The sequence below is a fragment of the Peromyscus eremicus genome, chromosome 8a, assembly GCF_949786415.1.
Source record: "Peromyscus eremicus chromosome 8a, PerEre_H2_v1, whole genome shotgun sequence".
In the NCBI taxonomy this organism is placed as follows: Eukaryota; Metazoa; Chordata; class Mammalia; order Rodentia; family Cricetidae; genus Peromyscus; species Peromyscus eremicus.
In genome coordinates this window covers 99,785,074-99,922,820 of record NC_081423.1, presented here as the reverse complement: position 1 = coordinate 99,922,820, position 137,747 = coordinate 99,785,074, and the positions used below count along the sequence as shown (strand labels likewise).

At 52.3% G+C, this 137,747-nt stretch overlaps 8 protein-coding genes across 11 annotated transcripts; 2 read left to right on the top strand and 6 right to left on the bottom strand.

Moving 5' to 3' along the window:
* The first annotated feature begins 43,117 nt into the window (after nt 1–43,117).
* LOC131917124 (uncharacterized) lies at nt 43,118–48,875 on the top strand. Its single transcript, XM_059270757.1, has 7 exons — nt 43,118–43,499; nt 44,935–45,018; nt 45,468–45,556; nt 45,962–46,147; nt 46,937–47,074; nt 47,236–47,428; nt 47,907–48,875. The coding sequence occupies exons 1-7, from the start codon at nt 43,118–43,120 to the stop codon at nt 48,188–48,190; spliced, it is 1,356 nt and encodes a 451-aa protein (XP_059126740.1). The 3' UTR covers nt 48,191–48,875.
* A 2,047-nt stretch (nt 48,876–50,922) lies between these two features.
* On the bottom strand, nt 50,923–55,737 carry Tmem235 (transmembrane protein 235). 2 transcript variants are annotated; one of them, XM_059269846.1, is made up of 4 exons: nt 55,103–55,737; nt 54,475–54,555; nt 53,790–53,927; nt 50,923–52,299 (listed from the first exon to the last, which is right to left on the bottom strand). In XM_059269846.1, exons 1-4 carry the CDS (start codon nt 55,278–55,280, stop codon nt 52,058–52,060), a joined length of 639 nt encoding a protein of 212 aa, XP_059125829.1. In that variant the 5' UTR covers nt 55,281–55,737; the 3' UTR covers nt 50,923–52,057. The 2 variants fall into 2 exon arrangements, with proteins under 2 accessions (XP_059125829.1, XP_059125830.1); XM_059269847.1 differs by lacking the exon at nt 54,475–54,555.
* A 4,605-nt stretch (nt 55,738–60,342) lies between these two features.
* Nucleotides 60,343–65,877, bottom strand: Birc5 (baculoviral IAP repeat containing 5). The gene is made up of 4 exons (XM_059269845.1): nt 65,605–65,877; nt 64,992–65,101; nt 62,977–63,094; nt 60,343–60,853 (listed from the first exon to the last, which is right to left on the bottom strand). Exons 1-4 carry the CDS (start codon nt 65,713–65,715, stop codon nt 60,755–60,757), a joined length of 438 nt encoding a protein of 145 aa, XP_059125828.1. The 5' UTR covers nt 65,716–65,877; the 3' UTR covers nt 60,343–60,754.
* Nucleotides 65,878–77,963: 12,086 nt separating this feature from the next.
* Nucleotides 77,964–95,005, bottom strand: Afmid (arylformamidase). The gene is made up of 11 exons (XM_059272214.1): nt 94,886–95,005; nt 93,131–93,221; nt 84,326–84,430; nt 84,197–84,245; nt 81,752–81,837; nt 81,595–81,667; nt 81,374–81,471; nt 81,071–81,149; nt 80,843–80,984; nt 80,319–80,423; nt 77,964–78,373 (listed from the first exon to the last, which is right to left on the bottom strand). Exons 1-11 carry the CDS (start codon nt 94,940–94,942, stop codon nt 78,341–78,343), a joined length of 918 nt encoding a protein of 305 aa, XP_059128197.1. The 5' UTR covers nt 94,943–95,005; the 3' UTR covers nt 77,964–78,340.
* A 56-nt stretch (nt 95,006–95,061) lies between these two features.
* On the top strand, nt 95,062–106,006 carry Tk1 (thymidine kinase 1). Its single transcript, XM_059272215.1, has 7 exons — nt 95,062–95,202; nt 95,291–95,322; nt 96,213–96,323; nt 100,084–100,177; nt 104,669–104,758; nt 105,343–105,462; nt 105,552–106,006. Exons 1-7 carry the CDS (start codon nt 95,137–95,139, stop codon nt 105,741–105,743), a joined length of 705 nt encoding a protein of 234 aa, XP_059128198.1. The 5' UTR covers nt 95,062–95,136; the 3' UTR covers nt 105,744–106,006.
* Nucleotides 106,007–107,505: 1,499 nt separating this feature from the next.
* Nucleotides 107,506–112,160, bottom strand: Syngr2 (synaptogyrin 2). 2 transcript variants are annotated; one of them, XM_059269843.1, is made up of 4 exons: nt 112,006–112,157; nt 109,171–109,408; nt 108,667–108,806; nt 107,506–108,578 (listed from the first exon to the last, which is right to left on the bottom strand). In XM_059269843.1, the coding sequence occupies exons 1-4, from the start codon at nt 112,102–112,104 to the stop codon at nt 108,381–108,383; spliced, it is 675 nt and encodes a 224-aa protein (XP_059125826.1). In that variant the 5' UTR covers nt 112,105–112,157; the 3' UTR covers nt 107,506–108,380. The 2 variants fall into 2 exon arrangements, with proteins under 2 accessions (XP_059125826.1, XP_059125827.1); XM_059269844.1 differs by lacking the exon at nt 108,667–108,806 and having other exon boundaries at nt 108,380–108,578; nt 112,006–112,160.
* Nucleotides 112,161–112,226: 66 nt separating this feature from the next.
* C8AH17orf99 (chromosome 8a C17orf99 homolog) lies at nt 112,227–123,740 on the bottom strand. Its single transcript, XM_059270756.1, has 6 exons — nt 123,704–123,740; nt 122,647–122,679; nt 118,106–118,393; nt 115,439–115,747; nt 115,215–115,302; nt 112,227–112,305 (listed from the first exon to the last, which is right to left on the bottom strand). The coding sequence occupies exons 1-6, from the start codon at nt 123,738–123,740 to the stop codon at nt 112,227–112,229; spliced, it is 834 nt and encodes a 277-aa protein (XP_059126739.1).
* A 4,130-nt stretch (nt 123,741–127,870) lies between these two features.
* Nucleotides 127,871–137,475, bottom strand: Tmc8 (transmembrane channel like 8). Of its 2 annotated transcripts, none has more exons than XM_059269842.1 (15): nt 137,282–137,475; nt 137,011–137,159; nt 136,566–136,715; nt 136,290–136,375; nt 135,614–135,750; nt 135,228–135,375; nt 134,049–134,219; nt 133,295–133,434; nt 130,715–130,838; nt 130,272–130,369; nt 129,935–130,118; nt 129,687–129,817; nt 129,446–129,604; nt 128,818–128,896; nt 127,871–128,421 (listed from the first exon to the last, which is right to left on the bottom strand). In XM_059269842.1, exons 1-15 carry the CDS (start codon nt 137,440–137,442, stop codon nt 128,176–128,178), a joined length of 2,163 nt encoding a protein of 720 aa, XP_059125825.1. In that variant the 5' UTR covers nt 137,443–137,475; the 3' UTR covers nt 127,871–128,175. The 2 variants fall into 2 exon arrangements, with proteins under 2 accessions (XP_059125825.1, XP_059125824.1); XM_059269841.1 differs by having other exon boundaries at nt 136,290–136,372; nt 137,282–137,442.
* Between the last annotated feature and the right edge of the window lie 272 nt (nt 137,476–137,747).

Here is a 137,747-nt window from a genome sequence, read left to right as displayed (position 1 = left end):
AACAACAAAGACAAAAAACCCTCTAAACAGCTCAGTCAGTTAAGTTCTTACCAGAGACATGAGGACCTGAGTTCAGATCCACGTAAAAGGCATGGTGTCATATATAATTCCTGATGCTGTGGGAGCAGAGACAAACCGATCCCTGGAGCTAGGCTTACTGCAGCCCAGCGCAGCCCACGAGCTCTAGGTTCAGGGAGAGCCCCGTCCCAAGAAGAATGAAGCAGGACAGGTATGCTGGTGTGGCCCTTTGGTGCCAGCACTCCCTCTGGAGGCAGGCTTGTCTGAGAGTTAAAGGCAAGCCTGGGCTGCATGATTTCCAGGCCATCCCAGGCTACACAGTGCGACCCTGTCTCAAATAAATGAGGGAGGATCAGTGGGATGACTCAGTGGGTGAGGGCCTTTACCGCCAAGACTGACAACCAGAGTTTGATTACTGGAACCCACATGGCAGAGAGAAATGATTCCTACAGGGTGTGCTCTGACCTTCATCACACACACACACACACACACACACACACACACACACACACACAAAGTGGAGCTTTAACAACTGAGGAGGGTACTCACATGTACACACACGTACACCACACATAAAAGGTTATTTAGCTGGGCCCAGAGGCTGGGAAGCCTGGGCCTGATGCCAGCATCTACTGAGGTCTCTACAGTGTGGTGGGGACGGACACCACAGGGACAGCAGGAGCAGGCATGCCCCGTCAGGTTTCCTTCCTCTCAGTCACCAGTCCTGCTCTGCCCACCCGCATGACCTCACCTGACTCCAGTTGTCTTTGGAAAGCCACCTTCAGATTCTATGAAGGTGTGAATCTGGGGGTTATGTTTCCAACAACGTAGCCTGAGTCCCAGGAGCCTGGGCTTGCTAAAGGGGCCAGGTAGCAGACATGTTATTCCTGCCGTGTGCCCAGGCTTTGCATCGTCCCAGGGTCCAGGGATCATTCCTGTTTCTGCAGCTGAAGCTACCAACACAGGACAGAGCCAGGGACAGCAATGTGTCCCTCAGCTTGCAGGGAGGCCACCCTTTCCGTGGTCAAGTTCCTCCTCTAACCACCATCAATCATCTGCTACTGACCACACACACACACACACACACACACACACACACACACACTCACAGACACCACACACTCACAGACACCATACACATACACACACACCACACTCACATTCACACACCACACACACACACATATACACACACTCTCACCACACACACACACACCACACACACACACACACATACACACACTCACACACATATACACACACACTCACCACACACACACACACACACACACACATACACACACTCACACACATATACACACACACTCACACACCACACACACACACACACACCACACACACACTCACACACATACACACACTCACACACACATACACACACTCACACCACACACATACACACTCACACACCACACACACACACACACAAGTCCACCAGTCTCCAACCCAGGGAACATTCTGGGGACTACTGGAGCCCTCCCTTAAAACATCATTATGTGTGCATGTCACCTCCCTCAATTGCCTGAGGACCAGGACAAGGCCAAGCAAGACCTGTGTTTGGGTCTTGACTCAAGACCGCTGAGAAGAGGGATTCCTGAGAGAAATTAGAGGGAGTGGTAGGAGACAGTTCACAGGCATGCATCGCCATGCTCGGTTTAATGACTGGTTATGAATAAAGGAAAGGAAGAAGAAAGACAGCGAGCAGACATTCACAGCTGTCTTCGACAGCCTGTGGAGGACACCAAGCCCAAACACCTGGGCCGATCAGGAGCCTCTCAGTCAGAGTGGAGGGCCAGGCCTGGAGACACACTCAGTGGGAGAGTGCTTGTCTAGCATACATGGAGCCCTAGGTTCAGTTCCCAGCACCACATAAACCAGGGATGGGGACACAGGGGTAATCCCAGCACTTGGGAGGGAGAGGCAGGAAGGTCAGCAGGTCAAAGCTCCAGAGTGAGTCAGAGGCTAGCCTGGGCTACATGAGACCCAAGTCCAGTTACCAGCACCCATGCGGGCTGTAACTCCAACTCCAGAATCAAACACCCTCTTTTGGCCTCCAAGGACATCCACACACGTGGCACACACTCAGATGCACATCCACACACGTGGTACACACTCAGATGCATATCCACACATGTGCCACACACTCAGATGCACATCCACACACATGGCATATCCACACATGTGACACACACTCAGATGCACATTCACACACATGGCACACACTCAGATGCACATCCACACATGTGGCACACACTCAGATGCACATCCACACACATGACACATCCACACACATGGCATATCCACACACGTGGCACACACTCAGATGCACATCCACACGCATAAATAAAAAATAACTCCTAGAGAAGGGGGAGAGGGAGAGGAGAAGGAAGGGAAAGCGGGGAGAGGGGAAGGCAAGAAAGAGGGGGAAGGAAGTGGGAGTGTGCAGGGGCTGGGAAGATGGCTCAGTGGTTAAGAGCATGCCCTACTCTTGCACGGGACCTGGGTTCAGTGTCCAGCACCCACATCAGGCAGCTCACAACTGCATATAATTCCAGCCCCAGGAGACCGGATGCACACATAAATAAAAATAAATCTTTTTTGTTTTGTTTTGTATTTTTCAAGATAGGGTTTCTGTGTAGCCATGGCTGTGCTGGAACTCACCCTGTAAATCAGGCTGGCCTGGAACTCAGAGATCTGCCTGCCTCTTGGGTGCTGGGATTAAAGGCGTTCGCCACCACACCCAGCTTCTGTTGCTGAACACACCTCTTTTTGAAAAGAGCAGAGGTGCATAGTCACAGGAAAGGGGCTCCTTCCGAGGGATCAGGCCAAACTCATGTGGGGAGGAAGACGTCTCAACAGGATGTGAGTGAGGCCCAGGTGAGGTATCACGTAACCACCACCGTGGAGGAGCAGGTGAGGGCTGGGAAGGCCGTGAGAGCGTCGAGCTGAGCTGGCAGCCGCTGCCATCATGATGCTTTGAAGTTCATCTGGGCAAACTGCAGTCCTGGGCATGATTCTCCAGAGTGAGTTAGATAAGGGGCCACAGCCCGGCCAAGTGCCAGCCTTCCATCGTTTTATCCAGTAACCTCCAGCCACCTGTAGATGGTGGGTCACTGGCATTGGTGTCCCTGCCTGAGGGAAGCTTCAGTGGACCCAAGTGGACTCAAGTGGACCCCGAGGAGGTACAGCTACGTCCTGGCTTCAGCTTCTCTGCTGGCTGGGACCCTGCCTGTTCCCAGAACAGTGCCTGCCCCAGAGGCCATTCACCCTGGCTAGGCATACCAGGCCAACCCGGGAGCCAGGGGCCCAGGATGAAAGATGCCAGCTCTGCTTAGCTGACTGGAGGATAGATGTTGTGGGCCACCTGAGCTCTCCCTTTGATGGTGGCATCAACTGCTGCCAGGCAGAGCAGGTGATGGGACAGGGGTCAGAGGTCACGTCTGCTCGGAAACCTGAGGCTTTCTGTCTATGCTCAAGCCAAGGCCCTTGACAGGAGGCCACAAACCCCCATTGCAGAGAGTCCTAGTTAGAGGCTCTGCTTGCTCAGCAGATACTGGGCTGACTGGCCGGAGGAGCGCCCCCAGGGGACTTTGACACCACTCCTGAGACTGCAGTAGGGGGAGCAGCCAGTCCAGAGGGCAAATGACCATCTATGAAAGAAGGCCTATGTGTGCCACCTTCCAAGGGGCAGCTCAGGGGCTTACCTGGGTCCTGGGGGCATGCCAGCCCTTGGCCTCCAAGTCTGCTCCATCTTCCCTGCAGGCAACCGGTTGCCACAGTGATGATACGGGACTTGAAGCAAAGACAGAAGCACACAGGACTGCTGTTATCTGCAGGGCTGAGTGGACCATGAAAACACTGAGTCCCTCATTCAAAAAAAGAACTTCAAGATGTCGACAGAACACAGCCGGGCGGTGGTGGCGCACGCCTTTAATCCCAGCACTTGGGAGGCAGAGGCAGGCAGATCTCTGTGAGTTCGAGGCCAACCTGGGCTACAGAGTGAGTTCCGGGAAAGGCACAAAGCTACACAGAGAAACCATGTCTCAAAAAACAAAAAAAACAAACAAACAAACAAACAAACAAAAAAAAAAAAAGATGTTGACAGAACACTAAATGAGACTTGTGCGTTCTGGGGTCACCAGTACCAGAAACTCATCCTGAGGAGAAGGCACACAGAAAGAGTACTTTATAGCCATGTGTCAACACAGGACATATGCAAAAGCCTTGTGGCTGTCTGGCACTCACCTGGCAGGTGACCTAAAGCCTGCCCTTCAGCCCCGAAGGGCTGGCTCAGGCTCATTATCCATGACTGTGTCTGAAGAGCTCCCCCACCCTAAGAGGCAGGGCTCCTTGACACTGGCCCCCAAGACCTGACTCCCCCTTCCCAGGTATGAAGTCCGGTTCTGGCGAGTCAGTCTCTGGACCCCCATTTCTCTATCTGTGAAATGGGTGTGTTATTATCCCCTATTGACTACTGAACTATTTCTCATGACACACATGCAATACCTAGAACAGCCCCAGCCACGTCAAAGGTCATGTCCCCCCCACCCCATGTCTCACTGTGCGCCTCATTTGCTCCTCTGGGGTCACCTCTGTATTAGCTAACCTCCAAGTATAGAAAGTCCAGCCACCCAGCATTTGGGTGTGAGACTGGGGCCACTGCCCTCACCCACCTCTTCCCGGGTTCCCAGGTGGCAACGTAGACCCCTCAACCTTGGCTTTCTCTGAGGACCACTGAGCTGCAAAGGGCTCCCTCTAGTGGTCTGGTGTGAAGATCTCCTCTAGGCCGGATCTCACCCTGGGGAGGAAGTGGGAAGCAGCTGGAAGCTGGCCCCTTCTCCCGCTCCCCAGGGTGGTGGAGGGTCCTCAGGGTCTCAGCGCCCGCCCAGTTTGTGGAAACGCCCGCACACCTGCCTTTTTCCCTTCAATCCTTCGAGCTGTGGCCCTGGGCCACCTGCGGGCCCCAAAAGCAGAGACTCAAAGGAGATCAAGTTCCAAGCTGTGCCGGGAGGGGTCCCAGGCCCAGTAACACAGAGCACCCAGGGTTCCTGGCTCTCACACAGATGGCAGGAGACAGGCGGGTGATGAAAACCTACAGCCTTGAAGTTGAGGCAGAGAGAGAAGAGGGTAGCGTAGGAGGGATGGGGTGCAGGGGCAGGAGCTTTGGTGGGGATGTCGGTTGCAGAGATGAGTTACCACTCTACAGAATGCTCTAGCACTTGGAGTCTTTGGGGTTTACTGTGTAGCCCTGCCTGGCCTGGAACTCACACTACATAGCTCAGACTAGCCTTGAACTCGATGCAGCCCTCAAGTGCTGATAAGTATGCGCTCACGTTCTGCTCTCCCCAGGCACTTGTTGAGACAAGGACGCACTCAATAGAACAGGTAGCCTGGGACATTCTATGTAGACCAGGCTATCCTCAAACTCATTGCAGTGCTGGCACCTCAACCTCCCTGGTGCTGGGATTATGGGCACGTACCACCACACCTGGCCCCAGGCACATTTCCCTTTTTCTGTGCTGGTGCACTCCCCATATAAGCTGAGGATGACCTAGAACTTCTGATCCTCTGGCTTCCACCTCCTGAATGTCAGGATCTCAAGCCATCAATGCCAGGTTTATGTGGTGCTGTGGGTGGAACCCAGGACTTCATGTATTCTAGGCAAGCACTCTACCAACTAAAATCCCCAGCCCCAAACCATCACCACCCCTTTGTTTGTTTGTTTGTTTGTTTGTTTGTTTTTCAAGACAGGGTTTCTCTGTGTAGCCCTGGTTGTCCTGGAACTCACTCTATAGACCAGGCTGGCCTCGAACTCAGAGATCCACCTGTCTTTGCCTCCCGAGTACTGGGATTAAATTCATGTGCCCATGCCCCCTGGCTCCCGAATCCCTTCTTAAGGATAGACTCCTAAGGGCCCCTTGTAGCTTGCTCCCCTTGCTGGAGGGGAGCCTGAGCATCTGCATTTTACAGACAGCAGACGAGGCTGATGAACAAATCTGAAAGCTCCTGGCCTCCCTGTGGCAGGCACAGCCACCTGGGAACTTACAAGCCTGGCCCCAGGGGTGGAGCCCTGAGTTAGGAGGACCAAGGTTACCCTCCCATTTATGTAACACACACACCCAGATTCGGAGGCGCAGGGATACAGCATGGGGAAGGCGGGACCACAGAACCAACGGTGCAAGCAGGAATGGACACAGGCCCTGGTGACTTCAACCAGCGCCAGCTACTCAGGAGAGGAGACACCTGTCCCCTCCAGCTCTGGGCAGTCTGGGTGGCACTGGCTGTTCACCCCACCCCACACCCAGACGCTGTGCCTCCATGCAGCCCACTCGCTTCCTGACCCAGAGTCCGTATCGCCTGGTGAACCTGCTAGTCCGCAGGATCCTCATTAGCTGAGTTCTTGTCCTTATCACCTGGTGAACCCGCCAAATCCACGGGATCCTCGTTAGCTGAGTTCTTGTCCTGGTTTGAGCTTTTGCCACTGTGAGGAACCAAAAGCAACTTGGGGAGGAAAGAGTTCATTTGGCTGACATTTCACGTTACAATCCATGTTCAGAGAAGCCGGGGCAGGAGCAAAGGCAGGAAGTCAAGAGACCACGGAGGAACACTGCTCACTGGCTTGCTCCCCAGGGCTTGCTCAGTTTGCCTTCTTATACAACCCAGGACCACCTACCCAGGGTTGGCACTGCCCACATCGATCATTCATCAACAAAACGCCCCTCAGACCCACCCACAGGCCAGTCTGATGGAGGCAGTTCCTCAGTTGAGGCTCCCTCTTCCCAGGTGACTGCAGTCAAGTTTATGTTGTGCTGACAGAAACTAACCAGCACAGCTTTTTCAAAAGCCAACACACACACACACACACACACACACACACACACACACACACACACACACAGTCAGTCAGTCAGTCTTCTGTGCCAGCGCTTGGCACCATTCATCTCCTCAGCAGAAACCCTGCCCCCGTTAAACACTCCCAGCTCTCCCGCCCCAGCCTGGAAGCCCCATGCTGTTCCTCTCTCTGAACTCAGCCACCGGGAACTGTACTTAGACACACAGGCATGCATCCTTGCATCCAGCTCCCATCCCTGAGCAGCATGCTCGAACGTTATCCATGTTGTAGCGCGATTTGAATTTCCTCTTTTGCCTGAGTAGTGTTTCATTGCATGACGGGAACAACTATGTAGCAGACAGACACTCGAGCTGCACGCATCCTGGCTTGAACACTTGTCTGTGAACGTGGGGGGAGTGTGTAAAAAACGTGTAAAACCCCTGCTTGTAATCGTTTCCTTTCTGCAGTTCTAGGGATGGAAGCCAGTGTCTTGCACATGCTAGGCAGGCACTCTGTTGCTATTGGTGAGTTACATTCCAGCTCTTTTTATTTTTTATTTATTTATTTATTTATTTTGAAATAGGCTCGCACTGTGTAGCCCAGGCTGGCCTCAAACTCAAATCAACTGCCTCTACTTTTTGAATGCTTCAGCTTTTTTGTTGCTGTTGTTTTGAGGCGGGCTGATCCTCTTGCCTGGACCTCTCAAGTGGATTACAGGCATACACTACCGTATCTGGTTTATGCTGTGTGGGGTCTAGCCTAGGACCCTTCCCCAGCACATGCTGTCTTGTGAGAGCTCTGATCACCCTTCAGGACCTTGTCTAAACCCAGTTTCCTCCCTCGGGCTTGTCTTTTAACGCCATCCTGCTGGAGATTAGAGCTTCAACATGTGAGTTTTGGGGACACAGTTCCGTCCATAGGCAGTGCTGCTAAAATTATATCTTGGCAGGGTGGGAGAGACATAAATAACACTTACCCCTCCTCCTAAGGCCCCAACAAACCCAGGCACAATTCCGCCAGGTTCACTCTAGGGAACCAATGGCTTTATTGGGCCTTTTCTTTGGGGTGGGGTGGGGGTGTTAAGACAAGGTCTCTGTGTAGCCTTGGCTGTCCTGGAACTAGCTCTGTAAACCAGGCTGGCTTTGAACTCAGATACCTGCCTCTGCCTCCCGAGTGCTGGGATTAAAGGTGTGTGCCACCACTGCTGACCATCAAACTTTCTTATATGATCTTTTCAAGCCAGCACAGCTGAACACCCCAAGATGGCGGTTGTTGGACTCAGGATAGACAGGTACAACAGGCAATGGCAGGGCTGTGGGCGGAGGCAGGGCCAGGCCGGTCCTGGGTCCTTTCACATCCTAGCCTTACCACCTCCTGTTCTCCAGAGCCTCTGTAGCCCTGCTGCATCCCCGGCAGCATCCATCCCGAGACTGCCTAACGCATCCCCAGGAGTCCCTTGGTCTAGGTTGTGTCACTTTTCATTTCAGGATGGGAGGCAGCACAAATGACCCCCAAGGAAGAGGCAGCATGGCATTGTGTCAGATGTCCTGGTAGTGTGTAGACACTACCAGGAAGCATCAGCTGCGCCCCCCCCCCCCCATACACACACAGGGGACAGGCCACAGGGCCTGCTTATTTCCTTTTCCATTGTTAGTGGTTTTGTTGCAGTTCACAGTCCCTGCGCACGATCTGAGGGCTTTTCATACGTCTACAGAGTTGGGCAACCCTCACTGCAGTCCAGAGCAGAACATCCTTGACATCCCAGCAGGAAAACACCTCTAGCTACCACTCCCCAGCCCACGTCCCAGCCCTGGCAGCCTCCAGTCTGCAATCTGTCTATGGAAATTTCCAGGAGTGCTCTGTTCAGCCCGGAATCTGTCACGTGTTGTACGAGCCTGTTTCCTACAAGCTGGGCTGCCTTGGGTCCCCGCCCTGCCCACCTCTCTCCATCCTCTTGTTTTCAGGAGGCCCCTCTGAGGTTGCCTCTAGGACCAGCTCTTCCAGTCCAGCAACTTGTAGGCTGGGGCCAGGGTGGGGAGTGTCTTCATTTCCATGGATCTCAGACTGCCGGGGTCCCATCACCATGTGCCACAGCAAACAAAGGGAGCACACACATAGTCTGTGTGTGTCTCTTAGAGCTGACCATGCCCTTGCTGCTCAGATTCTCCATCTTACCCACCTGGTGGTGATGACGGTGGTGATGGTGATGGTGGTGGTGGTGGTGGTGGTGGTTGTAGTAATGATGGTGGTATATGGTGGTGGTGGTGGTGGTGGTGGTGGTGGTGGTGGTGGTGGTTGTAGTAATGATGGTGGTATATGGTGGTGGTGGTGGTGGTGGTTGTAGTAATGATGGTGGTGGTGGTGGTGGTGGTGGTGGTAGTGATGATGGTGGTGGTGGTGGTGGTGGTGGTGGTGGTGGTGGTTGTAGTAATGATGGTGGTGGTGGTGGTGGTGGTGGTGATGGCAATAATGGTGGTGGTGATGATGGTGGTGATTGATGGTGGTGGTGGTGATGATGGCAATAATGGTGGTGGTGGTGGTGGTGGTGGTGATGGTGGTGGTGGTGGTTGTAGTAATGATGGTGGTATATGGTGGTGGTGGTGGTGGTGGTGGTGGTGGTGGTGGTGGTAGGGATAATGATGGCATTAATAGTGATGGTGATGATGATGGTGCCGCTGCAGTGGGTTGAATTGACCCTCCAAAAGATTTGCTACCCTGAACAACAAAGGTGATCTTATTTGACCAAAGCCTCTTTGAAGATGTAGTCAGGTTAAGAATCTGTTTTTGGTTTTGGTTTTGCTCTTTTGAAGATAGGGTTTCTCTGTGTAGCCCTGGTTGTCCTAGAACTCACTCTGTAGACCAGGCTGGCCTTGAACTCAAAGATTCTTTGCTAGAATTAAAGGTGTGTGCCACCACACCCTGCCCAGATTAAGGATTTTAAAGTCAGGGCCTGAAAGATTAGAGATGAGCCCTAAACACAAGGGTAAATTCCCTGTTAAAAAGTGCTTGCTAACCCGACATAGTGGCGCACGCCTTTAACCCCAGCACCCGGGAGGCAGAGGCAAGCGGATCTCTGTGAGTTCAAGGCCAGCCTGGTCTACAGAGTGAGTTCCAGGACAGCCAAGGCTACACAGAGAAACCCTGTCTTGAAAACAAAATAAATAAATAAATAAAAATGCTTGATGCTTTCCCAGAGGACCAGACTTCAGTTATCAATACCATGTCAGGCTGCTCACAGGGAACGTGTCTCCAGCTCCAGGGAATGTGACTCCCTCCTGTAGCATTTACCGGCATTCATACTCACGTGCACATACCCGCACACTGACACACACAGACGCATGCATTTACATAAACAATTTTTTTTTCTAAAGAGAGGCAGGAGAGATGACAGGCCCAGAGATGCACAGAAGTAAAAAGTACAGTGATGTGACCACAGCCAAAGGACACCAGGGCTCATCAGCTGCTGGAGGAGCAGGAGGGGCCTTTCCTGGAGCCTTTGCAGAGGGTGGTATTCACAGGACCTGGGCTCCGGGCGGGCCTCTGGTCTCTAGGACTGTCACATCCCATTTCTGTTGGTTATGGCCCCCAGTGCTTTGTACCAGTGGCCTCAGAAACTGGACACAGGGTTCACCCGAGAGCCCCCCACCTAACCTCCGTCTTCCCAGTGCTTGGGAGCAGCTCTCTAAGTGGGGTCCTCCTGTCCAGAGCTGCTGGGCTCTGGAGAGTTAAGTAACTCACTCCTGCTGTGGCCTGTGAAGTTGCCTCACCCCTTTGAAGTCACCCGGCATCCAGTTGACTAGCTCCCCTGCCACTGTCCCGGCAGGACGGAAAGAGAGAGGCCACTTTTTCCGAGAAAGACGCTAATGTGCTTACAGGCACTCCGTTATTACGCTTATTATTTACAGTCCGTTTTCGGGACATGAAATTGCAACTGTATTGTTGGAAGTAAATTTTATTTCCCTGGCTTTAAAACAGACACACACACAAACAAAAATAATAATCCCATTAGCAGCTGAATGTTGTCATAATTCTGTAGAATGTAAATTGCCCCCTAATAACAACTGTGAAATACCAAGAACCTGTTGCAGCAAGATTGTTGGAAAGTGACTTCTGGGCCCCAAACACGAATGATCATTTCCTTCACGGCTGCACAGGGGCCCGGCTTGTGAGCATGAATGGGCCGTGTGCGTGAAACACGGTGACGAGAGCCTGGCTACTCTCTGAGGAAGACCTTTTTACGTTATTTGGTTATTGATGCTTTTTCTTTGCTTTAGGATGTGTTTGCATGTGTGTGTGTACATGCACCTATGTGTCAAGGGCAAACCACAACCTTGAGTGTCCTTGCTCAGGCAAAAACCACATTTTTTTTTTTCTTTAGATGGGGTCTTTACTCTGGCCTGGAATTTGCCAGGTAAGACAGTCTAGCTGACCGGTGAGCCCCAGCAATCCTCCTGTCTCCACCTCCCCAGTGCAGAGATTACCAGCATGCACCACCATGCCTGCCTCTTTTTATGTGGGTCCTGAGACTTGAACTCAGGTCCTCATGCTTGCAAGACGAAGCAATGATCATCTCCCCAGTCCTGTTTTGTTTTTTTCCAGACAGGACATTATGTAGCTCAGGCTAGCTTCAAATTGACTACAAAACTAAGGCTGGCCCTCATCTCATGACTCGTCTCGACCTCCCAAGCTCTGGGACGAAAGCATGAGCTATTGTGCCACGCATCTTGTTGCTGTTGTTGAGATAAGGTCTTACCCTGTGGGCTATCCTACAGTCAGGCTATCCCTGACTCATTAGGTAGACCAGGCTGGCCTATAACTCCTCCTGACTCAACTTCCTAGTGCTGGGATTACAGGAATGAGACACATACCTTGCCTGACTCTTCTGTCCTTAGCCATACTGGGGATAAAATGCAGGGCCTCTTGAATGTGAGCAAGCATCCTGCCTGAGACAGACCCCCAGCCCCTGTCGGCCCAAGACAGAGTGATAAAGAGGACATCATGCTTGAGAATCAGGTTGGAAATCAGGGTCGGGAAAGGGGGTGCTATTGAGGGTCCATGCTCAGTTACATGAAAACTTCAGACAATAAATCAGGTTTGGTGATGGCAACAGCATGTCTGAAATTCAAATGTAACCAGGAGTTTTGGTTTTGGTCTGTTTGTCTTATTAGCCTTGGTGACTTTAGGCAGGACTGAGGAAGAAGGTTGGACCTCCAGTCCCCACAAGGGAATGCTTACAGTGGGGCCCTTCTGGGGACATTTGCAGGCTTAGGAGATATGGCAGGGCTTGGCTTAACTGTTTCCCTAAGTGTGTGCATCAGTTTGCCTTCCTGTAACAAATATCTGAAACAGTCAACTTATTGAGCAGGAAGGTACCTTTGTTGGGGTTTCTGTTGTTGGATAATTTTTTGGTTTTTCGAAACAGGGTTTCTCTGTGTAGCTTTGCGCCTTTCCTGGAACTTGCTTTATAGACCAGGCTGGCCTTAAACTCACAGAGATCCGCCTGGCTCTGCCTCCCAAGTGCTAGGATTAAAGGCGTGTGCCACCACTGCCCAGCTGAATAATCTTTTTGAACACTGTGAAGATGTGTCTCTGCCAAGGCACCTTCTGATTGGTTTAATAAAGAGCTGAATGGCCAATAGCTAGGCAGGAGAGAATAGGTGGGACTTCCGGGCAGAGAAAGGAACTCTGGGAAGAAAAGAGGCAGGATTGCCAACAAGATGCAGAGGAGTTCAGTATGGAGGACAGGGAAGAGCCACATGCCAGAATGTAGATTAATATTAGTGTGTTAATTTAAGTTATAAGAGCTAGTTAGGAAAAGCCTAAGCTAAGGCCAAGCATTCATAATTAATAAGAAGTCTCTGTGCCATTATTTGGGAGCAGGCAGTCCAAGGAAATTCTGCTTTCCTTGTTTCTATTGTTGTGATAAAACATCATGACCTGAAAGGTTTATCTTACACTTCCAGGTGGCAATCCATCACTGAGGGAACTCAGGACAGGAACTCAAGCAGGGCAGGAACCTGGAGGCAGGAGCTGAAGCAGAGGCCATGGAGGGTGCTGCTTACTAGCTTGCTTCCCATGACTTGCTCAGTCTGCTTTCATACCTAACCCAGGACCACCAGCCCAGGGGTGACACCACACACAGTGAGCTGTGCCCTCCCCCAACAGTTCTCAATCAAGGAGATGCCCCACAGCCTTGCCTGCAAGCCAGTCTAGTGGAGGCATTTTCTCAGTGGAGCTTCCCTCTTCCCAGATGACTCTAGCTTAAGTCAGATTGGCATAAACTCACTGTAGAGATGGTTTGTTTTGGTCCCTGAACTCAGATCCGTTGTCCTGTTGCTTTGAGGTTTGTGGAGAGGCTGAACATCATAGCGGGAAGTGTGTAGCAGAGTAAAACTGCTTATATTACCCGATGTGGTGGCTCACCGGTTACCCCAAACTTGGAGATGATAGGAAGGTTGTAAGTTCCAGGCTAGACAGAGCTACATGGTGAGTTCTCTCAACAACAAAATCCAAAACTGAACAAATGAAAACCCCAAGTGGGACACTAGGGGAGTGCTCAGTAATGAACTGTACTTGTTGCACCATCGTGAGGACTGGAGTTCAGCTTGTACATACCCAGCAGAGCATCCTGCTCAGAGCATCCTGCACAGATCTGAGGCCCAGCTCCAAGGAAGACAGCAATGGGGGAGGGAGGGGCGGGTTGGCAGGGCTTATAGGCTTCCAGTAATAGCCTTGGGCTCAGGGAAAACCCCTGCCTCAAAGGAACAGGTGGGGAGTGGTGGAAGACACCCAATTCCTTTTCTGGTCTCTGTATGTGCGCGCACCATGCTCTTTTGAGTGTATGAACACAAGCATACGGACACAAACAAATCAGTCTTTATTGCTGTTATTGTTTTGAGACAGGGCCTCACCATGTAGCTATGACTGGCCTGGAACTCTTATAGAGCCACTTGCTTCTGCCTCCCAAATCTGAGATTAAAGAACTGTACCACCACATCCAGCTAAATACATCTTAAAACAAGACACGGGTTAGGGGTATATCTCCGTCAGTTGAGTACTTGTCTGTGCTGAAGAGGAGGAGGTAGGAGCATCCCACACTTGAGGCCAGTCTGGGCCACACTCTTCCTGGAACTGAGAATGAAGCTTATGTAGAATCCCTGAGGCCCTGTATTCAACCCCAGGCACCATGAGGTTGGGTAGGGGTGAGGGAGCTGGCACTAAGCTCTTAGCTCAAGCCCAAGCACTACATTGAAAAACAGGTAGCTGTAGCCCCAGGACTTGGCAGGGATTCAGGAGGATCAGTAGTTCAGGGTCACTCTCAGCTACGTAGCAAGTTATAGGCAAGCCTGGGCTATGTAAAAGTCTGTCTCAAAAACAACCAATTAACCAACAGCCAGCAACCGCTCACAGTATGGCCAGAATGTTAATGAGAGAAAAGGAAGAGGAAGAGGCCAGGGCTCCATGGTCCTGTTTGAGGACACACCCCAATGACCAGAAGACCTCCTACTAGTCCTACCTCCTAAAGGTTCTTCTCCCTTCCAAGAGCATCAAGCATGGAGTGGAGGGTAAGCCTTTGGGGAAGAGTCCAGACTCAAACTATAGCTTGAAGACTTTGTGGGAGAAGGCAGGGGCACTAGGGTGCTTCAAGGCCTCTGGTTGAAACTCAGCCCCCTTTTATTTTGCTTTTTATTTTGAGATAGGATCTGGCTAAGTTGCCTAGGTCAGTGTTTTAGTCAGCGTTTCTATTGCTGTGAAGAGACATCATGCCTCACAGCAACTCTTTTTTTTTTTTTTTTTTTTTTGAGACAGAGTTTCTCTGTGTAACAGTCCTATCCTGGAACTCACTTTGTAGACCAGGCTGGCCTCGAACTCACAGAGATGCACCTGCCTCTGCCTCCCAAGTGCTGGGATTAAAGGCGTGCACCACCGCGGCCTGGCCTATCCACCACAACTCTTTTTTTTTAAAATTTATTTATTATGTACACAGTGTTCTGACTGCATGTATGCCTGCATGCCAGAAGAGGGCGCCAGATCCCATTACAGATGGTTGTGAGCCACCATGTGGGTCCTGGAAATTGAACTAAGGACCTCTGGAAGAACAGCCAGTGCTCTTAACCTCTAAGCCATCTTTCCAGCCCCACCACAACTCTTAAAAAGGAAAACATTTAATTGAGGTGGCTTACAGTTTCAGAGATTCAGTCCATTATCATCAAGGAGAGAAGCATGGCAGCATGCAGGCAGACATGGTACTGGAGAAGGAGCTGAGAGTCCTACATCTTGATCCACAGGCAATAGGAAATGAACTGAAACACTGGTGTAGCTTGAGCATAGGAGATCTCAAATCCCACCCCTACAGTGACACACTTCCTCCAACAAGGCCACACCTACTCCAACAAAGCCACACCTCCTAACAGTGCCACTCCCTCTGGGGGCCATTTCTTTCAAACCACCACAGCCTCACCCTCGTAGGTAGCTAGAGCGACAGGCCAGCACCACCAGGCTGGGCTCCTTCTCACTCTCCATGTCATTCCTGTTGGCGCCTTTTCCTGTAGACATTCAAACACCACAGGCAGACATTCTCCTTTGCTTTGTTACATTGACCACTAAGATTGCACGCACGTTTATATCTTATTTGGCGTGTGTGTTGGAGGTGGGGTTCTTTCTGCCCCTCTACATACTCCAGGCCAGCCAGTCCTGAGGTTCTGGGTGGTTCTCCGGTCTCTGCCTCACAGTTTGCTGTTGTGTCTTTTTGTGAGCTCTGGGGGTCAATTTTAGGTTGTCAGCCTGTCACAGGAACACTTTTACCAGCTGAGCTGTCGCTGGCCCCCAAATATCTGCCAAATAAATGTGTGGGTGACCAGTAAGGGGGAAGGAGGAGGAGTGAACCTGTGAATGGTAAGACCCGACTTGCTGACGCTGTTGTAGCTTCCGGTTGTGCTTGAGTGTCTCCTTCTCTACTCTGAAGTAGGAACTTCCTAGCACTACTTCTCTGACTCATTCTCCCATGAGAGTGGTGTGATCCCTTTGCCGGATGCACCTCCCCATAGGGATTTCTCCCCTGAGGGCTGACTTCCCTCTTGCCCACCTTGGCTCAGAGATCCAGGCTAACTCTTGCCTGCAGCAGCGGCGGCAGCAGATGCTCTGAATCCCTGCATTGCTCCTTTCACAGATGATGTTGACAGTGATGAAGACGGTATTGAGGTGGTGGTATGATGATGATGGTGATGAGCATGGTGATGAAGGGAAGGATGATGATGGTGGTGATCATGATGAAGGTGGTGAAGGGGTGGTGGTATGATGATGATGGTGATGAGCATGGTGATGAAGGGAACGATGATGGTGGTGGTGGTCATGATGAAGGTGGTGATGATGGTACTGTGGTGCCTTCAGTGAGTGAGTGGTCTTCTCCAGAAGTGTGACTGGCTGGGGTAGGACCCCATCTGCACGTACTTTGCACACGATTTTGCATCACTTCCTCTGGCTAAGTCTTAGTGGGAGACTGCGGACTCTGGACTTTCGTTCCCAGATCTCACTATAGCCTCTCGGTCCCTTTTATTGCTGCAGGAACTTGGGGCCGCAGCAGAGGCATAGCTTTTTTTGCAATGTGAGGCAAGGACAGAGTGGATTAGGGTCTCGGCCTGCCAGAACACTGAGGGGCAAGGCCAACACCCCTAGCAAGAGGCAGAGAGCCACGAGGGAGCCTCTGGAGAGAAGCCAAACTGGCCAGTGAAGGTGGAGTGCAGAGGATTGGCCTGGCACCCCTGCGGGGCTGATCCTCCAAAGAGACATTTTCCTGGGGGACATCTTAGGGACTGAGTGAGGCAGGGCCCAGAATTGACTCCAGGCATTTGCTAGTGTATTTCTCTGTTCCTCTTTCTGGAAGAGGAGGGCTTCCTGCAGGCCCTGGAAACGTGCCTAGAAGTCACCTGTGGGCCACAAGGGTTTCTGTACCAAAGTGGCTGGGATGTAAGAGAAGTCCCGACAACCTCCTGGGTGAGCTCTCCACCTCCTGGAGGAGGATGAGAAAGAAGCTGGGGTGGAAAAAAAGGAACATCTTAGAGGACATCCCTGTCTGCCAACCCCGCCCCCCCCCCTCCCCAGCAGAGGGAAAAGTCTATCCAAACAGAGCAGCGACTCAGGACCCTGTATAAGTCACCAGCCTGCTTGCCAGGGAAATGTGTTCTTACCTTCACACCTGCAGACCACTGGAGGGGAGCTCCAGAGACACCCCACCCCAGGCAGGTGAAGAGCAGCAGACCCAGGACTGGTTGGGCTGGTGAAGCAGGTGTTCCTGAAAGGTTCTGAGGGCCTTGAGTGCCCCCAGCCCCTCAGCGGACGGACGGCACCAGGCCTGGCCTGAGCCACTATTGGCCCGAGTGTCTTCGCAGCTGTTGCTCACAGACTCTGTACCTCAGGTTAGCCCAGGTCTGTATTCCTTCTTGACAGTCAGTAGTGGGGGAGGGTGGAGAAGGGGAGCAGGTGGGAGGCAGCACAGGGCCCCGGCCTGTGCAGGCAGAAGTTGGCACCTTGGGCAATGCCTCCCCCACCCTGTTCTGCCATTACTGGAAGTGAGGAAACCTCCTGGGGTCTCATAGAGCTGTCTGCTGGTAAGTCCCTTCCCTAGCGGCACTGGAGCAGCTCCCACAGGCCTGCTATGCTGGCAGCCCCAGCCTGGGCCCCCATGCCCAGCCCTCACTGCGAGTGGTCTCTTGAAGGCAATGAGAGTGGGGGATGGACAAAGGGGTACCCAGGCCATCTGCCTCTGCCTTTCTGCCATGGACCTTGCTGATGCCAGGGCTTCCTGGGAAAGAGGAACTATTCCTACATGAGGTCCACACACCACAAACAGGTGGGTGTGTGGGCTGGAGAGGCGGGTGGCTTCACTCTTGTTCTCTTCCCAGAAGGGAGGAAGCTCAGTTGCAGGTGCCGCAGCAGCCCTTCGGGCAAGAAGCCATCACTCCCAGGTGACCTATTGTTTCCTGCCTCTCTGGATCCTGAGGTCCTCCCTTCAAAGTGAACCTTGCCAGTCTTAGGCAGGAGGAAGGGTCAAGCGGTATCTGGAAATATCCATCTGACCATAGCAGGCACCTGTAGACCACTCAGCCCTCTGCATCCTGGCCCTGCAGTAGGCCTCAGGAGGAGAATGGGACAGTGGACTCACAGCAGGCTTCCAGCATCCCCAGAGGGAACTCAGGAGGACCCAGTGTCCAGATCTGGAGGGTTCTATGTCAATCAGAGCCCAGGGAGCTGTCTGGGTCAGCTTGCTCTGAGTATGGAGCCCAGGAGTGAAAACCAGGACTCCTGAACATCACCCGAGGGAATAGATAGGAGGCAGGTCCTTCCAGAGACCAGGGGCAAGGGTCTGTGCTGCCCACTCGGTCTTTAGTGTTAGTGTCTTTTTTTTGTTTTTTTTTGTTTTTTTTTTTTTTTAGTTTTTTGAGACAGGGTTTCTTTGTATAGCCTTGGCTGTCCTGGAACTCACTCTGTAGACCAGGCTGGCCCCAAACTCATAGAGATTTTCCTGCCTCTGCCTCCTGAATGTTGGGATTGAAGGCATGTACCACCATACCCAGCTTCCACAGCAACTCTTATAAAGGACAACATTTAAATGGGGCTGGCTTACAGTTTCAGAAGTTTAGCCCATTATCGTCATGGTGAGAAGCGTGGCAGTGTGCAGGCAGACACGGTGCTGGAGAAGGAGCTGAGAGTTCTACATCTTGATCGGCAACAGAAGGAGACTGTGTACCACACTGAGTATAGCTTGATTAAGCATCTGCCTTATATATTACATGTCCACCTTATATTTAAGGCATGTTTGTGCCATTCAAGAAAGGGTTCATGGGGGCTGGAGAGATGGCTAAGTGGTTAAGAGCATTGACTGCTCTTCCAGAGAACTTGGGTTCAATTCCCAGCACCCACACAGCAGCCCACAACTGTCTGTAACTCCACTTCCAGGGATACATGCAGGCAAAACACCAATGTACATAAAATAAAAATAAATAAAATATTATTTAAAAAAGAAAGGGTTCATTCACACTGAGAGACTGAGCATAGCTTGAGCATAAGAGTCTCAAAGCCCCCACAGTGACACACCTCCTCCAACAAGGCTGTACCTCCTAATAGTGTCCTTCTCTATGGGACAAGGATTCAAACACACAAGTCAATGGGGGCCATACCTGCTCCAACCACTACAGGTGTGTGCACACATGTGTGCATGCGGAGGCCGGGGGACAAAGATGTGTGCTTCAAATACTCTTCTCTCACTGAAACTCAGTTTCCTCTAGACTGGCTCCCTCTGCCCCGCAACACTGGGATTACAGGTGCTCAGCAAGTGTTCTTTCCCACTGAGCCGGTCCCCAGCCCCATTTCCAACCTGATCTGAGACACCTGCCAACAGGCAGCAGTGGCCCTCAGGTCCATGCCACTGCATTCATTCATCATCCACACATCCAGTGCTGGGAGCATCCGTGACACTTCGTGGCCTGTGGGACAAAGGAGACCCAGAGGTGTTGAGGGCACACCTTTGCCTCTGCATGTCTCCAGCATCCAGGCTTCTCAGGACAGAGTGAGTACTGGCAGAGGTGAGCTGAGGACAAGGACGGCTCCCTCTTGATGCTGGAAACTGAGGTGCAAGACTGTACAAGTCATTAGAGGACGTATGTCACCCAGGGAGCCAGCCCCTCCTCACTGACCACGGCCTCCAGGCTCCCTAAGCCCCATGGTGAGGCGCCAGGGCACTGGGGCCAGTAACCAGGAGAGAGTTGTGTGCGCTGAGCCCATGGCTGTGCCTGAGCGCCTAGTGGTAGATGGGACAGTGAGAGGGTCAAGTGGGGATTGGTGACAAGCTTAGTTAGGACAGGTCAGATCTCTATAAATAACAACTGAAGAAAACAAAAAGAGAGAAAAGGAGGGGGAGAAGGGATGGGGGGAGGAGGGAGGAAGGAAAGGAGGGGAGAAGGGATGGGGGGAGGAGGGAGGAAGGAAAGGAGGGGAGAAGGGATGGGGGAGGAGGGAGGAAGGAAAGGAGGGGAGGAGGGATGAGGGAGGAGGGAGGAAGGAAAGGAGGCAGAAGCAACAGAGGTAAGGGGAGATGGGGACAGGGAGGGCGGGAGGAAGTCCCTGTGCACCTTCGCAGATTAGTCCTCACTGTGCCCGTCTCTCAGTGTTGTTTGGGGGACAGAGAAGCAAAAGAGGGAACGAAAAGATGGTGGAGCCCCACATTCCCTTCAAGGCACCAATGACCTACGTCCTCCCCTGTGGCCCCAGCTCACTCCCAGGAGTACCATACAGAGTCCCAGCCTTTAACACAGGAGACGCTGAAGAGTCAAACAAGGTCTTCAGGGGGCCACTGTTCTACCCAGTAACTCTGACAGCTGCTGTGGGTGGGAGTTCCATGGCAGACTCACTCACTCCACTAGAGAATTCAAAGGCCTTGTGGGCAGGCTGAGCACTCAGAGTGGCCAGCAGGTTCCCGAGTTCCCAAGGGATCCTTGGTCCCCTGGAACTTCCTGAGCCTGTGGGGCGAGAAAGAATGAAGGGTAACAATGACCTCGTCAGGATCTGTTACATTGCTCAAAGACCGCTGGCCACCACCAAAACCCATTCCGTCCCTCGCGTAGGAAATGAAGAGGGTATGGATATCCTACCAGGGACCAGGTTTCCCAGCCCCCCTGCAACAGGGGTGGCCCTAAACTAAATTCTCCCCTTGGAAATGGAGGTCAAAGCCCTTCCCTACCACCATCACGCCACACCCCCATAGTCTCCCTTCCTTCCAAGGGAGGAGGCAGTGACTGGAACACCAGACTCCAGACTGAGGTGGCAGAGTGGCCTGCACCTGGTCCCTGAGGAGCAAGACCGAGAAGTCCCCACCTGGGCTGTCCCAGGAAAGAAGGCAGCTTCTCACAGACCACAGCTACTATGGTCAGGCCACTAAAGCCGCCCTAGTCAGTACTAGGTTCAAGAAAGAGAAACCCACCTCAGAGCATCTTCAGCCAAAAGGAGGCTCACATACACAGCCACATCCCAGGATGTCCTTCCTAGGACAGCAAACCATGAAACACAAACAAGGCGGTCTGGACAACACAGCAGGTAAAGGCACCGTGGGTAAGCCTGACCACGCGAATTACATCCCCGGGATCCACGTGGTGGACAGAGAGAGCAGACTTCTACAAGCTGTCTTCTGTCTTACACACACAGTGTGCCCCCATACGTATGCACAAATACATAATAAATAAATATATAAATGTAACTAAAATCAAACAAAACCACAAGGGCTGGGGTGCAGCTCACCCGGTAGATGCTTGCCCAGCATGCATGAAGCCCTAGGTTTGATCTTTAGCACTGCATAAACTGGGCATGGTGGCACACACCTATAATCCCAGCACGTGGGAGGTGGAGGCAGCAGGATCAGGAATTTAAGGTCATTCTTGGCTGCCTAGTTGGAGGCCAGCCTAAGACCAAAGCAAAACCAAACAAAACCTCCAAAGCCACAGAAAACAAATGTTGGCAAAAATGTGGCCAGCTTGGGGACCTTGTGTGCCTGCTACTGTTGGGGCTGTGGAAGGTGTGCCCGCTGTGGAAAAAGTCTGGCCGTTCTTCAAAAGTTTAATGCAGGCTCAGAAGACGGCCCAGCAATTCCACATCAGCCGTGTCTGGAGATGGACGGTGTTCCCCAACCTGTGAATGCAAATAGAAAATATGATAGCCCTACAATGGGATGTGTCCTTCAAGGGACAGGTGATTCCAACACATGCCAGTAAGTCCATTAAACCTGAAGAGACACTGTGTTGTTCAAAATAAGCCAGTTGGGAACCTAGAGGGGTGGCTCAGTGCTTAAGCACACTTTATGCTGTTGCAGAGGACCCAGGGTTCAGTTCCCAGCACCCATGTGGCGGCTCACAACCATCTGTAACTCTCACTTCCTCTTCTGGCCTAATTAGACACCTAGCACACACATGGTGCATGTGCATACATGCAGGGAGAACACTCATACATATAAAATAAATTTTTAAAAAATTTTAAGCAAGTTGAACAGGACAAATGCTCTGTCGGTGCTTTTTTCTTCTAGAGACAGGGTCTCTGATAGCCCAGGTTGGCTTCCAATTGATATGTTTGGCCTTGAACTTCTGAACCTCTTACCCAGCATTCCTGAGTGCTGGGATTACTGGTGTGTACCATCCCAGCTGGCTGCAGTGGTGGCTGGAGACGGAACCCAGTGCTCTGTGCATGCTAGACAAGCGCTCTACCCGCTGAAGCGCATCCCCAGCCCATGGGGTTCCTCTCATAAGATGTCTTGCACGTAGATAAACTGACAGTGGCGGACAGTGAGGGTGGCTGCTGGGTGCCGAGGGAGCACGACATGGGGAGTTATACTTCATGGGGACAGAGCTTTGACTGGAAAAGATGAAAGGTTCAGGAGATGGATGGTGGTTACACAATTCAAATTACTTAATGCCACTGAATTGGACACTTAAAAATGGTTAAAATGGCATGTTTTACCACAATTGGGAAAAACTTAAAAATTACTTTACCAGGAAATAAAAGGCTGATTAGACAAATATGGGGAAACATTAATAACCATGGAACCCAAATGGGGATTCCTCGAGCCCGCCGACAATCTGAAACATTTGTGGTGTTTTAAGTGAGATGTCCCCTGTAGTCTCGGCCATTTGAATCTCGGGCCCTCCCCCCCCACGTTGTTGGTGCTGTTTGGACAGTTTGGTAGGTGTGGCCTTGCTGAACAAAGGATGTCACTGGGGGCGGGCTTGGAGAGTTTAAAGACTCCCACCATTCCCAGTCCACTCTCGGCTTCCTAGTTTGTGTTTCAAGATGTGATCTCTCAGCTGCTCCAGCCGCCATGCCTGCCTGTTGTCACGCTTCTCTGACACGATGGTGATGGATTCCTACCTCTCTGGAGCCATAAACCAAAATAAACCCTCCCTTCTATAAGCTGCCTTGGTCGTGGAGTTTTATCACGCAATAGAAAAGAGACTACCAAAAAATTTTTATAATAAAAATTAAAAATAAGGCTGGAGTTGGATGTGGTGGCACACTCCTTTAATCCCAACACTCTGGAGGCAGAGGCAGGTGGATCTCTGTGAGTTCAAGGCCAGCCTGGTCTACAGAGTGAGTTCCAGGACAGCCAGGGCTGCATATATAGACACTGTCTCAAAAAAACAAAAACAAACAACAACATCAACAACAAAATACAATATACGCCTGGCAAAATGGCTAAACGGGCAAGGTTTTGTTGTACGAGCCTGATACCCTGAGTTTAATCCCTGGAACCCACAGGTGGAAGCAGAGAGCCAACTCTACAAAGTTGTCCCTGACCTCCACATGTACACTGCTGCATGTGTGTGCACACCCATCAAACACACACATTAGTAATAAAAGTTACAATAAAAAGAGAATTGGCCTCTTTTACTGCCTAGTAAAGTTATGCATCCTTACTTTGAAATGTTCTTTAACAGTGTGTATGATATACATGTGTACATGCTTGTAGGTGCATGTGTGTGTGCACACACATGTGTGCATGTGTGGAAGCCAGAGGCTGACCTTGAGATTGGGAGCTCACTGCTTAGTAGACTGCCTATCCAGTGAGCTCCACTCTCCTAGCACTAGGTCACAGATGCTTGCCTCTGCACCTGGGGATCCGAACTCAAGTCCTCACGCCTATGGCAGTCACCATCCCCCAGACTCACCTTCTTTTAGAGATAGAGTCTTATGTAGCCCAGGCCTTCCTAAAATTTGCTATATAGCCAAGCATGACCCTGAACTTTTTTTTTTTTTAATCTTCTTGTTTTTGGTTTTTCAAGACAGGGTTTTTCTGTGTAGCTTGGCTGTCCTGGAACTCACTCTGTAGACCAGGCCAGCCTTGAACTCACAGAGACCCTCCTGCCTCTGCCTCCCAAGTGCTGGGATTAAAGGTGTGCGCCACCACTGCCCGGCTACCCTGAACTTCTGATCCCTGTCTCCCTACTCTCTGAATGCTGAGATTACAGGCATGCATGACCCCATGGTGGAGCTGGAGCCCAGAGCTTCGAGTGTGTTAGGTAAGAGCTCTACCAATTGCTCCACACCTACAATCCATAGTCTTGACTTTGGACATGTCTGTAGTCCCAGAACTTGAAGATCAAGGAAGAAAGATCAGAAATTCAAATCCACCCTCAGGTACATTGAGTGTCTGAAAATAGATTAAGGATGTATTGATTAGCACAAATGATACCATATTCTGCCTAGACATCATAGATGGATCCTTACTGTCTGACCCACAGCCCCCAGGAACAATCCTACACTTTCATTTTATTCTCCTTTGGGTGCCGGGACCTGAACCCAGGTCTCGGAGCGCGTGAAGCATGGATTTTACCACTGAGCTGCCCTCACCTCCTAGACCCCTCAAAGAGGATGGATTCACGTGGAAGGCTTTGATTGGTCACTCTCGTCACACGCCTGCCTGTAAGTTAGCAGGAAATAGGGGGCTGAGCCCAGTCTCCCTTCCTTCCTGGATGGCCTGTGAGTAGAAAGGACATACGGACACCCAGACCTGGAAGAACAGGAGTACACCTCTGTCAGGAATGAAGGGTGGGCTGCGCACAGACCTGAGCTACTTCCTGGCTGCCTCTGTTTCCCCCTCGACTCATCCCATGCGTTCTGTGTGACTGTCAACTGTCCTCAGGTCCCAGGTCCTTGGCTTCAGCCACCTTGGGGAAGATGGGCTTCTTTTTCCTGGAGGCATTTGTGGCTTCTGGAGCTGGAGACAATCCCAGTCACCACACTAGGGGGCTGTGGGGAGCCATCCTGGAGGTGAGAAGGGAAGAGACTCACAGCTGGCACCTGTCTACTCCAGCGTGGAGCTGTCCGGCAGGCACGTGTTCAGGTCTTTCTGATGGCATGTTTACTAATTTGGTGGCTCAGCTAAGTCAGATGTGAAGTGTAAATCACTTCATGCAATAACTCATCACACAGGACCTGGGGACAGTTGGAGGAGGTGTGTGTGGGTATCTATGGCTGGGAAAGAGGAATAGAGAGGACTGCCCCCTTAGGAGCTGCCGGCTGGGAGGGAGGAAGGGGCAGATACAAACCCATGTAGCCAGAGGATGCTACCACGGCTCCACCCCACCCCCACTCTTCTACCAGTGCTCCTAACCGACTGAACCCGAGAGAATGCAGAGGGCAGTTCACAAGGCCCAGTAGGGGCCAATCCAGCACAGGGTGAGGAGGGAGGGCATATGGAAACACAGCAGGCACCAGAGCATCCTGTTACCCAAGTTGTTAGGGTCAGAGCCTGGCTGGGCCCGGCAGCACTAAGGAGTGAGGAGGCTCCTCAGCCTCCAGTCCCCAGTAGGCCAATCAAAGAGACAAGCAATGGTGAAAAGCAGAGAAAAGAGATTTATTCAGTGTGGGCACATTAGCAAGAGACACAAAGAGGTCCAGTGATCTCCAAGTCCATCTGAGGGTCCTGGCGTGAGCTTTAGGTTTAAACAGAGGGCAAGAGACATGGAGAGCTGAGCAGTCCTGGTCAAGGTGGGGACTGGCTCATCATTGTCCCAGCTTCTCTCTCCTGTAGGTGGTCTAACAAGTTGCCAGAATGGTGTGAAATCTCTTCCTGGGAGACAAGCTCCCCTCTGGCTGGTCCCTTCTCCCAGCACAAGACTCCTGGCGAGATTCCAATTTCTTGGGGTTCATCTTCTTAATAGTCTAGCAGCCAAAGCGAGATGCACAAGTGTCTTGTTAGGGCATCTCCCTCCTGGGCCGGGGTTTGGTGGTGCACACAGATGGTGGTGGAGGCAGAGGCAGGCCAGTCTCTGTGAGTTCAAGGCCAGCCTGGTCTACAGAGCAAGTTCCAGGACAGCCAGGGATACACAGAGAAACCCAGTCTAAAAACAAACAAACAAAAGAATATCGTCCCTCCTGCCAGGATCCTTACAACCGTAGCTCCCTGAAGGCAACAGCCAAGTCCCTGTGCTTCTGAGGGGACACCTGATGCCGCCGTCTCCTCCTGGTCCCCAACTTCAGATCTAGTCACCTGGTTCCATAGCCTCTTCGCTTCCAGCTGTCTCAGGGCTGTAAGGCCTGTCCATCTGGAGCAAGGTCACACTCGACCTCCTGCACCAGCTCCGGCGCCCACACTTGAGGCCTGAACTGATCTGCAAGGTCTCGCAGGATCCAGTGATGCTATAGCGGCTCTAGAATCAAGGGCTAACTCCTGGGCCTGGCACTCAGGTATGGGGAGCGGGGGGGGGGGGGGGGGGGGGGTAGTGGGAGGGTGAGAGGGGGGAGGAGGGAGGGGGGGAGTGGAGAGGGCAGGGTGTTGTCCCCTAGTGGCTGAGTCTGTACCTCACCTCAAGATATCAACATTGCCATTCCCCAGTCCTGGCAGATCCCTCCCGGTATGGGTCCTCTGGCTCCATGAAAAGGGGGCTTAACACATCCACTCACTCACTCATTCAACTAGTCTTCAACCAAGCCAGAGGCTGCTGCATCTCTGCAAACTACAATATTCCCACAGTACTGGCTCTGCGAAAAAGATCTGCACAGAGTTACTGGAAAACAAAATCAGCAAGTCAGTCAGCCTGGACCTGGCTTAGAACCGGCCAGCTGGGAGCAGAGGCCATACAAACCGGGTGCTACCATGGCTACTTCTCAGTCCAGGCTATCACTTCCACCTTCCGGGCAAGCCAGCCAGGCACCACCCCAGCACTGTCCTGCCCTCCTCACTAACTGTCCAACGGCAAGGCTGTTTCCACTCTGACCCTAGCTAGGAGGGCGGGAATGCCTGCTCCGTTTCCAGTCTCCCCCTCTTCCCAGAAAAGGGTTGGGACAGGGGGGTGGGCTGGACAGATCGGGCCCAGGGCCAGCACAGCAGGTCCCCAGCGCAGGTACCTCTCTCGGAGAGCTGAGGGTGAGAACCTGCCCCTAGCCTGCCTCTGGACTTCAACCCAACATTCTAGGGAAGGGCTCCCAACATGGGACAGGATAGACCCCCATTCCTCCTGCGGGGAACCCCAGCTCACCTTTGGGAAGACTTAAGGGATAGTTAGTGCTGCCTCCAAATACCAGAAGCGGGGTGTAGAGGTGGAAAGACTAAGCCGGGCTCAGCCTGCCTGGTCCCTTCTTGAAGGAGGGGGCAGGACAGACAAGAGGGTCAGGTCCCTGCCAAGCTGAGCAGCTGACCCCCAGAGGGAGCCGAATGTGAAGGAAATGTCTGATTGTGCCCCAGCCGGGCCCACACAGGCGGCCAGCCTCCCCTTTATCATCCACAGCAAGCATTTACAGTCAATAAGCGGCCTAATTAATTCCCTTCAAAGACCTCTCAATTACTCATCCGGCTACAGAGAACAATTAGAGCTTGCAGCAGCTCACAGTGGGAGTGAGGCCCGCCAGAGCCACAGATGGAGCCCCCTGGGCCTGCAGCCTCAGTGTCCCCAAGGACCCCTTCCCTAATAGAGGCCTGACCATGGGTCCCTGGGGCCCAGCAGGGTGGTGCCTTTCAGAAGCACCATCTTCTTCCTCAGACCGTAAACGTGTAAGCAGGGGGTCATTCTCCCGACTTCTCAAGGCAGGACACAGCTGGGACCTCTGGGGTTCCACAGCCCACAGGAAGCTGACTTGCAAAGCCAAACTCCAGGCTGTAGGGACCTTTCTGCCTCCAGGAAGAGAATTTGTGCCTGCGGAACAGGGGAGGAAGCCAGAGGGGGGCTGCGGCTCATGCCAAGCTAGACAGAACCCACTGTCCCACTTAGAGCTGAGTGCCCACCCCCCACCCCCATCCGCACACGCACGGAGACTGGAGTATGGCTGCCAGTGGGCCCCAGCAAGGGCTCCCTGAGGCCCAGGGGGCTTGGCTAAGCCAAGGCCAGCTTGGTTTCCCTGCTCCAAGTTCCAGACTTGCTCAAGTCGCTGGCCAGGATCATTCCCCTGTCCACCTTCGCTCCTACCCATGGCCCCACTACTGGCTCCCGCTCCCCTTTTCCCCCAAACAACAGTCCCCGGCATATGCAGGGTTAACTCCCAGCTGCTCCCGGCTGCCACGAGGGGGGTGGGGGCCGCAGGCGTGCCTGTCGGGAAGTATGGATCTCGGCAGTGGTTTTACTGGAAAAGCTGTAGCTGAAGGTGGGAGGGGGTCACCATGGCAACTTCTGGCTGTGGGAACAGGTTGGCTGGTGGGAACCAATTCTTCCAGGGGCCCAAGGGGGCCCGGGCGGCCCTGGCCACCCCAGGGATCCTACCCATATGCCTTCTCTGTGGCTCAGCGAGGCAAGGAGGCCCTCCCTAACCTGGCATCACCGGTTTCCCCGCCTCCCTCCGGCAATGTCTCCCCAGGGCTTGCCCGAGACTCCCGCCCCCATCCGAGAGCCTTACACCCCAGCTGCGAATCGATGCACCAATTACCAGGCTGGCAGGCCCCCAGCCGGGAGCCGCAGGGGATCTCCCTCCTGGAAGAGTTCTCCTCTAGAGAGCGCTGCTCACAGGCTGCAGGAGGTAGGGTGGGGAGTGCTCAACTTCAGGGGGAGACTCCCGCCCCGACCCCATACACCAGACCCAGAGGCCAGAGGGAAGGTGGCAGGAGCCCCACTCGGATCCCAGTGGTGAAAACTCCGGGCTAAATCATCAATTACCAGTTCTTTCCACCCAGCACAAGCACCTAGAGGCCTCCGAAAGCCCCATGGTGGGTGTGAGCAGGGATAGGTGCTTCCAGGGGCAACTCCTAGTGGCACCTTACTCTACCCGCCCTCACACTCGTGGGTTTGTGAGTAGCTGTTGGGACAGATGCTGTCCAGCTTCCTTTCCCGGGGGCACGTTGGACCTCCCACCCAGACCCTCCCCATGCCCTGCTTCACAGATGATCAGGGATCATCTGACCCGGAGATCTGGGTAAGGGTGCACGCACACGGAGCACATCAAGGCTGACCCAGTGTGGGAAGGTTGGCCTCTGAGACCACAACAACCCTCCAGACACAGGGGCTGGTGCAGGGCAAAGTCACCTCAGGAATCTCTGGTGGGACTGCCAGAGGGGTGGACCACACTCACTGTGCTCATTAGTCCCAGTCCCTGGGGTGGCTGCTCAGAACGGGATGACCCGGGCTCTAGCCCTAGTCTCCCCCACAAAACAAACCCGGTAAGGCCACTCGGGTTTCCAAGCACTGGAGAGCGTGATGTAGGAACAGGTCACATTGGTGTTGGATGCCAAGGTCTCGGTTTTCCCATCCCACCCCTGCCTTGGTTGGTTTGTTCAGACAAAATCTTGTTTGAGACAACTGCGTAGCCCTGGCTAGTCTGGAATTCCCTGTATTGACCAGGTTTGCCTCGAACTCACACTCACAACCATCTGCCTCTCAAACACTGGGATTATAGGTGTGTACCACCATGTCCAGCTCGTGTTGGCTTTTTATTTATTTATTTATTTTGGTTTTTTGAGACAAGGTTTCTCTGTGTAGCTTTGGCACCTTTCCTGGAACTCATTCTGTAGCCCAGGCTAGCCTCGAACTCACAGAGATCCACTTGCCTCTACCTCCCACGTGCTGGGATTAAAGGCATGCACCACTGCCACCTGGCTGGCCTTTTGTTTTTAAGATTTGTTTATTCTATGTGTATGAGTATTAGCCTGAATGTATATTTGTGGACTACTTGTATGCCTGATACTCAAAAGGGGGTTCAGATCCACAGGAACTGGAGTTCTAGGCAGGAGATTGTTGTGACACCATGTGCATGCTGGGAACAGAACCTAGGTCCTCAGCAAGAGCAGCAAGCACTTAAAAATATATTTTTTTTTAATTTTTAGTTTATGTGTATTGGTGTTTTGGCTGCATGTATGTACATTCACCACACGTATTCCTGGTGCCCAAAGAGAGCATTGGATTCCCCAGAACTGGAGTTACAGATGCTTGTGAGCTGCCATGTGGATGCTGGGAATTGAACCTTGGTCCTCTGCAAGCGCAGCCACTGTTCTTAACTGTTGAGGCATTTCTTCAGTTTGGTTTTTGGAGACAGGGTTTCATGTTACCCAAGCTATCCTAGAACTCGCTATGTAGTCCAGACTGGCCTTAAACTCTCAAGCCTCTTGCCTGCAGCTCTCAAGTACTGGGATTCTAGGCACACACTGTCACAGCCAGTTTAGGGCCCCTTTTAAGGCCTCGTGGGTGGGCTGGATTCCTGTGCTGCTCTGCTCTAAGCAAGGAGAACTGGTCCTTGGTGATAGTACCTCCCTACAACCAAAGCAAAAAGGTGGATAAGCCTGCCAGCCAGAGACTCCCAGGGGCACAGCACCCATGTGCAGCTTCCTGACTCCAGTGCATGGGAGGGTCAGCACCACCACTGATGGGGTCCCTCCACCTTGCACCCCTGGGCCAGGCTGATTTGGGTGCTGCCTGTGTCTGTCTGCTTCCACCCCGTCGCCTGCCACACACGCTTGACTATCTACAGAATCCCGATCAAACATTTGGGGGAGATAAGTGCTATGTATAAATAATTAAGGACACATGCATATTCGCCAACAAAAAAAATTTTAACCCCCATTCCGGGAACAGCTGCCCATGTGGGGCCCTAGGCAGGCTGTTCGGACCCATCCCTATGGACTCCGCAGGGAGGAAGCCTCTATATCTCTACCCAAAGCCCAGGGGCCAGCCCAGAGTAAGCAGAAAGAGGGCAGCAGTGGGGACTGGTGCCCAGGGGTGGGTCAGGGCACTAGCGTACCATGAGGTAGCTTGGGCATCCTGAAGCCCAGCCCCTCGTCAGGGTTTCCCAAGTCCGGTGCCTGGAAGGCTCTAGAAATTTTTGGTTCCCAGTAAACACTTACACAGGACATGAGTAAATTGCACATATGACCTCCAGATTCCAGGGGACTGTCTGACCTGAACTGTGTGGCCTGGGCAGGAAGCCTGAGTAAACTTTCAGAGGGATTCAGCTGCCCTCTGTGCCTCTTCCTCTGCAGGAGGGTCCACAGTGGACTGTAAAAGGAAGGCTTGCTTCTGTGATATTGCTGGTTAGGAACTTGCCATGTCCCAATACAGGCAAGCAGATCTCAGTGAGTTCAAGGTCAGCCAGTGCTGGATGGTGAGACCCTGTCTCAAACCAAAAACAACAACAACAAAACCCTAGAGGGGCCCCTACTGACTGTAGGAAATGTCTCACTGGTCTGTCCCAGGGCAAGCAGAGCTCCTTCCTTGATGGAAGTACCCCCTAGTGCCCTATCACCCTGCTCACTCACGTCTGTCCTCTTACTTCTCCAGGGCTATTGCCCATCTTCTGAAGGAAGCCCCCCTCAACCTTCCTCTGTCCTCAAGTAGTTCCTGAGTCCCCACTGATGATGCCCAACCTCATGACAAGGATACTGAAAACCAATGACAGACCCTACAGCCTAGTGAGGGACATGGGACAGATAGTGACAAAGACAGAAGCTGCCTGGAGATAAGCAGGGTACAGGAGAGACAGGGTGAATGGGGCTTGGCGGAGGTGGGGCTCCCATGGAGGACTCCCTGGAGAGAGAGACACAGGCTTTAAAATGGTGTGACTCATCCAGGTACAGAGGGGAATGAGCGCTGAATGGCGCCTGCCACCCTCAGAGAACTCTCCCCTGCTGGCTCCACACACAGCTGCCCACCCACCGTGGTACACAGAAGCCCACACATTGGATGCACAGACTCCAGTCCCGCAGCACTCACAGGCTGGTGACTTTACCTTCTGAGCTGTTGCTCCACAGAGGAAGCACTGTCCTGTAATGCAGAGCTCCTAATCCTCCAATGACTTCTTGACAGGAGACGGAGCATCCTAACCCAGCACCCAGTGAAAGCTAGTAAACCGGGAGATGGGTTGAGAACCTTGGAGTTTTATCCCAGAATCTTCCTCTCCCAAATGGCAGCTCTCCTCTTCACAGCATGGCAGGGAACGCACCCAGGTCTCAGGGTGGCTGGTACCTTGTAAGCCTTCACCACCCGTGAGAGGAGGAACTCTTGGCAGTGTGGTGTGCAGTTGCCCCCGCCTGGTCCAGATTGCCTGTGGAATTCTGCTGTTCCCAGAAGCAGCTCTGCCAGAGGTCCCAAGGTCCCGACTATGGCAGGTGTCACTTCTGCATGCTGTTCTGTACTGAGTAGCTAGGTCTTAGGGTATGGTCATAGGGTGCCACACTCAGGGTCAGGGCCACTCAGGGGCCATTCCCCACTCGAGAGGCCTGAACCTATTTGTACCCACATTACCCCCTGGTCACCTGCTCCCCCTTCTATGTTCATCAGGACTACTTGGGACTCTGCATTACAGACAGCTCTCCAGATAACCCCAGAGAGGGACCTTGCTCTAGCCTGGGCTCAGCAAGCAGGTGCCAGGACGAGAGAAGGATCAGACCTGGGAAACATGGCCTTCACCTCACACTGCTACGACTGTGCGCCTACCTGCCAATAAAAACCAACAGATCCACGGCAGTTCAGATTATGAGTCTCTGCAGGGCATGTGTACATTACTGCATATAAAATATTCACCAAAAAGCCGGGTGTCGAGGCTCATGCCTGTAATCCTAGCACTTGGGAGTCTGAGGAAGACTGTTGGAAGTTCTAGGTCAACCTGGTCTCCATTGTACATGCCAGGCCAACAGTGTCACAAAGACCCTGCCTCAAAGAAACAAGCAAAACCAAAGCCAAGTGCCCTGGCCTTGCACAGCCCAAGGGACTGAACTAAGTGGGGTGGCCAGGGGATGAAGACATGATAAACACACAGACACAGAACACAGAGGACTGGGCTCTGGAGGAGAAGCCACAGCACCCCAGGAGCTCGGCTTTTCTGCTGTAGAAAACTGAACAGGGAGTCAGAGTTACTGTCTATATGTAAACAGGGTGGCAGGGTTAATGTCTACAATCGAACAGGGAAGCAGGGTTATTACATACAGCTGAACAAGGAGGTGGGGTCAGCTGATTTCTGTAGGGAGCAGTCTTCAGGCCCTAAACATGGGGGCAACAGAGAAAGCTATAGTGGACATTTTCTGCACACACTGTCAACATTCACACTCGGACCTGAGGTAGGCTTGGCTGTCCCTCTGCGCCTCACACTGGGGAAGGTTTTGCCATTCCCATTGGTCCTTGATATGGCTGTACCCATATCCAACAATACACATTTACTCAGGACTTCACCCACTTCTACAGCCAAGTATGGTGGTATGCCTCTAGCATGTGGAGGTGAAGACAAGATAAGGACTTTAAGATTGTTAGTTACAGGGCTGGAGAGATGGCTCAGTGGTTAAGAGCACTGATTGCTCTTCCAAAGGACCCAGGTTCAATTCCCAGCACCCACATGGCAGCTCACAACTGTCTGTAACTCTGGTTCCAGGGGACCTGACACCCATACATGCAGGCAAAACACCAATGCACATAAAATAAAAATAAATATAAAAAAAAATTGTTAGTTACATAGCAAGTCCGAGGCTGGTCTGGGTTACATAAAACCCTGTCTCCATCCTCCCAAAATAATAATAAATAAAAATTCATTAGCATCAAGGAGAATATGATTGGGCTGTAACGATGGCTCATCAGTTGAGAATATGGTTTAAATGCTAAGTGCAGAATCCCGTCCAGCCCGCCGGTCACCCTGCACATCCCACCTGGAGAATAAAGCCAAGGAAATCCCTGGGACTCCAACTGTGAAGGAGTCTTGGTGCCTTCTGCTTGAGCCCATCTGCCAGCTCAAATTCCAATCTTCCTTCTTCCCAAAGATCCCTAGACCCTTCCACTGTGACAAATGTCATTACTGATGTATTTAGGGACCAAGAGGAAGCCTAAGGTGGCCACTATCCGTGCTCTACCAGACTGTCGGGGAAGAGGTGCCGCTTGTCTGTGGAAGGGGATGAACAGTATTGAAATAAGATCTGTGGAGACAGATAACAAAGGATTGGCTTCTTCTAACACCAAACGTCTTCCCCAAAGGATAAAACGCCAACATATGGCAGTTCAGGCTCTGGAGTTCGAATCCTGGCTCTGGGGTAAATGATTGCTGGAGAGCCTACAGATAAGATCACATAGTGAGTAGTCAGTATACAGTATTGAGTGCCAGGTAGGTCTCTGACACACAATAGGTGTGGGGCACAGTAGGTGTTCGGTACACAGTAGGTATTGGGCACACAGTAGTTGTTCAGCACTTGGGAGACATTATACATGCCCTTCACTCACAGTAGCTACGATGAGTCAGCATAAATATAAAGTGGCGGATGTGAACACCACCCCTAAGCTCTGGAACATCCCAGCAGGAGCCACAGCCACAGTGGGGTGTGTGGTTTTCCTAACAGTCTCCGGGCTGAGGAACTGTGGGTCCAGCTACTGACCAGAAACTAGACAGTCTCATGTGGCTTGTTGATAGTCTAGGAAAGGATCAGGACAAGAATGGTTTCTACTGACTGCAGTTTACTTAACAGCACAGTGAAGTCCAGACAGTCTTAAGTTGGGGACATCTGTGAGAACACTGCCCCTGAGCAAAGCAGGGCATGACTGTCCAAAGACTCAGGTCCTAGGTAAGAGGCTAGGCAGATGTTTTTGCCCACACTCCTTGTGACCTGAGATGCCAAGTATACCAGGGGGCCAGGGAAGCCTACCAGGGTTGTCAAGTGGGCCAGTCCTGTGATTCCGCATCTCCAGCAGATCCAAAGCCTCGAACACGTCCACACAGATCTTTCCATGCCCATGTCCCAAATCTTCCCATGCTTTCTCCTGGGCTCTGGCCCCAGGCTGCAGAAGAACACAGGGAACCCAGGGAACACAGGGGAGGTCTCAAGAGAGGCATGCCTTGTGGGTCTTCAGCCAAACCCACAGGGGCACAGGGAGGAACACTGCCTCTGTAGGCTGGATCCTGAGCCCAGGGCCAGAGTCCTCTCCTGCACACAGCACTGGACCAGTGGCTAATGAGCCAAACCCATCCCGCAGCTGGCCACCCTGCCCCAGAATCTGACCCCTTTGTCTTCCGGCCTGATGATGCGGAAGGTCAGACCTGGGGCTCCAGAGGGGCAAGAATCTCCGCAGGCAGGGGGCTGACCCTGCAACTCAGGCCAGGCTCAGTAGCAGGAAGCTTGAGAGGCTCAGTGCCAGTAATCGAGATGCAAGAGATTAGAAGTCTTGCTGCCTGATCAGAAGCCGCCTGAAGTTAGAGGACAAGTTCCTGGAAGAAGAAGGAAGTGGCACAGTAAATAATGTCAAAGGCAGTTCTGCCCAGGCCCCAGCTGACAGGAGCCAGGCCGCCCTGTGAGCAGGGAGCTAGGGAGCTGGCCTGGAGGGAGGGGCAGGACCCAGGAGGAGGAGGCAGGGAATATGCAAAAGTGTAGCCTGCTGTCAACTGGAGCTTGAGGCACCTGGGAAGGTGGGCTCCCTCACAGTCTCTAAATACAGCTAGCAGGATCAGGAAGGCGGGCTTCTTCAAAACTCTGCGGGGGAACCTGAGGCTGCTGTCCTCAGTGCCCATATCTGCCACAATACCCAGGCTCTGAGGGAGACCCTTGAGTGGGCACTGAGTCCCATACTCCTCCCTGCTCCCACCCCAATCTAAGATTCTGGAGGCTGGCTGCCTCCCAACCATGCATAGGGGCACTAGCCCCCCAGTGTTCCCCAGGGTGCCCTCTGCTCTTCCTAACCTTTGTCTCTCTCTGTTGGGCTCCCAGGCTCCAAAGCTGCCCCTCAAGTTCTCCTTAAGGCAGATCATGGCTTGGCGGTCCCTGACCTCAAAGTATGGAACTGCCAGATGCTGCCGTTCCAAGGCATCCAATCTCAGCCTTTGTGACATCTGGGGAGGGAGATGATGTTGGAAGTGGTGAGATTCGTTTCAGCCTGGCCAGAGCGGACCTGGGTGTAAGATGGAGCTGGCTCTTACCAGGAAGTAAAAGCAAACCCAGTCATGAGCTGGTCATGACTGTAACATGTGACTACTCCCCTGACTGGAACAGTAACACATGACTACCTCTCCAGTTGGGCAGAGGGAGAATACACAGGGTGTGAGGGTATGTGGTCTCCACACTGGCCTGGCAGAAACGCTCAAAAGTGACCAGTGTTGGTGAGGTTACCTCTATCCTGCCCGCTCCTGTGATGGAAACCCTCCCGCTCTCAGGAGTCCTTCCTTCTAAGTCCGTATCTGATCTGCTCGCTCCTTGTCTGCATGTCGTTACTCTTCATGGATGTGTGATAACGAACCCAGAAGCCATAAGCTCGGAGCAGCTTTGGCGACTGTGGATGGTCCTGCACCCTAGCTCTTTCTTTGGGTCCAGTCCCCTTTGGTCCCCACCTTGTGTCCTGTAGCCTGTCATACCAGTCAGAGCAGAGCATGATGGCCATCTTGAGGCCCATAGGGCAAGTGGAGACTCCAAAGAGGGGACCAGACATCTCTCGTCCACGCTGCTACTGTTTGGAAGGGGCACAGCAGATGGTGAAGACACACATTGAGGATGCACACAGCACCATTTCCCCTTGCAGAAGATGAGGAGTGAGAAAGCCCGCGACCTGCGGATGCCGAGGAGAGCTTCATGAAGGCTAATCACAAGTTCGGCATAGTGGCAAACAACTTTAACTCAGCACCCAGGGAGGCAGAGGCAGCGGATCTCTAAGAGTTCAAGGACAGCCTGGTCTACATATGAGTTCCAGGATAGCCAGAGCTATGTAAAGAGACCTTCTCTCTCTCTCTCTCTCTCTCTCTCTCTCTCCATATATAAATGCCATACAAGGTAAGAGCAAAGCACAGATGGAGGGGGGAATGGTGCATATATTTCCCAGAGGGAGTAGGTCACAACATTTATAAGCTAACCACTGACTAGCTGGTCCTCAGGAAGATAGACCCTTTGCTTAAAGGGAGTCCAAATGGCCCAAACACAAAGCAAGGCCTTGCATGATCCAAGAGGGCTGGAATAAGTCTGATGACGCAAGTGTCATCCAGATAAACAGGCATCAGGGAAGTCGGGGGGGGGGGGGGCACACTACTTCCATCCCTTGGGGAGATGGCTTTCAAAAGAGGTAGCCTGTTGTGACTCACTGGTTCCACCCCAGGACGGTGTGCCACAGAAGTAGAGGTACTGGAGCCAGGAATAAGGATGCTCCTGGCAGCACACAGCTACTCACCCGGCACAGCTGAGGGCCTCTGAATCAAACTGTGTCCTAGGACCTGTGAGATAGCCTGAGGACTTGAGTTCAAGCCCCGGGACCCACGGGGTAGAAGGTAAGAACTGACACCCTAAAGCTTAGGTCTGGAGTAGAAAGGTGCGTGGTCACCACAGAGAGGGTGGATGGCTCTCAGGAAGACGGTGCCTAACTATACGAATTCCACACATGGTTCAAAATCCAGCCACAGTCCACTCCCCTGAGAGATGCACACACGCTAGTAAAACAGCAAGGAAAGCAGGTGATGAGCAGGGGGGGTGGGGGTGGGAAGGAAGTTTCTGGAGCCTGGCCATGGTCCACTTCTTCTTCTTCTTCTTTTTTTTTTTTTTTTTCTTTAAAGATAGTTTCACTCGGTAATCCATGCTGACCTCAGACTCATGGCAATCCTGCTGCCTCAGCCACTGGCCAAGTGCTAGGATTGCAGGTAGGCCTGAGCTACCACCACAGCCAGCTTCATAGTCCCCTCTCGATGGGAGTGGCCACGACATGGGAGTTCATTTGCTGTTCACATTTGTTTGTGACACGGCACAAATATGCTTCGTGTGCTTTTCTGTAAGAGAGTTAGATTTCATCACTGAGAGAGAAAAACAAGAGACGGTGTGAGCCCTGGGATCCAGCCATACCCAGCTCTCCCACAGCCCAAGCTGAGGCAGGCGAGCTGATGCGAAGTGCATAGGCATTCTTGGCCTCAGAAGCCCACTGTAGCCTGTCTGCAGAGCGACCTGCCTGCTGTCACCCTGTTCCCACTCCCCACCCCCAGGCACAGCCCTGGGTCTCCTGATATGTCTCAAGGCAAAACCTAGCCAGCGGGGTCTCCTCCTAGGGAGGTGCAGAGACTTGGAGGAAATGCTTTCCCATTCCCAACTCTCCATCAAAGCAGGAGGCCTTGGCATGGTAGAGCCACATGAGCCAAATGCTTGCCCATTGCTAAGCCCAGCCAGCTCCCCCCCCCTTCTGGCATCTGCCCTTATCCCTCCCCCATGCTGGGAATGGTGATGTCCCCAGTCTCCCAGGGTGGTGGGCCTGGGTTGGACCAGTGCCCTATAGAGGGGTGGGCTGAGTGGATGAGAAAGACATTTCCCCGTGTTTACTGGGGCCCAGCTGCTATCTACAGCTCCAATCTGCTGCCTCTCTTTATCTCTGAGGGACCGCCTGGGTTCCCAGCAGCCTCCCCGCTGCTCACTTCCTGCCAGTGGCCAGTATTACAGGAATACGCACACACAGCACACTGAACTAACTCAGCATGTGAGTGTGTGTGTGTGTGTGTGTGTGTGTGTGTGCATGGGTGCTCACGCCCCAGAGCTTGCACCAGCCTGGCCAGGTGCCAGGGAGTCAAAGGTACTCCCAGAGGCAGCTCCCCCCAGAAATCCTGACCTGAGTCTCTTAGAATCCTCCCTCAAGTGGCCAGAGATGGTGAGGGTGGGGCTGATCTTGATGTTCTCCTGACTGTCCTTGGGGGCAGGACAGCGCCTGTTCTCATGTGTACCAAGATCAAGGGGCCCTGAACCAAGTGTCCCCCGTCAGCCACTCAGTTGCCACCAGGATGACCTGACCTCAGGAACACACATATATGCAGGTTGCCCCATGTCTCCCTCCCTCATTTGCCACTCAGCTGTCATTCACCAAGTCCCAGACTGGGCACTGGGCTAGCACACAGGGTATGACACAAAACGCCCCCGGCTGGCTTTGGTGTTTAGTGCATCAGCTGCACAAGTGACAGAGATGTGCACCTGTGGCCCAGGGCAGTGGGAGGAGAGGTGCCTTGTGTACCCCAGAAAGAGGGCCCACTCCCTCCCTTGCTGAGTTGGGCCGGGGGGCTTCCTAGTGGAAGATCATTTCAGCTGAGACCCAAAGACCGAGGAGGTGGTGACCAATGACGTGCTGATAGCTGGGAGGGGGCAGGGTCCAGACAGAAGGGAGACAGGTACTGGGAGGGCAGGGAAGAGCAAGGAAGCATATTTGGGGAACAGAGCGCCACAAGGCGGGCTGAAGTTCTGGTGAAAAACCCCAGAAAAAAAGCTGCATCGAGTCTGGTTGGGTGAGGAGTGGCTGGAGAGATGGCTGAGCTGGTAAAGGGCCGGTCTTGTAAGCACAAGGGCCTGGGTACCATCCCTGTACTCTGTAAAAAGCTGTAATGGTGGCCAGCATTTGAAATCCCTGCTCTGAGGAAGCAGAGACAAGCAATTCCTAGGATTTGGCCTACCCTAATCAGTGAGCCCCAGCTCCTAGTGAGAGACTCTGTCTCAAAAATAAGGTGGGCAGCACCAGAGGAATGACATGTGAGGTTGACCTCTAGGCTCCGTGTGCATGGGCACACACACACACACACACACACACACACACACACACACACACGCGCGCGCGCGCGCGTGCACACACATGCACATAAACACCAAATAAAAGGGCCAAGTATGGCAGGCACTCAGGCCATCCTGCCCAGAGTACTGGCTATGAGGAGAAGGAGACAACTGGCAAGGTGAGGTGACCCCGTGACCTCTGCAGAGGGGACTCTTTAGCACTAACAACCGCAAACAGACCATAATTAGAGAGAAAAAGGGACGGGGTCAGCCCGGGGACCAGGAAAAAGCCAGAAGACAAAAGGAGCTGGTTCAGTGGGAGATTCCTTACCCTACCCAGAGAGGGTGGCTTGTCCCCAGCTCTCACCAGTGATACAGTCTACAAATGACACAGTTCAAGAATTAAAAGGCAAGCCTGGCGGCGGTGGCGCACACCTTTAATCCCAGCACTCGGGAGGCAGAGCCAGGCGGATCTCTGTGAGTTCGAGGCCAGCCTGGTCTACAGAGTGAGTTCCAGGACAGGCACCAAAACTACACAGAGAAACCCTGTCTGGAAAAAAAAAAAAAGAAAAAGAAACAAATTAAAAGGCAGAAAGGGTTGGAACACAACTGGTATCAGCAGAGAAACCTCCAGCGCGGCAGACAGGATCAGCAGGTAAGGGAAGGTGTTTACTGGGTGATGTGCACAGCTGCAAACACACAGAGCGGCCAAAAACCCGGTGTCTTGTCCAGGCCTGCGGGTTGGAAAGCCTCTGAAGTGTTCCATCCCTAATTTAGGGTTGGTCAGTTTGAAGAAACCTAGGAGGGTCGGGTATCCCAGAACTGTTGTGTGATATGTCCTGATTCAGAGCCTCAAAACTTGTCCATCAGCAGGGTGTCAAACAGTGGGAGACAGAAGCTTTTGTCTCAAGTCAGGAGGTTGAGGAAGAAGATGGCCATCTCGGAAATCTGCCACTTGTTACCTAGTTAAGGATCCCACCCCTATCTGTCTGCCTACCAGGGAGTCTGTCCACCTCCTGGCCACTCAGCAGGATGACTCAAACCTCAGGTACAGCTAGGGAAACATGCAAACATGTGTATGCACAGAGATGCACACAGATCCACCCATATACGTGTTCATATATACACACATACTATCATAGACAATTCATTCAAATAGACACACACACAATCCATACAGATACACACTCAGATACACACCACATACACACACACACACACACACACACACACACACACACACACACACACACGAGATAGAGACAGAGACAGAGAGAGGAGAGAGACACCCAGGCTGAGCTCAGGTACAGTCTCCTCCAAACACACCTGGTTGTCCACACTCAGGCACCAGACAGGAGGACCTAGCAATGGAAACTGTTTGTCCTACAAGCCTGGGAAGAATATGGCTCCCTGGGGAGACAGACCCTCTTGGGAAGGACAAAAGCTGGTGGTCCAGCTATGTCATCCAGGCGGGGTCCTCAAGCCTTGCGCCCTGTCCCCCTCCCCACAGCTGCTTAGTGATTGACAGGGAGCCCCCTGGGAAGGCCTTGCAGTTTCTGAGAGGGTTACAAGCAGGTGGCCACTCTCTGGTCCTGCCATCAAAGGGAGGTGCCTGCTCTTTTGTCCCCTCTCTCCCCTGAGAGCTCCCAGCCCATCCACCCCCCCTTCCCATGGAGTCTTCGCTCCCGCCCCCCATTTCCCAGCAGAAGTGCTGGAGCCAGACAATGAGATAAGGGCTTGTTTTCTAAGGACTGGAATTCGGGAATTAGGCAGAGCTTGTGGGTCAGGGCCAGAGCACCCTGCTATGGGGAAGCAGGGAGCCTTTCTATTAGGTGGAAGGCCCTGGGGCCCCAGGCCTACAGGCACTTGACCTCTGCACCCTTTTAGGATGGTTCTGCTAGAGGTTTGGGAGAGGGGAAGAGTCCCTTATAGTTGGCTCTGTCCCTGCTGGTGGCCTCTGGGCTGTATCTCCACCTCTCCTCACTTCTCCAGCCCCCTGGACTTCCAACAGGGTCTGCCACCTTACTGTGGCCCAAGTAACTCTCCCCTCCTCCATCGCCTGCTTAGTACACCGCCCTCTCTTCAAAAACTGTTGCTTCCTCCAGGAAGCCTGCCTGGCGGCTGCTCCCTCCCAACACACCACTGGCAGGCACAGCAGGAGGAAGACAGAGTAACAGAGAGGGGACCTGGTCAGCATCTGAGACAAGATGAAATCCCTGAGAGGTACCTTGTTAGATTAGGGCTTCTGCTCCATGAGGCCCTTTTCAGACTGGCTTGCTCCCAACCCACCACAGATAGACAACTAGCAGGGCTGAGTCCCCAACCTCCCTGTATGAGGGAAGGTCACTCTTTGGTCCTGGTAAGTCAGAGTGTACCCCACAATAGAAGCACCAAGCTCCAGGGCCTTGCAGCTCCAACATCAGGCTAAACAGCAAACTCTCCCAGGAGCCTGGCACAGGGTCAGTACCGGAAGAGTCCAGCCTCCCATCCTCGCCATAGTGGGGACCCTGAGCACAGCTTGTCTCCTGACACACAGCTGGGAGTGGAGTGGGGGAATCTTATTTTCCTTGATTTCCTGAGACAGAGTCTCTCACTCTAGTGCAGACTGGCCTGAAACTCTCAACCATCCTCCTGCCTCAGCCTCCCGAAGGACTGGGATTACAGGCATGAGCCACCACATGGCCTATCTTTTGCAGTGCCGGGGAATCAATCCGAGGGTCTCACACTTGCTACGTAGGTGGTCTGTCACACAGTGTTCTTGGGCATGACTTCCATGAAGCATCTTGTCTCTCAAGGCAATGGTGTAGGAAGGAAGGGGATTTCTACATACCTCTGTGACTCTGTTTCCCATTACACCCTGGGAGATTATACCTCCAGCCCCAGTTGAAGACATTGTGCCCCCTGCCGGGCACCTAGTTAGTGCTCGGTAAAACCATATTGAAGGCTGGACATGGTAGCTCATTCTTGTAATCCCAGCACTTGGGAAGCTGCAGTGGGATTGTGCAGAGTGAGTTCTAGGTTAGTATGATTGTCTACAGCATGAGATTGTCTCAAAAAACAAACAACCCCAAAACAGGTATTGGAGAGATGGCTCAACACTAAAAAACACATACTACTATTGCAGAGAACCTGAGTTTGGTTTCTAGTACCCACACCTGTAACTCCAGCTCCAGGGTGTCCAAAGCCCTCTTCTGGCCCCCAGTGGGCAACTACACTCATGTGCACATACATCACCCACACATATATACACATCATTTTAAAAGTTTTAAATTCATTTTATTTAGAGAGAGAGAGAGAGAGAGAGAGAGAGAGAGAGAGCACTGGAGATGTATCCTATTTGGTAGAATGCTTGCCTAGCATACACATAGTCCTAAATTCAGCTCCCAACACAGCATAGTCTGGGCACGGTGGCACACACCTGTAATCCCAAGCAGGACAGTCAGAAGTTCAAGGTCACCTAGGCTACGCAGCGAGTCTAAAACTAGCCTGGGATGCATGAGACCCTGTTTCAGAAGAGAAAAATTGAACAGACTCTTAAGGGGCAGCATGGTACCATATATGATTCCTGGACTTCAGGAACTCACAGCAGTGTTTGCAGTGTTTCCTCCGTGTGAAACAAGGACCGTGAGGGGCTGGAGAGATGGCTCAGCGGTATTCCAAGCATCCAGGTTGTTTAGTGTCTGGGACGCTTAACTAAGTTAAATTTGCAGTGTCACGAGCAGTGCCAGGTACATGCTAAAAGTCAGCTGGACGTCAGCTGCATAAAAGATTACCCCTTCAGCAAAGCAAGGAACTGTCATCCCAAATTCTCTGAATGGTAAACACGAACTACAATTCCCAGCATGCTGCGGGACTCACCATCCTGTATAAAGTTCCAGAGAGAACTACAACTCCCAGAGTGCCCTGGGCCTACCCAGCTCCAGTCTGTGCCGGGTCAGAACAGTCCAGCCTCACGGATACCCCGCAGGCCCGGAAGAGAGTATCCACCACTCCTGCAGGCGAGCAAGGCGGGTGCCGCAGCCATGCTCCGCAGACTGGCCCGGGCCGCAGTCCCGGGGCTCAGGGTGCCCTGGGCGCGGTGGTCTAGGAACTGGGCGGGGGTCCCAGCTCAGGTGGTAGACCTGCGCAGCGACACAGTGACCCGGCCAGGGCCGGCCATGAGGCGCGCCATGGCCGAGGCGCTCGTGGGAGATGATGATTACGGCGAAGACCCCACAGTCCGCGGTGAGCCGGGCGAGCAGGCCCGGGGTAGGGGTCCTGACCCCGGGGCGCTCTCCGTGGTGCTGATAGGAGGACAGTATGGACGCAGAATAATGCCTCACATGGCATGTGAGGACGCGCCCACAAGCTAGTTGGTGCACCCTGAGCCCCGCTAGTTCTCTGGGAGATCCTTGGTAATGCAGACTCTTGAGCTCCGCTTTGGACTTAGGGAGCCAGAATCTGCATAATAACACCGGGTGATTTTTGGCCACTGTTACCCAAATGCCCAGATGGATGTTGTCCAGGCTTGCAAAGAAAGGCTCTGAGGTGGCCCGTATCAGGAACAGGGAAGAACCAGGGTTTGAGAAGGTCTGACTGATGACTTGTGACTACTCTCCTGCATTCACTGACTGACTTCACAAAGACAAAACCAATTGAGCGAAGGTTTCTGGGCTTGCTGCACCTTCCCAGGGACAGAATTTCATAACCGGGGTCGATAGTCACTGTTAAAGTGCCTTCTAGTGTTGCTGGGGTGTGTGCAGCTTCGGGGGATCCAGAGATAAACCAGAGATCACCACTTTGACCCCTGGAGGCCTGTTTGTGGGCCCAGAGATTACTGGGGTTGTTACCAGGAACTTCAAAGATGCTGAGCTACTCTGCTCAGCCAGACACCTGGGGTGTAAACAGGTCCCCACATCAAGGCTGGGGAGGTGCTGGCCTTCTGGAGGCTGGGGAGGATGCCTTTCGAACCAGGGGACTGGGAGGAGGGAAGAACAGACCTCCTGAAGGATGAGTGGAAGCGTTCAGGGTGCAGGTGGGGATCTAGATCACTTCAGCACTGGATGTCATGCCACAGAGGGAAGCCACCAAGGGCTTTAGACAGGCCTTTCACTCACCCACCAGCTGCACCCTTTATGCCCTGCCAGCTCCCCAGAGACTCTTCTTCCGTGGTGATGTGGAGAGGAAGTCTGCAGGGAAACCGCAGGGCCTCACCTGCCGGGGCTGATGGGAAAGGAAGAAAAACAGGTGTGAGGTTGGGTGGGAAACGGGGTTCAAACCACAAGAGAGTTTCGGTGGCCTGAGGCAGAGGACTATGGCCCAGGAGGAGGTAACATGCAGAGGATTGACAGAGGGGCCTCTGGACATGGCATGTGGTTACCAGCACTACAGACTACACGGAGGGTAGATGGTCTCCAAGCCCTGCCCATGGGACCATAGGCTCTCATCTGAACACATGCACTTTTTTGGAGGAGGGGTTTAAGACAAGGTCTTTCTATGTAGCTCAGGCTGCCATCAAACTCAGTCATCCTCCTGCTTCAGCAGAGCCCTGGAATTACAGGTATAGACCATCACACCCAGTAACAAGTGCACCTTGAACTGAACCAGGGTACAGTGGCTCTGAGCAATTGTTGATAAGACATTCTCACCCCACCCTCCCTTCTCCCTTCTCCCTTCTCAGAACTGCAGGAAAAGGCTGCAAAGCTGTTTGGGGTGGAGCGGACCCTGTTTGTGCCCACCAACACCATGGCCAACCTTATCTCTGGTGAGTGTCCACCCACCCTCTGAGCTGGGGTTTGTGGCTCTGGTGGATGCATTCACACATTCCTGGGTTTCTTTCGGATGCAGCCAATGGAGCACCCTGGCAGATGGTAACAGGAGGAGTGAGATCTGCAAGTCTCTGCCACTCCCTAGCTCTTCCTCCTCCTCAGTCTTCTGATGGGGCCTGGCCACCCTGCTGGAAGTGTTCTGCAGTGGGCCACAGGGCTGATGCAGGTTGTTAATGTCCAGCATTTACAGCAAAACCATCCCAGGGTCATGTAGCACGCCAGCCTTTTCAACACATGGCAGTGAGTTATCTTGAGGAGTGTGCTTCCTAACTGAGAGGCAGTCTGAGTTCACTGGGGCTCCAGCTCAGCCTGGCCACACTGAGCAGGGGCAGTGGAACCCTCTTGGACCCAGTTCCAAGTCCTGCCCTCCTCCCATCTATCTCAGTGATGGGTCACTGCCGGCGCCGGGGTTCCCAGGTCCTCCTTGGGCAAGAATGCCATCTCCACGTCTATGAGCAGGGCGGGGTGGCTCAGGTAAGGACCGGGCACCACTCCCTTGGGACTTTGGACATCCTCCAGCCAGCTGGGATGCCAAGGTAGGCATCTGCTTCCCAGGTACCAGGCTGGAACCAGCAGAGGGTAGAAAGGGGAGGGCACAGCGAAGCAAGAAAGGGAGATGGGAGGGAAGGCCTGGGCTCAGATTTACTCCTCTGCCTTGGTGCCTTACTGCCCCCTCGTGGGCAGATGGAGCACTAGCACTCCAGAAAGAAGCCAAAGGAGGACTTCTGAACAGAAAAGCAGCCTCCCCAGCTAGGATGCTGTGTGCAGTTGCTCAGAGCAAAGGCTCTGGGTCCCAGAGGTGGCTCCTATTGCAGAGCAAACTTCCTGCCTGGAGGTGCCGCTGGACCCACCTGATCCAGTGTCCTCTCCCACCTGTAGATTGCTGGGGTGCATTCCCACCCCCTCCCAGACATGCCCCATGGCACCCTGGACCTGAATGAGCTAGAGAGGGCACTCACTCGGGGCTTCGGGAGTTCCTACCATCCAGTCTGCGAGCTTGTGTGCCTGGAGAACACACACAGCAGTGCCGGGGGCCGGGTGCTCCCCATCGACTACCTCCGCCAGGTAGGCTCCCACCCAGCCAGGCCCCAATGCCAGCGTACTCTTGACTTCCTGTGCCCCTGAACAGTCCCTATCCCTAGGGACAAATCCCCTCTGACACATACTATGGGTATCCATCAGTGGTCTGACTGTCATTGGGGAATGTGTTGGTCCTAGGCTGAAAATGGCATGGGGTTTATCACTCTGGCTTCAGGCTCTTGGTCTATCTGGGCACAGAAACATCACATGTGTGCAGCACAGGGTGACTTCTCAGGACACAGAGCCACCAGGCTTCTGACTCTAGACCCCTCATGGTTCCTCAAGATGTCCAGCTCTGGGCAATACTGAGAGATGTCTCAGTGGTTAAGAACAGTTGCTGCTCTTCCAGAGACCTGAGTTTGGCTGGATCAAAACACCTGTAACTGCAGCTTCAGGGGACCCAGGACCCTCTTCTGGCCTCCATAGGCACACCACCATCCATGGCATACACCCACACACAAACACATAAATAAAAAGAAACCTTGAGATGGCTCAGTGGTTAAAAGCAGTTGCCGCTCTTCCAGAAGACCTGAATTCAATGCCCAGCACCCACACCAGACAACTCACAATGTTCTGTAACTCCAGCTCCTGGGGACTCCAGCGCCTCTGGTTTCCACAGGAGTTTGCACGCATGTACATATCCACGTGCAGACACACCCTAGACTAATTAATAATACAAATAATAATTTACAAAATCTTTTTAAAAAATGATGCCAAGTCCAGATGCCCTCCCTACACTGGCCCCTCTGACCTTTGCCTGACCTTTGCTCCCAGGTGCGCCTCCTGGCCCACACCTATGGAGCACGGGTCCACCTGGATGGGGCGCGGCTGATGAACGCAGCCGTGGCTCTGCGTGTGCCTCCTGCCCGCCTCGTGGAGCACTGTGACTCTGTATCCTTCTGTTTCTCTAAGGTAGGCTGACCTTCCAGAGGCAGGGCGGTGTGGGCACCCCACTGAGGGTACAGTTGGACCCCTGAGCTCCGGCCCTTCCAGAGCCTGCCAGACCTGCCGGCCCTGGACTGTGCAGCACGCAACCCTCCCCATCTCCAGGAGCCTCTCCTCTCTTCCCTTAGGGCCTCGGTGCCCCGGTGGGGGCTCTGGTAGGGGGATCCAAGGACTTCATTGAAGAAGCCTGGCGCCTCCGCAAAGCCCTGGGTGGAGGCATGCGCCAGGCTGGAGTACTGGCTGCCGCTGCCCTGGTGGGACTGGCTGAGGCAGAGGAGGTACTGCCAAGGGACCATGAGAATGCCCAGAGATTCGCTAAAGGTGCCTGGACCAGCCCCCACCCCCACTCCCCTTTGCTCCCTACTATCTGGGCCTGGATGTCCCCAGCAGCAGGACCAGGTCCCCAGCAGATCTGCACCCTCAAGCCTCTAGCAAGCTTCTAGGGTGGGACCCGGGTCTTCTTGCCTCACCAGGGGCAAGAAGTACTCCATGGGGCACTCACATAGGGATGCACCCAGCTGAGTCAGGGGCCAAGACAGCGTGGAGCCTCCAATATGGGTCTTTTGTGCATTTTCTAAATTTTCGTAACAGTCCTTTGACGTCCCCACATCTGAGACCCAGAGAAGTAGAAAGCAGGATTCAACTCATGTTCCCAAATGCCACATCAGGACTCAGGGTCTGCTTGCCCACAAGATAACCACTGGGCTGCTCTTCTGCCTTCCCTGGCTGGGGGCAGCTCTGGTGGGAGCCCGTGGTTGGCCCGGGGTTGGGGTATACTCACTATCATGTTTGGCTCCAGGACTCCAGGACCTGGCATCACCCATTTGCTGTGTGGATCCTGCCACCGTGGAGACCAACATGGTGCTGGTGCAGGTGGCCGGGCTGCCTCCCGCAGAGCTGTGCCAGCGCCTCCAGGCCGTGAGCGCTGAGGAGGTGGCTCGGACTGGCTGTGCTGTAAGCGTGCTGCTGTTTCCCTGGACAGAACACTCTGTGCGGACTGTGTGGCACCGAGACGTATCTGCTCAGGACACCGAACTGGTGCTGAGGAAGTGGGAGTTTGTACTGAGAGAGTTGATGCCCTGAGGTCAGGGGAGCAGGAACCCTGTGCCTTGGCTAGGATTGAAGTGGGGAATAAGGGGCCCCAGGCCATTAGCCTGGTGAAGGCTGGTCCTTCTGGGGGATGATGACACCACTCAGCCTCTGGTTTCCTCCAGCGACTCTCATGTGATGGCCTCATTCAGTCAGGTAATAACCAGGCATAGGCTGGGATAAGATGTGGCTGAACATCAAGAGAAGGTAATGGCCGGGTGGTGGTGGTACACACCTTTAATCCCAGCACTTGGGAAGCAGAGGCAGGCAGATCTCTGTGAGTTCGAAACCAGCCTGGTCTACAAAGCGAGTTACAGGACAGCCAGGACTGTTACACAGAGAAATCCTATCTTGAAAAACCAAAAGAGAGAGCGAGAGAGACAGACAAACAGACAGACAGACAAGGAAATGGATATAGGAAACAGATCCTAGGCTGAGACATGTAGTATGGCTGCTGCCTGGTGTGCATGAGTCCCGAGTTCAATCCCCAGCATTGTATAAACAGGTGTGTTGACTCGCATCTGTAATCCTAGCATGCTGGAGGATTAGAAGTTCAGGGTCATTCTCAGCTACACAAAGTTTGATGCGAGTCTGAGCTACATGAGACCCTATCTCCAAACAAACAGATCCTTACGTGATTGGCAGAGTTATCAGAGATGGACTGTAAAATAAAGTATTGAAGGAGCTGTGTTAGTTACCTTTATGTCCTGGTTAAATACATGACAGACGCAACAGGTTCGAGTCCCAGCACCCACTTGGCTCAACCATCTCTAACTCCAGTCCCAGGGGATCTGACACCTCTTTTGGCCTCCACTGGCACCAGGCATGCATATAATACATAGCCATGCATGCAGACAAAACACTCATACACATAAAATAAAAAATAAAATGAAAAGTAATTTCAGTATTGGAGCTGGAGAGATGGTTTAGCAGTTATGAGCATTGGCTGCTCCTTCAGAGGACCTGGGTTTGATTCCCAGCACCCGCTTGGCTGCTCCCAACCATAACTCCAGTTCCAGGTGGAGATGGTTAAGAGGCTGCCATGGTGTGCAGGATGATGTGGTGGACAGCAGGGGACTGTCCTCACGCCTCACAAGACTCCAGCTGTGTTTGGGGCTCCCCAGGGCCCAGAGCTTTTCTCCTGTGCCTGAGGTGGTGGTAGAGCATAAAGCAGTGCCTTCTCCTTTGATTTCCCATACTGCCTTCAGGTGATGACAGGCACTATACACTAACCCAGTGCTGGGGAAGGAACTTCCCCCGACAAGCTGGTACCTCAGCCTGCAGGAATACCTCACTAGTTCTCAGAGTTTCTGGTCTTAGGAACTAAAGGGTTAGCTTAAGCTTGGTTTGAGCTTTCCTAATCAATGAATGCTCTATGGGAGCCATCTGCCTCCATGGTGGCTTGTCTGTACCCCCGGCCTTATACCCGTCTGTCTGGGCAAGCCTCTTCTCATGCCAGCCCCAGTGCAGCTGGCTCCCCCTAGCACCAGTGACTGAGAGGCTGAGGCAGGACCTGCGAGGCATTGTGTGCTTTTCCCTAGGTATCCCCAGGTCAGTCCAGACTTGGTATGTCAGAAAAGGACCTGAAGGGGAGGGACCGTCTTCCAGCGATCTGGAGGCTGCTGCTATAATGTATGGATGCTGGCTGGGATGAAGTCTGCATCTAGGAAACACTGAATCCGTATGGTTCAGGCTCTGGTGACATCAGAGGATAAATGGCCAGAGGCAGCCATGGCATGGCAGAGGAAAGGGGAGAGCAGAGCATTTGCAGACAGTGGGTTCAGAGGTAGTGAGCCCTGTGATGCTGTGGGGCCCCTTGGCTGGGCCCACATTTGGTTGCAGGAACTGAGGCACACTCACATGGAAGGTGAGTCCCCTGCCTGTGAGGCCTGGCTGCCACAGGGACTGGCTTTTGTCTATGTGGGCAAGCTCCTCACTTGTCCCTCTTCTCTCCATGTAAGATACATGGTACCACTGGAGCTGCTGTCTATTCGCATCAGCTCTTGAGCTGCTAACTCCTCCCCAGGCAGCACTTGCCTACCTTTTCACCTGGGTCTCATAGCCCAGCTACCCAGTGAACCATGACCCAAGACAAAACCCTTGGGCCAGTTACTAAGAAGACTGGTCCATCAGCGCAAAGGCCTCAGCTAGCTTCAGTAAGTCCTATGTCTGGCCTCATGCCCACGTGCATAGGCACATACCTGTAGGCAATTGTGGAGGTCTTCACAGCCATTGTGTGGGTCTTCCCCAGTGTCACCTGGAAGCCTAAAGCCACCCACACTCAGTGGACCCGGAATTCACAAACTGGCTTCCAGCAGACAGATACCTCAACAAATGTTCATGAAGCCAGACAGGGAGAGGCTGTAACTTTCCTCCAGCTCCCGGTGAGCCAGCCCAGATCCTGCTGAGGCCCGAGACTCCTCTCCATCTCTGGAGCTAGGAAGAAGGCAGCTGTAGCTGCAGGACATGACAGAGTGCACACATCACACATCAGTGACGACCAGAAACACACTGGTGTGTGTTCACCCTTCTAACATCATGAGAAATGAGTATGTATTACCTATTTTGAAGAATTCTAGGCTGGCCCTGGTGGTGTATACCAGAAATCTCAGCACCAGGGAGGCTGAGGCAGGAGGCATGAGTTGAGGCCTACATAGTGAGGCTTTGTCCCTGTGCCCCCTCCCCAAACTAATACACATGGCAGAAAGAGAAAAATATGTACATTGCGGCTGATTTATTCAGACACTCAGCAGTGCTCCTACATGGAATGGCAAAGATCAGAACACAAATTGGAAGGGAGGTGGCCATCAGTTCCAGACCTTTGCCTCAGTAGGTCACATTAAACCCTACAAAGTACTCCCCTGCTCCCCAGGAGCTTCCCATATCCTTAGAGGCAATCAAAAGTGGCTTGGGGACACTGCTGGGACCAAGCCTTGACAAGGACTACCTTCCCTAGTGCATATCCCGAAGGAAGAGCCTACACCAGAATCAGGGCTGTTCGGGGCTTTCGGGTACTGCACAGCCCCTAACTTAACAGCCATCCACTGTCCAGTCATGCAAACACAGGTCTGCCCCCTTATGTGGCCAGAGATGATTCAGTTCCCACCTATGTTGTCCTCAACAGGGAGTAGGCTGCAGGCAGCCTGTGAGCGGACCCATCCACGCCTGCAGCCAAATCCAGCAGAAGTAGAGATCCAGGCAACCAGGAGGCAGGCCAGGCATGGCCCCAGCTCACCCCAACTGCGGCCAGTCTCAGACATCCTCCTGGTTGTTGCTGTAAAGAGGAAGTACCAGGCCAGCAGGGCAGCAGCCTATACTAAGACAAGGACTGAGATACGAAGGTCCACCCTGCCTGGAAGCACTCAAGTAACCCACTTGGTGGCTTGAAAACAAACCTAGACTGGACCCTCCCTTCAGCCCCAAGCCTCTCCCCATCAACCTCCCCTTGGAGAGGGAACAAAACAGAACCCAGGTGTCAAACTGCAGTGACACCCGGATCTGCCATCTGTTCTCGGGTTTTCTGGCCTCAGTCTCCCTCTCTGTGGCATAGGATGACTGGGGATGGAGAGGTGAGGAAGCGCTCAGGAAGCACGCAGGCACTTCCTAGCACAGACTGGGACTGTCTCAGCTCCTGAGGGTTGGAGTGGTCTGCGCCCCCAGAGCAAGAGCACGCCCTGAGCACCCAGAACCCTGAGGCACCCCAGCAGACTGTGCCATGACTTGAGACACTGCTATCATCTGCCTTTCTCATGTCCAGCTGAAGTGGAAAGAGCACCTCCCCAGCATGCCATCCCCAGGGCACCTTCCTAGTCAGGATTCCAGCAAAGGCCAAGAGTGCCTGAGCCTTCCTTCTCCTGCGACTCAGATGATCACGGAGTGGGGCATTCCTGGGCGTTGGCTCAGGCTGAGGAACCGGGCAGCTGTGAGCAAGAGGGCACCACTGAGCACCTCCAAGGCACAGGAGCCCCAGGCCAGGGCCAGTGACCAGCCGAAGCTGATGTTCACACTCTGCATGTGCTGCACACCATACAGGCGGGCAGTCTCCACAAATGCCAGGTGTGAGTAGCTGATGTAGATGCTGACCCCTGCCAGGGTCAGGGCACCTGGGGAGAGAGGGGCAACAAGATTGCTCCATGTGTCACCAGCAGACCCAACTTTAGGTCTCCACTCCCCCGTCACTAGCCCTTGGGCAGTGTGTTGGGGGGAGTGGGGGGATTTATAACTGCCTTCAGCAAAAGCCACAGGTTTGGTCTGGGGAAGCGTGGGAAGCAGAACCTGATGCACTGTACTCTGGGAGAGGTAGGGATATGGTGGGCATGCACACACAGCAGAATGGCCACACTCTCAGGCTCCCCAGGAGCCAACACAGGTGTCGTCCACCACACCTGCACCACCCAGCTCCCTGGAATGGCGACCTGTCCCCCAGCCTTAGCCCTCTTACAGCATATCTCCCAGCTGGTCCCTGAAGCCTCGGCTGACAACTCCAGATCCATCTGCCTCTGCTCCTGATATCCTGACTCAGGGGACCCCAGTCCCCCAGCTCCTCTCCCTCTGAGGGAAGGAAAGCTGTGGTCAGCCTCCCCTAGAAGCTGCCTTCTGACTCTCTACCTCTACCATTATCTGTACTTGAAGAAAAATGCAGAGGCTCCATGTCACCATGGAGTTTCCCAGTTAGAATCCCAACCCCATTACAGTTGGTAGCTTCCTGTGCCTTCTTAATTGGATTTTGCATTCAGTCTCCTGGGTCAAGGCTATAGCAGATATTTTGATGACCCTGATTTCATTCCCTAGAGACTTGGGTCTGAACATCTGTCTGTCTCATTAGTTTGTGGCTGCGGTTCCCTCTCTCAGGTCCATCCCACTCCTAACAAAGGTCTCCTGAAGAGCCCAGTGTCCCCTGGAGGGAAGCAGGCTTGTCTGGGAGATCTCATCAGTGTAGTCACAGCCGTGAGAGTAGGACTGGCCTGAGCAACAGACCAGCACAAACCTGGCCCAGTGCTGAGGCTGCTGGGGACGGACCCCGCAGGGCCACCTACCCACTTTTGATGACAGCTCTAGGGTGGCTGGAACAGACTGTACCAAGAAGCACTCGAGGGGACCTGAGCATCAGTTTCCTTCTGGCTCTGGAAGCCTAGGGTGTCTAACCTGCTGAAGTGGCCCTGAGGAGCCCCCAGGGAGCTCTTGGCCTGGTGCTGTGGCTAGTCATAGCCTGGGACTGGGGGAGTAAGAGCCAAGGATAATATGCCCCTGCTTGCCCTGCTCTGTCTCAACCCCTCTCGCCTGGAAGGAGAGAGGAGCAGGTGGGGTCAAGTCCACACCCTTCTTCTTGTACCATCTGCCCACAGAGCTAGTCTTGCAATTACCATGGAGACCCTGAAGTCTCCCAGGCCAAGAAGCTCCACCCTGGTGTTCCTGTGCATCCAGGCCCCAGCCAGAAGCCCTGCCCGTCAGCCAGCCCTAGGGTGTCTCTGCCGGAGGGCGGGGGCTCTCCAATGTTCAGAGGGGAATAGGGGCCAGGGTAGAGGTAAATGAGAGTCACAGGCCCACTCCCAAGATCTGCAGTTCCAATATCCTCCAAGGGACCTCGACTTACCCCCTAGCAGGAAGTAGCAGCCAGTGAGGAGCAGCAGAGGGACACTCTGGGACAGGGAGCTGAGCAAGCCGCAGACCCAGCCACACACGATGAGGATGAGGCTCAGAGGCAGGACTACCATGACTGTGCGGTGCAGCACTGTGGGAAGAGGGTGCTCGGGGCAGGCAGAGGGGCGTGCCTCTAAGGAGCCAGAGATCCTTCATTTGTTCAAGTCACCAGCAGGGTTGAGTAGATGCTCATCTCCATAATAACACGAGACCCTTCCAGTGGCCACCCCTTTCTGGTAGAGGCTTCCTGAGGCCAGGCTGGGAGAGGATCTGCCAGTGCCCTCCCCATCCCACCCTCAGGCCTCTCAGGGGCAGTAGGTTGTCTATAACCATCCAACTAGAAAATTGGCCAGTCCAAAAGGGGCGTTTGTGGGCCCCATGAGATTTAGTCATGCTCTGAGCTGGTTCACATCCTCAAAGGCAAGGGAAGGCTCCATCGAAAAGGAACTGAGGTATGAGGAGGACAGGGCAGGCTGGTATTCCAGCGTCTGTGGTCAGGGGGCTATGATGGGAACACCCTTAGGGTCCCTGAGGCCTCAGAAGCAGTTTGGTGGGCTGGGGTGAGGTGGCTGGGGTGAGTGGTTTGGTCCCAAACCTGCCTGAAGAAGAGTCAGAGATAGCACTGCCTCGGGACTCACAGAGAAGATGCTGTATCGAGGGAGAAGCTTCCAAGCTGTCACTGGCAAACGGGTCAACCAGGGGCACACAGCTGTTCTTCCCTGGAAGCCAAGGTACAAATGGGGGCTGGGCAACACAAGTTCCATAGCCTTGGGATCCTATGTAACTCCTGACTGAGCCCTGGCAACTGGGCCCCAGCCCCCGGGGTTCTTCCTCTGACCTCCATGGAGGCATCTAGACCTGGAGAGGCTGAGGAGGTACAAACCGTCAAGTTACTCAGAAGCACGGAGCAGAGCCATGGTCCACCTGACCTGTTATCTCCCGACCACAGTGGAACTCTTTTCAGCCAGGCCCCAGTGGAAAGCTCTTTAGGACTTAAGGAAGCATAGCGCCAGCCCCGCACCACTTCCCACCCATGGCCACGTCGGCAGCACCCTGTCCTTGACCTTCCTCACACCCTTCCACAGCACGCTGTCACTCAGCAATTTGAGGGGAGACTGCAATGGGGTTGGAACTGAGAGACTCCCTGAGGAGCAGACCAAGACGCCACAGAGGCTTAGGAGGAGGGAGTTATGGGGCAGGAGGACGGGGATAGAAGTGGGCCAGGTGGGAGGGGAGGGGGACGGGGGATCTCGGGGTGCAGCTCACCTTCGCAGGTGCGCCAGAGCCCAGAATGTGAGGAGAGCTGCTGCGCACCACCGGAGCCGCCAGGGTTCGCCACCTCCAGGATGTACCAGTAATCGCTGGCGACCGCAGCTGCCAGCAGCGCGAAGCTGAGCAGGGCGCCCAGGGCTGCGCTCAGGAACAAGGCGGCCAGAAGGGCCATACTGGCAAGAGCCAGGCAGCAGCCGGGTAGGGATGCAGGGTCGAGTAGGAAGCAGAGCTACGGATGGCCTGCAGGGGGTGGCAGGGAGCTGGAGACAGGGGGAACTGTGGGCTGGGGACAGTCGGGGTTCCGGACAGAACTGACCCAGGCTAATGAAGGCTTAGGCGGTGGAAGAGTTGGAAGACTCAGCAGGAGGGCATGGGAGGGGTGTCGAGGAGCAGGCTGGCTAGGAGGCAGGCAGGGGCGGGAGAGGCGCCGCCCTAGGTTCTTCAGCTACCGCTGCTTTCCTGCCACCGTGACTGGCCAAGTTCACCAAGGGGAAATCTAAGGTCGTGGCAGAGCTGAGGACAGTAAAGCTGGGTTCAGATCCCAATGTGGCCACAAACTGGTAGACACAAGCATGCCCACTCTGTTGTGTGGTGCTGGGAAGAGGACAGAGGTCAGTCCGAGACTGCCCCCAGGAGGATATACAGCAGCAGCCAGCGGCTGGACCACCACACCAATCTCCAATAGCTCCTAGAAGAATGGAAGGGTGTGTGTGTGGGGTGGGGGGGGGTACAGACGAACTCAGGGTGTGACACATCTCAGCTTGGGGTCCTGGTTTTCATCAGTTCTGAGGATCAATGGGATATGCTCCCTGAAGCAGGGGGCAAAAAGCATTGTTTCTGTGCAACTTGCTTAAAGGGCACACACTCACAGGGCATTTACAGGGCATACACCTACAGGACATTTACAGAGCACACACCTACAGGGCACACACCTACAGGGCACACACCCACAGGGCACACACTCACAGGGCATTTACAGAGCACACACTCACAGGGCATGCACCTATAGGACACTCACCTACAGGGCACACACTCACAGGGCATGCACCTATAGGACACTCACCTACAGGGTGCACACTCACAGGGCGCACACTCACAGGGCATGCACCTATAGGACATTCACCTACAGAACACACACTCACAGGGCATGCACCTATAGGACACTCACCTACAGGGTGCACACTCACAGGGTGCACACTCACAGAACATGCACCTATAGGACATTCACCTATAGGGCGTACACTCACAGGGCACACACTCACAGGGCATGCACCTATAGGACACTCACCTACAGGGCACACTCCTATGGGACACACAAAGACCCCTCAAGGACAGGAGTCGGATGCTAACAGCAGGAGAGGCAAATGCGTGGCAAAGAGGCCTCAACCAGGCAGCTGAAGCCGGATGGACTGCGTTACACTCTGGGGAATGAGAGGGCCTCTAATCATTGCCCTGGGGTGGACAAAGCCTGCAGACAGGGGCCAGAGGTGGTCTTTCTTGAACACAGGAGCTTTGTGACTCAGGTCAGCCAAGCCTTCACTTCTTGGCTTGAGGAATATAGTCACGAGATAAAAGCAATCTTAGCAAGGTTATTAAAACAATATTTCAAGTGGAATTCAGACAGCGCACAGAATCCTCCCAGTATTTTGTGGCTGTCCTTTTCCACATGTACACCAGGCCATCCCTGTCCATATCTGCTGTGTGACAACCCCTGCAGCTGGCACTATCCTGAAGATACCCCTGCTTTGGAGCCAGGTGGCTCAATGATCGGTAAAGACTATAAGAATCCAGTGAGTGCTCCCAAGAAGCTGCAGCCCTCCCAAGGCAGAAGGAACGGGAGAAAGGAGACTTTCCAGCCCCAAACTCTGATTACAGCCGAGGAATCAGTGCGAATCCTGCAAACTTGAGGTCACCTAGCTGTTATCTCACAAAGTAACAACAGCAAGAATCAGTCATGCTTTCTATCTGTCAAGTGCTCCTTTTATAGAAAATGTGGATTGACATGCTGGTCCTCCCTCCCTCCCTTGAGCCCCCTGCTCCTGAGCTGGTTTGCAAAGGTTCATGCTACTGCTACAGCTCAAGCAGGTCTAGTGCAGCTGGTAGGGTGGACAACAGCCGCCCGAGGCCACTGCTACCCTGCGGGAAGTGACCGCAACAGGCATCCACACCATCTCTGCAGTAATTCCCTAAAGCTGAAGGGCTGGAAGATGGCCTGCTGAGCAGTCCATACCCACTTCATTTTCAACCTTGGGTCTGTGCGGCAGAAGCCACCAATTAGATTGTCTTCTAGGCAGCAGGTCCCTGAGGGGTGGCTCTAATGAATTCTACCAGTGTACTTCCCCAGTAGGACCCAAAAGACACCAAGCCCAGTATGAAGAGATGCTGCTTTAGAACGACCCAGTATTCATTACATGTTGTCTCATCAAATGTGTAAGCCATATTAGGCAGGCTGTGTGCCTACCTCTGGCTGCCAGGGACTCTTCAAAGCCAGCATAATCCATCATCACAGAAGTCAAAGACAGGTGGGCTTCTGGGGGAAGTCAGTACAATTTTGAGTAATGAAAACAAGGCTGTATGCAAGCCTCTTTTCTTTAACTAGGTCACATTTGCAGCTGGAACAGGAGTCGGTTTCTAGTGGAAGCCATCTGGCTGATGAGCCTCCTGCTCCAGGCTAACTCTGGCTATTGCCTCTAGCCTGAGTTTGGGAAAGCAGTTGGAACTGTCAGTTAAATTACCCTCCAGCAGCTGGGCATCAGCTATACGACAGCTCATTTTACTAAGCCTGGCAAACATCCTCCCACAGAAGATGAACCTCAAATTACTGTCCAACAGGCCCATTCATCTACCCAGCATGCAAGATGAAGCTGGCTAAGCCCAGCAGATGCAAAGGCTCTCCAGAGTTGGAGGGCATAGGCCAGAAACACACAGCTTTTCATCTTACTTGAACAAACAAGGCTGCAGCCAAACCTCTGTTCACACATGCTAAGGAAGCACTCAGCTGGACTCATTAAGAGATGTGACCATGACTAGGGGCAGTAACTGGAATAGCAGGTGGCCCCAAACCAAGTGGAACCCACAGTTTTTGAGGCTCCACTTGCTGAGCAGGCCTCAGATATCATAGAGAAAGAGCAGGAGTTGGAGGAGCTAGAGGAGAGCAGGGCCATCAGCATGGGTGTGAGAGGCGAGGACCTGTGTCTAGACAGCTGCCCAGGGAGCCTGCCACCAGCCAGGGCTTTGTGTGGGAAAGATGTTTCTAGCACCATGTCCCCCGACTCTTCCACCAGACTGCACTTGCAGTGAGCAGAATGCACACCTCACTCCTGCCCTGTGCACCTGCCTATGCTGGTCCAGCTGTTAGCTTCTGACAGGGGCTTGGATGACAGGATGTTGCCACCCAGAGTGCTCCGGCACACTTGCCCAAGGCTCTTGCTGGCCTTTTACCTTCTTGAAAGCAAGTAGACATTCTGTAAACTGACTTCAGGAGATGGGGTCCTGGGTGCAGTACCAGGAGTTCAGAATGCACTCAAACTAATGTCACCACTTTGGTGACTAAGGGGCAAACAGTCCTTTGGGGGCTGAGACTGTTTGATCTCTCCCTGATGAAAGCTGACAAGCCCCAGACTGAGCCAGTGGGCAGGAAACAATTTTTGCCTGTGTGAGACAGGAAGGTCCTCAGTATCAAGACTGGGGTGGAGCTGGCCAGCTGCCAGGCTGGCCTCTGCACAGATGTCTTGTCCCTGTCCGGGACTTGGCCCCACCTAGGCTCAGATGTCCCATCTTGGTGCTTGCCCGTGGCCTCGATGAGCTCTCACACCCATGCTGTCAGTTCTGCTCTCCCCTAACTCCTCTGCTCTCTGATTTCTGTGTGGTAAGGTGGGAATAGAGACAGAGACCCAGCTTGTAATGTTACGCCACGGTTCCCTTATTTTCTCTGAATTACTGTTGCACAGAGCTATCCTAAGCCCTCAGGGAGGCCACCAGAATGTCTTAGGTGGTTCTGGAGACAGTCAGGCCCCAGATGTCCAGAGCAACTCCTGAGATGACTGCCCAGGAGCCATCTAAGTGAACACAGATACGCACACCATTGCAGTGGAGGACTCAGTGGCCTGAATCCTTTACAAATGACTCAGCCTGAGCCTGGGCCTTGCTGGGCTGCTGCCGAACCAAAGGCTAGTACTGAGATGGCCGGTTTGGTTTGCCAGTGCTCTTCCTGAAGTTAAGCTTCAGCCTGGGTCATTCAGCGCTGCTGGAAGCCTCTGTAGGCCACCTGGGCTGTCATTTCTAACACTGCTTTATGCCCTCCTGGGTTCTGAAGGTCTTAGTGGCTTCCTGTGCTGATCTTCCTGGAGTCAGTGAGGCTGGGAACCCAAGCAGGGACGGAGCAGACCCAGATTCTGGCGAAAGATGCTTCAGCCTCAGTTTACCAGCATGGTCTGCATGGAATATACACAGCTGTGAAATCTGTACCCCAGTCTGCCCTAATTCTACCATTTCAGTCACAGTGGGGTGTACTTTTCCCATATGCTTGGAGAGGGGTCACATAACCATGTGTTTGAGCAGGGTGTCATATGGTCCAGGCTGACCTCAAGCTCCCTATGTATTGCTTAGGATAACCTTGAACTCCTGATCCTTCAGCCTCCACTTCCAAAGTGCTGGGACTACCAGGGTGTGTCACCTCACCTGGGGTCTCAGTTTATCTTGCTGTGTGATAAATTGTCCCAATGAAAGCACTTGAAGGGAGGAGTGTCCTGTGGCTCACAGTAGAAAGTGCAGTCCATCATGATGGGGAGTCAGGACACTGAACAATGATGAATGCTGATGCTCAGCTCTCCATTTATATAGCCCAGGATCCCGCATCAATTAATGTGATCAAAATAATCCCCCCAAAGCCCATCTCCTAGGTGATTCTAGACCTGCCATGCTGACACACTATCACACTTGCCTTACAGATGTTCCATTAGGAAAAGGAAATCCTGTCCGTGTGAGTCAGGCTGTACTCCCAGTGCCTTTTTACTACTGTTCAATTCTGCAGCTTGTACTGGGATTGAAGCTCAAATACCCCCGAACTTATGACCTCCTAACATAAGACAAACGCTTGTGTGCAGCAGCACACGCCATGTCTCAGTCCTGCTGGGCAGGGGCATCAGGACTGAGTTCAGCCCTGTCTCAAAAACAAAACAAAACAAAACAAAACAAAACGAACCATTTCCCCAAGACAGGAAGAGCTTGCCGCCCACTTTTCAAGTATTTTATTCCATTCCCCTGTAGTAGCGGACTCACACCAGAGGCCAGACGAATCGCCAGCACCACACAGAACCACAGCTACAGTGCACAGGACGTGTCAGCTACCAGTATGGAAACATGAAGACCACAAACACCTGCACGACCCCCCACCCCTCAGGGCCTGCCCCCGGACACTGCCCTCCTCACCCACTCCTGACCTCACTGCCTCAGTCCAGGTCACCACACGGCAAAGCCAGAAAATGAAGAGGTAGGCACACAGGCTGAGCCACTTCCAAGTGAAAACGAAAATAATATTTGACATCCAGTTTCAAAATACCGTTATTTCTTTCTCTAAGACACTGCTAAGAGGCCCGGGCTGGGAAAGCTGGGACACACGGCTTAAATGTGGCATGTCGCTCAGGTTCAGGTCGCCCCAGCAGAGGAAGCCAGCTGCTCAATGGAGTGGCGGACGGTCTTGGCTATTTCTTCGAATTCTTTCTGCTTGCTGTTGGTCTCCTTTGCCTGGAATAGTGAACGGACACATCGGGGCTAGGTGTGGCGTAGAAGGAGGGGCCTGCCTATCGAGAGTGAGGCCCTCATCTATTACCAACATGACAAAGTAACTACAACAACTATTAAAAGCAAAGTTACTGTTTGTGTATAGCTTGGAATTGAACCTAGGGCCTTATGCATAATAAGCAAATACCCCAACTTCCTTTTTTTTTTTTTTAGAAATAGGGACTCATGTCACCCAGAATAGCCTTTAACTTATAATCCCCTCCAGCCAACCAAATTAGTTGAGATTGCATCCTAGGACTGCACCCTATGCCACCAAGACAGGATTAAAGAGAACTTAAGGGTTTTTTTTGTCTTTTTTTTTTTTTTTTTTTTGGTTTTTCAAGACAAGGTTTCTCTGTGTAGTTTTGGTGCCTGTCCTGGAGCTCACTCTGTAGCCCAGGCTGGCCTCGAACTCACTGAGATCCGCCTGGCTCTGCCTCCCTAGTGCTGGGATTAAAGGTGTGCACCACCACCGCCGCTGCCCGGCCTGCGAACTTAATTTAAAAATACTAAATCGACAAGAAAAAGTCCCTGGGGGCTAGAGAGATGGCTCAATGGTTAAGGGCACTGGCTGCTCTTCCAGAGGTCCTGAGTTCAATTCCCAGCAACCACATGGTGGCTCACAACCATCTGTAATGATATCTGGTGCCCTCTTCTGGCCTGCAGAGACACATATAATATAAATAAATAAATGGCAGTGCACGCCTTTAATCCCAGCACTTGGGAGACAGAGGCAGGGGATCTCTGAGTTTGAGGCCAGCCTGGTCTACAGAGTGTCCCAGTTCAGCCAGGGCTACATGGTGAAGCCTTATCTCAAAAAAAAGTTGAGCCGGGCGGTGGTAGCGTACACCTTTAATCCCAGCACTCGGGAGGCAGAGCCAGGCAGATCTCTGCGAGTTCGAGGCCAGCCTGGGCTACCAAGTGAGTTCCAGGAAAAGGCGCAAAGCTACACAGAGAAACCCTGTCTCAAAAAACAAAACAAAACACAACAAAACAAAAAGTTGAGTGTGGAGAGATGTTCCCAAGTTAGGATTCTGAGTGCCTTTCTCTTGACTCTGTGCCCAAACTTGTATTAAATATCTTTATTAAAACCAACTGTGCTTCAAAAAAAAAAAAAAAAAAAAAAAATCAGTAACAAAAAGAATACCATGTAATAGGAGCTTTGAGCAGCAAGGCCCACACTCCCTCTCTCACCATCCCCAGAGTCTGAGCATGCTCCTATCCAACGCCTACTTCAGTCCTCCCTCCCCCTGACAGCAAACTGTCATCCTCAGTGTCTAGTATCACAGTTATTTCATAACGACTCCACCAAGGAACAGAGCTTACAGCAGAAGAGAAACTTTGGTAACCACGACAGCAGGTCCTAGCCTCTGCCTTGCAGCACAGAACTACGTAGGGCCAGGGCCAGCTGGAAGTCAGCCTTCGAGCATCAGGGACAGAGCGGCGCATCTGGCTCCTTCTCAGTGTTTTGCCAGTAAATCCCTCCCAGAATCTTCCCCTAAAAGGTTGCCAAGTGCAACACATAAGAACACAGGCTACCTGGTTAAATGTGAACTTCAGATAAGCAGTGAATAACCCACACAAAATGTGGGGTGTTGACATGGACGGATGACATCTACTATGAGCTCTGGCCTCTGGCCAACCTAACTCTTCATGCTTGGCTGCATGGGAGTCACCTCCTTGTGGACTCATGATGCCACCTGCCTTCCCAACTAATTCCATGTGAATGGACAAGAGGCAAAGTTCAGCTGGACCTCTGCTTCTTCCCCTCTCAGCCATCACTCTACTACATGGTCCCAAACCTCTGCCTACACTGCTGCCATCCTAGGAGGCCCCGCCTGTGTCAAGAGCTTACCACAATGGTTGCCACCCAGGTGAGGTGATTCTACTCACCCCCACCCTCACCCCCACCATTTCCTGAGGGGACAGATCTTCTGACTGCACAACACCAAAACCACACTCCAGGTCAGTTCTGTCTGTCTCTAACTCCACACGCCTCCCAGGGTTGAGAGTACATCCTGGGGCAGATCCTCCAGGGCTCTGGGGGACCGGGTTTGCTCTCAGTCCTTATTCTCAATTATACATACTATTTTGTTCTTGGCTCTTTCTTTGTCCAGTTTCAAAAATTCACTGAGGGTTAGTTCTTCAAACTGCTTCTTGACAGTAAGGAAGGCACACCCAGGCGAGTGCTTCTTATGCTCCTCTCTAGAAAAATCAATAAACCAACACGTCAAAAGAGCCAGTGGCTGCTCATCACTGACAGCCCATCTCTCCTCACCACAGCTGTCCTGGGCACACCCTGCTGTGCATCAAGAGCAAGGCATTAGGTCCAAAATGTACCCCAGGAATACCCCACAAAGCCTAGCTTCTCTCTGCTGCGTCTTCCTTATGGCTAGAATATTTTTCTGGAGTCCTTTAGCAATCACTAGGGAAGGTTGTATGATTTAAACTCAGAAGAGCTGGAGAAATGGCTCAGTAGTTAATAGCACTGGATGGTCTCCCAGGACCTGGGTTTGGATCCCAGCATCTGAAGGGACTCTGGCCGGCTTGGGCTGGCAAACACAGCTCTGGCAGGCCTTGCCCTTCTCTGCCATCCCCTCTGCCTTGCTAAAAACCATTAGATTACATTCCTAAAGCTAGCCACCAAGGTCTAGTCCCTTATTTGGCCACTTCCTCCTCCTGAGGCTGACTGCCAATGTCCAGCTATCAAAACCCTCTTTGGCTCACCTAGTTAACATGTCCAATCAAAATTAAACACCTCACTCTAACACAGCGTTTCCCCTTTTACCTTTATAAAGGCTGTTTGCCTAGGCATCACATCTGTCTCCTCTCTACCCAGAGGCAGTCCTTTGTCCCCCCAGGACAAATACCCCTGCCCCCTTTCCCTTGTCCCCTTCCCCTTCGATGACTATCTCCTTTACCACATCCCAGCCCATTCTAACACAGACCTCCCCTTCTTCTCCTCCTAAAAATGACACCTGCAAGGTCATTGGCTGCTGTTTTCTGCCTGAGTCAGAAAGCAGCAACTCTAACTTCTCTTCCCCACTTAATAAAGGATCTCTGTGAAAACAGGTGTTTGGGTGTGGTTTGTGCCTAATCCGAGGTCTGGAAGGAAGCGCCCGCACGCGGCCCCCTCCCCACTCCCCACCCCAGCTGTGTGGGAGTCCCCTTCAGCACCCATAGGACGGCTCCCACCATCTGTAACTCCAGTTCCAGGGAATTTGATGTCCTCTGAAGGTACCAGGCATGTACATGGTACACAGATATACATGCAGGTGAAACATCCATACACAGAAATTTAAAAATAAAATAAACTCAGAGGAATTGCATGTCAAATCCAAAATGGCTTAGGTGAGGATGTTTGCTGCCAAATCTGCTCACCTGAGTTCAATCCCAGGGATCCACACAGCAGGAGAGAAGTGACTCCCCAAAGTTGTCCTGACACCCACACTCAAACACACACAAAATAAAACATAAAGTAATAATAACATAAAAAAAAATCTATAGCTAGAGATGGGATAGTGGTTAGGAGTCCTTGCTGCTCTTCCACAGAACTTGACTTCAGTTCCCAGCACCCACATCAGGGATCTCCTAACTGACTGTAACTCCAGCTCCTAGGGATCTGACACCTACACCAATGGCAGAAATGAAGACTCACATGCGCACATTCACCAAAAACAAACGAATCTTAAAAAAAATCTCAGGCAGGCCAGGCGTTGGTGGCATTGGCCTTTAATCCCAGCATGCAGGTAGAGGCATGCAAATCTCTGAGTTTGAGGCCAGCCTGGTCTACAGAGGGAGTCCCTGGACAACCAGAGCTACATAGAGAAACCCACCTCAAAAAGCAAAAATCAAAACAAATGCCTCAGGCAAAACCATGCAAGTTGGCAGCACTAGGGAAACTGAGGAAGAAATTGAGAATTCAAGACCAGTCTGAGCTATATAACAGGTTCAAGGACAGCCTGGAACACATACCAAGTTAGGAAGGCCATGCTTTTCTACTAACTGCAAATGGTTTTGCCCAACTCCAGTTCAACCCAAAAGGCTCCCAATAGAACTAGGGCACCAGAAAACCCACTGAGAGTGGCCTGCAGGGACTTACATGGGGTTGTCATCGGGTTCCCAGCCTTCCAACTCCTTAAAGCAGAAAAAACACTGGGCCAAGTCAGGCTCATTCTCGGTAGGGCAGTGGATGAAGCCAGCTTCCGCCATCTGAAAATGACAGCACAGCTCGTGAGCACAATCAACAGTCTAGTTTTTGTTTGTTTGAGACAGGGCTTCTCCGTGTAGTTTTGGTGCCTGTCCTGGATCTCACTCTGTAGACCAGGCTGGCCTCCAACTCACAGAGATCCGCCTGGTTCTGCCTCGGGAGTGCTGGGATTAAAGGCGTGCACCTTATCGTTCCCAGAAGTCGTTCCAGGCCGAGAGCTGGGGCGGTCAGCCGGGGACAATGGAAAGAGGCCGTGTCTACCGAGCCTAACAGCCTTAGTGGTTCAGGCAGAAGGCTGGGGAGAAGTGGGGTGGCCTCGTCGAGGACAATGCAGTCTTTTCATGTCCTGGGCCGAGCAAAGCAGCTTAGCTAACAGTGCGAAGGGGGTTGGGGGGTTCTGATCCCGGGCCCAACCACTAATACACAGGCCCAGGGAGCAGTCGCTGTAAAGCTGGGGCGGAAATGTCTGCGTGTGGACGCTGAAGTCCGACAGGGGCGGGCTCACCCGCTCTGGGGTGCAGGAGCAGCCCTCCAGGAACGGCCAGTTCTTGAAGGTGGAGATGCGGTGGTCCATGAGATACAGTTGCCAGGTCGCGGGGAGAGCCGGAGCCTCCATGATGCTGCCGCCAAGACGCCTGGGAGCGCGATTCAAAACCCGCGGATGGCGCCGTGCCCTAGAGCATGCCGGGAGCGCCCCGCCTCCGCATCGTGAAGCCACGCCCTCCGGCAAGTCTTGAGCCGCCTTCTGGGTGCGGACGGCGCTAGGCGAGCCGGGAAAGCCCCGCCCCATAGCATCGGCGCGTGGCCTTCTGGGAGTGGCCGGCGCGGAGCGTGCTGGGAGTTGTGTCCTCTGCGGCGGTGCCTCCTTGCAGTTGTGTCTGGGAACAGATAGCCGCAGCTCTTCAGCTGCCTCCCAGAAGACGCAGGAGTGGCTGAGGATAGCGGGTTGGCCCTAAGGGCGCCTCTGTTAAGCCTCTCGGCTGCAAGTGTCCATTTGCTCTGCGGGCTCTTCTTCCTGCAGCCGACTTTCCTGCTTCAGGGTTTGCAGGCTCTGGCTGGCTGGATACGTCTGCAGCCCCCACCCAGCTTATATCGGAACGGAAGTGCTTCCGATTCCACTCACACGCTGGTTGGGGACACTCTTAGGAAGACAGGGAGACCCTCCTCCCTGCAGTCGCCATCCTTCCTGTAGACACCGTGGGTTGGAGGCGAGGTCTGTGACTGTTGTAGTAAGTGGTGGTGTATATCTTCTAATCACAGCACCCAGAGGCTGAGGCAGGAGGATAGTGAGTTCCAAGTTCTCATGTCTCAGAGGGGGAAAAGAAAGTTAATGCGTATATAGCTCTGAGACCATCAGCTTGGCCCAGACTAAAGAGAAACGGCCATACACCACCACAGTGAGTCCAGGCGCAGAACAAAGTTACAGCTTCCCCGATGTGACTGCTGGCTGAGCTTGATGCTGATGAGGCCCCTTTGCAGCAGGCCCCTTTACAGTATTTCTGTTCGGGTCACCACCTGTGGTTGCCGTGGCTTCTAAAGAATTTCACACAGCGGAGAGCAGGCTGGGCAAGTCCCAAAACACAGTCCTGGTTGGCGTTGTAAACAAATGCACTGATACTTTATAGTTTAGTCTACCATTTAACCTCTGTCGGTTGAGGGATGTGGGCCAGATCATCTCACAGATTGTGAGGAAGCACAGGACCCTCATATGTACTGTTAGGGTCCACAGATCACCGCACAAAAGACCGCCCCTCATGTACGAAAAAGCAAGAGCATTTATTTCTCTAGAGAAGGATTCCTGCATGCAGGAGTCAGCCACACAACAAAATGGTGATAACCCCCAGAGAAGCTCTCGGGCTCCTTTTATAGATATCCAGGAGGGGATTAGGTCATCCTAAACATGACTGGCCAAGCGAGCAGCAGCCACACTAATGTTTGATATTGGCTGGGGCTATAAGTGCTGAATCATGCTTGGTATACAGTATCTCCCTCACCTGCCTTATCAGAAATGGAAACAGAGGGGCTGGGGATTTAGCTCAGTGGTAGAGCATTTGCCTAGCAAGTGCAAGGCCCTGAGTTCGATCCTCAGCTTGGAAGGGAAAAAAAAAACAAAACAGAAATGGAAACAGAAACTTAACTGAAACTCAGGCCTAGTAGAGGCTGGGGCCAGGAGAACTCACCATGGTGCTACCATGGCCTCTCATGTATGAGCAGGAAGCTGGAACAAGACTGTGTCCCAAAGAAACCTGGGAAAAGTACCACCTATGGTTCCTCCCAGCACTTCTCACCGCCCCACACTAAACCCAGGGGCTGAGGTTTGCTTCCCTTCTCCTAGCTTCTCTTTTCTATATAGTCCTGCCTTTTCAGCACATGCTCTCTTGGTCTTAGGCCCTCTGTTCCTCTCCTAGTCCCCTTCCTCATCGCATGGTCCCCTTCTCCCTTGTCCTCTCTCCTCTCTTCCTCTCTCCCTTTCTCCATCCATGGCCAAGTTCAATCTGGACTCTTCCAGATGTCTCTGGCTGTACGTTCCCTTGTATCTACAATGACACCCTTCTCAACCACACCTTGGAGAGGTCATGTCCTCATTTTCATTCATTTTTAAAGGTCTCAGGCACTGCTGTATATCAATAAACTTGAAAACATTTAAAATAGCAACAGTATATGTACTGTGACTCCCAGCTTAAATTGTCTTGCGTCAACTGCACGGGACAGCTAAGATTCCTCTTCTGCCTAATGTTAGTTACAGTAGGGATTTTGTCTTTTGATTTACCAACACAGTAGGTGAGCTGGCTAATTTTATGTCAACTAGACACAGGCTAGAGTCATCTGAGAAGAAGGAACCCTGATTGAAAAAAATGCCTCCATTGTAGCCAGGAGTTTCTTCAGTCCTGCTGAACCCCAAGGTCAGGACAAATCTCTCCCACCCATGTCCAGCATCCAGTTGGGCCCAAGTAAATACACAGAGGCTTATATTATTTACAAATTGTATGACCTATGTGTCAGACTTCTTGTTAGCTAGCTCTTATTATAACTTAACTCAACCCGTTTCTATTAATCCATGTTTTGCCATGTGGCTGTGGTGTTACTCCTTGTATCTTGTTGCTCCTGTGGCTACAGGCTGGCGTCTCCCCGACTCTACCCTTCTCCCTCCCGTCTTCAGTTTGAATGTACCGCCTAGCCTTATCCTGTCCTGTCATAGGCCAATGCAGCTTTATTTATCAACCAAACAAAGCAACACATATTCATAGCATACAGAAAGGCATGCCATAGCACTCCATGAGATTGGGCTGTAGGCAAACCTATATTTTCTTAATTAGTGATTTTATGTGGGTGGGGCCAACCCATCGTGGGCAATGCCATCCCTGGGCTGGTGGTCCTGAGTTCTATAAGAAAGCAGGCTGAAGCCAGTTGGTGGTGATGACACACGCCTTTAATCTCAGCACTCGGGAGGCAGAGCCAGGCAGAAGCCAGGCAGATCTCTGTGAGTTTGAGGCCAGCCTGGTCTACAGCGTGAGATTCAGGACAGCCACCAAAACTACACAGAAAACCCTGTCTCAAAAACAACAAAACAAGCCGGGCGGTGGTGGCGCACGCCTTTAATCCCAGCACTCGTGAGGCAGAGCCAGGCGGATCTCTGTGAGTTCGAGGCCAGCCTGGGCTACCAAGTGAGTCCCAGGAAAGGCGCAAAGCTACACAGAGAAACCCTGTCTCGAAAAACCAAAAAAAAAAAAAAAAAAAAAAAAAAAACCCCAAACAAACAAACAAAAAAAAGAAAGCAGGCTGAACAAGCCATGGGAAGCAAGTCAGTAAGCAGCACCCCTGCATGTTCTCTGCATCAGCTCCTGCCTCCAGGTTCCTGTTTGAGTTCCTGTCCAGACTTCCTTCAGTGACAGACTATGGAGTTTCATCATAGTAATAGTAGCCCTGACTAAGACAGTAGGTTCTTTGTTTTATGGCTTTTTATTTTTTCTGCTTCAGCTTCTAAGAGCTGGATCCTTCGTCCTGGCTCTCCTTCACTGCTCAGCCTTGGCTGGGATCTTAACACTTACGGGGCCCAGCAGGTGTGAGACAAGGGTAAAAGGTTTCAGGGTAAAAGGTTTTGGGGCAAGGACAGAGCTCTGTCCTTCCCAAAGTATATGCCACTCAAATCTAGTCACTTGGGCTGTTAATTTTTTTGTTTGTTTTTGTTTTTGAAGACAGGATTTCTGTTGCAAGATATTTGGTTATATTGTGTAAAGAGATGGCACTGTGATTGGTTTAATAAAAAGCTAAATGGGGGCTAGAGAGATGGCTCAGAGGTTAAGAGCACTGGCTGCTCTTCCAAAGGTCCTGAGTTCAATTCCCAGCAACCACATGGTGGCTCACAACCATCTATAATGAGATCTGGTGCCCTCTTCTGGCCTGCAGGCATACATGCAGGCAGAACACTGTATACATAATAAATAAATAAATCTTAAAAAAAAAAAAAAAAAAAAAAAAAAAAAAAAAAAAAAAGGCTAAATGGCCAATAGCTAAGCAGGAGGTATAGCAGGGACTTCTGGACAGAGGGAGCTCTGGGAAGAAGAAAGACTGAGTTGCCAGTCAGGTGCAGAGGAAGCAAGACATGCAGGAGGAGAGGTAAAAGCCATAAGCCACATTGCAGCATGTAGATGAATAGAAATGGGTTAATTTAAGTTATAAGAGCTAGTGGGCCAGGCGGTGGTGGCACACGCCTTTAATCCCAGCACTCGGGAGGCAGAGGCAGGTGAATCTTTGTGAGTTCAAGGCCAGCCTGGACTACAGAGCAAGATCTAGGAAAGGCACAAAGCTACAGAGAGAAACCCTGTCTCAAAAAAAAACAAAAAACAACAACAACAACAACAACAAAAACTAGTGGGACAAGCCTAAGCTATAGGCCGATCTTTTATAATTAAAATAAGTCTCCATGTCATTTTTTGTGAGCTGGTGGCCCAAAGAAAAATCCATCTACAGGTTTCTCTGTGTAGTCTTGGCTGTCCTGGAACTTGCAAAAAAAGAAAATCTGTCTACAGGTTTCTCTGTGTAGCCCTGGCTGTCCTGGAACTTGCTCTGTAGACCAGGCTGATCTCAAACTCAGAGATCCACCTGCCTGTGCCTCTCAAGTGCTGGGATTAAAGGTCTGCACCACCACGCAGCTGGGCTGTAGATTTTCTAAAGAAACATTTGTGTTTCCGTGTGAACTCTGAATTTTCAAGAAATTGACAAGGGTTCCCAATTCCAGTCAATATTTGATGATACAACCAGCTTTAGGATCATAAAATATTCATGTTAGACATCAACTTTCAGGAACCCACTTCTCCATTACAAAATAACATTCATGGTCTGGTAAAAAGCCAGGCAATAAGATCAGTCAACATTCCGGTGGGCAGTACTTACTGGACTCAGAGATTTACAGGAGGAAAAAAAAAGATATGGTGACCAGGCATGTCACTGTGAACCCAGGAGGCAGAGGCAGAGAGATCTCTGAGTTTGAAGCCAGCTGTCTACATAGTGAACTCTGGACCAGCCAGGGCTACACTGTGAGACCCTGTCTCAAAGAAGAAGACATGGAGGTGGGATGGGGACATGTTGGTGAGGCCAGCCTGATCTATGTACTGAGTGCTGGGCCAGCCAGAGCTGCATAGTGAGACTCTATCACAAAAGAAATAATTAAACAATCTACGACAAACAAGTTGTCCTCTGACCTCCACGTGTGTTGCTAGCAAGAGGACATTCTGTAGATAGGCATGAAAAAAAATGCAATTTACAAAATAAGTTTCTGGGGAAAAAAATTTAAAAGATGGCTCACTATCTCCTGCATTTTTTAAAATTTTCTTTTGTTAAGGAGATATGTGTATGAGTGTTTTGGCTGTATGTCTGTATGCATAAGCACCTGTGTGCCTGTTGCCTGTGAAGGCCAGAAGAATTCAAATTCCCTGAAATCACTCTCAAATGATTGTGAGTCATGTGTGTGCTGGGCACTCAACCAGGTTCTCTGGAAAAGCAGTAGTACATGCTCTTAAACCACTGAACCATGTTTCCAGCCCCTGAATTTTTTTCTCCTTGATCAGGCTTTTCTTCTGTGTGTATGTGAGAGAGTATTGCTTTAGTTTAGTTTAGTTTTGTTGTTGTTGTTCTTGTTGTTTGGTTTTGGTTTTTTGTTTGTTTTCTTTTGGTTTTTAGAGACAGTGTTGCTCTGTGTTACAGCTCTGGCTGTCCTGGATCTCACTTTGTAGACCAGGCTGGCTTCGAACTCACAGAGATCTGCCTGTCTTTGCCTCCCTAGTGCTGAGATTAAAGGTGTGCGCCGCCGCCGCCGCCGCCGCCGCCGCCGCCGCCGCCGCCGCCGCCGCCGCCGCCGCCACATCTGGCTGACAAGAGAATTTTATATAGTAAATTGTATGTAATATTTCAGAAATACTTGAAGCACAGGTCGAGGCACCAAGCACACTGACAATGTTGTTGCTGTCTCCTGAAGGTGTTTTACTCTCGGTTGAAACTGTCCCATTGGACACTGACTCCTCATTTTACGTAAAATCTTGTAGTTAATAATATTATTGATTTAGTTCACAGAGCATCGGCTTTCCCCTCATTCTTTATCTTTGGTTGGGGAAGGGCAGGTTGAGACAGAGGCGTCTGTGTGGTCTAGGCTGTGTGGTCTAGGCTCAATTTTGTTTTCCTGCCTCAGCCTCCCTAGTGCTACAATTACAGGCCTTCAATACCACACCCAACTGGAGTTAAACAAAGAAAAAAATCCTAGTCAGCCCAGGCTGACCTTGAACTCACAATATAACTAAACTCCTGATTCTGCCACCTCACCTGGGCTACGCACTGCTGGGACTGGACACAGGGCCCCATGCATGCTAGGCAAGCACTCCACTAATGGAGCTATCCTCTGAGCCCGCGTCAAGGGTGTGTGCTTGTATGTGGGATTTGTTTTTGATTATGTGTGTGCATGAGAGAGGTGTATGCACACATATGCACACACTCCTAAACACACATGTGGAGGCCAGAGGAGTACAATGAGTGTCCAGCTCTGTCACTCTCCATCTTAGCCCCTTGAGACAAAGTCTCTCACTGAACCTGGAGCTGGGCTGGCAGCCAGGCAGCCCCAGTGATCCTCCTGTCTCTACACCCCACAGTGCTGGGCTTACAGATACACACATGGCCATCCCCAGCCTTTAACATGTGTGCTGGGGATTCAAACTCAGGTAAGAACACAGTGATTGCTCTCACTCACTAAGCCACCTCCCCAGCCCTGAGTCAAGTATTTTTAGCATCACAGTCTAAATTTCTTTAATTTTATATTTATTTTAGCAAAACATTTGCCTGTAGATGGAGTTTCTCATTGGGACCTGGATCAGCTCTGTTCCACCAGCTGCTTCCCAAATAACCACTTAGAGACTTACTGTTTATGATAAGTGCTCGGCTGGTAGCTCAGGCTTATTACTAATTAGCTCTTACAACTTAAACTAAGCCATTTCTATTAATCTATGTGCTGCCCCAAGGCTGGCGGCTGTTACCTCTCCTGCACGTTCTGCTTCCTTTCCATCTAGCTGGCGACTCCTCTGACTTTGCCCTTCTTCCCAGCATTCTCTCTGCCCCGAAAATCCTGCCTAGCCATCAGCCAATCAGCTTTTTATTAACAATGAGAACAATACATATTCACAGTGCACAAAGATTTTCCACAGCATTTGCCATGTGCAATTTTACTGTTACGTGATAAATTTTATTCATTTTTACCAGTAACCACCATTCTGAGTTGGGTAAGAAGCTGGCAGACTGGATTTATTTCTCAGCTTAATCATAAGAAAATTATGAGGAATTTTGTGAAACGAAGCTGGGGAAGGAAAACAGAGAAATTAACAAAGGGTCAACGGGGTCAGAGGAAAGGGCAAGGTCGTGTTGGCGCGGTCAGTCAGGCCACTTTGATGTCCCGAGAGTCCCCGTTCTCTAAAAACACCACATAGTGTCACAACACTGTGAGGTCAAAGCGTTTGGATCTTCCCTTACCTGAGAGTGTAACCGCTGAGACGCTTATTAACTACCCAAAAGATGCTCATTAACCTTTTTTTTTTTTTTTTTTTTTTTTTGTAGACCAGGTTGGCCTCAAACTTAGAGATATACCTGACTCTGCCTACTGAGTGCTGGATTCGTGCACCACCACAGCCTGGCTTCCTTAACTCTTCCACAGATAAGCTCCTCTTGTTAGCCAGGCTTGCCTGTCCTTCACCCTCCTTTTTTTTTTTAAGATCTATGAGTGTTTTGCCTCCTTGTATGCATGCAGTGCCCACAGAGTCCAGAAGAGGGCGTCGCTCCCCCTGGAACAGGAGTTAGACAGTTGTGAGCTGCCATGGAGGTTCTGAACCTGAACTGAGCAAGTGCTCTTCACCACTGAGCCGTGGCTCCAGCCCTATTCCAAGATGATTTTTGGTTTTGTTTTGTTTTTCGAGACAGGGTTTCTCTGGCTGTCCTGGAACTCACTCTGTAGACCAGGCTGGCCTCAGACTCAGAGACCCCCCTGCCTCTGCCTCCTGAGTGCTGGGACTAAAGGCGTGCACCACCACTGTCTGGCCTGTTTGGTTTTTTGTTGCTGTTGTCGAAGTTCTTGACCCCTCTGGGAAATGTGTCAGTGAAAGAACTGTGAAAAAGTTTGTGATGTTCAAGGTCTGACCAGGCATTCCCACCCCAGCCTGATTATTCAGTAACCAGCTCCAAGCTGCCCGGCCTTTGTCAGCTAAAGTCAATTATATAATGGGTCCAGTCTCCACAGCTCTGTCTGTTGACTCCTCTGTTCCTGCTCTAGGCAGGTTATTTGACAGGTAAGTGCAGACTCAGAGCTACTGGGAAAAATCTGGAAGGTTCCTGAGTCCAGGTGAAATCAGATCCTGGAGTTAATCTATGAGCAGTTACTGGATGCTAGGCAACCAGAGAGACCCAAGGCAGGCCCTGGCTTCCCAGGCAGTCAGAGAGATATTCAATGGGGCCCCATCGCTAAAAAACCCAAAGCTTTCAAACAACAAAACCCCCCAAGATCCCCAAATGCACACGAAGGGCCAGTGGCCAGGGCAGGAGCTCCAGGTCTCCAGAACCACCTTCTGTAGTTTGGGCCACTGGGGAACCAGGAAAAGACCATTGCCATATTGAGGCCTAGTTATTGGGCCAACTCTCCACCATTTTCAAAGTAAGGAGACCAAGTCATGGTAAATCCTTCAGTCTATTAAACAATTTCATTAAAACCCAAAGAAAGAGATAAACAAAACAAGATAATCCACTGCCTTGCCTGTGGTAACAGAAGTTTCTGGAGACAAAGGACAAGGTCTCTACTGTCCTGTGCAGAAGATGAGGCCTTCCTTCGGTCAGCCCCACGGGCTGATGACTTCTTTTAACCCAATAACTTCTTTTGGCGGGGGGGGGGGGGGGGGGGGGGGGGGGGGGATGATAACTTTTTAAGTTTTAAAAGTAGTTATCTTTAATATTTAAAAATTATTGTTATTATTTGTATGTGTGTGTGTGTGTATGTGTGTGTGTGTGTGTGTGTGTATGTGTGTGTGTGTGTGTGTGTGTATGTGTATTCATATCGTGGCACCCGTGTGGAAGTCAGAGGACAATTTTTGAGAGTTGATTCTCTCCTTCTACCTTGGTATCCAGGGATGGGGCTCAAATGGTCAGGCTTGTTCAGCAAGCGCTTTTACCTCTGAGCCATCTTGACGGCCCTTCTCGGAGTTTTGAGTCTTGCTAGGGAGCCCTGAATGGACTAAAACTCACCATGTTGAACTTACTGCACTCCTCCTGCCTCTGCCTGTCTGCTGGATTGCTGGCAAACACCATCCCAGACCTTCTCTCTATACTGTGTTTTATGTATAGCATATCGTATACCTACATAAATGTTTATGTATTCACTTATGTTTTCTCTTGCCTGGCTTAGGGTACAGCCTAGGGAGCAACTCCCAGCCCAGCCCAGGTGAGCGATACCCAGGAATGTGTTACAGAATTCAGGGAGGCCCTGGGGCTTGTGAGTCACCTTCCTTGCAACTCCAGAGTAGATTCTGGTCACAACCATAACATTCCCACACTGAAGTCTTCAGTCCTCTTTCAACACTTACTGTAGTGTCAGAGAATCCAGACAGAGCAAACATCCCTCCATGTCTCCCTGGCACCACACCCTCCACAGAGCACAGAATCTTGTGTGGATCTTTCTAGAGTTTTCCCTTTCTATTCTTTGCTCTGTGCACACACGGAAACCCAGGGAGGCAGAGACAAGCTGGCCTCAGTGAGTCCCAGGCCAGCCAGGGATAGGCAGACAGACAGACAGACAGACCAAATAGAAGCCCATGGAAGTTGCGGCCTCATATATGACATTCTGAGACCATGCTGCATCACATAGTTGAACATCTACTTTCTGTCACTAAGACTGTATCTTGATTTTCTTTTTTCTTCCCCTCCCCCTTGGTTTTTCAAGACAGGATTTCCTCTGTGTAGCCCTGGCTGTCCTGAACTTGCTCTATAGACCAGGCTGGCCTTGAACTCACAAAGATCTGCCTGCCTCTACCTCCCAAGTACTGAGATTAAAGGAATGTACCGCCACCACCCAGCATATCTTGATTTTCTATGTGGTACATGAAGATCCTCCAGTGGCCTCGTAGTAGGTGTCACTTGGATGTTCGGGTGCTCAGTGACTTAGGATGGGATCTTTTCCAATAAACCCACTGTGAACTGAAATTATCCCAAGTCAAAGATGCATTTAATAGGTCTGACCTTCCCAGCGTCCTAGCTTAGCCCAACCTACCTTAAAGATGCTCAGAAAGCCAAGCCTGGTGGCCAGAGAGATGACTCAGTTGAGAGCATTTCCTGCTCTTCCAGGGTCGAGTTCCATTCCCAGAACCTATGCCAGGCAGTTCACTATGTAGCCCAGGCCGGCTTCAAACTGGCAGTGCTCACGTGACTCATGTGACGCCTGAGGCTCCCCAGTGGAGGGATTACAGGCATGCACTCCCGTGTGTGTGGGAGTGGGGAAAGATTCGTGGACCCCACAAGGCTCAGCTTAAAAGAACCATACAGGAGCTCAAGGCCTGGCTCCAAGCTTATTGAAGCAGTACATAAACTCTGAAAGCGGACCTAACCACATGCAGTAGCCCCAGGGGTAAAGTTCTGAGTTCCCACCTCTGCTGCAAGGGCTTTTCAGGGACACAGCCGCCTTAGAGTCAGCTATGCTCCAGCCAGGAACCCCAATAAACTCAGTGGGTCCCTAGACTTGGGGGAATCATTTCTTTGGTCTGTTGTTGGTGCTCTTTCTGGGGTGAGGAGGTATCTGTTCATATCACCTCAGGAAAAGTCATGTGATACAATGATGCCTGAACAAGGACAAACAGAACTGATAGTCAATAGAGGGGTGGGGGAGGTGATTGAATGGCCCCCAGTAGGTGATAAAAAGCAACTGAGGCGCCGGGCCATGGTGGCGCACACCTTTAATCCCAGCACTCGGGAGGCAGAGGCAGGCGAATCTCTGTGAGTTCGAGGCCAGCCTGGTCTACAGAGTTCCAGGACAGCCAAGGCTATACAGAGAAATCCTGTCCCAGGAGGTGGGGGGGGAGGGAAGCACTGAGGCTTAGCTTGTCTGCCCAGAAATGGCTCACACAAGGGAATAATTTTGAGAAAAGGAGCAGGCAGATGCTCCACTCTGCATGAGCCTCTGATTTGGCAGAAAAGGGTGAAAAAAGGGATGACATGGGAGTGTGAGTTTACTGTTTCTCACAACCATCAGGATGCAAGATGCCATAGTTAGCGTCAGCTGTCAACTTCACACTAGACACACACCTGGTAGAGAAACTCGGTTGAGGAATTACCTCCATCAGAGTAGCCTGTTGACATGTCTGTAGGATTCTGTCTTCATTGCTGATGCATGGAAGAGGGTCCAGACCACCGTGGGCGGTATCATTCCTAGTGCGTACAGACTGTATACCAAAGGCAGATGAACATGACCTGGGAGCAAGAGGGTTAGCATCCTTCCTCTGGTCATTTCTGCTCCCAGTGCCTGCCATGGCTTCCTTCAATGATAGACCATTAAGTGTAAGAGGAAATAAACCCTTTCCTTCCCAAATTGCTTTTGGTCATGGTGTTTATCACAGCAACATAAAAGCAAACTAGACAGAGAGAACCAGAGTATAAATTAAATGTGTGCTAAGAGCCCTTTCTAGGTCCAAAGGCCCTCCTGCCTCTATGGCTCCTGACATGCCTCATCATGCCCAGTTTGGGGGAAGCTTTGAAAACGAAGTAGGAATGCCCACATGAGCTGCTTTGGAAGGCCCAGCGGCTGTGGGGTGTGCTGCAGGAGTTGGGTCTGGTGGAGTCTGTCACACAATGGTCTTTGTGCAGGTGGCCTCCCTGGGATGCTGCAGTCCTAAGTAAATCCTTGTGTTCGTCTGTACAGCAGGCACAAGCCTGGGCTTTTATTACCATCGTCACCATCATCACCATCGTGCATGTGTAGGTGTGCACGCTAAGGCACACGTAGACATGACAGTCAAAGGAGAATTTGGGGAGCTGGTTGTTTCCTTCCATATGGGTCCCCAGGACCAAACACAGGTTGTCAGACTTGGTGCCAGGCCCTCGGACCTGCTGCACTATCTCACCAGCTCTTTTTCTTACTGAGACACGGTCTTGCTCTGTAGCTCAGGCTGGACTTGAACTAAAAGCAACCCTCCTGCTTCCGTGTTGGGATTCAGGTGTACACCACCACACCAGGCATGACCTTTATCTCTGTCTTTTTTTTCTTTCCTTTATTATTTCCTTGTTAATACCAGGGATTAAACCCAGGATACTGTGCACATTGGTCAAGCATCTACCCTTGAGCTGCACCCCCGGCGGTTGGTTAGTCTCTTTCATTCTTCATTCCCTCCCAACTCCGCCCTCTTCTGTGGTGCGAGACAGGAGCTGAGTAGCAGCCCCAGTCCCAGCCAGTCCACACTGATGCTGCAAAATGACACAGAAAGCCGGCCAGAGGCCGGTGTCACGCTCTGTCAGCAGGAGGCAGGCAGAGTTGGCCAGATGGTGGCTGTGTGTATATCCCAGTGACAATCTGCAGGCTCTCCCCGGAGCTCCATCCAGGTGGGGAGAAGAATGACAGGGAGGCTGTGTTCAGGGCAGGGAAAATGTCTCAGTGGACGGACAAGCCAGCATTAGGTGGCAGTCACCTCTTTTCTGGAGGTTTTCTGAGGTACACACAGGGTGGAGACCGGGTGTCCTCAGAGGGTCGGGAAGATTGTTTTCAAAATGATCTGCAGTAAGAAGAGAAGATGAGAAAGTCCAGGGCTGGATGGCTACCCGACTGAAGAGCATCTGTGGGTGCCAGGAGTGGTGGCACACACCTTTGATCCCAACACTCAGGAGGCAGAGGCAAGTGGATCTCCGATTTCAGGCCAGCGAGGCTATATAGTGAGACCCTGTCTTAAAATAAATAGACAAACCAAACAAAAAGTAAATTAAGAAGGTCAAAGCTGCCGGGCAGTGGTGGCACACACCTTTAATCCCAGCACTCAGGAGACAGAGGCAGGCGGATCTCTGAGAGTTTGAGGCCAGCCTGGTCTACAGAGCAAGTTCCAGGACAGGTACCAAAACTACACAGAGAAACTCTGTCTCAAAAACAAAAGCAAAAACCAAAAAAGGTCAAAGCTAGCCGGGTGGTGGTGGTGCACACACCTTTAATCCCAGCACTCAGCGTGCAGAGGCAGGTGGATTTCTGAGTTCGAGACAGTCTGGTCTACATATTGAGTTCCAAGACAGACAGGGTGACACAAAGAAACCCTGCCTCAAGAAAAACCTAAACCAAAAAAGCAAAATAAAAGTCTATCTAGGCTATTTAGAACGATCCTGTCTCAAAATTTAAAAGTAGGAACTAAGAGGCAGCTCAGTTGGTGAAGCATGTGACAAGCAAGTATGAGGACCTGAATTCAGGGTCCCAGCACCCACAAAAAAGGCTGGTGCAGTGTGCATGTGTGACCTCAGTGCTGAGCAGAGTGGCAGAGACAGTTGGGTCCCTAGACCTCACTGGCCACCAAGCCAGGCAAAATCAATGAGCTCTAGGTTCAGTGAGATGCCCTGCCTCAAAAAATAAGTAAAATAACCAAGGAAGATATCTCATGTCAATTTCTGACCTCTACACACACACACACACACACACACACAGGCACGCACATATGTACAGCACACACACTATATGTGTACACACGCACAGGTTCAATCCCAGCACCACAAAATAAAACCAAGCTAGTCAGCCCCATCCCCTACTACCAAAGGGAGAAAAGAAAAAAAGAAAGATTATTGCCCATCAGAATCATGGCAACAATTTTCTGTTTACTTTTTGCCTTTTTATGTTTGTTTGGTTTTGGTTTTTTGAGACAGGGTCTCTCTGTGTAGACCAGGCTGACCTCAAGCTCACAGAGATCCGCCTGCCTCTGCCTCCCTGAGTCCTGGGATTAAAGGCGTGCGCCACCACCGCCCGACTTACCCTTTGACTTTTAAAGAGAACTATTTATTTATTGTATGTTCACACACCATGGAACACAAGTGGAGGTCAGAGGACAACTTCTAAGAGTTGGTTAGCTCTTTCCACCACGTGGGTCCCAGGGATCGGACTGAAGTTCTCAGGCATGACAGCAAGTATCTTTTCTTTGCCCAGTGAGCCACCTCGCTGGCCCCTCTAAACTGTTTCTGGTATTCTCTGTGTCCAAGCTGTAATAAGGCTGATAGGCTTGTACGCTCCTCAAATCTCAGCGTACAGGAGACCGAGGCAGAAGGATCACCGCAAGTGTTGAGGGCAGCCTGATCTGCACAGGAGGTCCCAGTCCAGCAGGGCTACACAGTGGCACTGTCTGAAACACAAACCGAAGGCTGTGATAAACACTAGCCGTCTGCACCGGCCCTTCTGAGAGGCTGGCTTTCACTTTGGCACCTAGACACAGGCCAGTGGTTTTCCTCCGCCCTTGCTGCCCTGGCCACGGCCATGTGTAGTTCCCACCCGGCAGATCCCTCCACACTGTGGAGAGAAAGTGGCCTACAGAAAGCCCAGGATGCATTTGCCTCCTGTGTCGGGGGCCAGGGGCCTCAACTTTCTGGATGCCGAGGTAAGCCAGCCCCTCCACATAGCCGACCTCTGTGTTAGGGCAACGGGATCCACACTCTCCGCCTTAGAAGGGCTGTGCTGAGGGAAGGGTTGAGCCCCACCTGGGTGAGTACGTCATCCTCTCGGGTCAGGTTCTCTATGATGTCAAAGTGATCCACACCACGCAGCTGCTGGAAAGAGGCCTTCCACCCTACTCGGCACAGTGTCTGAACAGGAATGAGGAGTAGATGTAAGAGTGTGCCTGGGGGAGGTAGGACTCTCAGTGTTCAGTGATGGCAGGTTCATCTGAATGCATCTGTTGAATGACTGACTGTCCTGGAGTCCAGTTAGACAGAATATCTCTATTTATTACAGTCCTGAGGACTATACCAAGGCCTTGCTCATGCTTAGCAAGTACATACCACCGGGTGAAGTGTTTCCTTTCCTTTTAAATTTTGGAACAAGTTACTTAGGCTGGCCTTGGGATCACTTTACAGCACACCCTGACCTCACGGTCCTCTTGCCTCAGCCTCCAGAGTAATTGGGATAGTGTGTGCACCACCAAGCCCAGCTCGGGGCCCAATAACAAGGAAGACGAGATCACATGACCCTCAACCAGGTGTCATAACCAAGCCATTGGCAGTACCTCATAGAACTCCCTGGACTGTCGGTGGAATTCCGGGGAATCATGCTGACCCACAACCACTAGCACAGAACAGGCTGGACCCACAGGCCTCGCTGGGGCCATCTCCAAGCATCGCTGTGGGCTGTTTCTCTGAGCGTCTTCCCTGAGGGAGGGAGAGTGGAGGAGTCAGGGCAGAGGGAAGACAGGCCTCAGGTGGGGGCTGGAAATGGAGAGAGGCCGACAACTCACAGGGTCATGTGCAGAGGGGCATTCTGGGAGGTAGATATGATGGGCTCCAGGTCATAGATTCCACTCACCAGGAGAAAGCCTGTGAAGGTGAGGAGCTAGGGCCAGGGGTCAGGCCCAGCAAGATGGACCTACCCACGCTCTAGGTCAGCACCCAAGTCACCAGCCTTCCAACCAGCTACTCAACCCTCCACCCCTCTAGAGAGAGGAAGAGCTGCCTGGCTAGACCCTGTACCTCCAGAAACCTTAATGGTTGGATGCCAGCCTGGGCTACCCGAGATCCTGTTTTGACAAACATTGAGAAACCTTGGAGGTTGGGTGTGACGCCATGCTTGGTCCAATTGGCAAGGAGCATCATGGCGGCCAGGTGAGCTCCTGCAGAGTGTCCACAGAGGTAGATTCCCCTGGGTCAGACAGAGAGCAGGATTATATCCACGGCCCTAAGGCATCAGGAGTCCTAGTCTGCTTCTGGCTCCACAGACCTACCCCTCCCTTGGACCACCATGAGCATCAGCAATGATACCTACTCATTGCTCGGATACCGCCGCTGCAGAAATGCAACACTGCGGGTCACCTGGTCCACCATCCGGTCCAGCGTGCCTGAGTAGAGGAAAAAGCTGGATCAGGATCCATCGGGGCTCTCTCCCCTCACAAAGCTCCGGCCCCCAAATCTTCAGAGGCTACCTTTGGGTGCAATGTCGTAAGCCGCTATCACCACGACCACGCCCTGTGCTGTCAGCGGGTTCACCATGAAGGCCGAGTCATCTTTACTGTGGAAAGACAAAGAGGGGGGCTGGAGAGCCGGCTCCTGGGTTAAGAGCACTGGCTGCTCTTCTGGGACAAAGGTTGATCCCTAGTTCCCATGTGGAGGCACATAAACATCTGTAACTCCAGTTCCTCTTCTACCTCCACATGCACTAGGCTTGCCCATGGTGCACTTACATGCATGCAAGGCGAAACACTCACACACATCATATGTCAAGGAGCTTGTAGTGCCACATTTAGGAAGGAGAGGCAGGAGGATCAGGAGTCCAAGGTCATCCTCAGCTACTTAGTGAGTCTGAGGCTAGCCTCGGCTATGTGAGATCCAGTCTCAAAAACCCCCAACGACAGAAAAAGATGAAGAAGTGACCACTGGAGGCATCTTGACCATGATGCTGTTTCCCTAAGGTCCCAGACACACCACATGGCAGACATCCCACGCACACAGGACACTGTGTGCCGAGAGAAAACAGGCTGTCCTCACTCCGTCACGCTAACCACAGGAGCTTGGGGACTTTCACCTCCAGGCTGGCTCCCTCCATTGGAAAATAGAGAGTCATGTTCCCTCTCTTAGCAAGTCGTGACAGCTGAAGATTAAAAGTGTAGAAAGTTTAAATGAAATGTAGTGGATGAATAAGCTCAAAAAAGACGAGCATGCTGGAGGGGCACTGGATAGATCCAATGACAGGCATTGTCCTCCAAGATGCTAAGCACCCTCCTTCCCAACTCAGGGACACCAACTGTGTGCATGCAGTATGCGTGTGTAAACATGTACTCCCTGTTTCAAGTATCCCAGGCTGGCCCAAACTCCCTACACAGCTGAGGATAACCCGGAACTTCTGACCGTGTTGTCCACCTCCTCTCGCTGGGATCACAGGTATACACCATCACACTCAGTTCGATTCAGTGCTGGCAGTGGAACACAGGGCCTAGGGCACACCACAGGCATTCTACTGACCTAGCTACATCTCAAGTTCTTGCTTTGTGTCTTCCGAGACAAGGCTGGCCTCAAACTTGCAGTCATCCTCCTGCCTCAGCTTTCCCACTCTTTTTTTCCAAAGCACTGAACATTCCACGTCCTCTTGGTCCCAAACAAGCCTGTATAGTTGGTCATGCTGACATTACTTTGACAAGCAAGTTGGTCAAACACAATTTTCAGTGGATGTAGAGTCTTGGATTCTATTTCCTGAAAATATATGTCCAAATCCTGCACCCAAGAGCTCAGGTTGTGATCTTACATGGATATAGAATCTCTACAGACAGAACTGATAATCTTGGTGGGCTGGAGAGATGGATCAGTGGTGAAGAGCACCGGCTGCTCTTGGAGAGGACCTGGGTTCAGTGTCCAGCACCCACACGACAGTTCACAACCACCTATAACTCCAGTTCAGGATATCTGATGCCCTCTTCTGGCCTCCTTGGGCACTGCATGCATGTGGTACACATACACACATGCACACAAATACTCATACACAAATAAAAACACAGTATGCATGATGTATATGTTGGGTGGTGCACCTGTCACAGCACACGTGGAGGTCAGAGGACAACTCTGTGGAGTTGGTTCTCTCCTCCACCTTTATGTGGATTCCAGGGACTGAACTCAGGCTGCCAGGCTTGCGTGGCAAGCACCTTTACCCACTGAGCCAACCTGCCAACTTGAAATTGATAATCTTGAGATCATCTAATTAGGGACAGGGACATCTACATCTAAGACAATGCCTTTTTTAAAAAGATTTATTGCCAGGTAGTGGTGGCACACACCTTTAATCCCAGCACTTGAGAGGCAGAGGCAGGTGGATCTTGGAGTCTAAGACCAACCTGGTCTACAGAGTGAGTTCTAGGACAGCCAGGCATACACAGAGAAATCCTGTCATGAACTGGCCCCTCCCTCCAAAAAAGATTTATTACTTTTTTTTAATGTATGTGCGTGTATCTGTGCACATGGGTGCAGTTCCTGTGGAGGGCAGAAGCGGACATCAGGTCCCCTGGAGCTGTAGGTCTCCTGGAAGAGCAGTAAGTGTGCTTAACCCCTGAGCCATGTGTCCAACCCTAGGATGATGTCTTTATAAGGAGAGAGAGCTCTGGGACAGTCATCAATGACCATGTGGAGGCCAAAGCAGAAGCTGGAGACACAGCCACAGCGGAGGAACACCCAGCCGGAAGCTGAGCACCTCACCTAGCACCTCCAGGCTGTCCCTGGAGCACCTTGATTCTGACTTCCTGCCGCACAGGAAGAGGAAGAGAGAGGTCACATCTCTCTGCTTGCAGACTGGACCTTGTGCTAATGTGTCATGGCAGCTTGGGAACGCCAATCTGAGGAGAGGTGACTCCTGCTCTTCTTCAGTCACCCGCATCCCCACTCACCTTCCGCTCTGCCAGTATCCTCCATGGAAGAACAGGAAGAGGGGGAAAGCTGTAACAAAAGGCAGGGGGGCGCTGGTGAGCCAGACTCCCGGCTGCTTCTGCGGGGACCATGAGTCCTGCTCATCTCACCCTTGGAGTCCTCATCAGGAAAGTAGATGTCCATTTTTTCCCCTTCGCCATCTCCATAGGGGACATCCAGCTGGTTTCTCCTGGTGGCCCGGGCTTTCCTGGTGGCTGCAGATGCAGACAAGTTGTCGTCAGTCAAGCCCGGAACAGCAAGTTGTAGGCAGCGGTGATAAATGGTCAGCTGAGGCAGCTCCCCGGCAGGAGGCCCCCCAGCCCTGACATCTGCAGACCTGTGGTCCCAGCAGCTCTGTGGCAGGCACAACTTCACTGCATTCTTCTCACACACACCACCAGACACATGGATTAGCTAAGCCTGTGGAAAAGCAATCTATTTTTACTTGTATTTTTAAATTACACTTTTATCTGTTCATTCGGTGTGGCATGCATATGTCTTAAGGTGTGAACGTGTCACAGTATGCTTGTGGAGGTCAGAGGACTACATGTAGGAATCCATTCTCTCCTTTCACCATGGGTACTGGGGATTGAACTCAGATCATGAGAGGACAGTTTACAGATCTTGTGTGTGTGACAGTGAGGGTATGAGTGCCACCAAGTCTGAACTCAGGTCCTCACATCTGAGCAGCAAGCACTTCGTCAACTGACCCAGCAACCCAGCCATGCTTTGTTTCTATTTGTTTATTTTTTGTCTATTTTTATATTTATTTAATTTGTTTTTTGAGAAAGGATATCTCTACATAGCCATGGCTGTCCTGGAACTCACTCTGTAGAGCAGGCTGGCCTTGAACTCACAAAGAAATCCGTTTGCCTCTGCTTCCCCATGCTGGGATTAAAGGTGTGCACCACCATGCCTGGCTCCTTGTTTTATTTTTTGAGGCAGGGTCTCAAAAAAGGTATATGGAGCCAGGCGGTGGTGCAGACGCCTTTAATCCCAGCACTCAGGAGGCAGAGGCAGGTGGATCTCTGTGAGTTTGAGGCCAGCCTGGTCTACAGAGCGAGTTCCAGGACAGCCAGGACTGTTACACAGAGAAACCCTGTCTCGAAAAGCCAAGGGGGAAAAAGTATCTGGAACTCAGGCTGCCAGGCTCCCATCTTGCCAACCTGAAATTGGTAATCTTGAGTGTGGGGGCCCACAGAGGCTTCCTAGTAAGACCTTACTCAAGGTCAGAGACTCAGCTTGCTTTACCCAGCAGGGCTGAATGATGGGATGATTTGGCATGGGCGTGGCTATCAGGTGTTTGGAAGGGTCCACACTTGGCTGTAGTTGTGCCTTGATCTTGAAAGGGGGAGGTTTTTTGCCTCACCTCTTGGCATTGTATAAAAAGCCCTTTGGAATAAACCTCAAGGTGGCTGGTTTATTGACCCAGCCCTTCTCTCCGTCTCTGTCTATATTTCTATCTAATATTTCCTCTCTCCTCCCCCCAAGAACCCTCTGACAGGTCAGAGTTGGACTCCCACACTTGAGACCATCCATTTAGGGACAGGGACATCTGAATCTAAGACAGTGCCTTTTAAAAGAGATTATTTTATGCCAGGTGGTGGTGGCGCACGCCTTTAATCCCAGCACTCAGGAGGCAGAGCCAGGCGGATCTCTGTGAGTTCAAGGCCAGCCTGGTCTACAGAGTGAGTTCCAGGACAGGAACCAAAACTACATAGAGAAACCCTGTCTGGGAATAAGCACCCACAGGAAGTGTAACTTCTGGGTCAAAGGGTGGACATGCTTGTCAGTAGGAGGGTACTGCCAGTGTCCTCCACAGGAGCTTCTAACAAGTGAGCTGTGTGTGCCTCTGGGTCATCAGCACAGGAGTCAATCAAAAGCTATCGATTTCATTAAGAGTCCTAACAGCTTGCCTGACTGGATTAGACTTACTTGGTGCTAAACCACACTTTTTTTTTTTTCAAGGCAGTATTTCTCTGTGTCGTCCTGGTTGTCCTGGGACACACTCTGTAGATCAGACTAGCCTCGAACTCCTGGAGAGCCGCCTGGGATTAAAGCTGTAAATACCACCACAGCCTGGCTTAAAACCACACTTTTGTGCTCAGTTGAAGAGCAAAAGAAACAAAGCCACTGTAGGTGACTGGGGTTAGCACATAGGAATCCCAGACATTCAAAACACCACTGACCAAGAAACTGCCCCTGGCCAGGCGGTGGTGGCACACACCTTTATTCCCAGCACTTGGCAGGGAGAGGCAGGCAAATCTCTGTGAGTTCAAAGCCAGCCTGGTCTATAGAGTGAGTTCCAGAACAGCCAGGGCTACACAGAGAAATCCTGTCTGGAAAACATACAAACAAACAAAAAAAGACAAGAAAAGAAAAAAGAAAGAAAAGGCCTCTGGCTAGGACGTTGCTCCACAGTGGACTTCTGTGGAACAATCTTTTTGTACACTGAATATTTGTTGTTCTCAGTGGTTTAATAAAGGGCTAACTGGCCAATAGCTAGGCAGGTAGAGGTTAGGTGGGACTTGAGGACAAAAAGAGAGCATGGGATAAAGAAGGGTGGAGTCTTCAGCCAGATACAAAGGAGGCAAATGATCACGCCATTCTGAAAAAAGGTACTGCCACGTGGTAGAGTGTAGATAAAAATGAGTTAATTTAAGTTGTAAGAGCTAGTCATTTACCAGCCTGAGCTATTGTCTGAGCACTTATAATTAATAAGTCTCTGTGTGGTTATTTAGGAGCTGGCTGGCAGGACAGAGAAAGTTCACTTACAGTGGGCAGCAGGGACACAAAGGTCAGGTGGTGTACAGCCACCCGCAGAGTGTAGGTACCACCCAGCCTCCAGGCTCTGAACTCTCAGGTAGGAACACAGGAGGGCTTTAGCAAGACACCCCAGCATAAACCTCATAACAAAGCCAGAACTGGACTTTAATTATCCATAACCCAAAGTGTCAAAACACTTACAGACAAAACCCTGCTGGGGGAAGTCTTCTGTTTGCTGTGAATATGTGTTTTCCCATTGGTTAATAAAGAAAGCTGCATTGGCCTATGGCAAGGCAGCTTAGAGGCAGGTGGGAAATCCGAGAGAGACAGGAAAAGAAAGGCAGAGTCTAGAGAGACGCCAGCACCTCCAGGAGAAGCAAGACGTGAAAGCACCAGTAAGCCATGGCCACGTGTCAGCTCATAGATCTATAAGATATATAAGATAAACAGAAACGGGTCAAGTTATAAGAGCTGGCTAACAAGAGGCCTGAGCCATAGGCCATATAATTTACAATTAATACTAAGCCTCTAGGTGATTATTTTATAAGTGGCTGAGGGACCACGGGGCCAAGCACAACTGGAGGAAGGCAGACCAGGAGGCCGCGCAGGACCAGAGAAAACTTCCAACTACAAAACCCCAGGTTCTAGCAGTCATGGCATGGAACCAACCTGAGTACTGTGTTAGCAGGCTAATAGTGGAAGTAGAGGCCTGAGCCAGGCAGCTGAGAGGGTAGCCTCAAACTTCCAACCCTCCTGCCTCCACATTCCAACTGCTAGGATCATTGGAGTGCATATCACACTGTTTTGCTTTGTATTTTTGAGACCCTTTCCCCAAGCTGATCTGGATCTCACTATGTAGCCCAGGCTGGCCCCTGGAACTGCCTGCTTTGGCCTCTTGAGTGCTAGCACTCTGGTGTTTTGTTTTGTTAAGATTTATTTTATTTCTATTTACATACGTATATGTGCATCTGTGTGTGTGCATGTGCACCTCTGCAGGTGTCTGTGGAAGCCAGAGGAGGGCCCTAGATCCCCTGGAGTTGGAGTTAAAGGCAGCTATGTGCCACCTAACATGGGGGCTGGGAACCAAACTCTGGTCTTATGCAAGAGCAGTACATGCTCTTAACCACTGAGCCACCTCTCCAGCCCTGGGATTCTGGTTTATTTTTATTTTTCACTTCATTTAGCAAGCGTGTTTGGTTTCTGTTTTTTTTTTTTTAACTAAATTTATTTTATGTGTTTGAGTATTTTGCCTGCATGTATGTCTGTACATCATGTACATGCCTGGTGCCCAAGGAGGTCAGAAGAGGGCATCAGATCCCTGGAACTGGAGTTACAGACAGTTGTGAGCTGCCAAGTGGGTGCTAGGAACTGAACCCAGGTCCTCTGGAAGAGTCAGTGCTCTTCCAACTGGGCAATCTCCCCAGTTTCCAAAAACATGTTTTAATGTTTAAGCTGTAACGGTCTCTCTATATTTTGTTTGTTTTTGAGTGCAGGGGATGGAGCCCTGGGATTTGAGCATCTGGTGCTCTATCTCCAAGTCCTTTTTATAGATGCTGGGAGCAAATAATCAAAACGCTAACAGTAGCTAGGTTGTCACCTGTTGTCACCGGAAGGCGGAGGCAGGGGATCAGGAGCGCACGGCCGTCCTTGACAGTGAGGGGAGGTTAGGAGGCCTGAGGCTGAGTCTCAGAGAATTTTAGTCAAACCCAAGGACCACACAGAAAGGCAAGTGGAGTAGGGAAAGAAGGCAGAGCAGTGGGGAACAGAAGAAGGAGGAGGAGCTCCAGATGGGAGGGGGTAGAGGAGCGCCTCCCCCTCGCTCTGTGCCAGGGCGTCCATGTCAGGACGCTCACAACCTCCCAGAACTCCAGCTTCAGAGACTCTCACCCCCATCCAGGCTCCCTAAGCACCAAGCATGCTTGTGGTGCCCAGACATGCATGCAGGCAAACACACCCACACACACAAAATAAAAGATAAAATTTATTTAAAAAAATAAAATCAATCTTTAAACAGTGACCACAAAAAGGATTTGCAGAAGCAGAAGGAACTGGAAGAAGAGGTTAGATTCAGGCACCTGCCTACCCACCAAAAACTTTAGGAAGGACCAGCAAGAAGGCTCAGTGGGCAAAGGTGGGTGCTCCTACAGCAGAGGTTCTCACCCTGCGGGTCCCGACCCCTCCGGGGGCCACATATCAGGTATTTACATTACAATTCCTAACAATAGCAAAGTTGCAGTTATGAAGTAGCAATGAAATACTTTTATGGTTGGCGTCACCATACCATGAGGAACTGTATTAAAGGGCGCAGCTTCAGGAAGGTTGAGAAGCACTGGGCTAGTGTGGTAAGGAACTTGGGCTTGCTTGCTGGCCCATGACAAGCAAATAAACTTGTAGAACACACCCAGCCTGGTGAAAGCCAAAGGTAGAAACAAGCCAGTGTTCACAGAGGGAGGACCAACTTGTGGAGCATGGTGGAATATTATTGTACCATAGAAAAGGAATGCAAACCTGTTACCTGCTGGAACATGGAATGACCTCAAAGACATTACCTAATGTACAACTCTGTTGGGTAGGTAACTCTGTGGGGACAGACTCAGTGGGGAGGTGCGGGGGCTGGAGGAGGCAGGATGGGCAGCCACTGCTTAACGGACATCGGGTTTCCTCTACAGGTGATTACAATGTCTTGGAACTAAAGCTAGTCATGCTTGTAGTTTCTGCACTTGAGAGGCTGAGGCAGAAGAATTTCAGAGAGTTCAAGGCTGACCTAGTTACACAATGAATGCCAGGATATCCAAGAGTAAATAATAATAATAATAATAATAATAATAATAATAATAATAATAATAATAATAATAATAGGAAGAATTAGGGTAGTGTTTTGCAAGCCTTTATTTTCTTCATCTTATCGCAGAGGGAAAATCGTTATTATAAGGCCTGCTAATCATGCAAGGGGAGTTCCTGCTGTCCATCATAGAACCCCACCTACCTATCCAGTTAAGCCCTCACAGCTACGCCCAGGCTGCTGATATATCCAATGTCTCCCTGCCCAGCCAGTAGACAAGTGGCCTTTGTATGTGGCACACCTGAGCCCTAGCATGGCTACTCAGCTCTGCAAACCAGAGCTCCCAGAAGGACTTCACAGCCAGTGAACAGAGCTGCCCCCGACACATAATTAAAAGAAATCTTTTTAAAAACATAGTTGTGAAGCAGGGCATGGTCACACACCTTTAATCCCAGCATCTGGGAGGCAGAGGCAGGTGGCTCTCTGAGTTCAAGGCCAGCCAGGCTACACAGTGAGGCTCTTGTCTCAACAAGACAAAGGTAACTCACAGCACACGGCTGGACCGGTTTCCTTCTCTTCCACCCTTGCAGGGAGGTCCTCTGAGTTGGCTGGAGGATGTTTTTCAGTTTTCCCCAACCCCATCCGTCTACACCCATCTTCCTTCTCCTGTCTCATCACAATGAGGAAACCTCGGGGCCTCATGGGCAGCTCTGAGGAAGCCCTGGGATCGTCCAGAAACTCAGCAACTGAGAAAGTGGTTTCTGGTTAGTAGTTGGGTGGGCAATTTGACCTCATCTGGCAGGGAAGTGGGACATGTCTGTTATACCTAAACTAAAGAAGAAGTGGGAAGAGATAGACAGACAGACAGACAGACAGAATTGACTTCTACCAACTCAATAATTAAGGGCAACATTTTAATGCAATATCCTGTTTGCTTTGATCTGGTTTTGTTTGTTTCTGAGACTGGGTGTCATGTAGCCTAGGCTGGCCTCTAATTCACTAAGTAGCTGAGGATGCCCGGCGCTCCCATTACCACTGACGAAGGATGGATTATAGGTGTGCACCACCATACCAGGCCAATGCAATATATTTAAAAATAAAAAAGTGGGGCCAGGGAGATGTCTTAGCAGGTAAAAGGCCCCTGCTGCCAGTCAAGCCTGACAACCTGTTTCATCCCATGTGGCAGGAGAGCAGACTCCAGCATGTTGCCCTCTGACCTCTACATGCACATGTGGTACTCGTGCCCACCCATATACACATACAAAACAAATGCACACTATGCCTGGTGGTGGCGGTGGTGGTGGTGGTGGTGGTGGTGGTGGTGGCGGCGGCGGCGGCGGCGGCGGCGGCGGCGGCGGCAGCAGCAGCGCACACCTTTAATCCCAGCACTCGGGAGGCAGAGGCAGGTGGATCTCTGTGAGTTCGAGGCCAGCTTGGTCTACAAAGGGAGTTCCCAGACAGCCAGGGCTGTTACACAAAGAAACTCTGTCTCTAAAGAGACATTAAGGAGCTAGGGGGCTGGCTGGGTTGGTAAACATGCCTGCCTGGGAAACACAAAGAAGAAGGCTGAGGGAAAAAAGCTGAAACCCAAGCCCTGCTAGGACACGGTTCACTGTGTAGGCCTGGCTGGCCTTGAACTCACAACCTAGACCACACTGGTCTTGCATGCTAGAGATCTGCCTTGAGTGCTTGCACCACCAGAACAGCCCTGCTAGCATTCTTGAGAGCTGCGCACAGGGGTTTCTGAGCAAGCATCGGCTACTCTGAACTCTGGCCTTTGGCTGCTGACGTCCTTCCTTCTGGGCCGGCCTTTTTAATCCCTCTAGACAAGACAGGCAAATGGGCTCGCTCCAAACCCACACATCTCCACGTATTTACTGAGATGGCCACAGCGAGGACCCTTCAAAGCCCAACCCAAGAAAAAGTTCCAACCCACACTTCAGGGACGAGGTGGAAGACAGAATATGTGGATTAAACGCTCCAAAGCGTGATCCTCCCCCCTGGCTATCTCTTGAGGAAACTCCCTAGTGCAAAGTTCTGGTCAGTCAGCTGAGACTAGGCAGAAGGCCAGGATCCAGTTCCCCCTGAGTGCACAGCTAGCTGCCTCCACACTCAAGTTCCTCCCCTGAGGGGACAGCTGGCTCTCTCCACACCCAACTCCCTCCTCAAAGCAGCTTTCCACTCAGCACGGATGCCTCGCCAAGGGCTGGAGCTACCACAGAGCACCACAGCACTCTGGGGCAGAGGGAAGACCATACATGCACAGTCCCAAACTCTGAGTGCTTTAAAGGAAACCAAGGCTTAATTTTCCTCCCTCCCTTCCTTCCTTTCTCCCTCCCTTCCTTCCTTCCAATCTTTCTAGTCATTGTCTCCTGTATCCCAGCATGGCTTGGCATTCACTCCATAACTGAGGCTGACCCTGAACCTTGGTTCTTCGCTATGCTAGAATCACAGGCATGCGCTACCGGGCAGGTTTATGTCTCACTGAGAATTGAACCCAGGGCTGTGTGCGTGCTGGGCAAGAGTCCCCCATCATACTCCACCCCAGCTGCTTTCTGTACCTGCAGCTCTCAGGGGGCCGAGGCAAGAGGTTTATGAGTTTGAGGCCAGCCTGGGTTACATAGTAAATCAGAGACCAGCCTAGGCTACACAGAAAGACCTTGTCTCAAAATAAAATAAAACAATCAAATTAAAAACTGCTGGTCAGTAGTGGTGCATGCCTTTAATCCCAGCACTTGGAATGCTGAGGCAGGAGGATCTCTGAGTTCAAGGCCAGCCTGGTCTATAGGACAGCCAAGGCTGCTACATAGAGAAACCCTGTCTTGAAGACCAAAAAAAAAACAACCAAACTTAAAAATAGCAACAATATCTTGCGTTCTTTCCTCTTTTCAGCTCATATTTCAGTGCCAATCATAAAATGCCCTTTTAGAGTAACAGTTCTCAACCTTCCTAATGCTGGGACCCTTTAATGCAGTTCCTCATGCTGTGGTGACCCCCAACCATGAAATTATTTTGTTACTTCATAACCGTAACGTTGCTACTGTCTATTATGAGCTGTAATGTAAATATCTGGTATTTCCGATGGTCTTAGGCAACCCCTGTGAAAAGGTTGTTCACCCCCAAAAGGGGTCCATGACCCACAAACAAGCTGAGAACCACCGCTTTAGAGCCTGGAAGCCCTTGCCAACCAGGAGGGGAGGCTGTGTCTCACCAGAGCTTGACCTCATTCAAGCCTCTTCTGCCTCCAGCCATATCTCCACTTCCTGCCCCAGCAGAGGGGGCTGGAACAAGGGAAGTGCCCCTCAGCACTCAGGGGTGCAGCCCCCCCATAAGTGGCTACTGGATCCACAGAGAAGTCCCACAGTACCCTGGATTCCTGTCTGCACGAAGGTGCTGACGACTTCTTCTGCTTTCATCCGGATGACCCACCTGCTAGGTGAGTACTGCTTCTCCAGTTCCTGCAGGCAAGACAGGGCTCTGTGAGACGCCCCCTCTCAGCTGGGTGTGTCCACCCACCCCAAGACAGATGTTCTTCTCTGTTTCTCTGCCCTGAAAAGACCCTCTGTAATACGCTCAGCTTCCTTCAAGCCCTTGTACCTTCCACTACCATACCCTCTAGCTGTCCCCAATTAGGTATTTCAGTGGAACACTACATGCCATTAGGTTTGTGGCAAAGGAGCACCCCAATGGCAGCCATGCCCTTAACCAGCTAAAGCCTTAATGAGAGATGAGGTCTGTAAAGGTGTTCAGTTAATGGCAATGGAGGGCCATATTCCTACAGAAACTGAGACCACAGGAGGCCAAGCAGCTCCGTGGCCATTAGTGATCGATCAAGTGGTATGACTCAGTTTTCCTGGGAGGTCAGTATTGATCACAGGCAGACACAGGGTCACAGGGACAGAGGTAAGTGAGGAGGGAGAAATCAAAGGTCAGTTTGCAAATGCTGCCCAGCCAGGTAGAAAGCAAGGGGTGTGGGGGAGGCTAGGCAGCTGGGGTGCGGTGACGTCCAGCTGCAATCCCAGCACTGCGGAGGCCGAGGCCGGAGGAGCAACACAGCTTTGAGAACAGCCTAGAACATAGCAAGTTCCTGGGTAGCCAGGGCTACAGAGTGAGACCTTGCCTGTAAATAAATGAAGTAAAAAGAAGGAATACAGGTCAATAGCAGAGTGCAGCACCATGAGAGGAACATATAAAATGCCCACATGTAACACAGAAAGTAAGGAGGAGATAGATTACAGCTAACGCTCTAAGCCAACAACATCATGGGAATCTTGAAGATGGTGTGTCATCACACAAAGGCCTGGGCTGAACCCCATCAACTGGCATTACCTACTGGCTGTCTCTAACCTGTCTCCTCATTCGTATAATGGGGGTTTTTCACAGGATTTCTCTGTGTAGCCTTGGTGCTCCTGGAACTTGCTTTGTAGACCAGACTGGCCTCCAACTCAGAGACTTGCCTGCCTCTGCCTGGGATTACAGGCGTGGGCCACCACCAGGCTGACAGGTTGTGAGAAAGGGGAGAACTCCAGTGTCCCTAACTTTCAACAGATTCTGAGATGCCTGTCCCTGACCTAAACAAAGAATCTCGTTTAAATAATACACGCTGACCAGTCCAGAAATCATAACGGAATAGTAATTAGCCAGCGCCAATATGTGTTGTCCTGCCTTGTGTATGCCGTTGGTAAGCCTTGCAATAATCCATGGCCGAGTAACCAAACACAAATTCGTAGTACAAAGACTGCTTCTAGTCATGTTCAGCGTGAACCATAAGGATTTTTAGCTGAAATTAAATAATGAATACTGTCTGTCCCTGGAGGTGCCTGCCTTGCTTAGCGACTCACGGTAGGGACCCCCAGCCTTTGACATTTTTCAGATCTAGTTACATAAACCCACACTGAACCTCAGAATAAGGTTCAGACCCTCAGCTCCTTAGTTCTGCTGGACTTCAATTTTCGCTATCTTGTTTTCAAAACCAGGTTAACAGGCTAAACCTGCCCTGAAACGAGAAAATGAAGAAATCTGGCGCTCAAGCCTTGAAAATCTGGCACGTGGGCACCGAAGGGGTGGTCTAGTGTCTTCCTAATATTCCAGTCCGGGCTCTGGGCGGCTGCACCCCACCTACCTCTGCAGACAAGGTCTTCCAGGGCGTCTTGCTCGCGGAATGCGCAGAGGCAGCCATGGTCAGGTCTAGCACGGAAGGCTACGCTCCAGCTTTTGCTCCGGGACCCGGGAAGAGGGGGCGGGACCACGTGCGCCTTGTCCGCTGTATTCCGCGGCTTGCGATTGGTCGGCGCGGATTATTTAAAGGAAAGCGCCAAAACTTGCTGACGTTTACCACCCACAGGTCCCGGGACCGAGGCTTGAACAGCGACCATGAGTTACATCAATCTGCCCACCGTGCTGCCCGGCTCCCCCAGCAAGACCCGGGGGCAGATCCAGGTGCGGGGTCTGGCCTGCGGGGGGTCGGGGCGGTGGCTGGTGCCCGGGGGTGCGCGAGCAGGGACCCCTAAGATGACTTCTCTCGTAGGTGATCCTCGGGCCCATGTTCTCAGGAAAAAGGTAATGAATGAATGGGTGTTCGGGGCGGATGGGCCTCCCCCTCTCTGCAGACCCTGGCTCTTCTCTCCCGCCTCCCGCTCCTTCTCAGCCCCTGACTAGGCAGCAGACTCCGCCTGAGCTCTGTACGCGCCTTCCCGCCCAAATCCTGTCTCTTGGATTCCTGCCTCCCTCCCGCCCTAACCACAGCCCCTTCTCCCGGGGAACTCTTCTATCTTTGCTGAGGCGGATCACATCGGGGTACCATAGAGACCCCCAGCCCACATCCCCAGAAGCCCACAGGGCAACCCCATGTGGCCACGAGGGCCTGGGCGGTGCGTGGACACCTCTTCCGCGAGTTTCCTCATGCATTCCCCATGCAAGCTCGCCTGAAGCCACGGAACCCAATTTCCACTGAGGTGAGGGTCCGTCCACTGGAAGTCCCACCTGGGACTCCAGTCCCCCACTGCTCGGGGATTCTTGGTTTTATTTTTTGGGTATTTTGTTGTTCTTGTTGTTTTTGACTCAGCGTCTTTCTTTGTGGCCCTGACTGACCTGGAACTGGCTCTATAGACCAGGGTAGGCTCGAACTCACAGAAATCCGCTTGCCCCTGCTTCCCTAGTACTGGGATTAAAGGGGTGCCCCACCACACCAGGCACCCCCACTGTTCTTGAATGGTCTGCTGTCACCTGAGTTTGGTCCCTTGCTCGGAGGGTGAGGCCCAGGCTCTGGGGTCCAGAAGCAAGCGCTTTGGCGCTTCTTCAAAAGCTTGGTAAAGTTCATTCAGAAAAGTTTGTTCCGAACAGCTGGGGGTAAGCCTCGGCAAACGGGTGAGGTTTGGGATGTCCGCCACTAGGTGGTGGCGGTGAGCCGCCTTTCCCACGGGTCTCACCTGCCCTGGTAACTCTTGCAGCACCGAGCTAATGAGAAGAGTCCGGCGCTTCCAGATCGCCCAGAACAAATGCCTGGTCATCAAGTATGCCAAAGACACGCGTTATAGCAGCAGCTTCTCCACACACGACCGGTCAGTCCCGCCCCCTTGATCCTGTGGAAACCCTAAGGCATGGGGCATACTGTCAGATGTACCAGGGTGGGGGGTCTTTGTCAGAACTGGAGAAGGGATGGGCTGCTACAGGCCTCTAGTGGACAGGAGTAAGTGCTCAGAATTCTGAATGACCTGTCCCAGATGGCCACTGTGCTAGGAGAACCTGGGTTCCACTTGGGTAGAGGCTGCACGCTGCCCCCGTCATGACTGACCCCACAGAACTTTTTCTTCAGTGGGCTCCCTGCCATTCACCATTCTGAATTGTTATGCCAGAGCACTGGACACTTCCTTTTGCAGCCGAAGGGCAGGAGCTGACTAAAGTGATTAGGTGGCACATTTGGGGATTGGTGTTCTGAGACACTCTGCTGAGTGTCCTGGGCTCACCCCGAGCCAAAGCTGACCACTGGAGCTGCAGGTCAGGGTTGCTGTAGGCTGGGCCAAGGTTGAGAGCAGGGCAGGTTTCTGAAGCGGAACAGGAAGCAGAGTGTCCAGGACTTGGAACTGGGGCTGGAATTAAAGCCATGCTTCCGACCAGGCTCTGTGCTGAGATCTTTACTTCTTTCGAGTGTAATCACGTGAGGTGTCCACAGGATGGGTGAGCATCCAGGAGGACCGAGAGCAGAGGAGGCCACAGAATGGTCGTAGTGTCTGGGGTGGGCCACAGCCAGTTCGGGGCCTGTCCTCTCTCTGGTCTGCTGGGGGGGCGGGGATTTAAAATACACGAGTACTGTGTTAGCTCTTTGGTTGGGTTTTGTTTTGTTTTACAACTTTGGACTTGTGGGTGCGTGCATGTCTGCGCCTGAGCTCAGAAGACATCATCAAGCATTAGTCTTCAGCTTCAGCTTCTTTCATTCAGGTTTGTGAGTTCTTGGGTGTCAAACTCGATTGGTCAGGCTTTGTTTGTTTTGGTTTTTGGTTTTTTTGAGGCAGAATCTCTACAGAGCCCTTGGCTGTCCTGGAACTCACAGAGATCCATCTGCCTCTGCCTCAGCCTCTCTAATGCTGAGATTAAAAGCATACGCCAACATGCCTTTTGGTTTTCCGAGACAGGGTTTCTCTGTGTAGTTCTGACTGTTCTGGAACTCACTCTGTAGACCAGGCCAGCCTCAAATTCACAGAGATCCACCTGCCTCTGCTTCTGGTTGTGAGCCACCATGTGGGTGCCAGGAATTGGACCATAGGTCCTGTGCAAGAACAACAAATAATCTTAACTGCTGACCAACCTGTTTATTGAGACATGGTCGCATTATGTAGCCTAGGTGGGCCTTGTAACTTGTGACCCTTCCTCTTTATCCTGGAATTACAGGCGAGCAACACCACATTCACCCCCTAACACCCCCCACCACACACACACTCTTTTTTTTTGTTTTGTTTTTTGAGACAAAGTTTCTCTGTGTAGCTTTTGGAGCCTGTCCTGGAGCTCACTTTGTAGACCAGGCTGGCCTTGAACTCACAGAGATCCGCCTGCCTCTGCCTCCCGAGTGCTGGGATTAAAGGCGGGCGCCACCACCGCCCGGCCACACACTCTTTATTACTAGGATTATAGACAAGTTCTGCCATGCCCAGCTTCCCACGTCTTGAAGAGTGTGAGGTCATAACTAAGGCCAGGACATTTGCATGACTACCACGGCACACTGCTTGTCTGTGTTTTGGGAAACTGTTTTTTCCAAAGTGAGGTAGACAGGAGACAGAAGGAAACAGAGGGAAGGGATTGGATCCAGCCCAGCATTCCACTCCTTAGAAAGCCATGCAGAGAGCGAGGCCGGGTTCCCAGTGTCCTTTAATGGCATTCTGGAGCATATCCAAACTGGCTTTCAGAGGCCTGGGTGGGTTCTTCCTTGCCGGGAAGCGGTCTGCCACAAGGCCCGTAAGCAGGGCCCTCTTGTCTCAGCTCTGCCAGTAGGTAGCCATGTGATATAGAGAGTCCTTTAATCTGGGGGGGCAATGAATGGAGGAGGTGGTTCCAGAGGGTCACTCTGCTGTCTGGCTTCCAAGCTCGCCTACCATTCCGGACACTGAGAACAAGATACTTCTTGTCTCAGTTGCCACAAGCATGTTACAGCGTTCCTGGGTGCTGGACTCTCTTGTGGGGCTGGAGAGATGGCTCAGTGGTTAAGAGCACTCGCTCTTACCGAGGACCCAGGTTCAGTTCCCAGCACCCACATGGTAGCTCACAACTATCAATGACTCCAGTTCCAGGGGAACCGACACCCTCTTCTGACCTCTGAGGGCACCAGATGTGCCCTGGATACATAGACATCCATGCAGGAAAAACACACACATGCCTAAAATTAAAAAAAAAACAACCTTTGCCTATAGGAAAAGTGCAAAGCTACACAGAGAAACCCTGTCTTGAAAAACCAAAACCAAAACAAAACAAAACAAAAAAAACCTTTGCCAGGTGTTTATAGTGCATACCTTTAATCCCAGAACTTGGTGGACAGAGGTAGGAGGATCTCTGTGAGTTCAAGGGCAGCCTGGTCTACAGAGAGACCCTATCTCAAATGAATTATTTTGCTTTATCTTTTGGCACCAACAATAGAACCCTGGGCATGAGCTACCAGGAGCTCTACCACCAGGCTGCGGTCCAGAATCTCTAAAATTTTAAATTATATTTTATGATGGCAGTGATATAGGTCAGTGTTATCTTGGTTTATTTCAAATTTTAAAAGAAATAAAAATAGTTTTTGCTGCTCAGAGTTGTGGTGATTATATTGTGTGCCCTAATAAACTTGCCTGAGGATCAGAAAAGCAGAACAGCCAGCCACTAGTTCTTCCCTTTATGAAATCCTCAGCCTAAAGAGAATGAGTTTCTGTTTCCTCGCGCCTTATAGACTTTCTTGGCCCTGCCATATTACTTCCTGGGATTAAAGGCGTGTATGCTTCCCAAGCAAAGGCATGAGATCTCAAGTGCTGGGATTAAAGGTGTGTGCCACCACTGCCTGACCTCTGTGTCTAATCTAGTGGTTGGCTCTGTCCTCTGATCCTCAGGCAAGTTTATTAGGCTACACAATATATCACCACACAAGAGTATTGTGGACCCTGGGAACTGTCCCCCCTGAAGACCTTGAGCTGGAGTTGTGGGTTAGTAGTTGAGGGCTTATGCAGCATACATACCTGATTCCCAGGAGGGTTAGTTTTGAGGTTTGGGTTTGGGTTTGGGTTTTTTGTTTTTGAAACATTTCATAGCCTAGGCTGATTTAGAACTCACTTGCTTCAGCCTCCTGAGCTTCTGAGCACTTCAGTACAGGTGTGAATGCATTACCACACGCACTTTAGGCCATAGGTTTGAATCCCTGCCCTCCTGTTTTCAGAGACCCAGCCAGACTCCTTGGACATTGCCTTTTCTTCTTACTCTCAGTCAATCACTCTGTAACCTGGGTCAGGTACCTGATGACCAGTTAGTTGCTCCCAAGTCCTGTTCCCCATTCTACCCATAGGAGAGATTTATTTCTTTTTTAAAAAAGATAAGCATAGAAATCCCATCTTAATTTCCAGAGAAAACTTTGGAGTCTTTGCTGAGCTTAATAGCAAATGCTATTAATTTCCAGTTAAGGGAGGTAACCTGTATTAACTGGTTTTGTGAACAAGGCCCTTTATTCCCCATCCCTCTCCCACAGGAACTGATACAACACCACAGGTTGCTCTCCTGGATCACAGTAGCACCCTCTCCCCTGCATTTGGGCATGGGGATGCTCTGCTGCTGGCCTTGCTCATCCTCTGGCCTTTGTCTTCCCAGGAACACCATGGATGCACTGCCGGCCTGCCAGCTGCGGGATGTAATCCAGGAGGCCCTGAGTGTGGCTGTCATTGGCATCGATGAAGGGCAGTTTGTAAGTTAGCTTGAAGCATAACTCACACTCACACCCCCTGACCCCTCTTGTCCCTGCTGGTTCAGAAGTTCCTTCTTTCATCTTTTGGGGAAGTTAGGAGACTAACATGTCTTCACTGGTGTGTGAATCCCCTGACTGTATGGTGTTGCCGTATAGGATTTCTTTTCCCGAACAGGCTGGGGATAGAGCTCAGTGGGAGAGCTCCTCCTTGACCTCTGTAGTGCCTGGGCCTCCAGTCCTTTGACACCAGCCTTGCCTTGGTTTGGGAGTTTGTCTTTGTGGTTTTTATTTTTCTGAAAAATCTTGAGTTAGTCCTTTCTGGCCAACTACATCCCTGTTTTGTTTTTTGTTGTTGTTTTTTTTTTTCCAGGGCATCCTCTGACTGGGGTGGGAGTTGTCTTTTGTGGTCTTAAATTCCCTCTCTGAGTGCCCGAGCTGGCAGAGCACCTGCCTAGCATGCACACGGCCCTGGGTTCCACCCCCAGCACCGTGTGAACGGGCTGTGCTAGCATGCCTATAATTCTAGTGCTAGCATGGAGGTGGGGACCAGTCCAAAGTATCCTCGGCTATATAACCAGTTTGAGGTTAACCTGGGCTACATGAAGGCCTGTCAACAAAAAGGGTCTGGCCGCACTTGCTTCTTTGCCTTTAAGGTTATCTCTAGTCCATGAGGGCGAGCAAGGACAGAAGCTTAACAAATGTGCACTAGACTCCAAAACTTAACATCATGGGTGTTTTCAAAAATATTTGTTGGTGAGTGAGGTGGTACTGTAGTCTCCTGTACTTGAGAGACTAAGGCAGGAAGAGAATCAGGAGTTCAAGGCCAGCCTCAGCCACAAGGTGAGAGACTAAGGCAGGAAGAGGATCAGGAGTTCAAGGCTAGCCTCAGCCACAAGGTGAGACGTTTTCTTAAATAATCCCAAGTAGGGCCGTGGGACTGCTCAGTGGGTAAAGGATCGGAGACCTGAGTTTGATCCCTGGAACCCACGAAAGGGTAAAAGTAGAGAACCACATCCAGAGTTGTCCTCTGACCACCACACATGTGCTGGGGTACACATGAGAGAGCCCTCCCACCCCTGCATCATATGTAGTAATAGCCATTTTAAGACAGATAAATGGGATGGAGAGAAGGCTCCGTCGTTGATCACTTGCTGGTTTTGCAGGTGACCCAAATTTGGTTCCCAGCACACACGTTGGGCACCTCCGGCTGCTTATGACTCCAGCTCAGAGGATGTGATACTCCTGCTCTGTGTGGACATCTGCATACACGCACATACATACCCTCACATAGACACAAAACTTAAAATGTTTTAAATAGTTTAGTTGTCAAATAAAGATGGAATATATGTCCCTAGCATGCAGCCTGGTGACACAGTAAACTACTCAATAGGTAATAATTTCCCGCTGTCCTGTGGCTCCTAGTGGCTTGCTCACAAAGCTAAATGGTGGCCCTGGGTGGCCTGGGTTTGGGCTAGAGGTTCTTTGTCACTTGCTGACGCTCTGCAAGCTGGAATTTGCTTTGGCCATCTGGCTGTCTGCTACTCTCATACTCTACTCTGGAAGGAGCCAAGCTAGTTGGGGGGGGGAGTCCCCAGCCTGCTCCCTGTACACCCCGCTCCCCAAGGCAGAGTAAGGCAGCTCTGGCTGTGATGCCCTTAAGTATAAGTCCTGCCCCTCGGGCCTGCTGCATTGACCTGCTTATCAATTATGCCCTTCTGGTATTCCTAGAGGCCCAGGTCTGGCACCAGCCTACCAGTTACCCCAGTCTGTTCCCCATCCTAACCTATAGGAGAGATTTATTCCTATGTTTCCCACCTTATGACTAAGAAAAAATAATTTATTGAGTGAATTCTTCGATTTTGTTTTTAAGATTTATTTATTTATGTATGTATTATATGCATATGAGTGCACTATCTGCATGTATGCCTGCGTGCCAGAAGAGGGCATCAGAACCCATTATGAGCCACCATGTGGTTAGAGGGATTTGAACTCTGGACTTCAGGAAGAACAGGCAGTGCTCTTAACCACTGAGTCACCTCTCCAGCCTGACACTTTGATTTTTGAGATGAGGCCTTGGTTTGTGGTCCAGGCTGAATTAGAACTCAGCCTCCTGAGTGCTAGGATTATAGTCCCGGCCCCCAGCCCGGCTTCAGTGAGTGTTCGTTGTGCACGCTGTATAAATACACAGTTATTCCATCTGCCCCAGCCTGTAGGACCCTGCTCTTTACAAAATTCAGGATCTCCCCCTTGCAAAAGAAAAGGCCCTCCCTTTCTTGCCTTGGACAGTGGGTAGAGGGTTGTCTAGGGCCCCTGAAGCTACAGCTGAGGATATGGAGCCTCCCATGTGTTCATTCCCCGGGGCCCTGCGGGCTTCTTGGCAAGAGTAAAAGAAGCTATGCATCCTCCAGAACTTTGTGTTTTGTTTCTGTGTGACACAAGTCATGACAACCTAGGACACAGTAGGAACACACTAGGAAAGGAACTTGCCACATCAGCATCTTTGAACCAGAGACTACTGGGAATGCCCTGCAAGCGCCACATCGTGGCTTCTAAAACCTGCCACAGGGCACAGTAGGCACGGAGCAGTGGGGCTCCAGAGAGGGGAGAAGCTCCCTTCCGCCCTTTGGCAGAAGGGCTGAAGCCTGGCCTTGCTGTGGACCAGGAAACATCAGGAACCTGCACCCTTAGTTGGGGGAGGGGCCTGGAAGGAGGGTGGTGCCTCACTGGTTCATTTTGGCGTAGACTGTACCTAAGTTTTGTTGATGCTCTGATTGAGTGGGGAGGGGTCATTATCCACAGTGGCTAGGGTTCCTGGCCTAATGTTGGCCCAGGAGATTATGTTCAGCCAGTGCCCCAACTCTGAGTGAGGGCCAGCCCAGCCTGGATGCTTCTAATTATATACATGTGTTTTTATAGAGCAGGCCATGTCACATGCTGTGACTATTGTAGGAATGGCTGGGTCCAGGGACCAATCACATCCATTCCAAGTATCTGCCCTTTGGCTGTGGCATTCTAGGTTCTGGAGACAAAACTGGAACTTCCAGATGGAGGGAATAAAGAGGAAGGCGTGGGGGAGGGATGTGTTAAAAAACCTGGTCTGAAGAACCAGGCACAGTGGCAGCACCTATTAACTCAATATTCAGAAGGCTGAGGCAGGGGATTGTGGTGAGTCCCAGGCTAGCCTGGGCTATACAGTAACAACCAATTAAAAAATAAAAAACAAAAGGGATGGGGAGAGAATTCGGTTAGTGAGGCACTGTCTCTGCACACATGAGCACCTGAGCTCTGGTCCCTAGCACCCTGTAAAACACTGGGTATAGCCAGTGTCCATAATCCTAGTATTAGGGAGGCAGAGACAAGCAGGTCCCTGGAGCACGCTGTTCAGCAGCCTCACTGAATCATTGAGCTATAGATTCGGTGAGAGACCCTGTCTCAAAAACAAGGTGGAAAAGCCAAGCTTGGTAGCATATGCCTTTAATCTTGAAAAGGCAAGTAGATCTCTGAGTTCAAGGCTAGCCTGGTCTACATAGCAAGTTCCAGGCCAGCCAGGGCTACAAAGTGAGACCCTGTCTCAAAAAGAAGACAAGAAAAAGACATACAAGGTGAAGAACTATTAAGGAAAACGCCCAGTATTGGTCTTGGCCTATACATGTTCACACACATTCTTGGACATGACATGTGTGCTGAACACAAAAGGCCCTGAAAGAACTGGAGCCAGCAAGATCAGGGGCTGGGGACAGGGCAAGGGCCCATCTACAGCTGTTTCAGGAGAGAGGTGTGCCAGGAGCCAGCTGGGCAAACTGACTGTTCTGGAGACCAGGCTGGTCTTGAACGAACAGAGCTCTATCTGCCTCTGCTTCTCAAGTGCTGGTATTAAAGACCTGTGTCACCATGCCCAGCAAAGTTCCTTTTTTTTTTTTTTTTTTAAATGAGCATGAGTGTATAGCTATAAGTATGGCTATGGATGTGCACCCTGTGTGTGTGGTGCCCACAGAGGCCAGAAGAGGGCACTGGGGCCATGGAAAGGTGATTGTTAGTGACCATGTGGGTGCCGGCAACCTGAACCAGGTCCTTTGCAAGAGTAGCAAGTGCTTACCTGCTGAGCCATCCCAGCCCTCTGTGAGAGTCTGTTTTAAACAGAAGCTGTGTTTAGCTTCTAAGGCCGCCCGAACAGCACTCAAAATGGGCTTTAAGCACAGAGTTTTGTTCACTAGCGGTTCTAGAAGGCAGAAACCCATGATGGATTAAATACAATCAGAGGACTGTAAGGGGAAGTTCCGGCCTCTCCTCCGTTTATAGAGGTCTCTGTTGGGCAAGCCCTAGGTAGCATCATGCTGCTGCACCCTGGGAAGGGTTTGGGTAGCCAGGGCATGCAGGTGGGTGCTGCACAGGAACGGTCGCATGGCCTGGTCTCCAGCTCGGGGCTGATGGGTCTGCCTGAAGCCCTGCCCATGGCAGCTGCCTCACTTCCTCCTCTACCAACTTTCCCAGTTCCCTGACATCGTGGAATTCTGTGAAATGATGGCCAATGCAGGCAAGACAGTGATTGTGGCAGCATTAGACGGAACCTTCCAGAGAAAGGTAAAATGACTCGGGCCTGGCAGTGGGTCCTGAGAGGGAGGTGGGGATTTGAGCATGAAACAATACACAAGATGTTCCCAGAAGTAGGTATGTTCAGAATAGTGCTCTGACCAGGCCAAGGGGTCGAGAGCATGAGGGTGTGGCTCTCTAGAAAAGCGGGATCAGGGTGATGTATCCTGATCACAGGGTATAAGGGAGAAGAAGCTCGCAAGAGCTCAGGCTACAATGTGCTTGCCTTGCAAAGCATGCAGACCTGCGATTGATCCTCAGAACCCTCTTTTTAAAAATGCCAGGCAAGCTGGTGTGCATTTATTACCCCACCACTGGGAGGCAGAGACGGGTGAATCTCAGCTCGCCTGTAAGCCAGCCTAGCCTACACGGCAAGCTCCAAACCAGTGAAAAAACCTGTTTCTAAAAAACCAAAACCAACCAAGGTGGACAGTGCTGGAGGAAGAGCACCTACGGTTGTGCTCTGGCTTACACACGCACGCACGCACGCATGCACGCACGCACGCACATGAACACAGGCAGAAAGGGGAGCTGCCCGGCCGAATGACCAAACACACCCGCTGTCCTGTGTGCAGGCTTTTGGCAGCATCTTGAACCTGGTGCCGCTGGCTGAGAGCGTGGTGAAGCTGACTGCAGTGTGCATGGAGTGCTTCCGAGAAGCGGCCTACACCAAGAGGCTGGGCCAGGAGAAGGAGGTAGCTCCTTGTGCTTCTGTCCATGGAGTCGGGTGGGCTTGGGCTTCTGAGTGCTACGTTCACACATCCTCTGTGGCCCTGTCCACCAGGTGGAGGTGATAGGTGGAGCCGACAAGTACCACTCCGTGTGCCGCCTTTGCTACTTTAAGAAGTCCTCGGTCCAGCCTGCTGGGCCAGACAACAAAGAGAACTGCCCGGTGCTGGGCCAGCCTGGAGAGGCCTCAGCTGTCAGGAAGCTCTTTGCCCCTCAGCAAGTCCTACAGCACAACTCTACCAACTGAGAGGACCCGGGGCCTGCCAGCTCCTATCCAGGCTGGACTCTCAGAGAACGGAGGAGGGGCTGGAACTGCCGTGCCTAATGGACACTGTGCCCTGGACAGGCTCATCTGCTTGTCACAGCCTTTTTTAGTTCCCTTGGTTGCAGAGATGCTTCAGCCCAGACTGGAGCCAGCACTTGGCTGGTGGCTAAGGTTTGACATCCAGCCAGAGGTGAGGACAGAGCCACATGGTGTTGTGACATTGTTGGTGCTGACTTCTTCCTCTTGGTGGCTTTTGCTCTCACGGAGCCCCGCCCCTTACCGAGGCTCTAGCCCCCACAGCCCTCCCTTTGTGCGGAAGCCTGCCCTACCCTACGCTCCCACAGTGCACCCCCGCCCCCTGGGCCAATCTTTACACAGTGGCACTGGGCTTGCCCTGCTGAGCCCCAGCCCCGTGACTCAGGACTCTTAGTGAGAGCCTGCTTCTTGTGCGATAGTGTAAACAATTAATATTAAAGTTTGCTACTTGAGAGCGTATTTCTCTTTAACCTGGGTTTCCCCAAATCTTGCAGCCAGAGTCCACATGACCTGGGGCCAGGGATTTCTTCCCTCTTTTGTAATGGTCTCTCCACCACAGCCCAAGGGGAGCAGTCACCCACCTTCCTGTCTAGTGGGTTTCAGGACAAAATGGAAAAGCAGGGAGAGCCGAGGGGATGGTGTTGCTAGCTGGCGCTGGGAGGTCAGGTTTTGTAACAGACACTTGATAATTTGGGTTGAGAAAACAGCTCATGTGCCTTGGAAAGTGGGCTGTGACAACTCTCTTGAAAGCCAAAGACCTGCATCTAAGACATGTCGGTGTGTCCCTGGCACTGTGCCCAGCCTCAGGACATGCTCAAGAGGAGAGGCCTCCTGCTCCGAGCCTGGGTATATATAGCACCTTGTTAGTGTGTTTATACTTCAGATTTGGAAACTGTCAGAACCCGCTACTGATGGCCTCATCATTGCACAAAAGAGCTGCCCCGGGCATGCTACTTCCTGACAGAGATGGCTCCACTCCATGCCATGTCCCAGGGAGGCGTCAAGAGGGACCAGACTCGACCTCCCCTACTGTGCCCTTCACTTCTAATGGCAAATGTCTGCTCTGGAGGAGGCACTGAGGGGCAGCCCCCTAAGGCCTGCTCTAGGAAGGTACCTGGGCTAGCTATTCAGGACAACTCATCTTTACAAGCTGACACAGTAGCTATTGTAGGATGCAGTAGAAGGCAGTTGGAAGAATGAGACCCCATTAGGGGAGCTGCCATCCCATGTTCAAAGTACACGTTCTTCTGGACATGACGGTTTACAGCTTTATTCCCAACACTCAGGAGGCAGAGCCAGGTGGATCTCTCTGAGCTCCAGGACAGCCAGATCTACACAGTGAGACGTTGTCTCAAAAAAAAAAAAAAAAAAAAAGGTTCTGGAGCCAGGCTGAGGCAGGAGGATTGCCTTAAGTTGGAAGCTTGCCTGGGTTACATAGTGAGAGACTCTGGTCTAGCCAAGCATGGCAGCACAGGCCTGTGCTTCAGAGTCTGGGGTAAGTTTTGAGGCCAGCCTGGGCTATCTAGATACTATCTTTGAAAAGCTGGGGTGTAGCTCAGTTGCCTAACATGAAGTCCAGGGTTTAAAACCAAGTACCTGGGGAGGGTCAGAGGGTCATCTTTGGCTATATAAGCTTGAGGCCTTTTCTCAAAACAATACTAATCAAAGTGTATTTCTACCCCTATCTGAGGCGCCATCAAGGACAACACACTGAGAAAAACATTTATTCCATCTCCCAACTAGTCTACAGTACATGAGGGCAGGGATGTCCCCACCAAGTCCCCAGTACATTCAGTGCAGGGGTTCCTGTCCTCTTCACTAGCATCTAAGAACTGCTGGGGAATATTTACATAAAGCTGGGTGTTGTCTCCAGGCAAAGCTCCTCCCTCCTGTCAGGGGCGGGAGCAAGAAGGAAGTGATATCCAGTCCCTCTGCCCGCTCTACAGCTGTCGGGCAAGCAGCCTGGGGACAGCTGGCACAGTGGTAACCCCAGAACACAGCACTGAGCATAGAGCCCAGCCGAAGCTGGGTAATGAACCTGAGTGAGGAAGTGAGGAGCCTAGGCCCGGCACTCCAAGGAGATAGGTGCATGGACACCCAACCTTGTCTTTGGAGGGAAAAAAGATAGCTGGGGCTCCTGTGGCCTCAAGCTGAGCTCCGCCTTCCAGCCGAGGGGAAACTATGGCGGATGTCAAAAACAGTATACAGCAGGCACCTGCTCTGGCCGGGACGGGATCCAGGGTTATCAAAAGCAACAAGGAACCGAGCAGACAGCTCGCTGGTAGCACTGGTTTAGCAAATTCAAGGCCCTGGGCGCCATCCCCAGCACTGGGGATTGGCAGAGAGAAAAGATCTAGTGAAAACCCTTTGCTAAAAAGGAGGTTTGGGTGGGTGGCGGTGAAGCCCCTTTGGGCACAGGCACTTCAGGTGTGCTCTGTCTGGCTGCAGCTAGGATGCAAAAAGGCATGGGCTCTTTGGCTGTAACAGGCAAGGGTCTGCAGTTCCAGGCAGCAAACCTCCAGAAAGAAGTCCAGCGGGGAGGGGTGGCCCCAAGCACTCTCCCTGCCTCTTTACCCCGGCTGCTCAGTACACAGGGGGAGGCTGGTAGCCTTCAGTGGTCTCCACGTTCTGGGTGAAGGGTGGCTGCTGGTAGTTTTCCACCGAGGCACTGGGGTAGGAGGCGTAGGCTGTGTTAGGGTCTGGGGTGGGGTCCACATAGTTCTGAATGAAGGCATCCACTCCAACCTTGTAGCGCTGGTAGGCCAGGGAAGCCAGCATACCCTGCAGGGGAAGACCCAAGGTGTGGGCAGGGCAAGGGGACCTCCATGTCCACCGAAGCCTCCACAGCTGCCCTCCGCAGCCCACCTACCCAGGAAAAGATGGAGAAGAAGCTGAAGGTGATGGCTGCCCGTGCTGAGTCTGCTCCCACCAGCACATCTTCAGATTTGGTGACTGCCCACTGGTTGGTCAGGAAGCAGAAACCAACGAACCACAGGAAAGTCCAGAGAGCTGGGGGGACAACAAGGAGGGAAGAGTTGGCCCCAGGGACAGACGGGATTCCCAGGGGCCCCCCAGGAGGGACTCAAGGCTTTGTGCTGTGTAACCAATAGAAGCAGAGGGCAGTGGGAGCTTAGGGGTCAGCTGCTAGGTGGGATGGCTGAGTCCAGAAACCTGATGCCATGCCTCACCCTTATGCCCCAACACCCTTGAGTTTCTGAAGTCAGAATGCCTTGTGTGCCATCCCAGGGTATAGGGGGACCTAGGAGAAACCTCAGGTGAGGCTCATGATCCTGAGTTGCTATCGGCAACCCCTCCCAACACCACCAAGGCGCCTCAGTTGTGAAGCCCTGGTGTGCCAGTGCCGCAGGCATACCTGAGAAGAGCAGGTCACCAATGACCAGGTACTTGCGGTCGGTAGCATTGCTTATCTGGGAGAAAAAGGCATCGACCACCAGGAAGAAGGCTGAGGCCAGAAAGGCCAGCACCCCGACGGCACTGCCATAACGGCACGCATCCTCATTCTGGTTAAACACACAGTGTAACCGGTCAGATTTATGCGTGTTGCTGTAGCCCTCGCCGAAGATGCAGGAGAACACGATCAAGGCCAAGACCTGAGGGGAGAGGAGCGTTGATGGGCAGGTGCAGACACCTGTGGGCCAGATCCTGTACAGACCCCTCTTGGGGCCCAGAGATGAGGATCCTAGCAGGGCCTCAAATGTCTCTTTCTCTACTGATGCCTCGTTCTGAGACTGCTGTGTCAACCCCTTCTGGACTCCTGGGAGTGAGGTGAGGGGCAGGCTGTGGCCAGGGTATCATCAATTCCTCACCACCAGGGGCCGGAGGACAGACTGGGCTGTTATGGGAAAGGGCTATCCCCAGCTGTCTGACTACAGGTGTCATCTCATTTAGGCTTGTGACAAAAGACAAAGAATAATCTGCTCGTCTCCATTAGCAAATGAGATTTGGGTTGAGTTTTTTGTTTGTTTGTTTTGTTTTTTTGAGACAGGGTTTCTCCGTGTAGTTTTACTGACTGTCCTGGATCTCGCTCTGTAGACCAGGCTGGCCTTGAACTCAGAGATCTGCCTGTCTCTGCCTCCTGAGTGCTGGGATTAAGGGCGTGTGCCACCACCGCCTAGCTGTTTTTGGTTGGTTGGTTGGGTTGGGTTGAGTTTTTGTTTTGTTGTTGTTTGTTTGTTTTGGCTAAAGGGGTCACATTTAGTCCAGGCTGGACTCTGTATAACCTAGGATGATCTTGACTCCTGATCCCTCTGCCTCCACCTCCCAAATGCTGGGATTACAATCATGTACTACCATGCTTGCTTGGGGCTCCCCCAACCCTGTCCCAGCCTCATTGCTGGCAATTTGAACCTAGAGCCTCAGACATGCTGGGCAAGTGCACGATTGGTTGTTTTTGTGTTTGAGAGAGAGAGAGTCTCACTATGTAGCCCTGGCCATCCCGGAACTCAGAGAACCGGCCTCTGCCTCCAGAGTGGAGTGCTGGGGTTAACGGCGTGCACCACACTTGCTCCTTCTTGGCTGTTTCATCATTAAGAGCAGTCACTGCTCTTGCAGAGGATCTGGATCTGGTTCCCAGCACCCACATGGTGGCTCATAACTGCCTGTAACTCCAGTTACAGGTTATCAGGGGACTGGATAACTGTCTGCTGACATCTGTGGATACCAAGCATGCACATGGTGCACCTTCATATACACAGGCAAACACTCATACACAAAAAAGACAGGATCTGGCTCCGGCTGGCCTGAAGCCTATGGCAATCCTCCTGTCTCAACCTCCTCAGTGCTGAGATTACAGGCGTGAACCACCACATCCCATTTGAAAGAGCTTTAGACAAGGTGGGCCACAAAATCACGGTGGCGAAACTCAAGAGTTTCATCCAACCCTCACCCCAACACCCTGTCCCGAGTCAGTTCTACAGCATCAACCAGCATCTTCCAGAACACCCTTTAACAGCAGCCCTGACCCCTCCAAGACTCCCCGGCTGGCCAGCCCTCTCCCTACCAGCTTCTTTGGCACGCTGGCTGCTCCCCTCCAGAGAGCTACAGCCTAGATTCCAGGCCCACACTTGTTCTCCTCAGAACAAGGTTCTTGGGGTGGTCAGATCCAGAGGTCTGTGGGCCAGGCTCAGCCCCTCACAGGAGCCAGGGCGGAGGTGGGAAACTCACCAGCAGGAACTGTCCAGTTCAGAAAACAGCCCTTTTGCAATCGCCCTAGTCATTTCGCCTCCTCACACCTCAGGGCCACTGCCAAGCCCACCTCAACACAGCAGAAGGAGCTGAGTCTGGGCACCGGGCTGCCTCCAGACTCCTAGGGCCAGAACAAACCGATTCTCCCGGAACACTCTATCGGGCTGTGGAACTGAAAGTCACAAGCCCCGCCTCCAGCTGGAGATGAAGCCGGAACTCGGGACTGGGCGCTGAGTAGGGTCAGGACTCCTGGCACTGCCAGCCTGACTGACAGAGTACAACCAGGGACGGAGTCTACTAGACTCCACCGCTAGGCTGAGAGGCTCGGGGAGCCACGGCACCTCCAAGATTCCAGGCCCAGATCCTCTGGGAGCAGTAGGCCCACCCTCAATCCCGCAGCTAAAGCCTCAGCTTTCAGAGTTTTCGTCCCAAGGTATGGACACCCGCCATATGCGCCTGGTACTAGAGGGCTTGCCCGGCGTCTGGGGAGGGAGTACATTCTGGGTGGGTTAGCAGACCTGTTGCTAGCCTCTGAGCGGGAAGGAAATCCTACTTCAGGGCGCCAGGCCACCCCCCTCCTTGCACCCCACGTGGCCTCAGAAAGTCCCTTCCAGGTGAATTCCCCACGCTGGGAACCGCGGCGTGCAGGCCACCTGCTGTGGCGCGGACCCGAAGCCCCACCTACTGCCAGCAAGGCGACGGGCCTGCCCCCCCACCCCGGAGCACCTCGAGGACATCCCGCACCAGGGTGGCCGGGACGGGTGGTTGAGGGTGCGGCGGGGCCCGGGCCCGAGTGGCTGAGACAAGATCCGGAGCCACGCAGTGGGATAGGCGACAGGACGCACGGCCTGGAGGGGACACAGACGCGGAGGGCTGCGGGGCCCCGCGCTCTCCGCCAGGCCTGGGACGTGCGGCCGCAGCCACCTGTCGTGCTCGGCAGCCGGCGGTCCACGGTGCCTGACGGCCAGGACGCGCGGCTCCGGTTCCTCTCTGGCCGACTCACCATGCTCACGAGGCGCGTCACCACCTGAGGCTGCGACACGAAGCGCCTCAGGTCGAAGGAGCCGCCCGCGTTGGCCGCGCCGTAGGCCCCGCTCTCCATGTCGCCGTCGCCGCCGAGCCGCGGATGGCCGAGAACCAGCCGGACCGCCCCGCCCGTTCTGGCCTCGGGGGCGTGGCCAGCCGGTGACGGAGGGCGTGGCCAGCCGCCGGTCGAGGGCGTGGTCAGCCGCCGGGGACTCGCTGCAGAGTGCCCCTTCGTGCCTGCGGTGGTGGTGGCAGGTGCAGGAACTTGGAGCTGCGCCTGCGGCGCCAGGGTGGGGCAGAAGGGAGGAAAAGCTCACCCCTGGGAGGTCTGTCCCTGCTAAGCTCAACCAGAAAGGTTCAGAGAGTCCCCAGGAAGAGAAACTCTTGGTGACCCCCACCTTACACCCTACACAGTGCCCTGGCTTCTGGTCCTCTCCAAAGACACCCGAATCCCACCAACCCAGAACCTAGGCTCATAAATGTCCAGAGCTCACCACTGTGCTCCAGACTGAAGGACTGGGGCTTAAGTTCTTGCCTAGCACATCAGAGTCCCCTGGGTTCTAGCCTCGGGACAAGAGTAGGAATAGGTGTGGCCCCACCAGTCTGGGTACTCGGTCCTCCGGAGCTAGGCCTGGGATGGGGTAGAGGACAACCCCTTTACCCATCCCTCTTGGACCTTCCAGGGAAAAGGCTCCGAAGGACAGGGTGTCTGCACATTTTTAGATGTCAAGATCATGCAGGGCAAACCACACAGTGATGGTCTCAGGAGGGGGAGGAAGAGGGCAGGAGAATAAGGATTTCATGACCAGCCTGAGCTGTCTGAGATCCTGTCTCAAAACACACAAGCGCACACACACAAATGTAATTTTAAAAATTAAATAAGATCATTAGTTCATAGAACCCAGCTGCCCTTCCCGCCCAAAAAATAACATTTAGAAAGGGAACCAGGTGCTTACTCTGTGAAGGGTTGTGTGCCAACCCAGGGCCTGAAGTGACTGCCCAGAGACCTCCAGACAGCCTTACATGGACAACACACATGTATTGCCAAGGCAGACATGGCTGTTGAGGCATGCAGAGGGCTGAGAGGTGACTAGCAGACACACAACGAGTCAGGACAAGATGGCACTACTGTGGTCACTTCAGTGGGAAGGAATAATGAGGGGGGCTGGACAGTAAGGGAAGTTGAGGCAGAAACCTGGCCCACCAGAAGGGGTGCACTGGGGGGAAGACAGGAGTGGGTGCAAGAGGGGCTGGGCCTTTAACCATCTACCCCCACCCTGCCCACACTCACACAGAGGATGACAAGCTGCTGGTGAGCACACGGCCACTCTTTATTATCTAACTCCTAAAATCTGCACACACACACACACACACACACACACACACACACACACACGCACACACACACACCGTGAGTGTTTGCTGAGGGGGTCCTGCTAGCAGGACTCTCCCGACCTCTATCCTTCACTTCTAGATTAAAAAATAATTAGACTTAGCTGGGTGGTGGTGGCACACGCTTTTGATCCCAGCACTAAGGAGGCAGAGGCGAGTTCCAGGACAGCCAGGACTGTTATATAGAGAAACCCTGTCTGGAAAAACAAACAAACAAATAAATAAAACTTCTTTCGTTACATTTATTTAATTGTTTTGTGCCTGGAGTGGGGGCACATGTGTCATGACGCGTGTCCTAGAGAGGGCATCTCGGAGCCTGTGCCTCCTTCCAGCATGTGCGCCCCTGGGATTGAACCCAGGCTGTCAGGCCTGGCAGCGAGCACCTTTACCCATCTCCCAGGCCCCCTTTTAGACTTTGTTGTTGTTTTATTTCGAGACTGAGTCTCACTATGCAGCCTGGCTGTCTTAGAACTCACTATGTAGACCAGGCTGGCCTCTAACTTACAGGGATCCTCCTGCTTCTGCTTCCCAAGTGCTGGGAGCAAAGGTGTGCACCACCACACCCAGCTGACACCTCAATTTTTGTTTTTATTTATTTGTTTCTTTGAGACCCAGACTCCTGTACTAAGACTGACCTGATCCTCCTGCCTCTACCTCCCAAATTCTGGGATTACAGGTATGAGCCACCACACACAGAAACTTTTCACTATTGCCAAATTGTTGATGACCCCCCTCTTCAGTTATGCAACCTCAATGGGGTCGTGACCAGAAGTTTAAGAAGCTGGGCTCCAGTACACCAGTGAGCAAGCACAGCCACTCAGTTCCTCAGGCCGCCAACAATCACTCATGCTGCGGGACTCCCACACACAATTTTATTTCTTTGGGCCTTATACACACTAATGCTCCAGACTTCTTGGGGTGCACTACTTTTGGTACCCTGATCTGCACACACACAACCTTTCTGCCCCCACCCCCACCCCACCCTCCGGCTCTTTTTCGCTCCAGTGATGGGTTCTTGTATGGGGCAGGCAGGAAAGCCTGGGCTCTGTCTTCTGGTCACGACCTGATGACAAGGGAGTTACAGTCCAGGTCAGGCAGACTCACCCACTCCTATGGTTTCAAGAGCATCAGTGATCTTACTCATGCTACTAAACACACCAAGTCACCGAGAGGTTACTGGCTGGTCCCTGGTCACACGGTCAGCAGGAGCTAGGCCTCTGTACCCATTTTATAGGGGAAAACGATGAGTCTCAGAGAACGACACGCCCTCCCAAGAGTCTGGCCACTGGATAGGCTTGGGAGGAGGGCCAAGCAGAGATATTCAAGAAGGCGGAAGTGGCCACCACCCAAAGGCCAGTAGCTGGTGCTCAGAGATCTGTGGTGCCTGGAGCCAGACCACACATAGGCCCTGGCCACTGTACATGTGAGAGATGTGAAGGCTTGGAGAGGGGAACCTGGGAGGCCTCACCTCTGCAGAAAGGCTGGCTGGTGGGACCACTGTGGAGGGCTGTGGAGGCCAGAAGTGCCTGGACCACCCTGGTTCCTGGAGGCCCCTTGAAACCCATAGGGAAGTCCCCCACCAGATGTCAGCTGAGAGCCCTGGTTAGGGTGGGGTGTGTAAGGAACATGCTAGACACTGTAGGCTTTTGGCTTTAATAAGCAGCTTAAGGTTGGGCACATGTTGTGCCTCAATGACAACCAGTCTCACAAGACTAACCTGCTGTTCCCCCTGGGGACCCTGGCTGGTCGCAGAGGTGGTCAGCCACTCGCCCCACGTCAAGCTCCCGTGATTACCTGGTTGACCTCAGCATCCCGAAACTAATAGCTGCAATGGAGACCAGGCTGCCAGCCAGCATGCAGGTGGCTGTCACGGGCAGCTCCCCTGTAGGGTGGTAAGGAGCCTGGGTTGGCCTTGGCTAGGCAAGGGGCAAGGGAGGCACGCAGCATCCTCAGGCCCATCCTGCCCTGGGCAGTGGCAGGTCCAGCTGCTCCCCAGCCCTGACCACCTTCCTGGACACGCTGTAGGCCCTGCTCCAGGCCTGGAAGGGCCTTCTCACCTGGGGGCAGCAGAACTCGGGCGCTGCTGTCGACACTGACGCTGTTCGCAGCTTCGCAGTGGAACCAGCCCGACATCTGGGATAGTGGGATGGAGAAGTTGGCCGGCTTCCCATGGAGTGGCCTCTGCTGTGCGTGTACACGCCCATCATTCCCAACCAAGCTGTAGACGATGGGTGGACTGCCTGAGGATGCCAGGCAGGACATCTCCACAGTGGGGCCTGAGTCCCCATCGTACAGGGTGAAGTCAGCCTGCAGCTGGGACACAGGCTCTGACAGGGTGGGAGAAGGCAGTGCAGGTGAGATGGAGGAGCTTTTCACACTCCCAATACATTCTCCTCCTTCTATGTCAAATGACCCCAGAGACTCCACTGTGACTGCCACCTCCCCCAGGCAGCCTGCCAGACTGCTCTCTGCACAGCTTGACTAGCATCTAGTCTGCTTGTAGTATACACTATACAATTCCATTTTTAAAATGTTCTTTAAAATGTATTTTTAAAAATTCTTTTTTGAGCCAGGCGGTGGTGGCGCATGCCTTTAATCCCAGCACTCAGGAGGCAGAGGCAGGCAGAAATCTGTGAGTTCAAAGCCAGCTTGGTCTATAGAAAGAAACCCTGTCTTGAAAACAACAAAAAGGAATTTTTTCTGTCTTTCTTTCTTTTTTCTTTTTGGTTTTTCAAGACAGTGTTTCTTCATGTAGCCCTGGCTGTCCTGGAATTCACTCTGTAGCCCAGGCTGGCCTCGAATTCAGAGATCCACCCTGCCTCTGCCTCCTGAGTGCTGGGATTAAAGGTGCACACCACCACTGCCTGACATCATTGAGTAATTTTAAAAATTGTTTTGGACTAAGCTCTTACAGGGACCAGGCTAAAAATAAAAATGGACTCACAAGAGCTAGGTTCCACATCACCAAGTTAACACTGAGCAGACTGCTTTCTAAGTTCCTAAATAGTGACTTGGCTGGACACAGCAGCACATGCCTGAAATCCTAGCCCTCAGGAATCTAGGCAGAAAATAATAAATAAATAAATAAATATGGAAAAGGGGGCCCAGAGAGATGGCTCAGCAGTTAAGAATGCTTACCACAAAAAAAGAAAGAAAGAAAGAAAGAAAGAAAGAAAGAAAGAAAGAAAGAAAGAGAGAAAGAGAGAAGGAAAGAAAGAAAGAAAGAAAGAAAGAAAGAAAGAAAGAAAGAAAGAAAGGAGTGCTTATTGCAGTCTGGGTCTACAGAGCAAGTTCCAGGACAGCCAGGGATACACAGAGAAACCCTGAGTCAAAAAAAAAAAAAAAAAAAAAGAAAAGAAAAGAAAAGAAAAGAAAAAAAAAAAGAAAGAAAAGAAAAGAAAAAAAGTACTTGATGTGTGCCGGGTGGTGGTGGCTCATACCTTTAATCCCAGCACTCGGGAGACAGAGCCAGGCGGATCTCTGAGTTCGAGGCCAGCCTGGTCTATAGACCAAGATCCAGGACAGGCACCAAAGCTACACAGAGAAACCCTGTCTCAAAGAAAAAGAAAAAAAGAAAAAGAAAAAAGAAAAAGAAAAGAAAAGAAAAAAAAGTACTTGCTGCTCTCAAAGGACCCCAGTTTGGTTCCCAGCTCCCATATGGTGGCTACAACCATCTGTAACTCCAGTTCCAGGGGCTCTGACATCCTCATCTGGCCTCCACTACACATATGTGGAGCACAGACAGAGAAACAAAACACTCATACACATAAAAAAAAAATAAATCTTTAAGCTAAGCTAGGGGTGTAGCTCAGTGATTGGGTGCTAACCAGCCTGACACACCCAAGCCTAGAGATTAAAGGTAAGTGCTGAGGAGCAGGGTGACAGTCTAGACTCTTGGTGCTAGGCAAGCTCCTTCAGGACAAGAGCCACCACTTAGAAGAATGGAGGTGCTGGAGTCTTCGGCCTGATGCACTGAGCATCCCTACTGACCAGTAGCTAGCTGCCCCATGCCTGGTCTCAGCCTCATCAGGGCAGAAGGCAACCTCCCTTGTGCCTTTCCAAGCCTCCCGGGGTGCCCTGTTATATCATCTTGCTTCCCAGGCAAAGCAAGAGAGGCCCAGACATTGACTTGTTCAAGATCCCACAGCCAGCTCACAAGGAGATCCCAGCCTTCCACATGCTGGGCTTCAGACCCTGTGCACCCCCTTTTAGGCTTTGTCTTGGTGTTTTTAGAGGGTAAGGATGCTGGACTCATGGAGGCAAGCAATACTTCCTTGTTCCTATTAACAGGGAGTGACGGCTGGGGTGGAGAGGGAAGAAAGAGGGTCTGGAGTGGGTGGCGGGGGAGATGAAAGCAGATGTGGTCACTTACAGGTTGTCTAAGCAACGCCCTCAACCTCAGAGAACTTTGACTTCCACAGTGGCAGTGGGGAACCTGACTGCCTCCCCGTGAGTGTGGACGAGATCATTAACAGCAATGCCTTGATTACCAGCCCCGTGTCAGAGCCCACTGAACCTTCTGGCCCCTGCTAGGAGACTGTGTCCTCTGGTCACCATGGACTGGGCGCAGCCTTGGAGGCAGGCAGTCTGCCCTCTGTCCCCACTCTGCTGCCCTCCTCCTCTCTCCCCACTCCTCCATGGATCCACATCCCACCAGCCTCACCAGCCCGCACCCCTGTACTCACTGGCCCACAGCTCCCAGTACATCTGCAGCCTGGTGCTGGGCCCATAGGTACCCGAGTGAGAGGCTGCTTGGCAGGAGTACGTGAGCAGGTCTGGGCTGGACTTGAGTGTGATGTTGATTTTGAAGGAGACTGGCTTGTAGTCGTGCACAACCCTCTTTGTCACCAGGAGACCTCGGCTAGCTATGAGGGAGTAAGTGATGGGCCGGGGTGCCTCGGGGATGTCGCAGGTGATAAGCACTTGGCGGCTTTGAGGGTACACTTTCAGCACTTTGTAGGCAATGGTGATGTCTGGGAGGTGAACCAGTCAGGGAGAGAAAGAAATCAAGAGGGATCAAGCAGTTTACAACTCTGCTTTGGTAATTCTTCAAAAACTTAAAATGATCAGAGCTGGACAGAGGGCTCAGGGGCCAAGAGCACTTCCAGAAGATTTGGGTTTTGGTTCCCAGCTTATATCAGTCAACTCGCAACCACCTGTGACTTCAGGACAGGGGGATGGACATGCTCTCCTGGCCTCCAAGGGCACCTGCACAAAGATGGTTCACAAAAACTCATGCAGATGCATATACACATAAGCAAATACGTTTTTGAAAGAAGTGTAAAGCTAGGGGCTGAGAGTTTATCTCAGTGGTATATAAGGCTAGCAGTCATAAGATCCTGAGTTCAGTCTCCAGCGCCATAAAAAAAGGGGGGGGGGCGTTATAAGAATTAGTGATGACTCAGATGTGATACTCCAAGACACATCCTAACAGAACCAAAGACAGACTCGGACAGATCTGTCATACACATGTCAGGGCAGCTCCGGTTATGGGTACCAAGAGGTGGAAACAGCTTCAGATCCTAACAGTTGAACATGAACTGTGCAAGGAATATGATTTGATCTTGAGGACAAATGAGGGTTTAGAGGTATCATGCCATGGCAGAGCCTGAGTCCGGGATGTGCAAGGCCCTTGATTTCTGGTGAAGTCAAAAGGAAGAAATGAGGCACATATTTCTTGACGTCATAGCACCAATATAACATGACTCCATGCCTGAGAATCCAGACAGGAATGAAACTGCTGTGTAAGTACACTTTTTTGGGCTGGAGAGATGGCTCAGTGGTTAAGAATGCTTGCCGCTCCGAGTCATCCAGTAGCTCACAACTGCCTGTAACTCCACTCCCAGAAGGAATCTAAACCCTCTCCTGGCTTCTGTGGGTACTGCATGTATGTGGTGCACAGACAGACAGACAGACAGACACACAGACAGACAGACACACACACACACACACACACAGAGCAGGTATGGTGTCAGTCTTTAATGTCAGCCGTTGGGAGGCAGAGTCAGGCAGATCTCTGTGAGTTTAAGGCCAGCCTTGTGTACATAGTTCCAGGAAAGCCAAAACAGTGAAACCCTGTCTGGAGGAGGAGGAGGAGGAGGAGGAGGAGGAGGAGGAGGAGGAGGAGGACTGTTGGAGCCCATTTAGGTTTCCTAGTGGCTTTACCCAGCAGGTCTGCATAAAGAAGATGATTGGACCATGGGCCTGAGTACCAGGTATCTGAGCTGGTCTGCACTTGGCTGTGCTGGGGGAGGTCTTTTGCTCCACCCTCTGACATTTCTTTAAAAACTCTTTGGGAGAGACAGGGCCCGACGGATTGGGATCCTGGCCCTCCTGAGGCTATCTTGTATTTTCTGTTTCTCTCCCTCTTTACTTCTATCTTATATTTCCTGCTGCTCCTACTTAAGAATACTCTGGGGATAAATGAAGGTGGGATGCCTACCCCCCTGGAGGAGGAGGAAATAATTAACATCCCAGACTCGGACTGTATATATAGCCTTTGCTCTACTGGGCCTGAAAACTGTAAGTACCATGATCAGAAAACTTCCCGTGGGCTGGGCATGGTGACACACGCCTTTAACCCCAGCACTTGGGAGGCAGAGGCAGGTGGCTCTCTGAGTTTGAGCCATCCTTGTCTACAGAGTGAGTTCCAGGACAGCCAGGGCTACACAGAGAAACCCTGTCTGGAAAAAACAAAAAAAGAAGGAAAACTCCCATGGAGGAGGCTCCTGGCTGTCACGAACATCTCCCGGGACTTCCCAGCTTCTGACCAGTGTACACACTTTCTTTCAGATCCTAATTCCTGCCTCAGGGGAACTTGTGTCTCCTGGTACTGCAGCTGAGTGCTGAGGCTGGGGACCCACTCCACACGCCACGGCAGGAAGTGACTGGCTGAGACAAAAGCAGGATCTTTAATTAAATAAATCTTTAAGCTGGGCTAGGGACGTAGCTCAGTGATTGGAGAGAGAACATGTTCTGGAGCCACCTGGCCCAACACCAACAGAGCATGTTTCTTCTGTGGCTGTTGAAACACTGTAAGTGCCCCTCTTTGTGGGGGGAGTTTTTTTTTTTTTAATTAAAATCCATTTCCAATTTGAGATACTGGACCTAATGCTAAAGTCTGAGCTTCTCTGGGCTCTGTTTGGCAGACTTTTAACAGGACTTCTGTGAGCTTGATCTCTGGGGCAGCAGGCCTTCTCAGGGTCCAAGGAAGGTGTTTGGGGCTGGACTCGGTTCACCGGGCGGGGAAAGGAGTCAAGGGCCAAACTGTGGTTACAGGTTTGTTTGTTTGTCTCCTTCCTGCATGAAGGGCAGCGAGCTTGACGGATAAAAGTGAAAAGACAAACGGTCCCTCTCATTTCTCTCTCAATCCGGTGGCCCGGAATAGAAGCTGGGTTTGCATAACGTGGGCCTTGGAAGCGCTAAGAAAGCAGTTTGCCACCTGAGGTGGAAATAGAAGGATCCCGCTCCACACTGAGCCGCTGTGGTGACAGCTGCCGGGGCTGCTGTTTTGCTCTGCTTTTATTTTTTGAGACAGGGTCTCACTGGCTGTTCTGGAACGCAGCACGTAGACCAGGCTGGCTTGGAACGCACAGAGATCCTCCTCATCCACCTCCCAAGTGCTGGGATTAAAGGTTGCAACCAGGACTGGCACCCGTGCCCCCCCACTTTTTTTAAAGATAGGGTCTCACTGTAGCCCAGGCTTGCTTCCACCTTGCTGAGGATAACCTTGCACCTGTGATCCTCCTGCCTCTGACTCCCAGGTGTGGGGACCATAGGTGTGCACCACAACACCCACTGATGCTCTTGATTCCAACAGCCTGGAGCACTCCCGTTCTCTCTGGCCCTGCGGGAAGGGTGGCTTTTCTTTCTGTACCTGGTTTTATCCTCATGGCCTGCAACAGTGCCAGCAACCAAGCATCCTCTGAGAAGATTTGTGAAGGAAGAAGGGATCAGTCACCTTCAGAAGCCGCATGAGCAGGACTCCATCAGCAGAGCTGAGCAGAGGCCATGGGCTGAGGGGGCAGGAAGGCAGGGCGGCTTCTGCCCAGGTACTTTCCTGAGACTCAGCCACTAGCTCTTTTTTTAGCTATGACACGAATAACCTTTTTCTTTTTTACAGAAATGAGGAAATGGCAGTTTAGTCTGTGCCTCATCCGACTAAGACCTCCGTCAACACCACCCTGCACCCTTCCTTAAGCAGAACAGAAGGGGATGCCCAGGGACGCTAGGCGAGGGACTAGACCTGGAGGGGACTGCCTGCCTCCACCCTGAGGGGCACAGAGATGAGCCTGAGTGCTAAGGGAGGGTCCATGCCGGAGAGCGGAGGGGAGGAGGCAAAGGGAAATATGGAGAAGGTCAGAGGCTGTGAGCAGTTTTCCCTGACTCCCTTCCTTCCTGGCTCTGTACCTGGACTACTGGGGAGGAAAAGAGGAGGAGAGAGGAAGGGGGAAGGGAAGGAGAAAGAGGAGGGGGGACAAAAAGAGGGAAGAAAGGAACGGGAGACAAAAGACACACACACATATATGTATTACACACACATATATGTATATATATTACACACATATATTACACACATATATGTATTTATTACACATATATGTATATATTACACACATCATATATACACACATATATGTATACATCACACATCACATATATGTATGCTGTTTTATATATATATATATATATATATATATATATATATATATAGAGAGAGAGAGAGAGAGAGAGAGAGAGAGAGAGAGAGAGAAAGAGAGAGAGAGAGAACACTCACTCTCAGCTGCTTCCAGAGCAAAGAAGCTTAATGGCTGAGTCCCCCAGCTCCCTCCCTCACCACCTTCCTCCTCTCCTGAGGGTTCCTCCTCCAGGGATAAGTGCACACTAGAATTTCCTGGCCTTCTCTGGATCCCATCCATCAAGCAGAGCTATGGGGCTTGGGGCAGGGGGAATACTGCTCCCTATGAGGACCTGGGGTCCTGTGACTGGAACTGCTGAGGACCTCTCCTCTTCACACACTCCAAACTCCTCCTCTCTCCTTGTGCCCTCGAGGCCTCATAATGGCCTCACCCAGCCCTGTAGGGCTGGAGGCCAGAATTACCCATCTGGGTCCTCCCAACCCCCTCCCTCACCATCAGGAACCTCTTTCCAGCCAAGGCACCCGCCACAGCGTGCAGCTCTGCTTGAGGTGTCCCCAACTTCTCCCTGCAGTGTGGGGGCTACTCACCTCCTGTCTGCTTCCCCGAGAGGCTGCAGGCCGCTGTAAAAGAGGAGTACAGTGGAGCTGGGAGAGGAGCGGGGCAGCCTGGAGAGGGGCAGCCTGGAGAGGGGCAGCCTGGAGCGGGTCAGCCTGGACGACGGCTTCCTGCCCAGGCTGATTCCTGACAGTGAGGTCTCCAGAGCCAGTTAGCATCTCCGATCATGATAGCTATTTATTTTATCTTCCTTCAAACAGGGTCTCTCCTGTATTCCAGGCTGGCCTTGAACTCACTGTGTACCTGAGGGTGGCCTGGAACTCTTGACCTTCCTGTCTCCACTCCCTGAGTGCTGGGGTTACCAGCATGCACCACCAGCCTGGTGAAAGCTTTTTTGCACACTCTCACATTTGAAATCCCCGTTGCAGGCAAGTTAATGGGGACCAGTGTGGAAGCCCACAGAGGTTTCCTAGTGAGATCTGAGCTTCCTTCACCATCAGGGCTGCATAAGCCCACAGGCCTGGGTACCAGGTGTTTGGAAGGGTCTACACTTGGTTGTATCTAGCAAGGGGGAGGTCTTTTGCCTCACCCCTTGGCATTGTTATAAAAAGCCTTTTGAATAAAGTTCTGGGCCGGTGGATAAGGATCTAGGCAATCCCGAAGCTATCCTGTGTTTCTGTCCTTTTCTCTCCCCTCTATCCCTCTATCTAAATCTCTTATCCCTCTCTCCTCAAGAGTACCCTGGGGAAAAAGGTGGGGGTGGGTCCCCCACAGACCAGGGCTGGAGAGATGGCTCAGAGGGCAACATGCTTGCCATGCAAGCATCCAGACCTTAGTTCGGGTCCAACCCCCCCCACTGTGGAATCGAGGTGATGCCCTAATCCCATCATACATGCGTGTAGTCTGTGGGGCTGGTGTCAGCACCCTGCTCAGACCCCCTCACATTCTCCCTCTCTCCCTCTGGTTCTTCTGCCTTCAGGTCTCTCTCTCTCTCTCTCTCTCTCTCTCTCTCTCTCTCTCTCTCAGAACTCCCCATTCCCTGAGCCTACTTCCTCAAGGCCGTTCCCATGGTGTCTGCAGGAGACTCACCCAGCATGGCCAAGAAGAGCAGCCAAAGGAGCCGCATGCTTCTGTTGGAGTAGGGTTGTGTGGGCCTCTGTCTCAGGCCGTCAAAAGCTTCCTCATCTGCCCTCTCCACCCTAAGGCCCCTGGATGTTCCTTGGGTGTTGGCCTGCAGCTAGGAGATAAATTGAACGTTGTGGCTCTCCAGGGGCCCCTAATGCCCTGCAGGGCTGGCTCCAGGGATGTCTGTGTCCTCCCTGTTCCCTGTAGGGGAGGGAGTGAGGCTGGGCCTGCTGAGCTCAGGATGGTGTTAACACAAGGGCCTTTCTTTACCAAGAAACTTTTTAAAAAATTTGTAATGGTTTATTTTTATTCTATGTACATTGGTGTTTTGTCTCCATATATGTCTGAGTGAGGGTGTTGGATCCCCTGGAACTGGAGCTATAAACAGCTGTGAGCTGCCATGTGGGTGCTGGGAATCGAACCTGGGTCCTCTGCAAGAGCAGCCAGTGCTCCCAACTGCTGAGCTATCTCTCCAGCCCCACCAACAAGGGGCTTTCTTTATGAAGGAGCCCGGAGTGGTTACCTGCTAGGAGGCGGGGAGGGGAGGAGCTTCGGTCCGTGTCCCCCATGGACAGGCATCCGCCATAGCGGCTGTGTTATGTCTCCAGGTTAGACCTCAGGGTGGATGAGGCTTTCCCTCACCTGAGAGTGTGGAGCTGTGTGCCCAAGCCTGTCCTTAAAGGAGTCCAGAGAAGGGCAAAGTCATCCCTTAAGGACCTGGACTCAGTCTAACCTGGACAGAGGAGAGCAGGCCATGTTACCAACCCTAAGGCCACACCAGGGCCAGACCCACAGGGTCGGAGGGACACAGAGCACCAAGGAAGTAGGTGATATACGTACTAGAACATGCTATCCAATGGGAGGCCGCTCATATCTGCCCACCCATGTGGCTGGGCTCCTCACCCCAGTCCAGGCCTGGGCCTGCCGGCTAACTATGGCTTACTGAGCATGCTCAGTGGCTGCTCAGCAAACATCCACTTCGGCAGTCAAGGTCGTCCACTGCCAGGTCACATCCTGTGTCAAGTGCGGATGCTCCACAGAGCCTGGCTGGCAGCTGCACTCAGGCCCAGCCCTGCCCTCCGGGAAGGCACGCTGGATCTGGGAAGGCCACTCCAGCCCAGTGCCTTCTTCATACTCTTGGGGCACATATGGAGGCCTGGTTTTTTATCAGGAAGCTGTCTGAGCAGTGGTCTTGCAGCCAGAGAGCAGAGGGGAAGCCATGGGAAGAGCCAGCAAAGGGGTCAGGTCACCTGAACACCAGCTCTGCTCCTCACAGTGAGGCCCCTCCTGCCAACCACCTTGAGTCAGCTCTGCCACTGAGCACCCACAGCCTGGCATCTGCCCCAGAGCTAATATCTGTACCCCCCCCCCCACACACACCTCTGTAAGATTCTCCAGTGGGAGCTGGGGGAGAGGGAGAAGACTGACTTAGTTTCCAACAAAATCTCTTTTCTTTAAAAATTAATTTTTTTTAAATTTAAAATACTTATTTATATTTTATGAGTATGCATGTGTGCCTGAGTGCTTGTATGGCCTCCATGTGTATCCAGGAGCCCGTGGCTGTCAGAAGAAGGTGTCGGATCCCCTGGTATTAGAGTTACAGATGGTTGTGAGCCAACATGTAAGTGCTGGGAATTGAACCCAGGTCTCTGCAAGAGCAGCAAGTGGCCAGCCTCTATCTATCTACTTTTGAGACAGGGTCTCACTACTGTGGTCCTGGACTGGCAGTGCAGGCACATTTCATAGCGCCCCGGGTACCCATCATCTAAGTCCTGACATACACCACAGAGGTGCTGCCCGGGCCTCCTGCACCCTGACCATCACCTTCTCAGTGTCTCAACTGGGCAAGCCTGGACAGCACAGCACACCGCACACCTTTCTCAACACCCGACACCTGCCAAATCCTGCTCATATCCTCCCTTTCCCCCAAAGCTGTACCTGGGAGGACTCCAACAAACCCTCCCTTGAGACAGGGTCTTGCTGTATAGTCTAGGCTGACCTCAACCTCATAATCCTCCTGCCTCAGCTTCCCAAGTGTTATAGGTGTGAGCCATGAACCTGGCTGAAAAAACAACAAATAGCCAAGTGGTGGTGGCACACACCTTTAATTCCAGCACTGGGGAGGCAGAGGCAGGTGGATCTTTAAGTTCGAGGCCAGCCTGGTCTACAAAGTGAGTTCCAGGACAGTCAGAGTTACACAGAGAAACCCTGTCTCAGGGGAAAAGAAAAAAAGAAAAGAAAGAGAGAAAGAAAAGAAAAACAACAAATAAATAAAGAACCACAAATGAACAAGTAAGCCAAAAAGACTCCGCTACTGCTGAGCCTTACAGCTCATGATTTAGAGGGCGGGACAAGAATCTGTTTCCATCAGAGTTTGCTGTGGCTCAAAAAGCTGTTAATGGCTGGACGGTGATGGCACATGCCTTTAATCCCAGCACTCGGGAGGCAGAGACAGAAGGATAGCCTGATAGACCAGTCTGGTCTACAGAGCTGTTAATTAACGTGTTATCTTCACCTGGACAGTTTGTGACCTCCCTCCCATGGATCACCAGAGCCTGCCTGTGCCCCCCCAGATCTTGATGCCCCAGGCACAGAACCTTGCACCTCTCTCCTGCCCCGTCTTTGTGGGCCAGGGAATGGGGACATCACCTTCCACCACCTACAGTACATTTTCCACGTGTCTCAAAGTGTAGGCCTGTACATACCACCTAGACCTGGTGTTTGGTTACAGATGGGAGCAGGAGGCCCTGTGAGGGCCAGGCAAGCAAGGCAAGGTCAGTCACAGGACGGTCTGAACAGGCCAAGTCTTCAGTGGTCACCTGAGAAGACTCCAGTCTCCAGGGCAGAAGTCCAGGCGGCAGGAGCTTCAGGCTTCTCAGCTGGGTGGATGGCCCATGCCTGTCACCCTAGAGCTTGGGGGCAGGAGGATCAGGCCGCCTTGGCTACATTTCCTGTTTCAAGAGGATAAAAGGCACCCCCTGGGGGTCCCTCTGTCTCTCTCTGCTAACTGTTCTGCACTCTAGCTGCCTGTGCCTGGGTACTTTAACATGTCCCCACAGAGTCTGGTGCACGCCTTTAATGCCAGCAGAGGAGGCAGAGGCAGGAGGATCTCTGTGAGTTTGAGGTAGCCTGGTCTGCATAGTGAGTTCCAGGATAGTCAGGACTATCTAAAAACAGAGACCTTGTCTCAAGATGAACAGACAGATAAAAACAAAAAAGAAAAACAACACAACAAAACAACACACATACACACAAAACAAAAAACAAAAACAAAAAAAGCAGCCACACATGGTGGCGAATGCCTTTGATTCCAGCACTTGGGAGGCAGAGGCAGGCATATCTCTAGATCTCTACAAGTTCCAGGGCAGCCTGGTCTACAGAGAGAGTTCCAGGGCAGTGAGGGCTACAACAGAAAAACCCTGTCTCAAAAAATAAAACAAAAACAAAAAACCAGACACTGACCCCCATGCCTGGCTATGGCTACATCCAGACCAGTCACCTCAAAGCCAGTAGGATCCATTAGCATCTGAACTTTATAGAGATTTCCTTCCAAGCTGTGGGTTCAAAGCCATTGCAGCAAGAGATGGGGCGAGAAGAGGAAGCCCAGGCAGAGCTCCAGGCTGCACCCTGCCCTGCCTCTGCATCACCCAGGAGCATGCCACCTTCCAGGGTTGCCTCCCACAGCACTCCCCAAGGTCTCTAAGTGCAGGCCTGCACCTGCCACTGAGAGTCTGGCAGGGTGTGCACTGTCACCCCTCAGACTCATTGTCAGTTCACAGGAAGGCTGAGAGAACAATGTTCTGCAGAGGTGTGGCCGTGGACCCTGACCTGCTTTCCCCAAGGGACCCAGATGTCACTGAACTTAAGCAAGCCACTCTCAGGATCAGGAGTGACCTCGGGCCCCACCCTGGTTGAGTGTGTCTTGGAATCCCTCTATCTAGTTCAAGCCACTTGCTGAGCGTGGCTTCACCTTTGTGCACAGGTGGGTGGAGGGTTAAGCGGGTGGTGCAATGTGGGAGGGGGGTGGCAGAGAACAGCCCTCAGTCTGCAGAGGGCTGCTCCAGACCAGGGCTTGCAGCATCATGGAGAGAGGTGTACAAACATTCCTGAGAGCAACCCCTTCCTAAGACATTTGAATGCTTCCAAAAAATGTATATTTATAATATATCCACGAGTTAATACACATACCATTATGTACACTACAAAACACTCAATAAAACATACGAAGGGATTAGATAAAATAAAGTAGAGGTAGAAATTCTCATGTTCTTCCTGCTGACCTGAGGATAAGGCCCTGGAGCCAGCTGTAAGCAGTGGTTCCTGGGACCAGCGATCATAGGGTGAGGAGGTGGAAGGGCTGGGAGGGGAGGCACTGGAGGAAGCTGCGGCAAAGCCAGGGGTAGGGTGTGGGTGTGTGGGGAGGGGGCGGGTCGGGGCTACAGCTCTGTGCGGCTGGGGAAGTGAAATTTGGAGACGGGAACCGAGGCACCAGAGCTCGAGGAGCTCAGCCTAGTGGAGGGTCCTTTCAGGGGTGTCCTGGGGCCGGGTGAGCCTGGGCACGGGAATCCAGGGCAGAAGGACCGCGGACGCGAAGCTCGAGAGCGAGGGGTCTCGGGCTCCGGGCTCAGCTCAAGCAGCAGCCGCGACAGGTCGTCCACCAGATGCCACTTCTCCTGGACCAGCTGCAGGGAAAACAAGAAACCAGATGTTAGATTGAAGCAAGCTGCAGCCGGAAGCCACGCCCACAACGTAATCTGAGGCCTTGGCCCCGCCAGGGCGGGTTCTCAAGGCAGCGGGAGGCCACCTCGGAGCCAGCCCCTAATTTAGGACCCGACAGCACCACGGCCCCGCCCCTAGCACAGCCCAGCCCGGACCCAGACCACGCCCACCACCTGAGACTTAGCTTCAACCCAAGGCCACGCCTCTACCAAATTAAGCTGCCAGTGGCCCGAGCCAAGGGTTCCTCCCTAACCTCCGGGTACACCCGGCACAAGAGAAAAAACCCCTCACCCCTCTCAGCCAGATTCTTCAGTCTAGCTACACACTCCTAAGGGCTGGGCCGAAGTGGAGCCACTCACCCACACCAGCTGCTTCCGCAGCCCTTGGATGGCTCTGGCATTCGCCCGGGACTGGGAGACGCACACGGTCAGGATCAGGCTTAAGGCAGACAGGATTCCAGGTCAGTCACCTCCCAGGCTACAGAGGTCGCTGCCTGACTTCCGCCCCGCTTCCTCAGTCTTTATCTTTGAGACAGGGTCTTGCCATGTAGACCAGGTTGCCCTGGAGCTCACTCTGTAAGCAGGGTGGCCTCACATTCACAGCCATCCTCCTGCCTCAGCCTCCCGAGTGCTGGGATTATAGGTGTGCACCACCACACCAGATCTACCGTCTCAATCTCAAAGTTCTGTGCACACTGTTTTATCTAAAAACTCCCCTTCTCACAGCCCCTCACTCCAAGTACTTCAGCATGGAAGGCTGCTTCAGCAGAGGCTGGGTTTCCTCAGTGGCCATGCAGTCCTCAAGAGCATCCCAGGAGCCCAGAGGACCTATAGTATGCCCTCAGGTCACCTCTCTTTGAGTCAGTTTCCCTGGGTCCTGCACCCCAGGACACTGTCTGGAGATGCTCAGGTGTACGCCACCCCCGGGAAGGAAAAGACAAAACCAAGAAACTGGGTTTCTCCCACAGTCCCTGCTGTCTGGAGGCACCTGAGCAGAATGAGCAGCGGGAAGCTGAAGGCGTGAGAGCTGAGGTAATGGAGGGTGCGCTGGCCAGCAAGTGGCAGCTGGAGGGTCACCAGCTCTGGTACCACCTGCCAGGGGGCTGAATAGTTGGTGAAGAGGCCACAGTCCCAGGAGGAGCGGGTGCTGGAGAGGTGGGAACGGACAGGGTTGTCAGGGTCTCGGGTACGAGTCCTGGACCAGCCTCCCAGCTGCCAACCCCCATCACCTGGTGATCACATAGGCCAGAGGTACTGCAGCCAAGAGCAAGCCCAGGAGCAACACCAGTTGGAAGAAGAAGGTGGAGCTGGAGGCTCGGAACAGCCTTGGGGACGCCCTGGAGTTCCTCAGGAGGGTGTACTGGAGGTGGAGACAGCAGGACTTACCAGGGTGTTTTGTGGACCACGGAGTCTGAGGTCCCGGGGAGGGAGGGCAGAAGGAGGATGCAGCGCTCGGATGCCTGTCCCAAGCTCCCACCTTCTTGATGTAGAAGGTGAGGAAGAGAAAGGCGCTGTTGAGGAGCGGCAGCAGCGGACAGTAGAAGAGACCCATCCAGGTGACAGTCTGCGCGGCCACGATGTCCAGCACATTCTTTGGCACCAGGAACTCCTCCCGGTCCAACCAAGTCCAGAACCGGCCTGAGAAGCGCTCCACTAACAGCCTGGGGTGAGGGGAGTGGGGGATCTGGGTACACTCCAGGCGGAGCCACGTGGGTCTTCCCTATGGCCATCACACCCTTACTCACGGGGACAGCCCTGGCTTGCACTTGGCAGTGGCCTCCAGCCATGCCCTGGGGTGTCCCCCTGTAGCTCACCTCCGAGGCAGGCTGACCAGGAAGGCGAAGGCCACGGTGAGCAGGAAGTTGAAGATGATCAGTTTATATAACTCTTCACCCACTGAGTTCTCCCAGCACTGGGGTGCAGAGGAAGGGGAACCATCACTATCCCCAGGTTCCTCCAGACTCTTCCCTCACCCTCTGCTTTCTGGGTTTGGAGGTGGGCTGGTGGCTGGGGTGGGTCTCAGAGCCTTGCTTGCAGTCAGACATGACCTCGGGGACAGAACTAGAGCAGAGGACTCCCAAACCAGAAGAGCTATAGCGGCACATGTGGGGCGTGGTGCAGGGCGCCCCCTGGGGGCACGCCATGGTATGGCAGCTCCGCCTCCAGCTACTCACAGCAGTGATACCTGGGAAAGGACTGAAAGGGACCGGGCTCTGGAGTTTGAGGTGGGGCTTCGTGGGGAAGGATGGGTTGCCACCTGGTATTCGCAGGCGTTGTAGCCGTAAGCCTCGCAGCTGGTCTTGTTTCTGCCTACGCACAGCACGGTCTGACCCAGCGAGAAGGAGAACATCCCCAGGCTAGCCAGCTTCAGCACCACGCACCTGAGGGCAGGGGCTGCATCAGAGGGGGGTCGGGGCTCTATCCAGGCCACAGAGTGGCTGGTGTCTGAGACCTGGTGTCTGTGGGCTCAGCCCTGCCTCCTTCCAGCCTGCTTCATCTCCCTCCAGTGGTTTTCAAAATGCGTTCCTCAAGTCTGACTCTACATAGTGCATGGGGAATGAATGGGTCCGGTCTAAACCAGTTTGGGAAATACCGCCCCAGCCAGCTATCCTCCCTGCTGCCAGCTCTAAGGTTTATTTAGAGTCCTGCAAGAGAAAGTCTGCGCCTTCCTGGGTCCTCAGAGTCTCAGATCAGGAGACACCTTCCTTCTCCTTTTTTTATTTACTACGTAGCCCTAGCTGGCCCAGAACTTACTATGTAGGCCAGGCTAGCCTCAAACTTACAGAGATCTGTCTGCCTCTGCCGCTGAGGGCTGGTGTTAAAGGTGTGCACCACCATGCCTGGCAACCTTCTGTGTGTGTGTGTGTGTGTGTGTGTGTGTGTGTGTGTGTGTGTGTGTGCATGTGTGTTGGGTACACTCGCCTGCACAAGTGTGTGTGAAGCCCAGAGGCTGACTTTGGGTATCTCCTCTATTGCTCTCTACTTACATTTTTAAAATTTTATTTTTGTCTATTTAAGACAGGGTCTCACTATGCAGCCCAGGCTGGCCCGGGGTTTGTTCTGTGGACCGAGTTGGCCTCAATCTCATAGAGATCTGCCTGTCTCTAACTCCCAAGTGCTATTTTTATTTTTAAAATTCTGTGTTCTGTGTCTCTATGTGGGTATGTGTATGTGAATAGAGTTGCCAGTGAAGGCCAGAGGCATTGGATCTCCTTGGAATCAGGGTTACAGGCAGTTGTGAGCTGCCCAATGTGGCTGCTGAGAATGTGACTGGAGTCCTCTGGGAGAGCTGTACTTGGCTTAACCGCTCAGCCATTATATCTAGCCTCCACTTTTAAAAATTTATTTTGAGACAGGGTGGTTCACTGAACCCAAAGCTTAATGTTTCAAGTTAGGCTGTCCAGTGAGCTCCTGGGATCTACCCATCTCCCCCACCCCAGTGGGGTGGGATGTGGGGTGTTACAAGCATGTGCCACCACACCCAGCTTTTACGTGGATGCTGGGATCTGAATTCGGGTCTTCTTTCATGCTAAGCACACACTCCATGCTAAGCTACATCCCAGCCCCACTTGTTAATGCCTGGGCTCACTTATGCTTCAGTAACACATGCCAAGTGTAGTTTCTAAATATGTCAGGACCACATTGGTCTGATGGCCTGAAACCATCTTATGCCTATAACCTGGACAATTACAATGTCTGTGTGCCTAGGACAGCTGAGGACCAAGGGTTGGTCTCCAGTTCAAGGTAAGCCTGGTATAGTGGTGCTAGTGGCACACGCTTTTAATCCCAGCACTGGGAGGCAGGGGTGGTGGTGGGGGCGGTGGGCGGAGGCAGGCAGAGGCAGGCAGGGGCGGGCAGGGGCAGGCAGGGGCAGAGGCCGGCAGAGGCTGGGGCAGGCGGAGGGGGGCGGAAGCAGAGGCAGTGGCGGGGCAGAGGCAGGCAGTGTGCTGGGATTAAAGGCGTGCACCACCATGCCTGGCTTTCTTTTCTAAGGCTGCATTGTATACTCCAGGTTTGCTGGCCCGAGAGCTTCCAGGTGATGCTCTTGTCTCTCTCTCATCTTTTCACAGGTGTACTGTAACCGGTTACAGATGTGTGCCACCACATCTGGCTTTCTACATGTGTTCCAGGACCCAAGCCCAGGTTGTCAGGCTGCATGGCATGTGCTTTTCCACACTGAGCCATCTTGCCAGCTCTTGACTTTGATGGTTTTGACAGCTTCTTCCTGTGTAGCCCAGGCTAGCTTTGAGCTTGTGATCCCCCTGCCTCTGCCTCTCAAGTGCTAGGACTATGCCACTGTGCCTGACACAGTTTGAATTGTTTCTCAGTATGTGTCAAAGCAAATCAGAATTGACCATGAGGGAAGTGGAGGGAAAAAAGGCAGGATGCGGAGGTGAGGACAGAGAAGCTGGAGAAGCTGGCGAGGCACACAGAGTGGGGACCCTCAGAGTGGGCTTGCGCTGGAATCAGGACCGTGTGGCAGAGATACGGGGATGAGAGTGACCTTGGCCAGGACACTTCAGCAGTGAGTGAGGGCCATCAAGGCAAAGTGTCCAGCCCTCATGGCTCACAGGAGCTGTGTCTCAAGTCACCGGACTTTGTAAGTGTTCACAGCTGGCTCTTGACTCCCCAAGGCCAAACAGCACCCCTACCCCTCCGAATGGCCCTCTGCTTCATGCAGGTTCATGGCTCCATTCAGGGGAAGCCTCAGATTTGGGACCCGAGGCTGAATGTTCTAGAAGCACTGCCCACCTCCGCTTTGGTGTATTGGCGAACACGAGAGTCTCCCAGTTCAGGACTCTTGGGGACCACAACGATGCACCCCCTGGATACTCACCAGATCAGGGTGAGGTTGACCTCGGTGCTGGGAGGGTAGTTCTCTAGCTGGATCAGGACTGTGAACAGTTGGGGACCCAGGAAGTTGACCAGGGCAATGACTCCAGGGGGCAGGTATTGCAGCACCAGAAAAAGGGGTTCCTGTGGGGAGGAGGAGGGGAATCAAGGTTCCAAGGATGCAGCTCACCCAAGGGGCCCTGGCCTGAGCCTCAGTCTTCTCGGCTGCAAAGTGGGTCACCTATCTCTTCTCACAGTTCACACCGAAAAAGCAAGTAAACAAACCATAAAGAAAGGAATACATGGGGGGCTGGAGAGATGGCTCAGCAGTTAAGAGCACTGGCTGCTCTTCCAGAGGACCTGGGTTCAATTCTCAGCACCTACATAGCAGCTCACAACTTCTGTAACTCCAGTTCCAGGGGATCTGACACCCTCACACAGACACACATGCAAGTCAAACACCAATGCACATAAAATAATTAATTTAAAAACATAATAAATAGCCGGGCGGTGGTGGAGTACGCCTTTAATCCCAGCACTTGGGAGGCAGAGCCAGGCGGATCTCTGTGAGTTCGAGGCCAGCCTGGTCTACAGAGTGAGATCCAGGATAGGCTCCAAAACTACACGGAGAAACCCTGTCTCGGGAAACAACAACAACAACATAATAAATAAATAGATCTCAAAAAAAAAAAAAAAAAAGAAAGAAAGAAAGAAAGAAAGAAAGGAAAAGAAAGGCATACCCTGACCCTGTCCCTCACCTCCTTGTTGTCCTGTGAGAACTTGGTGGCCCAGAAGATGGCGCTGATGGCTCCCGCCACTAGGAGTGCAATGAGGACATTGGTTCGCAGGTAGGTGAGCAGGCGGCAGGCCTTCTGGGCCCGGGTCTGCTGCTGAGCCAGCTCCAGGCGGCGGCCCTCTTCCAGCTCCACCTGAAGGCAGGAGGGCAGGGGTCCTGAAGCACTCCACACCCACCCACCCTCACCCAGTCACTAGCCACCACTAATCATAGCCACGCGCTCGCTCAGCTACTCCAACACACACACACACACACACACACACACACACACACACACACACGCACGCACGCACGCACGCATGCACACCCACCTTTTGTAGTTTTTTTTTTTAAGATTTATTTCTTTATTATGTACACAGTGTTCTGTCTGCATGTGTGTCTGCAGGCCAGAAGAGGGCGCCAGATCTCATTACAGATGGTTGTGAACCTCCATGTGGTTGCTGGGAATCGAACTCAGGACCTTTGGAAGAGCAGTCAACCTCTGAGCCATCTCTCCAGCCCCCCCCCTTTTATTTTATTTTTACACTGTGTGTGTGTGTGTGTGTGTGTGTGTGTGTGAATGCCATGGTGCACACGTGGAGGTCAGAGCAGAAATTGAGGGAACTGTTTCTTTTCTCCCACCTTGTGGGACCCAGAGATAAACTCCAAGTCACAACGAGGCCCTTTACCTGAAGAGCCATCCTGCCAATCCCTTGTTATTGAGACAGGGTCTTGTCTCATAATCTTAGCTGGCCTGGCACTTACAAAATTGTACCCCAGAGTAGTCACAAATTCATGGCAATCCTCCTGCCTCAGCCTCCTGAATGCTGGGATCACAGATACGCATATCATACCTAGACACATTTACATATTTATTTATTTTGTGACATGCTCTCACTATGTATCCCTGGCTGACCTGGAGCTTGCTATGTAGTTCAGGCTGGCCTTGAACTCACAGTGATCCACCTGCCTCCACCTCCCAAGTGCTGGGATTAAAGATGCTTGCCACTATGCCTGTGTCACACATTCTTATAACATTTGCATGTTCACATACACAGCTGGTTCGCACTGTCATCTGGTCACTCCTGTTCACACTCACCCACCACTTTCATCACAACACAGACATACACAGACACACACACACACTCTGCCTCTCACACACCTTCAGTTCATTGCTGATTTCGTGCTTCTTGATGGTGGCAGCTTCCCATACCCGGATGCAGAAGTCCCAGGATGAGAAGACTTTGGCGCTGAGGGGTGCCCTGTAGCCCTGGCCCAGGAGTGGCTGCCGTGGGAGCCCCTCTACCATCCTGGGGGAAGGAAGGATTGCTGTGGGGGTTCCTCCACTCTCCACCCTTGGCAGTGGTTTGGTTGGGATTCTGGCCTCAGAAAGTTGGGGCAGGGACCCCTGTTCCTGGGTACCAGCCTCACTGTATAGGAGGCAGGCTGGGGGCCAGGGTGAGCCTCATTGTGCAGGGATCTATCTGCCAACTGATGAAGGATGGCCAAGGATGGGGGCCTGTAGGCGACTTGGGGGTCTTCCCTCACCGCTGCAATGTCCCACAGAAGCAGAGGAGCAGGCAAGCCATTGGGCTGAGGAGGTAGGCCAGGCGGATGCTGTACGCTGAGCTGTGCTCTGGCCCTGCCCGGTAGGCACCGTAGAAGAGATAGGTGGTGTTGAAGGCCTGGGGACACAGTGAGGACATGTGAATGCAGGTGGCATGCTGGGCCCTGTTCTAAGTGCTTATCCTGCAAGGAAGAACAAGACCTCCTTGTGTGTCCCAGGCTGGCCTTGGACCTGTGACCCTCCTGCCTCGGTCCCCTCAGTACTGTTTGCAGGAACGCACCCCTGTGCCTGGCCTAACATATCCCTGTTTTACAGACACTCAAAGAAGCTAGGTGACTTACCCAATGTCCTACAGATTTGGGTCCAGGACTTAAGATACTGGCTCAGTGGCCTCTAGGAATTGGCGTGTGTGTGTGTGTGTGTGTGTGTGTGTGCTTATCTTAGAGGCCTGGACACTTTCTTCATTTGTTTCTTGCTCCAAGCTGGGTTCTATGGCTCATGGGCACATCTCCCTAAGTCTCTATATCTGGCCTGGCTGGTCTGTGTAAGACTCTCCCTTAAAAGCCAAAATGTCTCTTGAGGAGCAGGGGTCCTTCAGACTAGAGTCTCCCAGATGCCCCAGAGCATAGCCACATAGCCAGGAGAGATCCCACTTACCCTGCCAGTTAGAATATTCCAAAGTGGGTTGTGGAACCTTGGAATGCCACTCTGGGGCTGGTGGCTGCCGGGGCACTGGAGGCCTGGTGAGTAGGAAGAGAGGACCAACAAGACAGGGTCCCCAAGACACAGATGACACTCAACCTTCCAACTCCATTGCATCTACCCTAACACCGAGGCATCTGTGCAGAAGGTAGTATCAAGCGGAGTCCAAGGCTAGCCCATGCAGCATGCCCAGGCTGAGGTCCACAGGGTCAGGGCAATCCCAGCACTCACTCAGTTTCAGGGCAGGGCCTGGCTCAGGGTGGTGGAGCCAGACCAGGGGTAGCAGGACAAAGCTGCCCGTCATCAGTAGCGTCAGCAGGTTGAGCAGCAGCAGGAAGCGGAGGAACGTGAAGTAGGACTGGATGCCGGTCCCGAAGAGGCCTGTGGGAGAAAAGCAGGGAACTCAGCTGTCTTCATTTTCTATACCATTTTTCCTGTAGCAATTACGTTCCTCCTATTTGACTTAGAGATTGCCAACGTTGAGAATCACAGGGCTGTGTGATACGTGTGAGTGGGGACCAGCCCACGGCAATATTGGGACTTCACGTGCAGTATGTCCAATAGCCCTGGGAGGGCTGTCACCCACCAACGTGTGCATGGGAGGAATCCAAGGGGTGTGCAAGGATGGAGGGGCTGACTAGGGAGGTGGGAAGGGAGGGCTGGCATGGGATCCTACCCCCAATCTCGTAGAGCGCTTCCTCCCAGAGCCCGAAGCCGTGGGCCAGCCTCTGCCCTGCCTCCCTCAGATGCTGTCGGGCCACCTGCCCTCGGCGACGCCACCGCTGCCAGCAGGAGGTCTTCACCCCCTCGGGCTCCCGCAGATTCCTGTAGGACCGTGGCGATGGGGGCGCCCCTGAGTCATCCATCTGACAGGTACAACCCTCGGGCGCGCTCCCCCGCCCCCACCGCGGCTCATCCAGTGTCGCCGCCGAGCGAGCCGCCCCTACCGGATGAAGCGCTTGTCGGCCATGGCGTAGGGCAGCATCCGTACCGGCGCCCGGGAGGCGCATAGCCGCTCCACTTCTTCCTCCCACAGCTCCTCCGCCGCCGCCTGGGAGTCAGGCCGTCGGGGGGCCGGTCCTGACTGCACCGACCACTGGCGAAACATCCCAGGGGGCGCGCGGGACAGACAAGCACGATCCTTGCTTTCAGGAGGAACAGCGGGCGCCGGGTGATGAGCTTCGCCTTGGCCCTGCCATGTCCACAAGTGAAAAGAAGTCTGCTGCCGTCGGAGTCGGGGCTGTCCCGTTCCACCTCCGACCCAGCCCTAGGTCTCCCAGCCCGTCAAATGAGGAAAAAGACCCGGAGGACAATAGAGAGGGAGAGAGGGGAGGGGAAGGGAGGGGAGGGGAGGAGAGGGAGAGCAGGAGCCACCGGCAAAGCGAAGATTGGCTGTCACAAACCTTAAGCTTT

What these genes read in the sequence shown, in the direction of transcription:
- LOC131917124 (XM_059270757.1), top strand. Translation starts at nt 43,118, where the DNA reads ATGCTGCGGGACTCACCATCCTGTATAAAGTTCCAGAGAGAACTACAA. An exon ending in AGCAGGGCGGGGTGGCTCAG is followed by an intron (nt 45,557 to 45,961) that starts GTAAGGACCGGG and finishes TCCCACCTGTAG; the next exon opens with ATTGCTGGGGTGCATTCCCA. An exon ending in TGCCCAGAGATTCGCTAAAG is followed by an intron (nt 47,429 to 47,906) that starts GTGCCTGGACCA and finishes GTTTGGCTCCAG; the next exon opens with GACTCCAGGACCTGGCATCA.
- Tmem235 (XM_059269846.1), bottom strand. Translation starts at nt 55,280, where the DNA reads ATGGCCCTTCTGGCCGCCTTGTTCCTGAGCGCAGCCCTGGGCGCCCTG. An exon ending in GCTCTGGCGCACCTGCGAAG is followed by an intron (nt 54,556 to 55,102) that starts GTGAGCTGCACC and finishes CTTGGCTTCCAG; the next exon opens with GGAAGAACAGCTGTGTGCCC. An exon ending in CTGCTACTTCCTGCTAGGGG is followed by an intron (nt 52,300 to 53,789) that starts GTAAGTCGAGGT and finishes CTCTCTCCCCAG; the next exon opens with GTGCCCTGACCCTGGCAGGG.
- Birc5 (XM_059269845.1), bottom strand. Translation starts at nt 65,715, where the DNA reads ATGGAGGCTCCGGCTCTCCCCGCGACCTGGCAACTGTATCTCATGGAC. An exon ending in GCTCCTGCACCCCAGAGCGG is followed by an intron (nt 65,102 to 65,604) that starts GTGAGCCCGCCC and finishes TGTCATTTTCAG; the next exon opens with ATGGCGGAAGCTGGCTTCAT. An exon ending in GAACCCGATGACAACCCCAT is followed by an intron (nt 63,095 to 64,991) that starts GTAAGTCCCTGC and finishes TGATTTTTCTAG; the next exon opens with AGAGGAGCATAAGAAGCACT.
- Afmid (XM_059272214.1), bottom strand. Translation starts at nt 94,942, where the DNA reads ATGGCTGCCTCTGCGCATTCCGCGAGCAAGACGCCCTGGAAGACCTTG. An exon ending in GGAAGACCTTGTCTGCAGAG is followed by an intron (nt 93,222 to 94,885) that starts GTAGGTGGGGTG and finishes TCTTGCCTGCAG; the next exon opens with GAACTGGAGAAGCAGTACTC. An exon ending in TCCTGATGAGGACTCCAAGG is followed by an intron (nt 84,246 to 84,325) that starts GTGAGATGAGCA and finishes CTTTTGTTACAG; the next exon opens with CTTTCCCCCTCTTCCTGTTC.
- Tk1 (XM_059272215.1), top strand. Translation starts at nt 95,137, where the DNA reads ATGAGTTACATCAATCTGCCCACCGTGCTGCCCGGCTCCCCCAGCAAG. An exon ending in GCATCGATGAAGGGCAGTTT is followed by an intron (nt 100,178 to 104,668) that starts GTAAGTTAGCTT and finishes CAACTTTCCCAG; the next exon opens with TTCCCTGACATCGTGGAATT. An exon ending in ACGGAACCTTCCAGAGAAAG is followed by an intron (nt 104,759 to 105,342) that starts GTAAAATGACTC and finishes TCCTGTGTGCAG; the next exon opens with GCTTTTGGCAGCATCTTGAA.
- Syngr2 (XM_059269843.1), bottom strand. Translation starts at nt 112,104, where the DNA reads ATGGAGAGCGGGGCCTACGGCGCGGCCAACGCGGGCGGCTCCTTCGAC. An exon ending in TGGTGACCTGCTCTTCTCAG is followed by an intron (nt 108,807 to 109,170) that starts GTATGCCTGCGG and finishes TTGTCCCCCCAG; the next exon opens with CTCTCTGGACTTTCCTGTGG. An exon ending in TCTTCTCCATCTTTTCCTGG is followed by an intron (nt 108,579 to 108,666) that starts GTAGGTGGGCTG and finishes CTTCCCCTGCAG; the next exon opens with GGTATGCTGGCTTCCCTGGC.
- C8AH17orf99 (XM_059270756.1), bottom strand. Translation starts at nt 123,740, where the DNA reads ATGCGGCTCCTTTGGCTGCTCTTCTTGGCCATGCTGG. An exon ending in GCTCTTCTTGGCCATGCTGG is followed by an intron (nt 122,680 to 123,703) that starts GTGAGTCTCCTG and finishes CCTCTTTTACAG; the next exon opens with CGGCCTGCAGCCTCTCGGGG. An exon ending in GTACTGGGAGCTGTGGGCCA is followed by an intron (nt 115,748 to 118,105) that starts GTGAGTACAGGG and finishes CCACCCTGTCAG; the next exon opens with AGCCTGTGTCCCAGCTGCAG.
- Tmc8 (XM_059269842.1), bottom strand. Translation starts at nt 137,442, where the DNA reads ATGTTTCGCCAGTGGTCGGTGCAGTCAGGACCGGCCCCCCGACGGCCT. An exon ending in GGAATATTCTAACTGGCAGG is followed by an intron (nt 135,751 to 136,289) that starts GTAAGTGGGATC and finishes CTGTGTCCCCAG; the next exon opens with GCCTTCAACACCACCTATCT. An exon ending in CCGCTGCTCATTCTGCTCAG is followed by an intron (nt 128,897 to 129,445) that starts GTGCCTCCAGAC and finishes GTCTGCCTTAAG; the next exon opens with CCTGATCCTGACCGTGTGCG.